The following is a 138,057-nucleotide window of genomic DNA, read 5'->3' on the forward strand; positions in this document are numbered from 1 at the left end:
GGGGCGATATGAAACAGCAGGTGGCCAACCACAGCCTGCCAAACCCTCCCCCAGGGCAGAGTGGCCCTCACAGACCCTAAGCTCCCTGGTGATCCCCCCAGCCTTCCCCTAACCTCCCTGGGGCCACTGCTACCCACACACATTTTTCCCTGTCCCAGTGCCTGCTCTTGACTCCTGTCCTCTTGGGACTGTCCCTCCAGGCCCAGCACAGGGTCTTGCCCCGAGCAGGGACACAGGAGCCAACCAAGCTCCAGGGGCCTTCAGTGAACAGAGCACCCCCGGAACCCAGACTGGGAATCTGGGCGTCTTCCATCTGGTGGGTGCTGAGCTAATACCCGCAGTGCCCTAACGGCTGGCACAGAGCCCAGTAAATATACCTGCTAAAGGAATGAATTCAAGACCTCCATCAGGTCATCAGGGCACTCCCTGTAGCCCAATCTAGGCTTCTGGTCAACCCTCATCCCCATTCCCCGTAGCTCTCCACAATGTTGACAGTTATTAAACGACGAGAAAAACGTGTGCTTTCACACCACCCGACACAGTCGCTACCTGTCACTCGTATTTCCTCTCAATCTTTTCCTCCGTGCTTATGTCGGGTTTCTTTGCCATCACTGGGCATGTAGAAGTGTGTATTCTCTTGCCATGCTATGTCACATTCAAAACATCTTTTTAACTGTTTCATAATTTTCTATTGAGTGGAAATATGATTTGCTTCGCAATTTTCCAGTTGTAGGTGTTAAAGTTGTCTCTCATTTTCCATATGGTAAAGAATGTGGTGGTGAGCGTTATTATACACATATTCCACTTGCCCCACCCTGAATTTTGGTTATAGAAATCTAGTTTAGGGTACTTTGGGTGGGGTTATTGAGCCAAAGGGTAAAAACATCTTCTAAGGGGCTTCCCTGGTGGCGCAGTAGTTGAGAGTCCGCCTGCCGATGCAGGGAACACGGGTTCGTGCCCCGGTCCGGGAAGATCCCACATGCCGCGGAGCGGCTGGGCCCGTGAGCCATGGCCGCTGAGCCTGCGCGTCCGGAGCCTGCGCTCCGCAACGGGAGAGGCCACAGCAGTGAGAGGCCCGCGTACCGCACACAAAAAAAAAACATCTTCTAGCTCTTACTATATATTGCCAAATTGATATCAAAAGAAGTTACACCACCAATAACGACATGTACATTTCACATTCTCACTAATGTTTGAAAACGGTGCTTGCCCTCATCTTGTTTTAATCGGCGTTACTTAGATGGTGATCAGGTTGAATGTTCCCCTACCATTGCTTACTGGCTGTGTTTCCTCTTTCCCTGAAGAGTCGTTTCTGTGCTTTGAGCTTGAGCCCACCCCTGTTTCAGTGTTTATTACCAATTTGTGTGAGGTGAGCTCTATGAGGATTTTAAAGCATCGTCCATTGCCATCGAGTGCAGATCTCTCCTTCGCGATGTTCTCCCCACTTTGGATTGTGACATGGCGCTTCCTCTTGCTTCATTTAAATCTCTGACTGCTCCCTCTCCGCTCTCACCGATGATCTCTGGTCTTTAGTTGTCCTTCCCTCCTCTTCTGAGCTCCGGAGAGCAACTGTCCACTCAACTTCCCCCTGACCATCCCACCGGCACCTCAGTCCATGTGTCCACAGCTTGACTGTTTTTCTCCTCCAAGTTTGCTTCTCCCCCCATATTCCCTAACTCTGCTGCCCGAGGACCTTTGGGTGATGTGTCCAGAAGGAGACAGAGGAACGCAGAGGCTAGCGTATCTGAAGGGTTAGTGAGATTCTGTCAACCTTTGGCTTGAGAGGACCAGGGCTGGGAAGAGAAGGAGGCGGCCAGTTGTCTAGGGAGATGTCACTCTGTGACTCAGTCTCCTTGCTTGTCTGTATACTGGGACTGGTTCCAGGTCTAGAGACGGATGCTTGAAAGCCAAAGTGGGCGGCCTTCCTCCTAGAGCAAATTAACCCTTGGCATTGACCTCACTGGCCTCGTCCTCCACTTCTCGAGCCTCTTCCCCAGCAAGGGACTAGAAGGGCTGAAGAGGAGGTTAAGCTACTGTTGTCTAAACCTCTGCTGTTCGATACAGTAAGCCACATGTGCTATCAAGCACCTGAAACATGGCTACAATGTACCACAAGTGTAAAATACACACTGGATTTCCAAGAGGTAGTATGAAAAGAGAATGTACAATGTCTCATTAACAATTTTTTATTTCGATTGCAGGCTGGAACGATGTTTTTACATATATTAGGTTAAATAAATATACTATGAAAATGAACTTCACTGATGTATTTTTACTTTTATTTTTTAAGAAAATTTAAAGTTGCACACATGGTTCCCATTCCGTTTCTATTGGGAGGTGCGCGTCTAGCCCCTCCTAGCGGGCAAAATGCGGGGCTCCAGGCTGAGTGGCTCCAATGAGGGCTCATGACAGATACAGATACAGACACACTGGAGATGTGGACCAGCCGAAGGTCGAATCAGATGTAACCAACCAGGCCGTGGCCAGTCTCCCCCAGGCAAGGCAAAGCAAAGCAACATTTCCGGGACAACAACTTTCATCCTGGACTTCATGAGGCCCCCTTAGCTGGCTCTTGGCTCTACAGAGCTTGTTCCCGTGGACAAGTTAGTCCAGGAACAATAGTCCCCCAGAGCTTTGGATCTCCCCACCTCAATAGTTCATGGGGAAGCTCTCCATCATTCCATCTCCATCATTCCCTGGGCCCCTCTCCAGAAGCCTGGAAGCATCCTTCCTTTTGTCTAGAGCCCTGCCTCCCACCCACTCGGGCTTAGGCTCAGCCCACCTGTGGGCTGGGAGGGGATGAGAGAGGATGGTGGGCCTCTAGATACACCGGCTGGGCCACAGACATATTTTATGCTCCATTTCTAATGTCTGTCCTTCCTGTTGTCCCACTGATAGAAAAACAGAAAGGGAACAGGAGGCGGCTGGGTTGGCAGGCACAACTCACTGGGCTGCCCTGCTCTGTCCCATCCTCCCTTGCCCCGGCTCCAGCTGAGCCATAGGAGGGCACCAGGGGCTGGGGCCACAGTCTGCGTGAGTGTGCCCCTCCTCTCCTCCAAGCCTAGAAGACTCCACCTCTCCCAGGTCCTGGCTGGGATCCGAAGGCCCCAGGCAAGTGGGGGAAGGGGAGCCACTCCTACTTTCCCAGCAGCTGCTGCTGCCTCTTCCTGTTTTGCTAAAACTTTGGCTCTGGACCTGAGGGGTTGGGGGAAGTCGCCAGCCGCTCCCGCCCCCCAAAGGTCAACCTCATCCCCCTGGTCCTCTTAGCTAGTTATTTATAGCCCCCCAGGCCCTGACTGAGGAGCTAGATCTCTCCTCCGTCAAATGTCAACAGCTGTGGCCATTGCCCCAGGGATGCAGCCAGATGTGCAGATCACTCCAGATGTGCAGTGCCAGGATTTGGGAGAGCAGGCGAGGCCCCTTCTTCAGTTGGTGTGGGCATTCCCTGCAGCCTGGTTCAGGGTCCCCTCCTCAACTCTGAGTCAACAACACCTGAGTATGGGGACGGGGTTGTGGGTGGGGGGTTGGTCGGCGAAGATCCCACATATTTTCTCCAGTCCCATAGCCCGGCTCCCAGATGGGACAGCTAGGGCTATAGACCTGCTTGGATTTCTTTGAGTAAATTAGGTCAGTACTCATTTAGAGACTGAATTTGTAGGGGAAAACTGCGGTTTAGTGGGACAGGATGCTATCTTCTATTACTAACATCAGCATCGGGCTCCATCCCTGACAGCCCAGTGGACAGGAGGCTCCACACTGAGCACTTCACGTCCTGATCAATCCTCACGACAACCCTAATATGGCAGGCGCTTCATAGCCCAGTTTGCAGATGAGGAAACCGAGAAATTCCAGCCCAAACAGCCCGACTCCAGAATCTCAATTTTAACCACAGTACAACACAGCCTCCCTCAGCCAGTCCTCCTTTAAATGGTTCCTTGAAAGCTCTGTGCAGAGAAGACTGGAGCCCAGCTTCAGGGTCTGCCCAAGGGGAGAGCGGCTGTCTCTCTGCCTCCTGTCCCCTCCTACCTCTGCCGCTCAGGCCAGGCTAGAATGAGGGATGCGAGGATGGAGCAGAGACTACTACAGTCACCGCCGTTCCAGGCACAGAGGGGGGCAGGTCAGAGCAGGACCACTGCCCTCGCCCACAAGGACCCGATGGCCCGTCAGGTCCCTTCCAATGTGGTGCGTCCACGACTCTGTGAACCCAACAACTCTTGCAGCATCAGTGGTGACAGTTTTCTCCATTCCAGGATCTTTTCTTTGGCTGTATCCTGCTCTCCAGGAGACGATGAATTCCCCAGGGATAGGGACTGCAGTTCCCTTTGCCTCTGTGCCCAAGAACCTGGCTTGGGCAGAGGAGATGCTCAATAAATAAGACATTATACTCAATGAAAATGAGTATAATGGTGGTTGTATGTGGGTGGGCACTTCAAGGTTGCAGCAAGGATGCTCCCACTCATGTCCCTGCATAGCTACCCTCACCCCATTTTATCCTCCCCTCAGCTTATAGCTCCTTTCCTACACACAGGGGCTACTAGTCCAAATCCACCCTAAAAGACACTCCTGGGGAAGAGAGGTGAGTGTTCTTAGGCCAGGACCTCCTCAAGGTCTTTCCTGGAGATTCCAGGGCCAGAGGTAAGGGTCTCCAAAGAGGAACCGTTAAGGTTGGTAACAAGGTGAGATCCTGCCCTCCAGCCAATACAGCCACAGGGCCTACAGAGGGCCCTGCTGGGGGCACGTAGCAAGGCTGAACTGCCGAGCCCACCGGTGGGTGGACTGCAGCATCCCTACAGGGGCCACTGGAGCGAGTAATTGTGAGCTGGCTACAGAAAGGCATTTTGCAACTCAGACGAATTTCTTCTCGTTCACGATTAGGGTATGGCCCAGTGGCTGCCTCCCTGACCATAATCTCTGCTGGCACAGGCATCTCGGGGCTGGGCAGTGCAGGCTGGGGAAGGAGCGCTGACCTAGAAGCTGGGATGCCTGAGTTCTCTGCCTTCTCCCCGCCATGGATTAACCATCACATCTCCGGCAGGGAGACTGGTTCCTTGGTTTCCTCATCTCTAAAGGCGTGGTTTGATTAGATCAGAACATCCCAAAGCTAACCACATCTTAGAATTACCTGGGGATCTGCAGATTACTAGGTACCCTCCGCCACCCCGAAGAGACTGATGCAGACTGTGAGAGAGCCCCAGAATCTGTTTTTCACAGGTTCTTCCACGTGACTTTGATATAATGTCAGGTTTGGGGGATCCTACACACTAGATAATCTTATAAATCACTAACAGCTCTTAGAAGCAAAGATTCTAGTAAATGGAATGGCCATAACAAGAGGTTTTGGTGTTGCGGGGTTTTATCAGAGGGCAAGTGATGAGTGGTTTATTTCATCATGACCGTCAATTACTATTTTTTTCCAGTTTTATTGAGATATAATTGACATACAGCATTGTATAAAGTGTACACCACGATGATTTCATTCGCATACATCGTAAAATGATTATTACAAGCTAGTGAACATACCTCATCTCATATAGACACAAGATTAAAGAAATAGAAAAAAAAGGTTTTTTCCTGTGATGAGAACTCAGGATTTACTCTCTTAATAATTTTCATAGATATAAAGCGTATATAAAGCAGTATTAATTATATTTATCATGTATCCCTGGTACTTATTTGTTTTATTACTGGAAGTTTGTAACTTTCGACTACCTTCCTCCAATTCCCCCTCCCTCCAACCCTCCGCCCCTCACACCCACCCCCTGCCTCTGGTGACCACAAATCTGATCTCTTTTTCTAGGAGCTTGTTTGTGTGTTTGTTTTGAAGTATAGTTTACCTACAACGCTATGTTAGTTCCTGTTACCCAACGCGGTGTTTCGATATCTCAATTTTCAATGTTCCGACCATCATCATCACTATTGCTGTTATTATTTTGCCGCTGGCATTATTGTTATGGAGGGACATGGCAGTGCCCCCATCTGCCTGTTTCTGTCACTAACAGGGCTCTGGCTTGGAGGGGCCCTTGCTTACCTCCAGGCAGGAGTGGAGCTGGGAGAGAGGGGAAGGGAGGAATGGGCCATCCCTGTAGGTGGGGCCTCTTGGCCAGGGGATCTTTCTGTCTCTCTCTCCTGGGTGGAGTTTGGCTGGATGGGCTTTGGCACCCGCCTCTGGAGCTGGGAGAGGATCTTCCCATCCATGTTCCTCCCCCACTTTCAGTCTCAGTGGCCTCAGCCCTGGGGACTGCCCCTTTCTCCTCCTCCTGTCCCCATTTCCTCCCCAGGCTCCCTCAGTCCTCACCAACCCCATTCCTAAGCCTCGCTAACCTGTCACCCTCTGCTTCCTTGCCTCGCCCTTGCACATGCCATTCTCTCTACCTGGAATGTCACCCCCTCTCCCCGCACCGATTCACATTTCTGGGCTCTTTGAAAACCCAGCCAAAACTCACCAACTTCATTTAGGCTGTGATCTGCTCAGGTCTTTCCTCTTTGTCATCTGCACTCGAAATAACACGATCAGAAAACTGCTTTTAGACTCAGAAAAATAAGTAGAGATGATCTAAACCAGCTCACTCATTTGATAGATGAGGAACCAACCTGAGGCCCAGAGAGGTCTTAACTTGGCCAAGATCACACAGTAGTGAGAGTTTTTGAAATAGTTGGCTTCACGAGAGGCTTTCAAATATTTTATGTTTTGTTTTATTTCCTCAATACAATGTGATCAATATGAGGGCAGAGGCTGTGTTTTTGTTTTCATTTTTGCTTTTGTTTTTTATCTCCACTGTGGTGTGTGTGTGGGGGGGGCAATTGTAATAGTTCTAAAACTCAAAGTGATACAAACTTTTGCATATATTATTCATATGATCTCAGACCAGCCCTGTGAGGTAGGTAACCAAGGCCTTGCTATTTTACAGAGCAGGAAACTGAGACTTAGAAACGTTTGACCCAGGAAGTCAATGGCAGAACTCAAGTTCCCTGCCTCCTAGTCCCAGCCCAGGGCCCTGACACCCACGATGCTCTCCTGAGGTTCCTGGCCGGGACCTGGGGTAGCCAAGGGGGTGGTCTCTGCCATCTTCCTCGTTCACTGTGCATTCTTCACCTTGGGGTTGAGGAGACCTTGCCTTTGGCTTTCTGCCGCTCCCCATACCGTCCCACTGCTTTCTCCTTGTGTCCCCCCATGGCATGGTTGGCACATAGACACATACACAAATATACTCAGAACTGCAGGTGTCTAGGGCAACAGACCACAGGGGAAACCACATCACCTTTGTTGACACTGGAGGGAGGTAGGGGGACAGGGAAGGAACTTGCTTAGTTCTCTCCACCTGCCTCTGCCCCCACAGTCATCTCACCTCCCAGCTCAGGCTATCTGAACTTGTAGCCATGCCCCAGCCTCTTATTGATTTATCTATCCAATTCTGGCCCAGGAGGATATATGGCCTCTTCTGTCAGATCCTAAAATCCTGGATGGGATCTGCCTAGCTGTACCCCAAAGCCATACCCCTCAATCCTAGCCAGAATACTTACATAGCTCCTCTGATCCCTCCTGGGCAACGTAGCAGACAAAGGTGGGAACCAGGGATGAGAGGACAAGGCTGGGGTCAGTGAGGAAGGAAACTTGGCATCTAGAATGTCACTCCTAGATGAGCGGGACCTCTAGTAACCAGGCTGCACTGGAGCGGGAGACCTGATTGCAGCTTCTGCACTGTTTTGACCTGCTAGAAGAAACTGCACAGGCTCTGAATCAGGCATATTTGGGATTAAGTCACTTACTGGTTCTATGGCCTTGGGCAAATCATTTTGTCTTTCTGAGCTTTAGTTCGCTAACTAAAACAAAGGGGATAATAATGAGATATAAGTGAAAGGGCTTTGAACAGCACATGATACAAAAAAGATGCTCAGTAAATCCAAATTACCCTCCCTCCCTTCCTTCCTTCCTTCCTTCCTTCCTTCCTTCCACTTGTTACATCTGATCCCATGAAACCCTCTATGGAGTGGGGGATCTACTGCCTCTATTTATATGGAAGTCCAAATCCTGCGCATTGGCACCTGATTCTAGGTTCAGAAACTGGAATGCAATGCCGAACCCACCCAAGGAAGTGCTGTCCCTCTGAGATCTCACCCAGGCCAGGGATGAACACCTTCTGATTGGCCTTGTGGAAAGTGTGGGGGAAGTGCGGGTTAGGGGAGGGATTGTGGCTTCAGCCACCACATCTAGAAAACTGGGTCAGGAGTGGTCTCAGAGGCCTGAGGTTTAGACCAGAAGACTTTGGATGGAGCTTTGAACCCTGGCACAAGGAGGGCACCCAATAACACTCGTTGAGTAAATGAATGGCCTCATCACTTACTAGCTGTGTATCTTTGGTCAGGTTTCTCAACTGTTATGAGCCGTACTTTAATCACAAGCATAACAAGGATAACTGTGAAGAATGTTTGCCAGGGGGATGGCATAGGGCTGCTACATGAAAAATAGTCAGTAAAAGGTAGCTAAGTAAGGGGAGGAGAGAAGGAGAAAGAGGATGTCAAGTAGACCCAGAGCCCCAAAGAAAGCAGAAGGCGGGTGCCCTCAGGCTTTGTACTGGCCAGAGACTCAAGGAAGATGCCAGGGAGCCAAGGCAGGTCCTATGGGGCTAATCTTTTCCGCCAGGTGCTTAGTTGAGCAGTCTGTGACAGGTCTGGACTCAAGAACCTTTAAAAAAAAAAAAAAGAGGGGCTTCCTCAGTGGCGCAGTGGTTGAGAGTCTGCCTGCCGATGCAGGGGACACGGGTTCGTGCCCCGGTCCGGGAAGATCCCACATGCCGTGGAGCGGCTGGGCCCGTGAGCCATGGCCGCTGAGCCTGCGCGTCTGGAGCCTGTGCTCCGCCACGGGAGAGGCCACAGCAGTGAGAGGCCCGCGTACCGCAAAAAAAGAAAAACAAAAAAACAACAACAACAACAACAACAACAAAAAACCTCCCCATGGTAACCAGGGTAGAGGAGAGAGAGGTAGCCTGCACTTTTCTGCCTCATGTCTCTTTCCTGGAGGCTCTCTAACACATCCCAGAAAGGGACGCGTGATTTAGAAACTGGCTTAAGACTTGTCCTCTGGGTGGGGATGGTGGGGTGGTAAGTAAAGGGGCAAGAGAAGAAGGGGCACAGTCCAGCTTCCTGGTTGTAGGACTCACCTGCTGTCTTTCTCTCTGCCTAGACTTCGGGGGCAGGGAGTTCTGGTGTGTGTAGAAAGCCATGTGCTGGGTAATGTGGGGACAGGCAGAGGCAGGAGGAGATACCCTTTGTGCTCAAACCTCCTGGAACTCAGTGATTAGGTCAAAAAGAGAAAGAAAACTCACAAACAAATACATAAATGATGCACATGATAGACATGAGCAAACAAGGGCCTGATTTCAGTCCAGAAATAACTACGGGAGTCCTGGGGGGGGTGTCAGGAGGGGGCATTGTGAGGCTAAAGGAGAAAAAAAGCGGGGGAGAGGCTGGGAGTCTGAAGCAACCAAGCCATTTTTCTGGAGGCTGTGGGCAAGGAGAGGGATTCAATTAGGAAGGGGGGGGGGGCGGTGCTGGGAAAAACACACCTGAGGTGGAAGAACATGTGTCTTTCAGAGTCAGTATGGGGAGTCATAGGGAAAAAAGGCATATTGGGGTGTCCAGCTGGGGGATGGTCCTTGAAGGCCATGAACATCTGTTCCAATTTAACAAATAACTCAGAGGGAGCCTGAATTCTGTGCAAGGTACTCAGCAAGACACTACAAGGAATGCACCCATGACTAAGGCCATAGCTGGGCTCAGGGGATGTCCACTCTTGAACATTCTTGGGAAGGAGGAGAGAGTTGAGACAAGTATACAGTGGGTGACGGTCAAAGTACAGGGAAAGATTGACAAGGTGCTGGAGTGGGGTCCTTCGAGGGAAGGAAAGAATCTCTCTGGCTATGGGAATCAGGGAAAGATTCCCGGAGAAGGTGATATAGACGTTGAGGATTGGACAGATTTCAACAGGAGGAGGAAGGGGCTGGGAGGGGATGCGCTGAGCCAAAGTAGGGGAGTGGGAAAGCATGAGGACACGATGGGGAGCAGCCAGTAGCCCAGTATGGCTGAAATAATAACAGTAATCATAGCAACTAACATCAGTGAGCACTAAGTACCAGGAGGTACTGAGCAGAACAGCAGAAGGGGTGGGAAGAGAGAGAGAGAGAGAGAGAGGCGTGTAGTGCGGTGCCATGTTGTAGGAGACCTTGGATGCCAGGAAAGGGGTCTGTGAGGATAAGTGAACAAGCGCAGAAGGGTTGGACCTGCCTGCTGAGTGAGCGCTGTGACCAGGAAAAGGCCTGAAGTAGGAAGCAGGAGCAACAGGTGGTGAGGCCGGAGCCGGTCTGGCGGGAGCAAGGAGTCTATGGTCATATTGGACCTTGGCACGGCCAAGCCCCCCTAGGCCACTGGGACTCTTGCTTCTAATTTGTCATGGCTCCGCCGCTGGCTCAGCCTCAATTTCTTCTTCTTCTGTAGAATCCTGGGACTCTGGCTTTCCAGGACCGAGGGAGGCAGGATGGGGACGGAGGGAAGCTGCGCTCTGCCTTCTAGCAGCGAGGCCCCCAGCGCAGGAGAGCCCAGCGTTTCCGTCGCAGACCTCTCCCCTTCCCGGGAGCCGCTGTGTCTCTGACCCAGCAGATTGCCAAAGGCGACAGGGCTGATAGACTAGGCCGGGAAGCACAATGGCGAGGTCCTCAGCCCCTGACCCCTGACTCTGACCTTCTGGTCCCGCTAAAAGGGAGGGGGGGCAGGGAGGGCTGCTGGGGTAAAGCCAGCCCGGAGCTGAGTTTATTAGCTGAGGGAGGGCTGGAGGCGGCTGCATTCCGATTCACAGACTGGAACATTTCTGTGATCCGCTGTAATGCACTGGGAGACACTGGGCACATTGCTGAAGTTTGACTCATAGGGACCGGGAGGGGGAAAGTAGGGGGGAGGGTGGTGGGGGGAGAGGAATGGGAGGAAGAGAGGAAGAGGAGAGGAGGGAAGGAAATCCCTTGAGAAATTTCTTTAAAAAAAGAGAACTTTCAAAATCCGCACCACCCCCACCCCCCTTTTTCTTTTAATAGGAACAGGCTGGACCCTTCGATTCCCCTCAGCTGGCGAGGTCGGGGCGGGGGGGGGGGGTGGTGGGAGGAGGTGGCAGAGGGGGAGGGCTGGGCAGTGATTCAAATCAGATCCTGGAACTTTCCTCAGGCAAGTCGTGCTTGGGGCGGGGGGCGGGGGTGTCTATCTGGGACTCCTCGCTGGGACCGGGGGCTCCACGCGTGTCCCGCCGTCCCCCTGTGTAACTGTTGGCTGGTGGGCCGTACGTATGTGTGCTTGTGAGCGCGGGGGTCCTCCCCTGCAGAGTGTCTGTGTGAACGAGTCTGCCCCGGGTAAACATGGATGTGTGCTCGCGTACGTGGTGTCTGCGAGGGTGCGTGCGCTCAGGTATCTGAGTTTCCGGGAATTGTGCGCGGGTCGCTGCGCCGCGCGGCGGCCGGGGCTGGGCGGGTCGGGGCCGCGTCCCACATTCCGGGTTCGGCGCTGCCTCCCCGCGAGCCGGCCGCGCGGGGTGTCCGCCGCCCGCCAGCCCAGGCGCCGCGCCGTGTCTGCGAGGTGGTGTGTCCCCGGGCCGCGAGCGCCGGCCCCCTCCCTCCCCTCCCCCTTGGCCCGCTCTCAGACTCAGATAAAGCATTTCCTTCCATTGTCATCCTACCCGGCTGGCCGGGCTGCCAGGGCCCTCCCCCTCCCGGCCCCCTCCCTTCCTCTCGCCGTCTCACAGTCGCTCCGCAGCCTCCGGCGACCGGGGGGATGTGAGGCCGGCGCCCCAGCCCCCCGCCCCGCCATGAGCCCCCCGCTCTGAGGGCCCCGGCCCCTGGATGCACAGCCCCGGCGCTGGTGAGTACTGGGCTGTCGCCCCCCCGCCCGCCCCGCCCTGCGCGCGGCACCCAGCGCCGCCCGCCCGGGCTCGGGCTCCGGCTCGGGCTCCGGGCGGCCCCGCGGGCCCGGCCCGGCGTGCGCCCCCCCGCGCCCGTGCCCGCCCCGCCCGTCTCCGCGGGGCTCTGGCAGGCTCCCGGCCCGGGCTGGTTCCGGGGCCGGAGGGTTCGGGCCTCCAGCGGGGCGCCCACATCCGCCAGCCGCGGGGCAGCGACAGGCCCGAGGGAGGGAGTTGGAGGCCCCGGGCCGCCGGTGCGCGGGCCCGGCGTCTCATCACCCCCGTTTGCGGGGAGAACGGACCGGGGGACCCGGGAGTGAGGGACGGCTGCCGCGGCCCCGGGAGGGGGCGGTGCTCCGGAGCGGAAGGTTGGGAAGCGCAGGGCAAAGGGCAGGACCCATTGAGTTGGGGCCGGGCTCTTAGCCCCGGACATCAGCGCCCCCATCCCGCGAATCCCGGCCGGACCGTACTCTGACCCCTCCGCTGGGAAGAGTGTGATCCCTGGGAGGGAGGGTCTCTGACAGCGAGGTTTCTCTCAGCACCGCTCCCGCCCCCCACCTTTGCTCACCCATCAGGGTGAAGAGACACCTGTGCCCGAGTGAGCTGCGGAGGTGCTGGAGGGGCGCGGGAAGATGGTGACCGCAGGCTGTGTAGTGAGTGGTGGGGGACAGGATGTGTGCCCCCCAAGCCTGCGGTCTGTTGGTCCTGGGGAGTAAGAGCAGCAAATCTGGCAGCTGGGCTGGGCCCTGACGCCCAGAGTTTCTAGGCCTGTGGGCTGAGAGAGAGAGAGAGAGAGAGAGAGAGAGAGAGAGAGAGAGAGAGAGAGAGAGAGAGAGACCGACCGACCTCTGGGGCTTGCAGGCCGCCCAACTCCCCCTACCCCCATTTCCTTCCCTCCCGCTGCCCAGGTTACCCATTCGGAGCTGACCTTGCCAGCCACTGGTGCTCCTCCCACCAAGTCCAGGCCATTCCCCGTCCCTGCTGGTTGTCCCGCATACCTCAGAGGCCTCCCCCGGCATCTGGACACTGGCTGTCTTGCTGCTGCCCATCCCTCCCCACACCCTCATTCAACATCTGCTTGAGGCCCAGCTCTGCCTACCAGTTTCAGTGGCCCTGCTGGGGACTCAACATCTGGATTCATCAGCCTGTTCCCTGGACTTGCACCTGGATCCATGGGAACCTTCCTAAGACCCCTGCCCAGCCACTGGGCTGAAAGAAAAGAGAATGTGACTCAGTTTCCTACCTCCTAATGGGCCACCTTGGTGGCCCATTTCTCCCCCATAGCACCCCACAGGCCAGGTCCTCCAAGTGGTTTAGGCTGCCACACACTCCTGTCCTCATACCAGCCCTCTTGGAAGCTCCTTCTCCAGCCTCTGCTACACATCTCTTAGCTCCTCCTTGCTCAGCATCTCAACCTCCCAACTCTGCTCTCTGTTCCCTCTACCCATCTGAATAAGTAAGTTTCCTCCTCTGTGGAGTCACTTCTGGGGAAACTAAGGCACAAAGCAGTCTTGCTGTGTTCTTCGCAGTGAACCTGGACTGGAACCAGGTCCTGGACCTGCTGGGACTCCTCCCCTGCCTTTAGTCCCCTGATGGTTCTCATCCCTGGCTTGGCCAGGTTCAGAGGCAGGCTCAGAGCTGCTTCTTGGTATAACATCTGGAATGGCCCCGGGAAGTGTCCTCCCGAGGTCTCTGTGTTCCTTAGCTTGAGCCCAGGGGCGGGTGTCTCTCTGGCCACCAAGTCTTAAGCTGTGATCCTGAGGCTGAGAAGGTTGCATTCAGGTCTTGCACTGGCTATTCCAAGAATCTAAACTGGTCGCTCCGCTTTTATGCTGGAGCTCAGTTTCCCCATCAGTAAAATGACCACAGAGGAGGAGATGGATCTGTGGGGGCTATTATGCCCACCACTTCCTTCAGGAATAATGGACCCCAGCTTTCATCCTGGTCTGGGAATGAGAGTTGGAACTTTCTCTTTGTCCATCCCCTCCTCAATTCGGATATGAAGCCCTTGGAAGTGAGAAACGCATGTGTGATGGGCGTATGAGCGGGGGACCCTCCTGTAGCTGCAGGCGTCCTTGCCCAAGGCCAAAGCCTGCGTAACCCCTGGCATCTCTTTGTCTTCCTTCTCCTGACCTTTCATTTTAAGAGCTAGTAATTTTGAAGTTGGCAGGGGTCTGAGAGAAGATGAGCTAATGCAAGGCCCAGGGTCACCCAGCCAGGGAATGGCAGGCTGAGCAGGGCTGGGACCAGACCTTCTAACTCTGCCCATGCACATTTCTCCTGGCCTTCTCCTCCCCTGGACTGGCTCAGGTCCTGCCCATGACCCCTTCACACCTCGGCCCTGACCTGTCCTCAGTCGGCGTTGAGACTGGGGCCTGTAGTGGGGTGTGGGGTATTGCTGGAAACAGGGCCGGGGTAAGGCGTGGGAGCTGGCCTCTGTCCTCCCCAAGGCTCTGGGACTGTGCGTTTATGTGTTGGATTTGTTCACTAGATGGGGCACTTCCTCTGGGGCAGGAAGCTTTGATTTCCTGTGGTGGGGATGCTGGTAGGATTAGAAGCGGGGGACTCAGCTCTGGGCCATCCCTGATGTTGTTGTTTGGAACCAAAGGGGCAGAGTTTCTGCATAAGGCTGCATAAGGCTGCTTTCCCTCACCCAGGGGAGGCAGGAAGGAGAGCATTGGTGAGGAGGCCTAGGCTAAGGCCAGAGTAGGAGGCCAAGAAGGCAATGAGACTGGGGGGTGGGCAACACAGCAGGAAGCCTGGTCAGCAGGTGACCCTACCGGGTATTGTGTTTCCCTGTGATATTTCCCCCTGTTTCTGTGGCAACCTTCCCTGGGGGACCCAGGCTTTCGAGCTGCAGGAAAGTGCCCCCAGACAGCCCTTTCCTTAGAGGTCTGAGTATTAGGAGGAGTCCCTCAATCTGGCCACCTCCTTTGCCATTTTGGCCGCCTCGGCCCAGGGCTTGGGAATCTAGGCAAGTGGGTTGAGTGAGCACTGGGGGTCGGGGTGGGGGGCTGGGCTGGGTGGAGGCCCTTTTGCACCTCCCCGGGGGGGACGGGAAAGAGAGGGCCTGCTGGACTTTGGGGAGGGCTCTGTGCCTCCCCTCATCCCATCTCCCTACTGTCCTCCAGCAGCTCTCCCCCTTCGAAGGGGGAGCTGGACAGCATGCTGCCTGGGGCAAGGGGTGGGGGGTGGCAGAGGCGGGAGGGATGTTTTCATCAGCAGAGCATAGCTCCCTTGGTCCTGGACCAGTTCCCAGAGGCAAAATAAATTCAGGATAGTGTCTGTTTAGTGTGGGTCAACATGTGATGGGTGTGTGTGCACACCGGGTATGTGGTGGTGGGCCTGCATGTGTGCCCCTGGGCTGTGTATGTAGAGGTGGTGATCCACGTGGTGGCTCTCTGTTGGGTGTCTGGGGAACACGCACACGTGTAGTGCAGATGTGTGTCGTCTGTAGAGTTGTGTACCTTTGCAATTCATGGCTCTGCGTGGGGTATGTGGACACGTTTTGGGGGGATGTATGCCTGTGCAGGAGTGGCTTTTTTTTTTTTTTTTTTCTGCGGTACGCGGGCCTCTCACTGTCGTGGCCTCTCCCGTTGCGGAGCACAGGCTCCAGACGCGCAGGCCCAGCGGCCATGGCTCACGGGCCCAGCCGCTCCGTGGCATGTGGGATCTTCCCGGACCGGGGCACGAACCCGTGTCCCCTGCATCGGCAGGCGGACTCTCAACCACTGCGCCACCAGGGGAGCCCAGGAGTGGCTTTTTTAATAGAAGTCCAGGTATTTGCTGGAAAGCATTTTCATCCCTCCTCAAATGCCGGTTCCCGGAGCATTTGCTTTAGAGTCACCTGGGAATGTATTAAAAATAAAGATCTTCAGGCCCCATTTCAGATAGACTCAGAGTCTGCAGGGGTTGGGCCTAGGAATCTGGAGTTTGACATGCGCTTCAATGAGCCGGTGCAAAGCCGTGTTTGAGGACCGCCAATCTCTTCATATTTTCTTTTGAGGAAACTGAGACCCACAGAAGGTATGTGGTTTGTCCAAGGACACAGGGATATTAAGAGGAAGAACCAGGACAAAATTCAAGCCTTTCAAGACCAGTCCAGGACCCACCCATGCGTCCCCTGCATGTGCATTTGTGTACATGTCCATACTCAGCGTGCTGCCGTGGACCAGATGGGACTCGTGCGGATGCTTACTGGGCCTTGACCTTTTCCCTGGGGTCCCGGGCTTCCTGACCTTGCTCTGCCTGTTATATCCTGCTTCCTCCTCCCTGGGGAAATCCTGGAACTGTTGCTCGTCAGTCCTAAAAGTGAGGTTGGCAACCAGAAGGCCCCCTTTACCGAGCCAGGCATTCAGCTATTTAGGTACTCATTGGATGCTTACCGAGCCTTGCTGTGTGCCAGGTCCCAGCCACAGATACACAGTGAACACAGAGGCAGGGCATCTGCCCTCAGGGAACTTCCACTCTAGTGGAGGAGACAGTAAGACAAGTAGGCAAGTAAAGAAATGAGTATATACATCTAGTTACCCACTGCGATAAACCCTAAGAAGGAAATGAACCAGGTGCAGCAATAGAGAATAACAAGGTGGCACTTCCTTAGACAGGGCGGCCAGGGGAGGCCTGCTTGAGAAGTGACATCGATGCCTGCTCTCACCTCCCCAGACCAGAAGTGAGCCCTCAGAGCTTCTGAGCCATTCTTGGCAACCGCCTGGGTCCATGTGAGAGACCTGGGCTGAGTGCTGGCAGAGGACTGGAGCCCAATCTCCAGCCTTTTGCCTGGCATGGAACAGCAGGGTCTCGGCTGCTCAAGCCATCCCCAGAGGCTGGCAGAAGGGGAGAGGAGGAGGGAGAACTGGACAGGGCTGGACCCAGCCTGCTTCGGCGCTTGGGGGAGCAGCCTCTTCCCCGTCGTGCGGCCGAGTCCAGGGCCCTGTCGACATGTCGGGTGTTGGGAAGGCGGCAGCCTCTCTCAAGTGCCAGCCCATTCCTGACCCTCCCGCCTCACCTTCCTCCCACCTCGTTCCCTTCCTCCCCATCTCCCCACCCTACAACTCCAGTGCCAAGTCCCTCCTCTCTTGGTCTAGCCTGGCTGCCTCTGTGGCCACTGGGATTTATTTACCTGGCTCAGGAATCACTGTGGGGGGGGTGGGTGTCAAGGCTTAGAGAGGAGCTGGGCCCTGGAAGAGAGGACACACCAGAAAGAAGGGCTGGGGCAGGGGCCAGCAAGGACAGGGCAGAGGGAGGGCCGAGGCTGGCCGAGCAGGGGGCCGGGGCAGGAGAGAGGGAGCAGAGGAGATCTTTGGCTGGGCGCTCCAGAGCTTCTCCTGGGCCCTTGGAATCTGTTCCTCAAACTGGGTGAGCCTCTGAGCTGGGGGCTTGGGAGGTGTTGGGTGGGGGCAGCGGGTGACAGCTAGAAGGCAGTGCCCACCCCCCGGTCCCCCGGCAGCCCCACCTCTTCACCCCCGTCTCAGGAGGTTCACTTTCACATCAGCGAGCAGCCTTGAGACCCTCTCACCTTCTCGTGGTAGCTCTTCCCTGGGGCCCCAGAGAGGCGGCTGCAGGGTGGTCGGGCCCTTTGCTCAGAGAGCTGAGTATCAGAGGAGCCCTCACGTGAGAGAAGAGGCCCCGTCTGGCCTCCTACCCTCCAACCCGCTGCCTGGAGTCTTTCAACCCTGGCCTCCTTTAGGCCGCTGGGTGCAGTCACCCCCTGGACTCCTGTGTCTCCCAGGCCTTCTGCCCAGGATGGGGAGGGGACATCCCATGAGGAGGGCCCTGGGCTAAACTCACCATCCCCACCCCTTCACCAGCCACTTCCTTTTTTCCCCATGTTGCCTGCAGGGATTGGAAACCCTGGTGGGCAGAGACCCTGGGCTTTCAGGGCGAGCCTGGTGCCCCGGAGGAAATGAGGGGGACCCCATCTCTCTTCGGGAGTCCAGCTCAGCTCTCTTGCACCCCGAGGAGGCCAGCTCTGGCTCCTGCAGCACCCCGCCGCCCCAGCCCTGGAAGTCCCATTCCTCCCTCCCCCGCTGCCAGGATGACAGGGAGAAGCGGGGCAGGCGGGGAGCCACAGGTTCGGAAAGCGTCGGGGTGGGGGAATTCGGCGACGGGCCGTAACTGTCTTGTTTTGCTCGCCCCACAAACCTGCACGGGCATCCGCTGCGCCCTCCTGGGCGTTCAGGTCGTGGAACTGCTCTCAGAATGACGGGCTGGTAGCACCCGGTTGGGGCAGGGGGTGGGGGTGGGGTGAAGGGGGGAGCCCCAGGCCAGGGGGAGCTGGAGGGTTAAAAATAGCAACAGCCGGGTTTCGGTTAGCAAATGTGGAGGCGGGGAGCTGGAGGCGGGGCAGGCGGCAGGCCGTGTTTGCCCGCAGCTCAGGGCTGTGTTTCCCCTGGGTCCCAGGAGTGAGTCACGGTGGAGTCGCAGATGAGGTGCTGGCACAGCACCCCACCCCCACCGGGCGAGGGGCTGGGCGCAGGCTTCATCTCCAGGGTGCTGGAGGCTGTGCATCTCCCTTCCAGGCCTTCAGAGCCATCTTGAGAGTTGGGCCAAGGAGATTGTGTGATAGAGGGGAAGAAGCTTGCCGTTCTCATACCAAAGACCTGGGTTTGAATCCCAGCTGAATGGCTATGGGACCTCGTGCAAGGCTGCCAAGGGCTCTGAGACTTGATTTCCTAGTCTTTCATGTGGGGATTTGCTCACATGCGCGTGTTAACTCTCGGTGGATTCTAACGCACCCTACAGGTGTGAATGGTCGCCCTCGACTCTCCCGTGCCCATTGCAAAGCTTGGCAGAAGGGCCTTCCGAGTGACGACACGGAGGGAGGAATGTGGCAGTGTCCCCGTTTCTCCTGCAAACCACTAAGTGTAACCTTGGGCACACGGCTCTCTGTGCCTCAGTTTCTCCATCTCTGTAATATGAAAATAATCATAGTTTCAAGCTCCTGGAGTTGTTCTCAAGATTAAAGTAAGTAAGGTTAGCACCGTGTCTGGTATGAAGTCAGTACACACAGAATATTATCACTGTTATTGTTCATATTTTTGAAGGTCAGGGATAGGGAATGTTAAAGACATGAAGAACAGAAACTGGGCTCGGCCCCCGTTCACAGGAAAAACCAGGCCAAATTCACTGTTCCAGATTCCTCCACCCATAAGGGCCTGGAACGGCAGGAGTCTATGGCCAGAAGTCGCAGGGTGGACCCCTTCTCTCTTTCACTCCCCCACCCCTGGCCTCTCCCAGTGAGGCAGGATGCGGGGGAACCTGAGGGCCTCGCTGCCAGCTGGCACCAGGGAGGGTCTGGGATGGGACTGGCCCTGATGGCCCTGCTGTGGAGTAAGTACCTTGCCAGCATCTGTTGGGGTGACCTTTATTTTAGCCCCCTCCCTGGCAGCTTTTAAGGAGGAGCGTGAGGCAGAGGAGGGATGAGAAGGTCAGTGATGTCAGCAGTCTGTATTCCCAGCACAGTGGCCCTGGAAGAGGCAGCAGGCGTTTCTTTCAGGAAATGATCATTATTCAGCCTACAGGCATCCATTCAGTCAGTCCTGACTTTGTGCCCAGGCCTGTGCCAGGCCCTCTGTGTGATTCGGGAGAAGCAGCTCTGCTGAGCTGTAGATAATGTGGAACTCCAGAGGATATGGGCTCCAAGAATATAACACGTGGAATCAGTGAAAGCCCTATGTCCTAGTTCTCACGGGAACCAGAGGTCGCATCCTGACTTTGCCGCCCATTGGCAGTGCCATCTTGATATTGTGTGGGTGTACCTATACATATCAGTTCTGTTTTATTATTACAGAGGCAGTTCCTATGCATCGTAGACAATCAGACAACACAGAGGAGCAAAAATGAAAGAATAAGAAACATCCCAATCCCAGCAGTGGGAGATCACTGCCACAGTACCTCAGTGTACGCCTTCCCATCTCCTGACATGCCTTTATATATCGTGCTTCTTACCAAAACAAGACCATACCACGTATGCCATGTTTTTCCGTCAGTGATCTCCACCTTCCAGTGCAGTAAATTTTCATCTCATCGAATTCGCAGTTGGCTAGAAATTGTCCTTCACAGCTGGTTTGTCCAAATCTGTACCCAGGACTATGCATCTGGCTTTTGAATTCCCTGAAAGCTGTGTTAAGCACCCTGGCTGGATCTGTGGTCTGGAAAAACCCCAGCTGAGTGAGTCTCAAGGGCAGCCCTGGCCACAAAAGGGAATCGTGTCACCTGGAGAATCTACCCGCCAGAGTTCTGCCATCTTCCAAAAATAACAGGGAAAATGAGTGGGATTCTGGGGCATAACTGGGATGGGGATCTGGTATTCACTGTCATGAATATTAATGTGGCATCCCTGTGAGTGCCAGCATTCATAGCTTGTTGCTATTCACGGACTCATATCCGTGATGCCCCAGGCCATGGAGCAGGCCGGGGTCTCGCTGTGGCCTCTGTCTCTCCCTGCCCCAGGTCCAAGGGTGCTGATGGCTGTTTGGTTATGTTCCTAGTTCCCAGGAGCCTGCCCTGAAGATGGGTGCTCCCTTTTGCACTTGTGGGCGCCTCCATCCTTGCCCGTGGCCTGCCCGGGTGTGTGAGGCCTGGGCAAGAGAGGGAGAGAGAAAGAGAGAGAGAGAGAGAGAGAGAGAGAGAGTGCACCCATCCCCTCCCTGGGGGATTCGGTTCACTCCCAAGTAGCCGCTCTGTGGGGGTCTTGCTCTGGTTATGCAACCTGCATTTTAGACAGGGCTTGACAGTTTCCAGAGGGCTTTCACACAGCGTTGATGCTCCATGGCACCTGGGGGTTTGCTTGTTTAGTTATACCCTGCTGGGGGCAGCTTACAGGAAATGATAAAATGGTAATATGTACATTTAAAAAGCAGGGAAAACGTAAGATGAAAAAGGAAGTGAGGTTGGGGTCGGGGAGTGCCTCCTGGACATGAAAAAGCATGTGAGGGACACGGGCAGAGATGATTCAGTTTTTATTTTTGTTGTTGTTTTCTGGATGGAGTACCGGCACTGTGAGAACATGTGAGTCACGCCCAGGCCTTCAGATGTTGGGACCGCACTATGTCCTGTGTGACCCCTTGGTGGCCTTACCTCACCTTGGTGGGTGGGACTAGTTGTAAACACCAGTGTAGTGATTATAGCTTAGGTTCTGGAGTCCCAGAAGCCCCACTTACCACCTGTGTGACCTCGGCAAGTCTCTTAACCTCTCTGAGCCTCAGTTTCCTTCCTTTGTGACGTGAGGCTGGTAGCAGTATCGACCTCATAGGGTGGGTGTGAGGACCAAAGGAGACAGTACAAGTCAGACACTTAGCACAGTAACCAGCACCCAGTAGGCATTCAGCACGTGGTTATCGCTCATACTAATATTACTAGTTACTGCTAATAATAAAATAATAATGATGGACATGAATGTCATAGCTGAAGCTTTTCCCTGGCAGTCTCGGGAGCGGGCTGAGTGGCCTCGTGGGTGGCAGAGGTGAGGGGAGCCAGGAAGGCACATCTGGGAGAGGCAGAACCGGTGGGAGGCAGAGGTGGGGTGCACAGGGAAGCAGGGTCTCCAGAAGCTGAGGGATCAGTGAGGGCGCGGGCATGAACAGGAGACCTCGGAGGGGAGAAAGGAGCGGCTCCGAGACAGCCCCGGGGCGGTGACTGTGCTTCCTGTTGGGGCAAGCGCTGGCCCTTGAGAAAGACTGGCTGGGGCTGGCGGGCGGCTAAGAGGGAGCAGCTGGTCTAAGTGGGGCACCAGGGGGTGGGGGAGGGGGAGAGACAAAGGCAGAAGCTGATAGAAACTCGACTCTTCTCCCCGTGTTACAGATGGGGGCCCCATCTTGACTGCTCGGGCTGTTTTGCTTATGATAGGAAAGATGGTGGTTAGACATCACCCTGAACTTCCTGTTTCAGGGATTGGTGCTCCTGGAACAGGGGAGTGAGGGTAAGTGGGAACTGGAGTTTTTGAGGCCTTTCGGGACCTGGGAAACCCTAGGGCAGGCTGGACCAGGGGGCTGGGCCTGGGACTGGAGGAACCTGTCTGCTCGGGGATGTTGCACACCCTGAGACCCTGAGCGAGTGGCTCTGCCCTCCCTTTCCCACCTTCACAGAGGGCAGCCAGGGAAGACTGAGTGGTGGTCTGAGAGGCCCCGGGAGCGAGCGGGGGCGGGCCGGGCTTGGAGGGACTTCTGTTTTTCTTTGCCAGAGGGCAGTGAGGCTCTCCAGGGAGCGCCAGTCCCAGGAACTGACGGCCGCTCACAACTCAGAACGGCCCAGCTCCCCCTGCCATCTGTGAGGAGAGGCCACAAAATGGAATGGACTTGGGGCAGGGACAAGGAGCCAGGGAGGACGCTTTCCCACCCCCAGGGAGCGCAAGCTGCCGCTGCCATGGTTACGTCTGCTTCCTGTTTGATTCATCTCAAACAGCAGAAAGCGGGGTGCCAGCTCCCAGCTCAGGCCACCGCTGCGTGGGGCTGTTTACAACTGCCCCATGTGGGATTCCCAGAAAGAGACTCCAAACCGGACATACTGCGGCTGCAAAATACCCAGGTGTCAAGAGCTAAAAATAGCTGCCCCAGGGCCCCAGGCGCGGGGAAAGGGGCATGCTGGCTGCGGAGGCGGAGGGCCGGCTTCGCGGCCCTCACGTCCAGCCTCTTCCTGCCTGGCGCACAGCTGCTGATCCTGCGGAGCGGCGGCCCCCTGCCTCGGCCTGACTGGAGGCCTTTGTCTGGGCAGGTCCACATCCCAGGCCGCTCACCCGGGAGCCGAGCCTCTGCCCGCCCTGCCCGCCCTGCCCGCCCTCCCAGCGGAGCGTGCTTTGAGAAAGCCTCAGAGGGACTTGGGAGCTACTAAAGAAGGGACAGGGCAGGGCACCCGACCGCCTGGAAGATGAAGCCGGTGCTCTTGCAAGGTCGCCGGCTCCTGTCCCCACATACAGTACGAAATCATTTCTTAGAATCTGCAGAGTCAACAGTTGCTATCTCTAAGTGATTTGGGGGGATTGTCTTCACGGGGGCCCAAAGGTGGAACAGGCAGCTTCTGCCCTCTAACCCGCAGCAGGGCTGGAGTTGGCCGCCGGTTCGGGTCTCTGGGGGGGGGGCTACGGGATTTTTTGATCGTTCCCTGTGCCCTGCCGGGTCCTGCATTTGCTGTCCACCCGCTGGCCTGTGGCAGTGGAAGTGCTGGGGAGCGGCAGTGGAGAGTATTGCTTGAGCACATGGATTCTGGAGCCCAGTCGCCTGGCTCGAGTCCCAGCTGAGCCACTCCCATGTTATGTGCCTTCAGACAAGTTATTTAATACTGCTGGGCCTCAGTTGACTAGTCTATATAATGGGGATAAAAACAGTAACCACCTCATAGGTTTGTCGTGAGGGTTAGGCAAATAAGCAGACGTAGGGCACCTAGAACGACTCCCGGCACACAGTAAAGTATTAGTTTACAAAAGTTCAGATGGCGGAGAAAGAGAAGAGCCTGTGGTTGGGAGAGTCGGGATAAGAGATGGGACCGGGAATACATCTGGGAGACAGTGGACTGTGGCAGACGAGGGGAGGACACAGGTGGTACCAGACACTGAAATGCTTGTGCCAGAGGGAGGCTGCAGACTGGTTCGGGAGCAAGCAGTATGAATCACGACCATTGCGGGAGCACCCGCCATGTGCTCCCTGCTTCACACACAGCACTGCTCATCTCACACGACCTCTTCCCAGTCCCTGTTCCTTATCCTCTTATTTCAGAGGCATAGCCAAGGCTTGCCCAGGCTGCAACGTGTCCCTGGCTCTCCCTGCCGGTCACTGAGGGAGTCAGAGTTTGAACCCAGGTCCATCTGACCTCAAAACCCAATGTCCTCTGTTCTGTGGACCCTCGCTTCTATCACTTCATGGGGCAGGAGTTTCCAGCCAGCGTGCAGCCCACTGGGCTCTGGATAAATCTGAGTAATAAGCAGCTTGGTGCCAAGATAATGAGCAATAGAATTAATAACCAGCAGAGAATTTCTGGAAGGGAACACAAGAAACTGTTAAAAGGGTTGAGTCTAGGGAAGTTCTAGGGAGTTGGATGAGTGAGAAACTTCTGGTTTCATACTTTCAGGGGCTCTTTGAATTACTTTAGTGTCTGCAAGTAGTACACTTTTCAATTAAAAAAAACACCTGTGGGCTGTACCTTAAACTCCTTAAAGTGAGAGCCAGGTTTTATTCACTTTTCCATCCCTTCAAGACCTGGACCAGGGCTTCCCTGGTGGCGCAGTGGTTGAGACTCCGCCTGCCGATGCAGGGGACGCGGGTTCGTGCCCCGGTCCGGGAAGATCCCGCATGCCGCGGAGCGGCTGGGCCCGTGAGCCATGGCCGCTGAGCCTGCGCGTCCGGAGCCTGTGCTTCCGCAACGGGAGAGGCCACAACAGTGAGAGGCCCGTGTACCGCGGGAAGAAAAAAAAAAAAAAAAAAAAGACCTGGACCAGTGACCTCACACAGAGGTACTAAGTGCCTGCTCTTGGGATCCACTTCTCGGGTTTCCCCCTGCACTGGTCTGGTCTGGCCTGGCTGTACCACTGACCTGCTGGGTGACCATGACATAGCCCCTTGCCCTCTTTCTTTCCCTCTCTGGGAAGTGAGCGTGTTGGCCTGCACAATCTCTAAGGCCCATCAGGTCCTAACGTACGCTGCACCGCCCTCACTGTGTCGGAGAGTCAGGCAACCATGATGTTCTCTCCTCTGTCTGTTTATTCTTGGGCCTTCCTGAAGCCACTTCACCCCCAGCTTTGTCTTCTTTGCCAGCCCCCCGCGAAGTCAAACTTCGTCTGCCCATGTCAAGGGAAGCAGACCCGAGCTGAGGAGGGCAGGGGGGTGGTGGAGGGAGTCGGCCCTGGACCCAGGGCTTGGCCTCTTGCTCCTGCTTGTTTTCCTCTGCCTGCAGGGCCTGGGTCTGCCTGCTTCTCCTTTTTCAGCTCCTCAGGAGACCAGGGAGGGGGACACAGCCTCGACAAAGACATCAGAGGCGTCAGGAGGGGGCTCGTGGGTGGCGTTGCTCCTGGGGAAGCCCTCCCCTGATGCAGGGCTGGCAGCACCGGGAGAGCAGGCGGTCAGGCCAGGCTCGGGTTTCCAGTCGCATCTGCTGGGCAGGTGAGGGCCTGGGGCAACAAGGGAGGAGTGAGAGGCCAGCTTGTGCTTAGGGGACAGAAGAGTGGCATTTGTGTCTGCCCTGGAGGTTGCTGAGGGCCGGGGTGGACCCATTAGGGTGGGATTTCTGGGTAAGATCAGGTGTCTGGTTGGGGAAGGTGACTTGATAGGAACCGCAGCACGAGGTAAACTGCCTCTTCATCCTGACCAGAGTTGCTTCCAAAGAAGGTAGAAATAGGGGGGTGGCCAGGATTCCAGAAATGAGAGCTCTCCACCCAGGTCCGGAGCTGTGTGGAGAAGGGTCTAGCCCTACGCAGTGTTTTCTGTCCCTCGGGTCCATTCACTCCTGATTTTATTTCAGTCTGACCCCAAATTAATGGTAACAGCGCTCTGAGAGGGGCTGATGAGAAGAGGGGTCCCCAGATTCATCCCCAAGCCTGGGATGCCGCTTTCTGCTTTCAGTTCAGCCACTGACTGGGTGCCTTTAGATACTCTCCTCTCTCTGGTACACAGGAGAGCTGTCCCCCAGATCTTATCTCTGTTGCTCTGGGCTCTTCTGAATCCAAAGGCTCTCAGTACAAACCTAGGGGGTTGGAGGAGAAGCAGAACTTTTTCGAGGCATTGCTTTTAGAAGCTGCCCCTGTCGGCAATACACACACACACACACACACACACACACACACACACACACACACACACAGCTTTTCTGAACAGAGTTTATATCATCATAGATCATCATCACAGAACATCCCTTTTGGGCCCCGTAACAAACACGACAGAGTTCAGGGCCATTAGCTTTTGTCCTATCCACAGGGTGCATGGTGTCCGGAATCCATGGTTACCAGGGGAGCTGGGCACAGAGAAGCTGGCTGTGCTCCCACGCGTGAGTGTTGCTGGCCAGCCCTCAGGCAGGGACCGAGGGAGCTAGGGGAGAATTCCCAGGAGGTAGGGACTGGAGGCCAAGGACTCCAGGCCAGACACGGTCTCCGGGACTGCACCCAGAAGTCCAGTTCAGAAACCTCTCTTGGAGGACCAGGTCCCGCAGAAGAAAGGGGAGGTCCTAAGAGAGTCCAGGGTAGGGGGCTACCACATCCTGGGGAGGGGAGGCTGCCTCCCCTACTCCTGTTCCTTGAGGCTCACAAACCCTGAGAAATACGCATGCCATGTGCTAGGCAGGGGGCCAGGGGAGCGTCATTGTGTTCAAGTCGCCAGTTCCTAACAGAGCATGCCAGGTGCCCAGCAAGGTGTTGGGAGCAGATGGGCATGGCTTAGCCGTGACACCGCAGAGACCTTGATTAATGGAGTGTCGAGGTGGTGGGCACAGAGTGGGTGCTGTGGATGGTAAGGGGGGGTGTGGTCAGGGTGAGCTTCATGAGGAGATGGCCTCGTGCTAGACTTCAAAGAACAGGCAGCATTTGAACAGGTGGAGCGGCATTTCCCTACCAAATGTCGTCATCCGAAGCGCAGGCCACTAGTGTCTGAGGGCAGTTGGTGGGAGTCTCTCTGTGCCCAGAGTTGCCGCCTCCCCCAGAGGCTCCCGCCTGCAGGGAATTCTCCTTTTCCAGCTTCTGGAAGAGGACTGGGGCTGCCCCTTAGGCAGTAGTGCAGCGCCCGTCGGTCGTCCTTCAGAAGATACCCCTTCTGCCTGAGGAGGGCTTCTACCACATCCCCTTCCAGGAGGCCTCCAGGCTCCAGGTTCCATCCCCTTGGCCCTGAGCTGGGACAGCAGGAGGGAAAGGTGGCCTCGGGGCTCAGCTCTGTCTTTCCCCACCCCAGCCAGTCCCTGGGATCCCCGGGCCTCTCGGCTGCCGACAGCACCGGCCCTACCGTGGGGTTCCGTGGGTTCTGAACGGAATGGAGGGCCCTGGGCTGAGCCTAGGAGCCTGGGAGAGGTGACCATGTCCAGAAGGAAAGACTTCTTTTTGAGGTCATCCATGAAAAAGGCTGAATGGTTCTCTTCTCGGGGGGCACAGAGGCTGCAGGACCCAGGATGGGGCAGGAGGAGGAAAGGGGTTCCTACCGTGGGGCCCTCGAGCCATGCATTCCAGACCCACCACTTCACAGCTCCCACCAGATCTGACTTGACCTCCAGGCCACGACCCGGTCCCTCCCGCACTGTGGAAGCCTCAGAGGGGGCCCCAGCTCCCCTTCCAGGCCTGCTCTCCCTTTCTCCCCATCTCCCTCCTGGCATCCTTAGTGCAGTCTTAGCAGCCGTGCTCTCCCACCTCACCTCCCAGCCCTCTTCTCCCCCTTCGGGCTAGGGGAGCCTGGTTTGGCTGCCCAAGGAAGATCGTATCTGAGCACATCAGGGAGGGCTGAGGGCACCGTTGCGTAAACCAGGGCCTCCTGAGTTTCTTGCTGTGGACTGAGCTCCGGCGGAGAAAGATACCTGAGCCGCTTGAAAGATCAGATGAGGAAGATGGAGCTGGGGATCGCTCTCAGGCGGCATGGGAGTCCGAGGAAAGGAATGGGGTGGGGTCTTGTCTTTTCCCTTAGCTTCTGGTGGAGGTGCCCTCGGGCTGGAGTGGGGCCTCCTGGACCAGCAGGCGGCCTGCCTGGCTTGGCCCTCTCTCTTCCTCCTCCCCTGCCCCTCCCGGCAGCCGCCTCACTCCATCTCTCTTCTCTCTACAGATGGGACCCAGGTGAGCCCGGGTGCTCACTGCCCCAGTCCCCCTGGCACAGGTAAGAGTGGGCCTGAGGGAGAGTGTGGTGGGGAGTGGAAGATGCGCTGGAAAGGACAGAAGCGGGGCGAGGAGCTCAGGGGTGGTTCAGAACGGTGGCTGGCTGATTGGCCAGAGAGTTGGGAGGTTGGGGTTCTGGGGGAGGGGCGAAGTTGGGGTTTTGTGGGGAAGGGGTAAGAGGGGGGATAAGAGCGGCAACTCTGGATCCAGGTTGGCCCCAGAGCTGGGAAGCACAACAGGAAAAGGAGAGGTAGGGTGCTCTCCTTGTCCATGCTGGTGCAGTGAAACAGGAAGGCAAGTAGGAAGCCAATACTTATGCTGGGACCCCTGCCTCGGGGGCTCTGGGCGAGGCGTCGCGTTCTCGTTTGTGGGCTCTGCAGTCCTCACACCAGCCCTGTGGGGTGGGAAGAGGCCTCATGCTGCTCGGGCGGGAGGGAGAGGACCCCTCTCCGTGGGTCTCTCACCATTCCCTGCCCCCGCTGCTGTTAGGCCGTGCTGGGCGAGGAGAGTTTAGGACGTGCCCATGGGGCGGGGGCGGGGGCTGGACCGGATGAGGGCCTGTTGGGTGCAAAGTGCACACCTGACACCCAAACTACGGCAGGGAGAAAGGAAGGCCGCTATCCTCTTTGATTCAGTCCTAGCCGTCAAAAGCTTACAGGCAGGTGGGGAGACAAGATATACAAGTAAAAAGGGAAATAATAGTCGAATGCGATATGTGACCAGTTCCAAAGGAGGGGGCAGCTGATTAAGGAGTTTGTCCATCCATTCAAGAAACAGTAAGTTCACCACCTACTGTTATTTAGTTCTCCTAGTTGTGTAATTTTCTAAAAACTTAAAGACAGAAATTGGAAAAAGAAACATTAATGAACCCCACCTCTGTTCCAGGGCACCGAGGATATAGAGATTTATTCATCGAATCAAACAGTATTTATTGAGTGCCTGTCGCTTGCTAGGTACTATTCTAGGTGATGGGATAGCGAGCAGTAGGCAAAACCAAGTCCCTGCCCTTGGAGCTTAATTCAGATTTGGTACCTGCCTGGGCGGTGCTTTCAGGGCACAGAGCAGCCAGTGTGGTGGAAATCCAGAAGAGGGCTTGACCCAGCAGGGCACTGGGCTGGGTCCAGGAAAGAGGGAAGACTCCAGCTGGGCTTGGAAGTCAGGGTAGGATCTGGAAAAGTAGACTCGAGGGAGGAGGACGGCACCAGCAGGGGGACGTTGTGAGCTAAAGCTCAGAGGTACATGGGCTGTGACTGGACGGGAGCAGACGGCTGAGGCGGAGGGTCCGTGTTCAGATGTGGGAGGCACATCTGACACAAGCTGACAGAAGCCGGCTTAGCATCAGACCATGGAGACCCCCAAATGCTGAGTCACCCTGAGAGGCGTTGCCAGGGTTGCAGGCAGAGCCCCTCCCATGTTCCCAGCAGCCTTCTGCTCTGGAGGCCGAGGCACTGCTGGGAGAGAGGGAGGGGGCCGCTCCCAGTCTGTATGGCTGAAGTCTGGGTGGCCTGGCCTGGGTGCCCTGAGGGCCCTCTTGCGTCACCGGGGAGTCACCCCGGAAAGCCAGGACACCTGACGTGGGAAGACTGAGACCTTTCCTGGGGCGGGAGTGCAATGGCATCAGAGACCCAGACGGAACCAGAATGAGAATTTGGGGTCCCTGGGTGGACACATGAACAAGAGGTGGGAACATCAAAGCAGTGCATTGCCTGCTCTTGGCCATATCGGGTGCCCAGACACCCGCTCTGGTCTCTTGACATCCAGAGAGTCGTGAGGGCATCTCCCTCCTCTGCTCCTCTCTTGTGTCCATCTCACGGTCAGAGAATGTGAGAACAGACACCGCTTAGTGACCACCTACTGCAAGCCCCTCTGCCTTTGCCCAGTGAGAGACCCCTCTGGGGGTGGGGCAGGGGAGGTGACTTCCTGGAAGTCAGTGGGAAGACGGAGACGGAGCAGTGGCCTCAGCAGGACGGAACCCGAGCTCACTGTGCCCCGAGCTGGGTGGCCTTGGCCAGGTCCCTTCACCTGCGCCTCAGTTTCCTCACGTGGGAATAGTAATAACTACCTCCCAGGGCCTACAGGGGTGATGAGGTAGAAGGGTTTGCAGCGATTGTGCACGTGTGCTATGGATGTTAAGATAATGGTTGAGTTGGGCCCAGATGCCGCATTTCCTGACTCCCCAGCTGGTCTTTGCCACAGTCCTCCTCAGTCCTTCCAGTCCGGCTCAGGCCCAGAGGACGGCCTGTGGCTGCCCCCATCGGGGAGGCCCAGCGTTGGATGAGCTGAAGGAGGCCTCTCCGGAAAGGCTTCCCCGCTTGTGTGCCCTGTCTGAGGGCACCTGCTCCCAGCCCCACCTGCTTCCCCTTCTCCAGGATAACTGTCCACCTCTGAGCACCTCAGAATGTCTCTGGCTGCTGAGCCCGGCCTGGCCCAGCAGGCGATGTGGGCATAGGACCTGGTCGGGCAGCTAGTTATAAATAGCCCCTGCATCCACAGCCTTGGCAGGGTGCTCCTGGCATGGGTGCAGGGGACACTCGAGAAGAGGCAGCTGAGGCTGCTGAGGCCCAGAGCTGGCGTGAGGGTACCTGGGCGCAGGCTCCACGGGCATGTGGGCTGTGCAGGCCCAGGGTGCAGGCCAGGGCTGGCTGTGGCTTTGAGGCACCTCTCCTTTATCCTGTGGCCTAGGATAGAGTAGGGAGGATGGCAACGGAGAGGGCCTGGGACGCCCTTTGGGGTTGGAGGCTGAACAAAGGGGACTGCCTGTCCGATCGCTGTGTCCGAGCACAGCTCATCAGAGGGCAGCTGGGCCCAATCCTCCTTCCAGGGTGGGAAGAAGGGAAGGAGAGGCCAGGGCCCAGAATGTATCACTAAAGGGCCCTCAGCCCCTCTCTAAATCCCTACAGCCCCCAATCCTGGCCTGGAGAGGCAGCGTATTTCGTGGAAAACTCTATGCTTGGAGTCAGAAAGCTCAATCCACACAGCACCAGCGACAGACTGTGTAGTTTATATGACCTCCTTTCTCATGGGTGAAACAGGCTTGAAAATAACTGCCGTGCAGGACTGTGGGGAGGGTGCAGTGCGGAAGAGGTCCCTGGAGGGTGTTTTACCATCGTCAAGTGAATCTGAAGGAGGCTGATGAGGTAACCGTGCACCTGCAGAGCTTTCCGGCCGACCCTGCCCTCTCTGTGTGCTCAGGCTGCCCCAGGCCCTGCGCAGACACGCCAGGCCCTCAGCCCCAGCCCATGGACCTGCGGGTGGGCCAGCGGCCCCCGGTGGAGCCCCCGCCGGAGCCCACGCTGCTGGCCCTGCAGCACCCCCAGCGCCTGCACCACCACCTCTTCCTGGCTGGCCTGCAGACCCAGCGCTCGGCGGAGACCATGAGGGTAAAGATAGAGCTCCCCACGCACGCAGCAGCCTCGAGCTCAGACCCGGCACCCCTCCCTCCCTTCAGCCTCCCCAGACCCTCGCCTCCATCTCCAACTCCTCGCCCCTCCCCGGGCGGCCGGCCCTCCCCACAGCTCTCAATGGACGCGCCGTTGCCCGAGTCGCAGGTGGGGCAGCAGGAACAGGAGCTGCGGCAGCTTCTCAATAAGGACAAGAGCAAGCGCAGTAAGCGTGGAGGCCTCCCCAGCCGGTGTCCACGGCCTCCTTCGTGGGCACGGGAGCGGGGAGTGCCGGCCGGGGCCCCCCTCTGCTTGCTGGGCGCTGCCGGCGAAAGTGGGTGGGGGTGAAGGCGGACCCGTAGGCTTCACGGAAGAGGTGGGGCCTCAGGCTTGGCTCTTGCCTGAGGGGGTCCCTGGGATGCCTCATCCTGGGGGCGTGGCCGGGGCAACGGGCAGAGAATGTTCCCGGGAGGCCACCAGTCCACCCACCCCCAGCCCACTGATGATTTCTGCCCCTGCAGGTGCCGTAGCCAGCAGTGTGGTCAAGCAGAAGCTGGCAGAGGTGATTCTGAAGAAACAGCAGGCAGCCTTAGAGAGGACGGTCCATCCCAATAGCCCCAGCGTTCCCTACAGGTAACTTCCTCTCCCACCTGCCCCCTCGTGTCCCTGCCGCGCCCCTCCTCCCTGGATGTCAACCTGTGAGCACACGTACACTCGCCCCCTCTTCCTCCCAGCTGCCCATCACCTGATCCCCACCCCTCACTTCTAATCATAAGGCCTGCCCCGAACCCCTCTCCCAACTGATACCTGCTCTCTCGTCCTTTAATTATCGCTCCTCCCCCGCCTGTCGCACACACTCTCACACACACACCACGCTAGCTTTCTTTTCTCTTTATATCTTCCTGTAATCACAAAAACATCCTGATTCCTAGAACAGGATCCTGCCATTGTGTCTGGCCCTTATCCAAGCCCCGGACCCTGGCTCCTATGCCTAGGTCCGAGGGCGGCATCACCAGTGGGCTGCAGGTAGGATGGGTGGCCCAATGCTGCCACCTGGAGATGGCCGGTATTCCTGCCGGCGAGGCACTTCCTGACCCTGCGGGCTGCTGCCTTCCTTAGCAGGTCCCAAAGGGTGGAATGAGATGGCTGTCAGGCCTCTGGGCATGCCTGCCCCTCTGAAGCAGCCTTGGCCCTCACTCCACAGAACTCTTGAGCCCTTGGAGACGGAAGGAGCTGCCCGTTCCATGCTCAGCAGCTTCCTGCCTCCTGTACCCAGCCTGCCCAGCGACCCCCCAGAACACTTCCCTCTGCGTAAGACAGGTGCGTGGGACAGGCCGGCAGGGACCTCCAGGGGAAAGGAAGGACCTTGGATGAGGGTCAGGGAGGGGGGCCTGGCTGGGCGGGGGACAGTCTGCACCCGGTGGGCTTTCTCTCTGGCACTGCCTTCTCTGGCCTCTCTCAGAGAGGACTGGGAGGGAGGGCGTAGGCCAGAGACCGGGGTGGGGTGTGTGTGGGGGGTGTGGGCCTAGTAACGCCGGTGTTCCCACAGTCTCTGAGCCCAACCTGAAGCTGCGCTACAAGCCCAAAAAGTCCCTGGAGCGGAGGAAGAACCCGCTGCTGCGGAAGGAGAGCGCCCCGCCCAGCCTCCGGCGGCGGCCGGCAGAGACCCTCGGCGGTGAGGCCCGGCGCGGTGGGCGGGTGGCAGGCCCGGTCCCTTTGGGTCAGGCCCCACCCAGACAAGGGATGCCCGCCTCAGGGCTGCCATGGGTATCTGTCGGGGGGTGTCCTACACACTCGCCAGGGCGCAAGTTGGGGCTGAACCCCCCGGCTCCTTGCTTTGTTGGCTAAGCTGCCGCCTGACCTGAAGAAGGGGCACGCTAAACGAATAAGTGTCCAAACGCACTGGAGACTGGTGGCGGCCTCCCTTCTGCCCGCCCTGCTGGGAAGAAAGCAGGAAGCAGAGCCCGCCCACTGGGGAAGGGGTTTGTTCCTGGCCCCGCCTCTTGGCCCCGCCTCCTGGCCCCTGACTGCGCGTCCCCCTCTCCCCAACCCTCAGACTCCTCCCCCAGTAGTAGCAGCACGCCGGCGTCAGGGTGCAGCTCCCCCAATGACAGCGAGCACGGCCCCAACCCGGTCCTGGGCTCCGAGGTAAGGCCTTGCCAGGCTGGGCTCTCGGGGGCAGTTCTGAGGCTCCTCTCAGCAGGCGGCCGACCAGGCTGGGGCCGCAGGGTCTGGGCAGCCCCCACCGGAGCCTCCTGGGGGTTCTGGGGAAGGCGTGCCCAGGGGTGGAGGTCTGGGACCGGTGACCCCTGCCCTGCTCCCATGGCAGGCGCTCTTGGGCCAGCGGCTGCGGCTGCAGGAGACCTCTCTGGCTCCGTTCGCCTTGCTGCCCACAATCACGCTGGGGCTGCCCGCCCCTCCCAGGGTGAGTGGCTGAGGCGCCCTCCCCCACCCCAAGCGCCCGAGATCTCTCTCTCCCTTCATCTACACCCCACCTGATGGCCTTCACCGTCTCCCTGCTGGGATCTTCTCCCCTGTGATGCTCCCCACCTCTCCTCCAGGCTGATGGTGACCGCAGGACCCATGCGACTCTGGGCCCTCGGGGACCAGTCCTGGCGAGTCCCCATGCTCCCCTCTTCCTGCCCCATGGCTTGGAGCCCGAGGCTGGAGGCCCCCTGCCCTCTCGCCTGCAGCCCATTCTCCTCCTGGATCCTTCGGTCTCTCACGCCCCTCTGCTGACTGGTGAGTCCCAGCTTCTACAGGAGAGGGGCTGGATCCCTGCACCCTGCTGAAGGCCAAGCGTGGGCAGGGTCCCTTCCTCCTGGCTCGCCCCCTCCCCCCTCCCCGGCCCACCCTTGCTTCCTTCTGCCCCTCCCTGTGGTTCCCTCCTTATGCCCCCCACCCCGTTCTTTCCAGTGCCCGGGCTTGGGCCCCTGCCCTTCCACTTTGCCCAGTCCTTACTGACCACCGAGCGGCCCTCCGGGTCAGGCCTCCACCGGCCGCTGAGCCGGACCCGCTCAGAGCCCCTGCCCCCAAGCGCCACTGCCCCCCCACTGCTGGGCCCCCTGCAGCCCCGCCTGGAGCGGCTCAAACCTCATGTGCAGCTGATCAAGGTGAGTGGAACTGGGTAGGGGAGGTGGTGAGGGGTTGCTAAACTGGGACCCTGGGGGCTGAAAGAAGGGAGACTTAGGAGGGGCAGAGATCTGGAGGGTCAGAGGGAGGACGTGTGGCTCCTGGGGGCCCAGCATGTCTCTCAGCTAGCATCTCCCTTCCCCAGAGGCCAGCCAAGCCGAGTGAGAAGCCCCGACTGCAGCAGATACCCTCGGCTGAGGACCTCGAGACAGATGGCGGGGGAGTGGGGCCACTGGGGGATGACGGCCTGGAACACAGGGAGTCCAGCCATGGGCAGCATGAGGCCCGAGGCCCTGTTCCTCTCCAGCAGCACCAGCAGGTGTGGTAGTGCCCAGGTGCCCCTCGGTGGAAGGCATAGTCAGGAGACTCTGGGGCCTGGTAAAGATGGAAGGGAGGGAGATGGGATATCAGCGCAGGGGACAGCTCTGGGACCCACAGTTCCTCTCCCAAATCCACAGCAAGTTACAGACAGACAGACAGACAGACACATGCACACATACACGTGCCGCACCCTCCAGCAGCCTTCCCATCTCAGGGCGAAGCCGTGTCCCTCGTCCAGCAGCGAGACTGGCCTTTCACAGAGCCCCACACATTCCTGCCCTAGGACTTCTCCCCTGTGAGCGCTTGTACTGTTTCCAGGAAGGTGCTGGGGCAGGAGGTGTGGCAGAGATGGGCTCAGCCCTTCAACTGTGCAAGTCAAGCCGTGGGGTATTGGTTTGCTGGAGCTGTTGTAACAAGTGCTGCAAACTGGGTGGCTTAAACAACAGGGCTTATTTTCCCACAGTTCTGGAGGCTAGAGGTCTGAAATCAAGGTTTTGGCAGGGTTGCTCCTTCTGAGGGCTGTGAGGGACGGAGCCGTCCCAGGCCTCTCTCCTTGGCTTGTAGACGGCCACCTTCTCCCTGGGTCTGCACATCGTCTTTCTTCTTGTCCACGTCTGTGTCCCCATTTCCCCTTTTCATAAGGACCAGAGTCGTGTTGGAGCTGACCCTAATGATCTCATTTTTAACTTGAGTACCTCTGTAAAGACCCTGTCTCCAAATCAGGTCGCATTCTGAAGGACTGGGGGTTAGGATTTCCATCCTAAATATGAGGTGGGAGGGGACACAACTCAGCCCGTAACACGTGGTAGCAGGCCACACATGTGTAGGCTCACTCAGGTCCCTGTGTCCTTGGGTGGTTGGCAGTCCTTGGAGACAAGGAGATCCTGGTCAGAGCCAGCCTGAGGCCCCTCACCCAGGTTCTCACCTTGGAGTCTCGAGGGCCCAGGAAGCTCTGGTGGAATAGGGTGGTCAGTCTGGGGTGCAGACCTTTCGGGGGGTTGGTGGGGGCAGGGAGCTCAGCGACTCAAAGGCCAGAGCCCAGCTGGGAGGCAGGGCCAGAGGCTTCTGCAGAAAAGGGGCCTGCCTGGAGGTTTCCAAGGCTGTGGGCAGAGGTGGATGGAGCAGGGTACTGAGAACGTGGAGACTGAGACCCCTGTGTCCCTCAGGTGTACCTCTGGGAGCAGCAGCGACTGGCTGGGCGGCTCCCCCGGGGAGCCACTGGGGACTCCGTGCTGCCTCCCCTGGCCCAGGGCGGTCACCGGCCTCTGTCCAGGGCTCAGTCTTCCCCAGCCGCGCCTGCCTCCCTGCCAACCCCAGAGCCCACCAGCCAGGCCCGTGTCCTGCCCAGCTCAGAGACCCCTGCCCGGACCCTGCCCTTCACCACAGGTAAGGCCCGGATTGGAGGGCAGGAGGAAGTGGCTGGGTGCACACGGAGCCTCGGGGCAGAGGACCGTGTCTGTGTCATGGTTCACTCAGGACATTTTTCGAGGCCGCAGAACACTTTCTTAGTCTTATGAGATCCCCCCAGTGTCCCGTGGAGCAACTGGCTCTTCTCATTTTACAACTGAGGAGACCCAGGCTCAGGAAATCGAAGGGGACAGCAAGCTGGCAGTCAGGTCAAGCTAAGAACTCAGGTCTCCGGACGACTAGCCCGGGCCTTCAAAAGTGATATTTATTATTGTTGTTCTGCTTGTGAAAATAACTCAAGAGCATTTTAGAAATTTTGAAGAATACAGAAAAGCCTGAGAATGGAACAAAAATCACCAGCCAGTATCCCCGCCACCCGGAGGCAACCCTTTGTAAATGCTGCCATATTTCAAGCCAGTCTTTGTTTTAGCCACATCTATAAATCCCACATACAGTCGTACATTTTGTGGCTACATTTTGTACCCTGCTTCATTCAGTTTGCACGTTATGAACACCTTGTGATATAATTAAACTTTAAAAATGAGATCTTGTAGTATGTCATCACAGTATTTTTGTTTCAAGATTTCCTATGGGTTGAGCAGTTACGTGGTTACTCATTTTTGCTCATTTGACTTCCCTTGTAAATTTCTATAAATCTCCCCTTATCCCTGGGATTGTTTCCCGAGGGTCACTGTCGAGGAGTGGCATCCCCGGGTCAAATGCTGTGAGCATTCTGAAGGTCCTAATGTCCTGAGATGTTCTGAAAGTGACCCTCCCACCGGCAGCGTGCAGGGCCCTCCCCTGGGCGTCCTGCTGGTCAGGCTGAAACGGTCACTTCCCCAAAACTGCATCTGTCCTGTCACGTGGCCCACTGTGGACTTCCCAGCTCCCAGTTTGGGGGCGCCTATTTGGGTCCTGACATCCAGTGCGAGCCCCTGGCATCAGGCCTCCCTGTGTTAGGCTCTGAGCTCTTGAGGTCATGGTCATTGTCCCTGGGCCACGTGAGGGGGGCCAGTGAGTCGGGAAGGCAGCGGCTGGGTGGCGGTTGTGCTGGCCGGGGCTGCGTGGTGTGTGGGTGAGGTACCCAAGGCCGCCTGGGTAAGCAGCTGGGGGTGTGCGTACGGGCTCCGAGGGGCAGGAGGGGGCATGTGGGGCTGTGCGGGGGTGTGGAGGGCGTGCCCGGCCTGGCTCCATGGTGGGGCTGGGGGTGGGGACTCCCCGGGGCCCTGGCCCTGACCCCTGCTCCCCACAGGGCTGGTCTATGACTCAGTAATGCTGAAGCACCAGTGTTCCTGCGGAGACAACAGCCGGCACCCGGAGCACGCAGGCCGCATCCAGAGCATCTGGTCCCGGCTGCTGGAGCGGGGGCTCCGGAGCCAGTGTGAGGTAAGGAGGCAGCGTAGGGGCTGTGGGGTCGGAGGAGCTGAGGGTCACAGAAGGGGAAGGGGCTGGGAGGCCCTGGAGCCAGAGTGAGATGAGGGGCGGCGGGGTGGTGGGAGTGGCGGGGAAGGGGCCGAGCAGGGGCTCAGGAGCTCTGTGGGTCCTTCCTCAGTCTCTCCGGGGCCGGAAGGCCTCCCTGGAGGAGCTGCAGTCAGTGCACTCGGAGCGGCATGTGCTCCTCTATGGCACCAACCCGCTCAGCCGCCTCAAACTGGACAATGGGAAGCTGGCAGGTAGGGGACCGATGGCGCGTGGGGCCCCCAGACCTCCCCTGGCTCACCCAGCCTGAGCATCCCCTGTGCTCTAGTCCTAGCTCCACCCAGCCTGTCCCTCCAGCGTCCGGGACACCCCCATGCCGCCCTTAGTCCCTCTGCTGCCCACCTGCACCCCTCCCTGCCCACCCCACCTGGCCCTCTTCTCAGAGCTTCCCCGCTCCCAGCCGGAGGCAGAGCAGATTGGGCTCACACACCTGGACCTCTCCCCACAGGGCTCCTGGCACAGCGGATGTTCGTGATGCTGCCCTGCGGTGGCGTTGGGGTAAGTGTGCCGAGGTCTTGAGCGCGCGTGGCCACGGGCTCTCAGACCTCCTCCCTTGCGTTCTCCCAGGCCCAGCCCCTGCCTGCTTGTTCTTGTGGTTCTGCCGGGCCCCGTGGGCCAGGGGCTCTCCCGTAGCGCCCCTGTGCCGGCTGGAAGCTCCCTGTGGCGGGCATGTCCTCCTGAGGGTGGAGTCCCATCCCTCACACTTGCAAGGCATTTGGTGGATGTTGAGGAGGCCCAAGGAGCAGGGCCGGGCCCGGGCCCGGGGCTCGTCTCCCGTCGTGAGCACGCTGGCCTCCAGGCTGCTTTGCGTCCCTGGAGTGGGCTGCCCGGCCTGGGGCTGCAGGGATGCCTCTGGTGTCCTTGGCGACCCAGGCCTGTCCCTCCCACGCCCTAGCTTTCCCTGCTCCCTCTCACCCCGCCGGGGGACTTCTGCCTGGTGGCAGTGCTCTCCTCCCCTCAAAAGGTCCCTGCGCAAACCAAACCGGGCGTGTGGAGGCAGGGGACGGAGGCCCGGTCCTGGAGGGAAATGGGAGCTGTCGCTGGGGGGCTGCGTGGGAGCCGGTCAGCGCCCTGTTCACAACTTCCCATTTCTTGCCACTTTCTGATTTTTCCAACTGTTGTTGCTTCTGTTTTCTCCTCCCTCCGCTCCCTCTCTGTCTCTGTCTCTCTCTCTTTCTCCAGCCTCTTGCGACTCTCTCTGCCTTCCTCGCCTCTCTCGGTCCGCCTCGCCCTCCCCATCTCCCCATCACGCCCCCCGGCCCCTCCCTAGCCTTGAGGCCCAGGGACTGGGTTTGGGGGGCCTCCCAGCCTGGGCTAGGGGCCCCGAGTGGAAGACAGTGGTGCAGACGGCCCCTCGAGCTCCGACGGTCCCGAGGGCCTGAGCAGAGTCAGCTGGGGCTTAAAACCCCCTCCAGGCCCAAACCCCAAGTCCCGCCCAGGTAACGCCATGCCCCCTCCTCTGACCGGGGGGCAGGCGCGATGCTGCCGGCAGAGTGCTGGCCAGTTGCGGGCTGGTGATATGGACTGAAGCTGGGAAGGAGAAGTCGTGCCGGGACTGGGGGACACGGGAGGCCTTGCTTTTCTGGGCGGCGGGGCAGTGGGGCGGCAGCGCCATCTGCCCAGCTCCCTGCCCCTGGGGTCCTGGCCGTGGGGTGGGCACCGCCCCCCGGGCCCTGGCTGCCGTGGGAGGCCTTGGATGATGCGGGCCCTGACTCTGGCCCCCGCAGGTGGATACCGACACCATCTGGAACGAGCTGCACTCCTCCAATGCGGCCCGCTGGGCTGCCGGCAGCGTCACTGACCTCGCCTTCAAAGTGGCTTCCCGAGAGCTAAAGGTAGGAGGTTCGAGTGGAGGGTGGGCAAGCCACGGAGGAAGGAGGCAGAGGATGGGGTAGCGGGGAAGGCCAGACCCGACACCCAGCATCACATTCCTCTTGGATATCACCACAGGGTTTCGAAAGGGAAATTGAGAGCTCTGGGGACCAAGATGAGATCTGAACCCTAGGCTCCTGTTACCTGGTGGGGAAGCAAGCCACTGTGCCCCTGGCCCTGTGGTCTCTAAGAGAGACAGGGTCACGATCATCCAGGATCGGTTAACACAGACCCGCTGTGGACCGTGGGCAAGTTGCAGGGCCTCTCGGGAGCCCCGTGCATTGGCAGAGCGCCCGTTGGTGATGCTGAGGTTTTACAGACCGGGTTGGCGCTCATTTGCTCCGGGCTGGGCACCTTACAGGGGCTTGTGCCGAGCCCCCCCCCCACCCCCCCCTCCTGCTGTTTAGGAGCTCACAGCCCAAGTCCTGGCTCCACCACCTGCAACCAGGCAACTTTGCACATGTTGTTAAACCCACGGAAGCTCCAGGTTTCTGCTGTCTGTAAACCAGATATAATAACAATGTTTATCTTATGAAGATGACATAACGTTTATCTCAGAGAGCCGTGAGGATGAAGTCCAGCATTTACCCAGCACACTGCCAGGCACATAGATTGGGCCCAACAAGTAACAGCTGTTGTGATTCCAAAGTGGTAACAGCCAGGAGCCACCGGGGTGGGAGGTTCTGTGTTCACGGCCGGGGGGTCAGCACAGGGCCCTTGACACCCATCCTGGTCATGGTCAATCACACTGGCAGCTCTTGCCCTGTGGTCCCTTCTCGGGGGGAGGAGCCTGGGGATGGGCTGGGCGGGGGCAGGTTCATGGAGGTGCGGGTCAGAGGTCTGGCTGTTCGGTTGACGAGCGTACTTTCTGTTTCCAGAACGGTTTTGCTGTGGTTCGGCCCCCAGGACACCATGCAGACCATTCCACAGCCATGTAAGGCCTGGGGGAGGCCTGGGTGGGCTGAGGTAGGGGGCAGGCCCTCAAGGCCCTCCTGTTGGGATGTTCCCCCTCCTTCCTCTGAGCCTTCTGGTGCTGGGCCGGGCCAGAGGCAGGTGGGGAGGGGGTGCGGCACGGGGAGGGAATGGGCTGACACGACCTCTCTTTTCCTTCCAGGGGCTTCTGCTTCTTCAACTCAGTGGCCATCGCCTGCCGGCAGCTGCAACAACAGGGCAAGGCCAGCAAGATCCTCATCGTGGACTGGGTGGGTCCCGGGTCCTGGCCCCGTCAGGTCCAAGAGGCCTGTGGAAAGAGCCCTGAGCCTGGCGTTAGTTAGGAGACACGGCTTCACGTCCCGCCTAGTTCCACATTAGCCTCCCCGAGCCTCGGTTCCCCCACTGTGTAAAACGGGGGAAATGCGGTGAGGATAATGCCCCCATCACGGGGCTGTTGGGAGGCCCAGAGGAGATGGTATATGGAAAGGCCTCAGCTCCCACGGGTAGGGGCCATTTGAATGCTGTCTTCTGGCCTCTGTTGGCTTCTTTCTGCAGATCTGATCATTTCTGCCTTTCTCCTGCAGGTAGTCACAGTACCAGTAATAACACGTAACGTCAACATACCACTAATCGCATCCAGACACTGGTGGTTTCACGCCTCATATATTTAACCCTGACTCTGACCTGGTTTACAGATGAGGAAAGTGAGCACAGAGAGGTTAGGTAACTTGTACACAGCTCTACACCTCATCAGTCCTGAGACTGTGATTTGAACCAAGGCCTGTTAGCTCTGGAGCACGGCCTCGTGCTGTGCTTTGCATTGACATCTAACTAACTACTTTGCGTTGACATCTGCTTATGGGACATTCCTACACAGAATGGAGGAGAGTGGAGGAACTTTCCACACTTGCGCCCACGCGTGGTCCTGTGAGTTACCACGGCTCTCCCTGGAGGGGCGGCGCTGGGCCTCGTGGTCCGGCCCCTCTGCTGCGGAGCATGGTTTCCATCACTTGCATCACTCCATGACCTTGGGCAAGACACAATAGCGAGAGTTCCTGACATGTGTGACCCTGGACTCTTCCCTCTCCTGGCACTAATCCTTCCCTGACACGTACTCTTTCCTCTCCTTCAGGGTTTCGTGTTATTGCTACCCCCACCTAGCGTGCTGTGTACACATCTATACATACAGGGGGAGACTGAGGCTCAGAGAGTGCCCGTGGGTCACGCAACAGTTTAGCTCTAGGAGCCCCCGTGTTCTCACCCCCAGTCTAGACTCCTGACCCTCAGAATGGTCACCGACCTTGAAACCTTTCCAACCTGCCCCAGTCTCCATGTCTCTGCTTTCAGACCTGCCCTAATCCACTGCCCATCTCCCTGCACAGGACGTTCACCATGGCAACGGCACACAGCAGACCTTCTACCAGGACCCCAGCGTGCTCTACATCTCCCTTCATCGCCACGACGATGGCAACTTCTTCCCAGGCAGTGGGGCTGTGGATGAGGTAACCACACCTTCCAGCCCCACTGACTCTCCGTTGTGGCCCTTACTCTGCCCCTGTCACAACTAGCTGTGTGATCTGGGCAGACCGTTGAGCCGCTCTGAGCCTCAGTTTCTCCATCTGGAAGTGAAGAGGCTGGATGAGCTGGTCTTGCAGCACTGACATCCTGGGATCCCTCTCTTGGGACTCTGCTCTCCTCACGTCTCTCTTGCCTCCTGTTTTCCAGGTGGGAGCTGGCAGCGGTGAGGGCTTCAATGTCAATGTGGCCTGGGCTGGAGGTCTGGACCCCCCAGTGGGGGATCCTGAGTACCTGGCCGCCTTCAGGTAAGTGCTCTGGGGACCCAGAGGAGGCCTGGCCCAGCAGGGCCACCCTCTCCTCCCCTTTTCCAACAGCACCAGGTTGGAGGCGATCAGGTGGCCAGCCTGTCCTCATCCAATTACTAGACGTTACAAGCCAGCCCCGGAGTGGGCCTATGGACTGAGACAAACAAAGGGAAAGGCACTGTTACACTGGCCTCTAGGGGCCTCCAGTCCCTGTGGGAAGACAGGAAACACAGAGTGAAAGGTCAAAGGGTGCTTTATATTATAAAGTTTATAATGTCACACGTTACCAAGAGCCAGTGTTGACCTGAGTGCGGGGAGATGGGCAGGGTGGAGTGAGCAGCTCTGCACGGGAACCGAGAAACTTCAATTGTGGAGAAAGAGGGAGAGCAAGCAGGTGACGTCCGTACTGGGGGAGTTGCTTAAGAAAGGCCGTTCTAGAAGAGGGGCTTTGCTCAGGATCGCTTATATCTTTCACTCTGACGGTTCCTATACTCCATTTGGAAAAAGAGAACCCTGGAAGTAGGTCGCCATATACTTTTCTAGAGTGTTCTCGATGAGAGCTAATTCTGTAGGAGCCCTGGGCTGGGGAGTTCCTGGCATCTGTGTGCCCAGAGCCCGGGGCCTCGAAGGACACCAAAATAGACCCCCGAGTTGGGTGAGGGATGGAGGGAGGCAGCTGTGAGGGGCCAGCGGGGGCAGAGGACGAGAATGGATCTGGTGGCCCGGGACCTCAGAGGGAGTCCGTCGCCCTGGTCAGCTCTCAGGTCGAGTGGTGAGGTGTGGCCAACTCAGTCCTACGTGGGCGGCAGCTTAGCGCTGAGTGTTTCCAGTGTTTCCCTGAGGCTTAGTGACCTGCCCCTTCCCGAGGCCCTGCCCGCCGACACACCCACACGCCCACTCCTCTTTCATTCCCTCGGGTGCCTTCCCGCCTCTCGCCAGTGAAGTGCCCTGGGTGGCTGAGTCCGTAGGCTGTACCAGGGACATGGGTGGCCGGCCGAGGTCAAGGAAGTCAGAGGCATCTGCCCATCCTGCTGGGAGAGTGGGTGTCTTGGAGTCCTAAGAGCAGGGTGCCCCCAGTAGAGTTGGTGGGAGAGGGCTCTGCCCCTGGCAGCCCTGCACAGCGTGGCGAGCCCCCCTTCTGCCCACACAGGGTAGTCGTGATGCCCATCGCCCGGGAGTTCTCTCCGGACCTGGTCCTGGTGTCAGCTGGGTTTGATGCTGCCGAGGGTCACCCACCCCCACTGGGTGGCTACCATGTTTCCGCCAAATGTAAGGAGGGCCCAAGCCAGGGGGCAGGTATAGGGAGTGAAGGCTAGGCCGGGAGTGGCGGCACAGCCCAAGGCTGGGGTGGGTGGCAGTGGCTGGCCCAGGGTCCCAGCACAGACCAGGTCAGTTCACCGTGGGAGGCCTAAGTCACACCCAGGGGGCTGAAGTCCCATAGACCTGGAAGCTCAGTCACAGGACTCCTCCCACCCCAGCTGTGTCCTTCCCAGGCTGGGGGGGCAGTGGGGAGGAGCAGTGTTCTCAGAACAGAGGGAGCCCACTCAGCCCACTGGGCCATGGGGCCTGGAGGACAGAGAGGAATATGGTGTGTCTTGGCGAAAGAGACATGGGCTGGAGTCCATGCCCTGGGTTCTGGTCCTAGCCCTGCCACCTACTAGCTGCCCTTAACCTCTCTGAGCCTTCAGTGAGGCACTAATAGGATTTACAGGGGATTCCATGTGAAAGCACTTGGGAAAGTAGAGATTTATGCGTGAGTCGCTCTTTCTAAGGGAGGAGTCAAGCAGGGAATTACCAGAGGTCGAGAGGGCCCCCCCTCCTCCACGCCGCCCCCTCACCCTCGCGCGACCGTCTAGGTTTTGGGTACATGACGCAGCAGCTGATGAGCCTGGCGGGAGGCGCGGTGGTGCTGGCCTTGGAGGGTGGCCACGATCTCACAGCCATCTGTGACGCCTCTGAGGCCTGTGTGGCTGCTCTTCTAGGCAACAAGGTGAGGTGCCTGCCCCTGATCCGTGCGCCGGTGGGGCAGGGCGTCCGGCTCTCCCAGGAGTGCCCCAGGGAGCAGGTAGACAGGGCGCCTCCCTGAGGGCATGCAGATGGGCGGGGTGGGGGTGGCCGGGCCTGGGATGAGGGGAGCGGCGTGGATGCCTCTTCCCCAGGTCAGGCGCAGGGCCGGCGTCCCCTGCCCTAGGGAGAGCCGGGAGCACATGCCTGTTTGCGCTCGGAAAGTGGGGGCCCGGGGGTGGGAGAGAGCTGGGCCTGGGGGTCCCTGAGAGATGGGTGACTGATGTGTACTCCTTTCTTCTGTAGGTGGATCCCCTCTCAGAAGAAGGCTGGAAACAGAAACCCAACCTCAATGCCATCCGCTCTCTGGAAGCTGTGATCCGGGTGCACAGTGAGTGTGGACGGAGGACACTGCTGACCCCAGACTTGGGAGAAACTTGGGGCTCTGCTGCCCCCAGTGACCAGGGGTACTGCTGCTCTGGAGTAGGCTTCCTATCAAGTACCCCACGATAATGGGAAGCAGCCCCCCCACACCACCACCATGAGTGGATACCCTCGGAGCCCTCCAGATGGACCCAGTGGGGACCAGGCAGGACTGGCCTCCCATCCCCAGCTGCTGCCCTAGGCCAGGGCCCCGCCCACAGCAACACTCAGGCCTTGTTTGTGGAAGTGCTGGTTCCCACCCTAACCCTCAAACCTGGCCGCAGGGTCTTAGGAGCTCCGGGGTGCTTTGGGGGCTGAGTCTTAGATTAACCCCACATTTGGAAAGCACTTTAAATTTTCAGCTTCAGCTCAGCATCTGTGGAGCTCTTTATGTACAGACCCGTGATCTATGCCAGAGATACAAAAATGAACAAAATAGGTTTCCCACATCCGGGGAAATCCCACACCCGGGCTCAGTAGGGCTGTTGTACATGACAGCGAAGCTGCCGCGGGTACTCGGTACGGAGCCCTCCCACTGGGCCGGGCTCTGGGCCGGGCGTGTTCCGTGGACATTATTTCTCGCCACGGCAGGCGGGACGGTCGTGTCCGTGGTCTAGATGGGGCGGTGGGAGTCCAGGGTGGTAAGTGGCTTGCCAACAGCCAGACAGAGTGGCCGCAGTGTTGGCCACCTCTCCCGGCACTGTGTCCTCTGGCCTCCCATGCCTGTGCTGCGCTGAGCGTTGCCAGGGGCTGCGTGTGAGGGGGACCCTGGGCTCCAGCAGGCCAGGGCTCAGGGCTCCGTGAGGTCACCATGACACAGACCCCATCTAGGGGAAGGGAGGCCCCAATGGGGCACTTAGGAACCCCACACCCATGGGAATGGGTTAGCGGTGGCCTTCCAGCCAAAGCCGTGTGGCACTGGCTTGGACCTCTGCGAGGGCCCCTCACTGCCACACTGAATCCGCACTGCTCACCCTGTCGGGGCTTGGGGGGCCGAGTCAGGGAGCGTGTTGCCCCGAGGGTGGAGGCAGGTGAGAGCTGACCCCACACCGAGGACGCGTCCGCTACTCCTGGGCCTCAGATGTGCAGCCTCAGGATCAGTCTGGGATGCGTGGTGGGCAGGTGGAGGGCCTTGTGCCCCCAGCCCTTTCTGACTCGGCTTCTTACCCAGGTGAATACTGGGGCTGCATGCAGCGCCTGGCCTCCTGTCCAGACTCCTGGGTGCCCAGGGTGCCAGGGGCCGATGCAGAAGAAGTGGAGGCAGTAACTGCACTGGCATCCCTCTCCGTGGGCATCCTGACTGAAGAGCGGTAATGCCAGACCCCTGGCTCACAGCCCCTCCACCCCCTCGGACCCTCCCAACCTGCGGAGCCCAGGCTTCAGCCCAGCCACGACGGCCTTCTCGGGCTTCCTGGGAAGCTGGGCTCAGGCCTTTCCCCTGGCTCTTCAGCAGCAACCCCCCCCCCTTTCCCTCCCCCAGGACCTCAGAGCAGCTGGTGGAGGAGGAAGAACCCATGAATCTTTAGGCTCCAGGACGGATCTGCCCCTGCCGCGCCCCGCCCCGCCCTGCCCTTCGGACCCAGTTCTCTTCCAACCTCTGGCAACAGTACCCGTTCCCGGGGTCTTCAGAGATCCTTCGGGCAGGTAGTCGGGGCCAGAGAACAGCCTCTCGACAGTCACCCCAAGGAGCCTGGGAAGGCCCCTGGGTCTAGCATAGGGACCAAAGAAGACCCTGACAGGAGGCCGGCTGCGTAGCCAGCCGGGACCCAGTAGGGCTCTCCCCGAAGCACAGTCTACCCCTCTGGGGTCTGGGCCCCTAGCTAGGCCCCCGACCCTCAGGCCTGCACAGAGGAGGACTGGCACAGCCGGGCCCGCTCACAACCACTATTCCTGGTTCTGTAGACCCCCGACTTTGCACACAGCCCCAGGCTCCACACAGAAATGTGAACTCGGCCTCTGCCAGAGTGGCCCTTCCTAGGCTCTGGGGGAGGGAGGATGGGTAGCAGGGGCAAAGGGGTCCCATGTCCCTGCGTGCAGGGGGAGTCCCTCCTCTCCTGCTTCCTCAGATGACTCTGGAAGCTTCCTCCCCACCACTGGGCAGTGAGACAGACCTCCCTCTGAGAGCAGTCATCGGCAGGCCTCCCATCTGGTCCCTGCCCCTGCCAGAGGCCACCTGCGTCAGCCATCTCAGGGCTCTGGTGCAGCAGACAGGTGCTCCTGGAGTTCTTTGCTTCCTGATCCAATGGTGCCAAACCCCTCATCTCCCCTCAGAAGCACAGCATGACCCCCAGGGACCCCTCAGTAGTCACCACCCGCCTCCGTGAGCCTTCTCTTTCTGGGGTCTCCGCCACCCCAGCTGACTCCTGCCCTACATAGGACTAGCTTGGCTGAGGGGAAAGGGGGTGGGAGAGTGAATGGAAGACATGGGGGAGGGGAGGCTGCCCTGGCAAAGACTTCGAGGCTTCTGGGGTCCAGGCCTGGGGCCAAGAAGGAAAGTGTGTGTGTGTGTGTGTGTGTGTGTGTGTGTGTGAGAGAGAGACAGCGAGTAAGAGGAGGGTTTATGTGTGTGCACGAGTGTGTCTTCCTGAGGACCACCATGCCCTGTGTATGTATGCATGTTTTTGTAAAAAAAAAAAAAAATGGAAAAAAAATCTGAACAATAAATGTTTTATTTGCTTTAAAGGTTCATGTGAAAGGGCCTCCGGGGGTTGAGGGGTGGGCAGCGGGCCTACAGCTACACAGCACAGCCTGTGCCTGATTCATTGTGGAAGAGAAGGGACAGGTTGGGCCGTGGGGCAGCCCCCCTCCAGCTCCTTGGCCTTCTGTGGCCGCTGCCTTGCAGGAAGAATCCATTCTGAACACACCCTGGCTGCCCCCGCCTGCCCCACCTCTGGGTAGTGAAGAGGCGGCAGCTCTGGGCTGAGTCCATAGACAGAGGGCCCGGAAGGGCGTGGGGAACATGGATGCCTGCAGACCCGGCTCGCTAAGGCTCCCCTAAAGAGTCCTGAATCAGACGTACCTGGGTTCAAGTCCCAGCTGGGAGCTCAGGTAAGTCACGTCACCTCCTGGGGCCTCTGTTTATCAGTTAAAGGCTCCCGAAATAGACAGTTTGGTTCCTTCCTGCTCTAATGTACCATGACTTCTTAAGCATGTGCTGAGTCTAGAAGAGAAGAACAGGTGAGACGGCGGGCCTGGGCGAGCTCATCCAGTGGCGCCTGTCTTTATGGTTCCGAGGCGGCCAGGCTTCTTCAGACAGCAGAAGGAGCGGCCTCATCACCTCCGACCTGGGCCCAAGCCCCTCACAGCCTGGAGAATACGAGGGGAAGCACGTTCATCCCCTTCCCATCTGTCCTGGCCTCTTGGGGCGATAGGCACTCAATCCCACAGACGTTGCTGAGACTGTGCCCGGGGGGCATCCTCGCCCTGGCTGGGGGGTTTGCTGAGGGGGCTGGAGGAAGAGAGCTGAACTGTGGGTTCCCCCATGCCAAGTGGGACCAGAGGGAGAGGGTCCCCTCTGAGCTAAGGAAATGGCTTGATGAGATGACTGGAGACCCCCATTCCCACCCACCGCTCCCACAGTCCACCCCATAAGAAAGCACCAGAGGCTAGCTGATAACAAATGGCTGCTGTATTTCTGCTAAAGTGACAGTGACGCAGATAAGGCAAAGAGCTGAGGGGCAGGACACATCAGGTGGGAAGGGGGCAGACCGTGCAAAATGACAACCTAAGACAAAAAGATGGATGGAGCCCCTTCCCTTCCGAGTTAGGTGAGCCCTTGGGCCAGTGTATATGCAGTAAAGCAGATTTTGTCCTTCAGAAGGGAGATTTTAAAAGAGAAAAGCTCTGGGTGAAGGGCAGGGGCAGGAGTGGGGGAGGCATCTCGGGGCCAGGGGCAGTCTGGGTGCCATGAGGGGCAGGCATGAGAAGGCCAAGTGGAAATGTGGGGCTGGAGGTGCCTGGTACAGGTTTGAGGGTTCTTTCTAGCCCACCCCGTGCTGCCCCCTTCCCCAAAGCCCTTCGGGGGGCAGAAGCACCTTCCCCAAGACCCTTAGTCTGGCCTCATTTGGGGCGTCCGGCTCTGGGGTGTGTGGTGAAGGGGAGGATGGCTCTAGCATACTCATGGGAACCACCTCTGCGAGGAACAGGGTGGGTGGAAAGAGGGACACTGAACTCCCCTCGGGTCCCCAGGCCTTGGGAAAAGAAAAGCAAGTGTCACCATCCCTGGCACCAATGAGTTCAGCTACCTGACTCTTGGGGGACAACAAGATGGGGGTGCTGGGGTAAGGGGCTGCGAAGTCTCTACTAGAGATCCCTTACCTGACCTGACCTCCCCAGGGTCCCGTCCCACCTGAGGGAGAGTGTCTAGGGCAGCAGGGACCCCTGCCCCCAGGCACAGGTCAAGGCCCCACTGCCCTACCCCTTGCCTGTTGCCCTGGCCCTACTTAGAAAGATTGCCCACTGAGTGCTAAGAAAATAGATCCACTTGAAAAGGTCTAAAGCCGCCCTCCAGTCAGGCTGATGAGCAACGTGGCAGGACCCCTTTCCACGGCACACAGGGTTCCCCCCAAGGGGACAGGACAGCTCCCAGGGAGACCACCGTCCTCCTGCTGTATACTTTCTGCCCCGGTTCTGGGGTTCCCAGGGGGTGTACAGGCCCGCCTGCTGTCTCAAGAGGCTGAGTCCAGGTCCTGAGGACCACCAGGGTGCGGAGACCTCATCGCTCAGGTCAGAAATCGCTAAGGATGCTGATGTCGGCAAAGTCAGCCCGGTAGCGGTGGGCGTAGAGGCTGAGCAGGAAGGCCCATTTGAAGGAAATGAAGCTCCACACACAGGAGAGGTAGTAGCTGTTGGGGTCTGTGAGGCCTGCAGGGGAGAGGAACCCAACCGTGACTTGAGAGGACCTTGCCCTTGACCCTAGCCACCATGCCACAAGCCCCGGGCCATCCTTCCCCACAACCTCCAACAGAGGCTGAACTGAGCCAATGGAGAGGTCAGGTGTGATAGAGGTTTCAGAGCGTTCAGAGTTTGCAGGCAGGAAGCAGTGGGGATGAGGGAAGGTCAGGGGGTTGGCTAATCACTGGGCTGTATCATCCGCTCTGCTTCTGTGACACTGACCCCAGGCCCACTGCCTTCCAATGTGCTTCAGCATCAGAGCGGGCAGGAAGAGCCGTTGGCTACTTGCAGACTGCAGCCACCAGGGGGCGCTCCCATACCCTCCGCTGGAGGCTAAAAGGGGCGGCTAACCACACACTCCTGGGTGCTGAAATGCAGCACACACTTCCCACGTGTTTCATTGACCCCTTCCAACCCAGGGGCGGGGATGGGGGGCGTCCATTCTCCCCACTCCGGCACAGGGAGGTTAAGTGGTCTGTCCAGTCCCTTGGGCGTAAGTGTTGAACCCAGGACAGGAATCCCGGGCCTCCTGAGTGCTCCACCCACCGGCCCTCCCACGCCCTCCCTTTGTGGAGGCCCTTACTCTGGTGTCCGGTGACGGCCAGCACAAGAAAGGTGCAGAAAGTGGCGACGGAGACGGCCGAGAAGAGGACGCCCACGAAGAAGAAGCCACGCAGCCCCTTGAGCCACGTCCTCCAGTAATCCTGCATGTACATCACGTGCGTCACCAGGACCCACAGCGCTAGCACACCTGCCGGGAGAGACGGCTCAGGCAGCGCCCCTCTCCTCACCTGCCGACCCCCCAGTGCCCTGCAGGTCCCCCAGGCCAGGCTCTTCGCATAATAACAGTAGTGTTGGCCTTTTCACTCTCCCGGTAAAGTGGAGTTTGCTGGAGGCCACGTGGCCTGTGATATGAAGAGGACGTGAACGCAAAAGCAGCTAGGAGAATCTGGCTGCCTTTTACTAAGCCACACATTAACGAGATCTGCAAAAAATATAAAACTATGTCATTCTTCTCCCTAATTTTTTTGTTTTGGAAAACGTGAATACTTCTTACAAAAAAATGTTACTTATGTTAACACAATGTTATTATTATTATATTTTTTGCGGTACGCGGGCCTCTCACTGTCGTGGCCTCTCCCGTTGCGGAGCACAAGCTCCAGACGCGCGGGCTCAGCGGCCATGGCTTACGGGCCCAGCCGCTCCGCGGCACGTGGGATCCTCCCGGACCGGGGCACGAACCCGTGTCCCCTGCATCGGCAGGCAGACTCTCAACCACTGCGCCACCAGGGAAGCCCACAATGTTATTTTTAATATTACTTTAAAATGCTTAAAACTGTTCTCAGTTTTAATTTCTAATACAGTCCATATCGATAGATATAACCCACATAAACAAAATTTCCTTGGGGTCTCACCACTTTTTAAAGAGTGTAAAGGGGTCCTAAAGTCAGAAAGTTTGAGGACTGCTGCAGCCCAGCCTGCTTTCCGGGGACTCCCCACTACCCACCCTGGGGGCCACAGCTGTGAGAAGCATTCCTCCCGCCCTGATGCTTCTGCTCTCCCAGCCTTCAGAGGCCACCACCGTAACGTTGCAAGGCCTGTGGCTGAGCTCTTGGCAGTGGGGCTCTTCCCAAATTCCATGTATTGGTGTTATGGGATGGGGAGGCCCAGTGGTTAAAACCCCCAGGGCCACCCAGTACCCAAGTGGCCTTCTTCTTGCCCTTGGCCAGACTCCATTTTATTAATTTCCTTTTTAGGCCACACCACGAGGCACGCGGAGTCTAAGTTCCCTGACCACGGATCAACCCGTGCTCCCTGAAGTGGAAGTGCAGAGTCTTAACCACTGGACCGCCAGGGAAGTCCCCTAGCCAGACTCCATTCTACTAAGTCGTTTGCTGAAAGGGCAGGCCAGATGCCCCCAGCCGGTCCTGGGCCTGCCCTCTGGGCCCGGCTGGGCAGTTCCCCTACGATGCCAGCTGCCGCTCAGACAATACAATGAATGCCCTCTGTGCCGGGCCGTGCCTGCCGCCGCAGCCCAGAGAGTGGAGCAAATAGCAGTTCCATTGGCAAGGGTCCAGGGCAGGGCCGCAGGGTCCCGACAAGGGACGAACGAGGGACAGGGCAGAGCCAGCTGCAAGCTGTCCACCTGTGTGTAGGCCGCTGGATCCTAGGAGTCAGGAGGCCCTCCAAAGAGTGAGCCGCACACGCAGCACGCAGAGTAGCACAGGAAGGCTGGGGAAAGTGGTCAGCTCTGGCAAGGGAGCGAAGGAAGAGAAGGTGACAGGGAGATCGGGGTGGGAGAGTGCTTTGACTGAATCTATGACGTTTTATTTTTTTAGGCTGAATGGTAAGAACAAGGGAGTTCACTAAACTGCCTATCCTTTTTTACTTGCCTGCAATATTTCATAATGTTTTTTTAAGTTGGGGGAAAATCAAAAGGCAGGGGGGAATGTCATCCCAGATCTCTGCTCTGATTACCGGCTCAGAAGCTGTCACAATTCAGGCAGCCTGGCAAGGGCCAGAAAACCACGAGACTGCCAACCAGGAGACCTGGGCCTGGCACCGATGTGCTGCTCGTGACTCTCAGAGCCTCGGCGCTTCCACATCTGCGAGTGGGGGAGCCCAAAGGTCCCGCCAGCCTGGAAACGGTGACCCAGGGCTCCCTGCTAGTGAGGACTCAGCTCTGCCAACACCTGCCGCTTCCCTTCCCACGCTGTTTGACCCACAATCTCCCAGCTCTGCCCTCGCCCACCCTCAGCCTTCCTCAGAGGTTGGGGGCCTGGAACATGGGTCCCTGCAGCCCTGGGATCAGGGTGAGGCAAGACAAGCTTGTCTCCGTCCCTGCCTAGGGAGGAAGTGGAAGCAGGCCAGAGGTGGACAGAATAACAATCCCCCGGCTTCAGCTTAACGTCTTCCGTGATCTGGATGGACGGTGTGCTAGCCACCTTTTCCAGAAGTGTTTCCCAATCCTCTCACACAGGTCCTAAGTGTTCACTGGGGGAGCTGTTTGGTCTCTTAAAGGGCCCACGGAAGGAAGCGTATTGTCACTGAGCACATCCAAGGAACCGTCAGACGGGTACCTTTGCGACCGCTCCACTTGCCCTCTATCTGCTCGCTATGCCACGGAGGGGCTGAGATAGATGGCTCTCAGACGCTCTACCACTCAAAGATTCTAGAAGCCAGCTTAGGGGAAAAATAAGGTCAGAGCAATTCCCCCGTGACTCAGCAATTTCTAGGTTAGGAAGTGTTGAAATAGGGGCCTGTGGGATGCCCTCTCTTAGTCCACTGGCCACGCTCCAGTGGTGCCCCCAGAACACCCCCCCACACACACATACATCCATGTACCAAAGAGGGCTGAGCAGAAGAGGAAGATGACCATTTTGGGTGTGCCAGGCCCCAGCTCTCTCTTAATAAGCAGGCACATCCTGCCCCACCTCTCACTTGCCCTGCACACAGCCCTGGCCTCCAGATAAACAGAGGCCACATCTGGAAGCAGGCCCGTCCCCACCGGCCCTGGCTCCCGCCTCTGTCCTTAGAAGAGGGATCTCCCCCAACTCCATCCATGGGGTCAGTGAAGGAGCACAAGCCCCCTGCCGGTCCCTCCCACACCTCAGCCCTGCTCACTTCCCTGGGACACTCTGGACTCCAGGAAGCCTGGTCTGCATAACTCAGGGCAGAACGGACGGTTTCCCAGGCCCACCCGGATGCATGTCCACACCAGACCTCACCCCTCGCTCTACCCCACCTGCTTCAAGGAGCAGGGCTCTGCTCGGTGGCTCGGGGCTCAGAGCTGACAGGCCCAGCACAAGGAAGGCACAAAGATGGTCAGTGAAAGTACGCCCAGCGGCTGGGTTGGAGGTGAGGGGCCAGGAGCCCAGGGGAGCTCACAGGGAAACAGACAAGTGAGCCACTGGACCCAGGCCCTACTCTCTGCCTCCACCCCTCCCCTTCACCCCTGTCCTTTCTCAGCTCATGGGGAAGAACACAGAGCTGGTTAGACTCCTGGGCAACTTTTCTATTCTTGTCCTTTCCTCGGTCTACTAGACTAGAATAAGTCTTTTTCCCAAGCGTTCCCACAGCAAAACTATTTCTTCCGCCTCTCCTCCAAGCCAGGTCTTCCCAGACGCACACCGGGATGGGAGAGACTGGGTCTCTACCCATGAACGTTTCTCCCAGGTCCCCAGGAAATCAACAGCCCCCAGCAGCCCACCTGGCACACAGGGGAAGGAGCACACTGGGGCTGCCCTCTGGTGACTCAGCAGTTTCTGGAAAATGCCAAGTCAGAAGCGGGTACTCACAAATCTGCAGATGCTTCATCCCCAAAAGAGGAAGAGGCTGACTGGCTGCAGACCCTCTCAGCACCCATTCAGGGCGCAGAGGGTGTGTGGCCCCGGCAACCCTCCCCCACCTGCCACACTGCCACCACCACCACCGTCACCAGGCGGCTTTGGTTCTGCGATGGCTGTCAGGGAGGTGCCAGGACCCCGCTCTAGCTGGTCGCTGCCCTAGCACCTCTTGCTGTGGGCGGCTCCACAGCTGGCCTGCCTCAGAGGCCAAGGGAAATCTGCAGGGAGGGAGAGAGGGCAGGGCTCAGGTCAGAGGGAAACCCTGGGACTCCCTGGAGCTGCCCCCCGACGGGCAGCTGAAAGATGGATGATTCGGGGAGAGGACATACAGCTGTAGCACTCCAGACCTGAATGGGGTCTCACACAGCACCCCTGTCAGCGGAATCTCCTTCCATTCCCTACGGATGAGGAAACTGAGGCCCAGGAGGCATCGATGTGCCCACGGTCACACAGCTCGGTGGGGCTCACTCCACCAGGCCAGACTCCAACACACCCGGCTCTAATCCCAGGGGCAGCCCTCCCTCCTCACCCCCAACCAGTCCCCTCATCTCAAGTCTCATCAGGGCAACCCCTGGGCCTCGCCTGAAGAGTCACACCGCCCTCCTGAGGGGAAAGCAGCAGGCCGACAGGAAACAGGAAAGCACTGCAAAGACCAGAGAATCATGAGGAATGTGGTGGGCGGTGGGGTGCAGCGGGGAAGGGGGTGCAGATAACTGAGCAGAGGTGGGCAGGCCGGCCCCCCCGGGAGGAACCACAGGTGGGGCATCTAGGCAGGCGTGAGCGCAGCCCAGCCAGGCGACCACGCGCCCTTCCTCGGAGAGCCCAAGTGCTCTGCCTGGCATTGCTTAGGCCGTGGTTACCTACACCCCTCTGACAGGGCAGAAGCCCCACCTCCCATCCCTTCTTGACCCAGGTATGGCACTCAGTAAGCTTTGGGGCCATGAGCAGATCTCGTTATTTTTAGTTAGTCCATTTAGGGCTCCTTGGCAGAGGAGTTTAATTATGGAGTCAGATCACCCTGTGCAGAACTATGAACCTTACGTGTATTTTTTCCCCAAGTGCTTTCCCCACACGTATAATTTCATGTAGCTGTGTAACCCTAGGTAAGCTATTTATTTACACTAAGCCTCAGTGTAAGCCTGACCTGTAAAATGGACCCAATAATAACGCCTACTTCCTAGGACTAATGTAAGGATTAAATGAGATGATGGAAGCAGTTTGCTTAACAGTGTCTGACACATAGGAAGCATTAAAAAAAAAAAAGTTAGCAAGTAGAAATGATATGCTTCGTCTTCACACCAATTCTACAACACAGAGAGGTTAACAACATGCCCAAAGGTGCACAGCGAGTACAGGGAACCGGTAAGCACCGGACCTCCACCAGCGCACTGACGTTCTCAACTCCGGTACAAGCCTCCTCTGGCCTCCTTGAGGCACAGAAAGGGCGGTCGGCGGGGCTTAGCCGACCCTGGCCCAGGAGCCACAGCAGAAGAGTGGCAAAGAGACACCAACGTGGTGGGAAAAAAAGTCGTTTCCATCAGATCCCTAGCGCGGTCCTCCGGGGCTCCGCCGAGGACTCCGAGGGCGACTCCGTTGGCGGTGGACTCCACCCTGTTAGGAGGCACATGGGCTTCCCCGGGAACCCCCAGCCCTCCTTTCCACTTACTTCTTCTCTGCCCTCACCCAGTCCCCAGGGAAGGGGCGCGGATCCCCCAGCACAAGTGTGTGTGTGTGAAGACCGCCGGGTCTTCACACCTGGCTGCGCGAAGGAGGTGGCGAGAGCAGCGGGCGTGCAGGGAGGACGCTGTCACTGGGCCCAGGGTGGAGGGCGGACGGGCTAACCCGGGGGCGCCGGGGCTGGTGCAAATGGCACATACGGGACGTCGGCGCCTCGGGCGGGCATTGAGTCCCTGAGGACCCCCGAGGATGTCCAGGAGCCCGGGCCCGCGCGGGGCCTGCTCTGCCCACGGCCAGTTTTGGGTAAACACCCCACCCGCTCCCCCGGGAAGCGCCGCCCGCGAGGAGCCTGCGGAGCAGCCGCCGGCTCCTCCCCGCAGCCGCGCGCCCGCGTCCGCGCGGCCGGAGCCGGGACCCAGCGACCCCCGCGCGCCCCGGGGTACCTGCGAGCCCCCCCATGGCCGCGGTCGCCGGCTGTCTGTAGACCACCGTCCAGACGAGGAAGATGGAGAAGCCGGCCACGGAGCTGAGGCCGGAGTAGGCGGCGCGGAGGCCGAGCTGCAGGCGGGACGGGGCCATGGGGCTGCGGGCGCCGGGCGCAGAAGGCGAGCGTGGCCGACGGTCACAGGTGCAGGGCCCGGAGCAGGAGCCGGGAGCCGGGAGCCGGGGGCCGAGCCGTAGCCGCCGGCCGCCCGCGCTCCGCCCCCGGCCCGCCCCCTGCGCCGCCGGCACAGCGCCCTCCCCGGCCGGAGGCCGCCCGCGCCCGGAACCACAGTGGAGGGCGCGTCCTGGGCTTGGCCTTGAGTCCTCGGGCCCCCTGATCATTTGGGGATGCCGCCTAAAAAGGCAGGTTCCGGGGTTCGTCCTCTGAGCTACAGGATATTTGGTCCCTGGCGGGGCCCGGAAATGTACGGGTGTCCAAGCCAGCTGCCGTGATTACTTCTAAAATTTATCACGTTCTCCTTTAAAATTTAAGATGTAAATTTCTCGTTAAAATTCAAGATATAAAAATTGAGATAGATGAAAGTACACAGTGAGTATGATTTCTTCCGCCCCTATCTATCCATCAGGTTCCCTCCTCAGGGATTAAGCGATTCTCAGAAGATTCTTCTCACGGAACATCTGCCCCGTCTTCTGACGTCAAACACCTCACCCTCAAGGACAGCTCCCTTCTCCTTTAATCTCCGCAAGCCTCATCCTCCCACCCCAAATCTACCAAACATCACTCCCATCAGATAGAGGCTGGAATCTATAGCAGGTGTCTACTGAGCTCCCTCCGTGGGCCCAGTGCCACGCTGGGAGCCGGCAGGGAAAATCAAAAACCACAACACACGGAGCCCTCAAACACTTATAATCTAGTTGGGGAGGCCCGTCACATACTGGCACAAAATAAGTAGCCAATATACCTTGTATTTATTTCTTTTCACTGCTGTAACAGAGTACCACAGATCTAGTGGCTTCAAACAACACACATTTATTATCCTACAGTTCTGTAGGTAGGTGTCCAAAAAAGGAACTCAGAGGGCTAAAGTCTAGGGGATGGCAGGGCTGCCTTCCTTTCGGAGGCTCGAGGGGAAAATCTGTTTCTTTGCCTTTTCCAGCTTCTAGAGCTGCCCACATCCCTTGACTCCTGAAGGTCTTCCTTCATCTTCAAAGCAAACACACCCCTCGGACCTCTGCTTCTGTCATTACATCATCTCCTTTTCTCCTGCCAGCTCTGCTGCCTCCTTCTTTTCCCTTATAAGGACCCTTATGATTAAGAAACTGGATAATCCAGAATAATTTCCCCATCTCAAGATGCTTAACTTAATCACATCAGCAAAATCCTTTTTGCCATGTAAAGTAACGTATTCACAAATTCCGGGGATCAGGACATTGACATCTCGGGGGGCCATTATTCTGCTATCACACCTCTCTGGAATGTAATCTCCGTGAATAGCGACTGTGCCTCTTTCATTCACACCAACACATAGAAGAGTTCACAGCACATAGTAGCCCTTTAGTAAACATTTGTCGAATAGATGAATGTGAGTGAATGAAGGTAAGAATCAAATAACAATAAAGGGGATCATACACAAGAAATCTAGGCAGGACATGATTAATTGCCAAGCGAGCAATGTAAACCACATTTGCCTCACTTCAGAATAGTCTAGGGAGCTTCATTTAAAAAAAAAAAAAAAAAGACCCCCAGACTCCACCCCTGACAGTAAATTTGAATCTTGGGAGTATATATATATATTTAATGAGAAGTGATTTTAATGAGGTGAGCTCGGCATCCAGCCCTCCTTTGGGAGCCACTGATGGAGAGAGTTAGTGCTGGCTGTTCAGAGGAGGGAGCGAGCCCTGTGGTCCAGAGTACACTGCCACGGATGGTTCCAGAGCTGGCTGGCAGGGATAACAGTCCTCCACGCAGTGGGAGCAGCCTGTGTGACAGCCCAGAAGGAAGAAATAACATGGCAGGTTCGGGAAACTGTAAGTAGTTTGTGGTCTGTGGGTGGAGTGATGGATTTTGAGGTTGGAAATGTTCTGAACATAAAGGGCCTTGCTTGCTCTGCTGAAAAGGCTTTCCCCTGTCTCTGTGAAGCCAGGGGAGGGAAGTAACAGTTCTGTGTTTTAGAAATGTGGCCAGGGTAATAGTGTGAGGGTGAACTTCCTTCGAAAGGACTAGAAAGCAGAGAGGTCATTCGGACAAATTCTTCACCTCCCTGTGCTTTAGGTACTCCGTCTGTAAAATGGGGACAGGGCACAGCTGTGATGTCTACTTCAACGTGTTACGATGAAGAGGCAGTGCTTAGAAGAGTGGCAAGTATGTAGCAGGTGCTTAATAAATGTCAGCAAGTATGGTTAGTAGCACCAGAAAGGTTGCCACATGAGGAGAGCCTGAAAGGTGGTTCAGGCTGAGGCAGTGAGAATGGGGAAGAGGGGACTGATTCAAGAAATATTTAAGCTATTTGAACCTTAAGGTCAGGTAGCAATTAATTAATTAGCTGGGCAGACAGAAAGGAGGAGAGCAAAAATATTTATTATGAGTGCACACGTCAGGAGTATTGGAGAGGAGTTAACAAACTCGTTACACTGGAGAGTGAGGTTGTGAAAGAAAATAACGAGAGATAATTATGTAACAGTAGCTTGGGCCCAGGATGTAGGTTACCAGCAGGCTGACACTTTTTCTTGCATGTGGAAGCAGTACGGAGCTGTTGAAGGATTTTATGTTCAGATGGGATCACCACTTACTGTGCGACCTGGGCAGTTTTCCCCTAACTCAGGAGAACTTTCTGCCAAGAAGAAAATATTCTATATCTGCCCTCTTCAGAATGGCAGCTACTAGTCACATGTGGCTGTTGAGTATTTGATATGTGCCTAGTATGACTGAAGAACTGAAGTTTTAATTGATTTTAATTTAAATAGGCACACGTGGCTAGTGGCTACCATCTTTGACAGCACAGGAACTTCTCGGAACCCCTGTCGCTCCATCTGTGTAGTGGGAATGATGATACATCATTGGCTTGTTACAGCAATCGGGAGATATTGAGATACCGCAGTTAGAGCACTCAACACGGTAATTTGACAAATTATTATCACTGTTGTTGAAACTTGTTATTGTTATTATTGAACAGGGCTAGCATGACATAAACCATGCCTCAAGAAGATTATTTGGTATCCAAGTTGGATTTGATGGGAAAAGAAAATTGTAGAAGAGAAAGCGTTCACAAGGCTATTTCTGTGGTGAGATGTGGGATCATTAAGATCTTATCTGGAGAAAGGCCACGAGAAGGGAAAGCACGGGAGGGTTATGAAGCTGCAAAGCACACTGGTATGCACCACGCATGCTCTTCTCCCCACATCAGCTTCCTTTCCAAGGTGCTTTCAGAGAGTGCACTCCCATCCCAACCCAAGACAGACACCACTGCCCACCCGCCCCCAACCCCAAGAGAGATAGCCATTCTCCCTGCTTGTGACAAGACCACCAGTGTCCACCATTAGCATCCTTCTTCTGGCGCATGACCTACTAAATAGGAACTTTGAACACTTCCCAGCTTCCTTGCAGTTAAACTGATGCCATGAGAGTGAGTTCTGAGCAATGGAATCAAAGCAGAAGCAATGTGTACCATTTCCAGGCTGGACCCATACAATCTCCCATGCAGCCCTCATTCCCTCTTCCCATTCTGTGATGATTTTAGAGGCCACATGTTGAAGACAGCTGCGCCACATGATGGAAAGAGCCTGGGACCCTTGAATGAATGAATGAACAGAACTACCCACTCCATTCCCCAAACCTGCTTCGGACTGTAATATGAATGAAAAATACACCCTTTTCTTCGTGCTAAGCCACTGAGATTTCGGGGTCATTACAGCTAACCTCATTACCCTAACACACCATCCCTCATTCCATTTCAGGCCATGAAAACGTCTCTTATACGGATAACCTGTCTGAACTACCAATCCCTCCGAAGTCACTTTTAAATTGGGCCCCACCAGTATTAAGACAGACTCCTGACTCCCACCCACAGACATCTTGTCTCCTAAGACATTTCTTTCTCATTCCCCCAAAGCAGGCACATTCCAGACATAGATCTCCTCCCACAATGCTACATCAAGGATACCCCTACCAAGCTATATGACAGTTCATTGAGTTTCTTGGACGTGTGAGGGCTTCCTCCTCTCTGCTTCTTAATCCCCACACAGAGGGACCTCTGATGTCCTTTGGGGTATATCCTTGTTTACTGTAGCTCCAGCCCCAAACCTAGGCACCACTTGGTCCTCTCCTTCCTTTACCCGCTATGTGCACTTCATTAGCAAGCACGGTTGGGTCCGCCCTGTCCTTTCTCCCCGAGACACTGCTTAGTCCAGGCACCATCATCACCACCTCCCCACTTGTAGCAGCTCCCTACGTGGTCCTCCTCTGCTCGTTCTTTCCCCTCCAATCCACTCTCCAGCCAGCAGCTGGAATAGTCTTTTAAAAATAACAACCAGAACATGGCAGTCCCCTGCTTAAATCCCTCCAAAAGATTCCATAGCAATTGGGGTAAACAAATCAGTTGCCAACTCCAACTAGTCTCACCTCTGCCCATTTCACTCCAGGCACACTGGCCTTCTTTCTGTTTCTTGAATGTGCCCAGCTTGTTCCCGCCCCGGGGTCTTGGTAACTTTGCATCTGGAAAGCTCTCCTCTGAGTGCTTATAAGATTCATAAGGCTTGCTTGTCATTCAAGCCTCAGGTCACATGTTACTTCCTCAGAAAGGCAATCCTGTCCTTCCTCTCTAAAGTACAGTCCCCTACTCTGTCTTACATCTTGTGATAAGTGATAGCACTATGTGAAATTGTCTTGCGTATTTGTTTATCCTTTCCAGCTCCACCCTTGCCATCCCATTGGAATATAGCCTCCATGAGGGCAGGAGCTTTACCTTTTAGGGACCAACTCCTCTCAGTTTGCCTAGGACTGTCCTGGCTTTACCAACACACGTCCAACATTCCAGGAAACCCCTGAGTCTAGGGAAAACTCTGATGGTTGTCATCCTATTGTCTTCCTTGATCACTTCTGTATCCCCAGTACCTAGTCTAATGCCAGGGGCTTAGGTAGGAACTCAATAAATATCTGTGCGATAAATAAAGGCAAGAATGGCTGGCTGTCCATAAAGAATTCTTTGATCCTGGCTCTAGGGGGCAGCCTTCTCCACCCTTGTGTCTTGAGACGGAGCTCTGCAAGGTTGGGCTAAAAATCTTATTTGCAAGATTTTCCCCAGAACTTACGTGGTCCCTTTGCTCACCTCCAGCCCTTGTGGAGTTCAAGGCTAAGGACCCTGGTTAAGGCAGCCCCCCAGGCCGTGCCTGACACGGAGGTGGATTCCCTGGGCCCAGCCCGCCTCAGCTGGTCCCCCTGCAGCTTCGTCTTCCTCTTGAAGTCAGGCTTATAGACCACAGAGCTGAAAGGACCATTCTAGAGAGGAAGAGCGGGTGGCTCATTGCAGGGAAGAGCTGGCCCCGTCATGAGCAGCGCAGCTGCCCAGACTGCAGGAAGTAATCCCGAGTTAAGGACTCAGATCCAGGGGGTCACCTTGGCCACCCCTCCCCCAGCACTGCTCCCTGGGGCCGTGGCTGCCTTCTGCCCCTAGAAGGGGACATCTTCACCTTTTACGGCTAGAGTGAAACCATTCACAGTCCGGCTTCTCACTGAGACCCCACTTCCTCTGCCTGCCCACTGACAACCTGGAGGTCCACGCAGAGGACAGGATGCTGAGTGAGAAGATGCTGAGCGGAAGCAGCAGGTCTTTGAGCTCCAGAGCTAGATGAGCATCAGAGACGGCTAAGTGTGGAGAGGGAGAATGCGTGAGCGTGTACGCGTGTTAGCGATCACAGCCGCCGCGGCATTTGGAAGGGCAACAAGGAGGGGCCCGGGGCCTAGGCCTGCTCGCCTCTCCTTGTCCTCTGGTGACTTCCATCTGCTGACCTGAACCCCCAATCACAGGTGCGTCCTCCAATGCGCTCGCTCTTTTCCTTTCCCTTTCGCTGTGGGGTTGTTGTTGGGTGAGGGGAGAAAGAGGGAGAGAGAGAAAGAGACAGAGAGAGATAAAGCCAGGAGTTAACCTCTGCATGGACTGGAGCCTCCGGCTGTGGGGAGTGAGCGAATACAAAGGCTGAGGCCAGGAGGGGAGGGCATCAACTCTCCCTAAAGGACAAAGCCCGGCACAGGGATTAGTACATATTTGTCCTTCAGATTTGAGTTTAGGGACTAGATTTATTGAATGAGAAAGTCACCACGGAGGCTTGATCAGTACACACAGATCCCCCAAAAGCTTGACACCTGTGCTTAGTCCAGCGCTCGGGACCCATGAATAGCACCCTAGAGAGGTTTGAGGTGCGAACCTGAGGGCACTCCCTGGAGGAGGGAGAGGATGGGCTAGAGACAGACTGAGGCAGTGCGAGGAACAGAGATGGGCCAAGAACCGGTTGGAAAGGTAACAGAAGGAGAGGCAGACCTGGGGGACCCATGAGGAAGGTAGAAGGACCCATGGCAGGAGAGGGGGAGATGAGTTCACCTATTCCACTCAGGAGGCCTCTCCTGGGTCTTCCCTGGTGGCGCAGTGGTGAAGAATTCTCCTGCCAATGCAGGGGACACGGGTTCAAGCCCTGGTCCGGGAAGATCCCACATGCCACGGAGCAACTAAGCCCGTGTGCCACAACTACTGAGCCTGTGCTCTACAGCTGCGAGCTACAACTACTGAGCCTGCATGTTGCAGCTACTGAAGCCCGTGTGCCTAGGGCCTGTGCTCCACAACAAGAGAAGCCACCACAACGAGAAGCCCGCGCACCAACGAGGAAGAGTAGCCCCCGCTCGCCACAACTAGAGAAAAGCCTGTGCTCAGCAACAAAGACCTAATGCAGCCAAAAATAAAATAAATAAATAAATAAAGAAGCAGCCTCTCCTGAGGGCCTCTGTGCCCACAGCCCTGGCTGTGCTAAGCATGCGGCCTGGATTTCTAATTGTAGTTGTGGTGAGTGCCGGGCGTGTGGTAGAGAAATGGGGCCCTGCAGGAGGAGCTGACACAAGCCGGGCTCTGTGGGAGGAGAAGAACCCGGCAGGGGCACAGCAGTGGCTGCTTCGCCTGGCACCCAGGACCCCAGCCGGCACCGTCAGCTGAGGCCTGGGGGAGACTGGAGATTAAATCAGGATCCAGTCCTCTGTGGGATGAGAGGGGGAATGCTGAGGTGGGCTCTATGCCCGCCCTGCAGCAGGTTTAAGGGGAGTCCGCTGCCTCTCCATTTCTCTGGAGGTAAAGCTCCTAGTTGAGGGGGCTCCGAGGCAGGAGCAGGAAGCACTTCCTGAGGCCTGGGTGGGAAGTCTGAGCCGCTGGTGGCCGCCTCTCCATCCTGGAGCCGAGGACTGATCCCAGGAGGGGAGGGAGTGGCCTGCGGCCTTCTCTCTCAGTCAGACCTGCAGACGTCACCTCTCTTTTCTGTTTCCCTCTACAGACCCCATCTCTGCAGCCTCCCCTGGCCTTTCGCTGCGTCCTCTCTGGAGGGAGGAAACGGACAGTGGTTCTGGTGCCGAGTCTTTGGAGTGCTCAGCTTCCTCTGGCCCCAGCACTTCCCGAGTGGGATTTGGGGGCAGGATTGGGGTCTGCTCTGATGCTAGGGAGGGCCTTCTCTGCATGGCCTGCTTGCCTGGTTACTCACAGCCTTGCCCTCTCCTTGGCCAGGGCTCTGGATCCACACGGAACCCTCCCTCGGGCTACTGCAGCTGCCCCTGCCTAAGTCTCTAAAAGGGCAAAGTGGGTGCAGAGTTCGAGTCCTGAGCAAGGGCCCAGGGAAGATGGGAGCCCCTGAGATGAGGGTCCGGGGAAGGCTGGGGATGTTGGGAGGAGGTAGTGCGGGCAGTGAGCCCCAGGTAGAGGCGGGGGAGTGGTGTGGGCCGGCAAGGGCAGACTGGAAGCCCCAACAGGGGTGCAGGCGAGGGAGCCAAGGAGAGGGCTCTGGGCCTGAGGGAAAGTGGTCACGACTGGGCTGGAGCCACGGTTTCAGAGCACTGATTACTCAAGGGCAGATGCAGTGTCTCCTGGATATGTGGAATACACACACACATACACACACACACACACACACACACACACACACACACATACACTTGAGAAGCAGAAGCTGGAGGGAGAAAGCACTTCCTGCACATTCAAATACCACCAAACTTGCCTGCTAGGCAGGCCTGTTCCCCTCCCTTTAGCACAGCTCCAGACCTGCCCCTGCCTTCTGCCCTGCTCTGCCAGCCTCTCCTCACCCTCTGGCTACCGCCATCAGCACCACAGGCCTGTCTGGTGACCGTTTCCTTGCTCCTGTCATGCACGGGTAGCTTGACCACCAGCCAGAAGAATGTGCCTCCAGGAAAGTGTGGGGACTCTGTTCTCGCCTCAGTCAGCTCCCCACTGCTCCCCAGCCCTGTCCCGCCCTCACAGACCTCCCTCCAGCTTGCCCCCCACTTCCTGGAGAAGTAGGAGCCCATCTCTCCTCTGCGTCCCTGCTCTACCACTGTCACAGTGGCTCAAGAGTGACTGGCTGTGACCTGCTGGTCCCAGGAAGGGTTGGCTTGGTGCCCATCAGTGTTCCAGCTCCCTGCCTCAGCCCCCCAGGAATGGGCAGGGGAGGAGATGGGGGAACTGGACTGGAACCATCCTCGGGGCCAGAAGCCTGGACAAGTGCCAGAGGACCTTCAACCTTCCAGAGCCGGGAGGTAGAGCCCAGGTGAGGGTACCTGGGCTCTCTTCTCAGTCCCTCTCCATTTGTTGGTAAGCCATGGCCAGGGGATCACATCAGGATGCTGAGGGAAGCTGCAGCAGGCCAAGGTACCCAGGCACAGCCCTTATATCCTCTGGCCTCCAAGCTGGCCCTTTTCCTCAGTCCCGCTGCCAGCCTATCAGCTAAGACGTCCTCCAACCTCCCACCCTCCAACCCACCAGCAACCTCAAGGGACACAGCTGAGCCTCGTAAGCAAGGTTTGCAGCACAGAAGGAGAAAAGATAGGAGACAAAGAAGCAGCCGGGGGGGAGGTGAAACAAACTGTCCGAAAAATGAACTGGGAAAGCAGCCCCTCTCCCTTCTGCCCTGCCCTTGGTACAGGCCCACAGCAGGCCCCAGCTGACCGTCCCACCGACTTCAGCTCATTTCCACCCGGAATCACTGAGCACCTGCTTTATGCCAGACACTGTGCTGGGTATGGAGGCCTGACCAGATTAGTGTGTTAGTGAGCTACCAGAAAATTCCACCAGGCTCCGTGGCCCTGGAGCCCAGTATCTGCCCAGTTTCAGATCTCCAGTTTACAGCAGAGTTGCTGGAACTTACAGTAAATGCCGTTGAAGGAATTAAAGATTCTTGTGGCACTGCACAGGAAGGACTGAGGAAGGCAAGATTGAGAGCAGTGATCACCAAAGAGTGATTAAGAGGGTAGGCTCTGCCGTCAGACTGAGTTTGGCGTTGCTACTTACTAGCTGTGTGACCTTGGCCAAGTTACTTCACCTCGCTGTTCTTCAGTTCTGTTCCTCACTTGTAAATAGTGATTGTTCTGAGGATTAAAAGATGATGTCTATAAAGTAGTAAACAGAGTACACAGCACATAGTAAGTGATAGAAGAGACCATCGTTCTGCTAGAGCAGTTTGAGTGGGGATGGGGCATGATGGGTGGATGCAAGAGGTTATCCATTGGTTGAATCAACCAGAATTGCAGGCTGATGAGATGTGGGAGAGGGAGGGAGCGAGGTATCAGGTGCCTTGCTTAGGCAGTGGTGGGGGTCCTGGAGCAGGGAGCTGAGAGAGGCCAGGTGGGAGGAGAGGCAGCTGGGGTGGAAAGGGAGTTTTAGACTCGTGTAGTGTGAAGATTCAGGAAGCTGTGGGCTCCACGAGTGTAGAGTTCAGCAAAGAGGCTTTGGTGGGAGGAATACAGCCCAGAGTCACAGCCGGCCAAGAAGCCCTCCTTTCCCATTAACCCTCCTGGACTATTCCCTGGGAGCCTCTGCCATCCCCTGCCACCTGCCCGAGGGAGTGAGGCAGGGTTCCATAAGGCTCATGCCCTGGCAGAGAGCTCATCATGTGGGTGGACAGCGTGAAGAGGCCCTGCTAGTCAGCCTCCATTATCTGTCTGTCCCTCCCCGTACGTCTGGAGCCTGTGCACCCAAGTGTGAGGGAAATGACTCTGGATGTGGGCTTCTCTCCCTTTGCAGGAGCTGTCAGTATATTTGAGAGGCAGGATTACAGAGTGGTAAAGCATACAGACTCCTCTAAGTGCTTGGGGAGAATCACTCACTGCTCCACATCTTACTTGTGGAACCTTGGGTGTGTCAGTTAACTTTTCCATGTCACTTCCTCGCCTGCAACATGGGATAACAATAATACCTATCTCATAGGATTCTTGTGATGATTAAATCAGCGAATGTATCAAGAACATCAACCAGTATAACAAGTACCAAGAACAGGGCCTGGTGCATGTTAACTATTGCTATCATTTATCTGTCCCAACACAACTTCCAGGCATCTAAAGATAGTCAGAGGAGGGTGGAGGCTGCACCAGGGTATGGCACGATTTTCCCTGTGATGACTCACCATCTGGCTTAAAGTGTCTTCCTCAGACACACTCCCCTAGTCCCCTGCCCCCTCCAGGTCTTAGGCTCCATCAAACACCTACCGAGCATTCATTTCACAGGCCAGTCCCAACCAGGAATCCTGAGAAGGAAACACCTGCTCCATCACCTGCCTTGGCGGGAGGTGGGGCGCTTTGCCCTCCAGTGACAAGAACGAGACAAGTGGAAGGTCCAATTTGAATGACTTTCTTTGGATCCTTGTACCCTTGACCTTGGCAAGCTACTTGATAACTCCGAGCCTCAGCTTCACCATCTGAAGTGGGAATGACAGTAGTACTACTTCATAGGGTGGTGGCAGAGATAGAATACCTGTGAAGCACTTGGAACAGTGCCAGGCACTTACAGACTATTGTGGCCTGCTGAGAGGGAGGCAGATGTCCTGCCTCACCCACTGGCTCCATTTCCACTTGCCCAAAGCAGGGGCAGGATGAATAAGAAAGGGGGGACCCCTTTCTGACCCGACTGCCAGTCTCTGGAAACTCCCCTGCAAGGACTTCTAGACCAGGTCACTGGCACCAGAGACCTGAAATTTTAACTCACTCCCCAGCCCCACTCCCTCTCTACTCTCTTCCCCATGGACACCTGTGACCCCAGGCTGTTATCCCTTCAAGCTGTTCTTCCTTCTTCCAAATTCCCCAAACCTGAGTGGATGGGTTTGGTCTGGGGGCCAGATTCATTTTCGGGCTCCCCTCCTTCCCTGAGGGGGTCATTTAAAACTCCACTCTCATTTCTCAAAGTGGGAACCCAGCAGATTGGGGTATTTGTTCAAAATATAGATTTTCCACTTCATGCCAATAGGACTGAATCTGAATTTGAGGGGATGGAACTTACAATCTGATAAACTCCTGGAAGGATTTTCAAAGACACATTAAAATTGATTTTAATCACAATTAACCCCCCCTCCAAGAAAATAATCATCGGTGAAACAGCAGGGGACATGGATTGTTAGAGATATGTCTTCCTCTGTCCAGGCAGGCTCAGCAGCAAAGGGAAAGGGACACAGGTGGGGCAAAAAGGGGGTGAGTCCTAGAAAGCCGGGGGGGGGGGGGGGTGGGTGGCGAGGCGTGCGACTCCTTCCAAAACCCTCGGTGACGCCCTGAGCAGTTACGGCGCCGGCGCTGGGGGAGCTGCTGTCCCGGAGCCACTGTCTCTCCGCGGACTCAGAAGCAGGAGTGCAGCGAAGAGGGGGCGCTGGGCCAGCAGCGCGGCGGTGGGAACTGAGGCCCAGGGAGGCGATGGCTTTCCACAAAGAGCCCGCCTAGGACTCTGGAATCCCGAGCTCGACCTTCACCCGCCGGGGGGCGTGGCCTTCTAGCCCAGCTTCTCTGGGATCTCAGCCCCACCTCCAGCGCCCACAGTCCCCGAGCGCCGTCCTTCCTCTCCAGCCTCAGTGTCCCCACCCGCGGCGGGTGTGTGTGTGTGTAGGGCGGGGAGGAGGGGGCGGACGGGGTGTGTGCATAGAAGCGCGGCAGTGGGAGGCTCGGCAGCGGGATTCCCTGCGGGAAAACGGCCCCATCCCTCCCCCGGCCTGTTCGAGACCCTGAACCGAAACAGGAGGCAGGAGGCCCCCGGCCGGCCGGGAAGCGGCCCCAGCCCGGATTTCCCTCCCGGGTGGGGCCGCAATGACTCACCCCCTTCCCCCTTCCCCCGGTTTCCTTGTTTGCATTTCTCCTCCCGGCCACGTGGCGGCCGGTGTAGCGGCCCGCAGCCCCTAGCCCGACACCCCCGCCGCCGCGGCCCCGGCTCGCAACCCAAGGGCGCTCCGGCCCGCCAGGGTTTCTCGGGGCCCGGGCTCCCGCCGGCTCGGCTCACCCTGGGCTCGAGACTCCGCCCCTCGCCCGTGCCCTCCCCCGCCCCCGCCCCCGCCCCCTTCCCTACCGTAAGGCCTGGCGCGTCCTCCCCGCCCTCCCGGTCCGTCGCGGGAAGGGAAGAGGGCGGGCCACGCAGGGGGTGTGACAGCTCCCGCCCGGACCAGTGCCAGCTGCAGCCTCGCTTCAGCGCCCGGTGCCAGCTGGCTCTTTCGTCTGGGACGGAGGGGAGGCTCGGGGCTCCTTGTCGCTGGGGGTGGGGGAACACCGCCCCTCAAGTCCCCAGCTTTCCCCCCACCCAAGAGGAGACTCTCAACCCAGCCTGGCTCGGGCTGCCCTGGCAGCGGGTCCAGCCAGGAATTGGCCTGCTCACTTCGCCTGGGACTTACAGCAGGGGCTCGCTGTTGGCGGGGGGAAGGGGGGGCGGAGGGTCTCCCGTCAGCCCCCGCCTTTTGCTAGAGGCTGCACGGCTGTGCGAGCTCGAGGAGGAATATGAAGGTGGGTAAGGTGGGGTTAGGGGGAGGAGGAGCCGGAGAGGAAGCTGGCACGGTCGGGGAGTTGGGGTGGGAGAGAGAGGCTTGGTCAGGGGTGAGGGAGGTGGAGAAACGAATGGTTTGAGCTGAAGCTGCATTTCTGGGGCATCCAGAGTCCGTAGTCTCATACCGGGAGTCGGTGGAGATCCCTGCAGGGCCATGGGCGGTGGAGTGGGGCAGAATTCCCCAGAAGACCGGGAAGAAGGACCTGATCTCCGGTGCGCCAGCTGGAGACCCCTAAGTGCGCCAGACCGGCAGGCCCCAGTGAAGGTCTTCCTGTCCCTCCCCCGGCTCCTGGCAGGGATGCAGCACCTCCGCCTGACCAGTCCAGAGGACTCTAAGGAAGTGGTTCTGCCTGGGGCAGTTGTGCCTTGGTCCAGCTGCCCCAGGCCCGGCCTCATGGCTGTCTGCCCTCCTCTTCCCGTCACAGGTGAGCTGGCCAGGTGAAAGCCGCTGGCAGGTGGGCCTGGCTGTGGAGGACAGCTCAGTTCTGGGAGCAGCGCCGGTGGGAGGGCTCCCGGACGTGGTGCCGGAGGGGACGCTGCTCGACATGGTGCTGAGGAGGGTGCATCGGTCCCGAAGCTGCTCCTACCAGCTGCTTCTCGAGCACCAGCGCCCCAGCTGCATCCAGGGGCTTCGCTGGGTGAGTGCCCATCCCCTGCCCGGGCCAGGCACCAGGGCTGGAGGGGGCCCTGATTGGAAGACCGGGCATGCTCCTGGTGGCCCAGCTTGCTCTGGGGGCGTGAGGGGGACAGCTGGGGTGGACAGCGGGTCAGGCGGCTTGGCTGCAGTGTGTGGGTGGCTCACACAGCTGCACTGCCTGCGCATGTGGTGCCCAAGTCCCCCCATTCAGGCATGAGGGGAGGGGTAAAGGGATTTGTCATTTAGTTGTCACCTCTGTGTGCCTTGAGTCAGGTGCTTGCGTGTTCTCCAGGTGGTGGTGGGAGGCACGTACGAAATGCTGGGGACCAGGTCAAGTGGGGCGGGGTGAGGTAAGCTTGGTTACTGTTCTTTAAACATCACCGCGACAACATTCTCCTTTAGTGAGGGCTGAACTGCATGGAGTCTGCTTTTGGATCTCGGGGTGAGGTGGTCATGTGAACATTGCTTGGCATCTGGCTTTGAGGGGCTCAGGGGAGAATTCTGAGAAGTTTGGAGGCTCTGAGATGAATGGAGCTCCCTTTGCCGGTGAAGAATCTCTCTGGAGCTGCAAGAATGAAGCAGAGAGAAAGGGTGCGGGGGAAGGATGTGGGGGGGCTGGGGGGGCAGGATAAAGGTTGCAGGATCCAAATCAGCAGAGAAGCTCTCCCCAGCCACCCAGACTTAATAGGTTCTTCACCTGAGATTCGGTGTGTCTATTACCTGTGCCCAGCCTGGGTGGAGGTGAGTGCGGGGAGAGTGCTTGGGCAAAGGGGCAGAGAGAAAGCAGGGCTTGGGAGAGCTCCTCTCTTATCAGCAAATCCCTTTGAGTAGAATGACCACCACTTTCTGCCTCCTTCCTCCTACCTCACCCAACCACCATTTATATTTACCAAAATATGAAGCTGGGTTGAGAAAACTGAAGCCCACCAAGGTGATGGGGTTCTCCTTGCAATGGGAATCGGGAGGAGAATCTAGGTATCAGTCCCCAGCTCTCCCCCAACCCCTCCCTCCCTGGGTCTTCCTGACAAGGGGCCTCATGGGCCTGGGTCCTGTTCCAGATGACGCTCTGGAGGGGGCAGGGGAGCTGGGTTCCCTCTGGGCTTCGCTGTCTGCCCCCCTCACCCCCCAGGTCACTGGCAGGAGCTACTGCTTGGAGCCAGTGGGCTGGAACCCTCCCTCCCTCTTTCCCTCTCAGGCTATAATTACTTGTGCATTTCCTGTCCCCTTCCCAGCTTGCAGAGGCAAGGTGGGGAGTGGGGGGAAGGTCAGGTGCCAGGACAATGAGGTCACTGGAGGATCCCCTGGGACCCAAAGTCTGGGAGGGGGTGGAGGAGGCCGCCAGGCTGTCTCCTGGCTCCCCCAGTCCCCCAGAATTGGAGGGCTGGTATGCATGGGGAGGCTGGAAGAGTGAGGGTGAGGGTTAGTGGAGTAAAAAATGGGGTCAGAGGCACAGAAACAAAGCCCCTCCCCTGCCAGGTATGTGTGGGTGTTGGTGATTAGAGGGAACTTAGATTTTCAGGGCTAGAGACAGGGCACATCCTCTCCTGAGGACCATCTCTGGGGAGTGGGGGGGCAGAGGTGGTTTCAGCCCGTTGCGTCTGTTTTTTTTTTTTTTTTTTAACATCTTTATTGGAGTAGCATTGCTTTACAATGATGTGTTATTTTCTGCTTTATAACAAAGTGAATCAGCTATACATATACATATGTTCCCATATCTCTTCCCCCTTGCCTCTCCCTCCCTCCCACCCTCCCTATCCCACCCCTCTAGGTGGTCACAAAGCACCGAGCTGATCTCCCGGTGCTATGCGGCTGCTTCCCACTAGCTATCGATTTTACGTTTGGTAGTGTATATATGTCCATGCCACTCTCTCACTTTGTCACAGCTTACCCTTCCCCCTCCCCATATCCTCAAGTCCACGCTCTAGTAGGCCTATGTCTTTATCCCCATCTTACCCCTAGGTTCTTCATGACCTTTTTTTTTCTTAGATTCCATATATATGTGTTAGCATACAGCGTCTGTGTTTAAGAGACTCTGGGTACCTGTGAGCTATACCTCTCTTCTCTGGATGATGCCTTTGGCTGAGGAGGGGCTCACATGAGGGAACAAGTACCCGGCAGGGAGCGTGCACACACCGGGTGAAGGGTGGATGTTGAAAGGAGGTGGGGCCCAGAGTCCCAGGAGGGCAGTGCTGGGAGTTATTCAGGCCATGCCCCCCTCTTAGAAAATCAAGGGGGAAACCCGTCAACCTCCTGAGGTCTGAAGAGAGCACTTTCTGTTCCTACTAGACCAGGACAAGAGAAAATAAAAGCAGGTTACAGCAGGAGGGCCTGAGGTTAGATACAGAAAGGACTTACCAACCACGGCAAAGCTGATGCTGGAATGGGATGGAAGGACGTCTCCTTTGGAAAACATGACGGGGAGATGAGATCTTGTCTGATGTCCGGGAGCCTACAGAGGGACCAATCTGTCTAGAGGCAGGGGCGAGATCAGGATGACCTTTGGTGGGTCCTACCAGCTCAGAGAAGCCTGGGATGCTTCTCTTTGAGTGACTTATTTGGGAGACGTGGCTCTATTCTCTAACTCAGAAAACATGCTTTCATCCAACCTGTCTAAATCATGGTAGTAGCTAATCGTTGTGTAGTATTTATATCCCAGGAGCTACTATGAGCTTTACTTTGTCATATCAGGTAATCTCACAACAGCCCTGTGAGATAGCTACTAATGCCATCATCTCATTTTATAGATGCGAAAGCAGAAGCACAGAGAGGCTAAGTGACAGGTCTAGGGTTACACAGCTGCTAAGGGACAAAGCTGGGTTTTGGTCCTAGGCGATCTGGCTGCAGAGTTCAAGCTCGTAGTGGACTTTCTATTGCTGCGGATGGTAACACCGACACCCCAAAACATCACCCCCACTCGTGCATCCTTTCCCAGTCCCATCGTACACAGCCCTGGCCTGAGACCCTAGCTGTGGCCTAAGGGAACTGGTCTGACGGGTCCCAACATGGCTTTCTGGCTCTGTGCCTGCCTCTCCAGCACGACTCTGACCCTCAGTGACGGGGGTGGGGTAGGCCATGGTGCTGATGCCAGGGAAGCTAGCTGGGACCTCCCCTTCCACCCTGAGTCCTTCCTGTCCAGACATGAGAGGAGGCGGTGGGCGAGGGCCTTCACCCCTGCCATACCAGCCACTGCTTTCCAGCTGAGAACCCTCTAAGCTGACACTCAGGGTTATCAGATCAGGGACAGGGTCAGCGGAAGTACAACATTTCTTGCACTGTGTCCAGATGACAGGTGCCCAGCATGAAATAATAATGTTACATCAAGGTACTTAACGCTGACTAAGTAGTTACTACAGAGCAGGCACGGCTTCAAATACTTCATGTTAGCAACTCATCTGATCCTCAGAACTACCCTGTGGGATAGGTACTGTTATCATCAACCCCATGTTACAGAAAGCTGAAGCACAGAGAGATTTATAAGCAGCCCAAGGTCACACAACCAGCTGGTAATGGGGAACCAAGATTTGAACCCAGGTGCCTGGCTCTGGAGCCCACACACCTGCCTGCTGCTCTGGAATAGTACCTCCACCCCGATGCTGGGAAGTCCTGGTGCACCGGGAACATGGCAGTGGTCCAGAGGGGCTATGGAACTTTGTCTAACCCAGTATTTTCCAAACTTCCTTGCCTGTGGAACATTCCCGAGGGCAGCATTCACCTCTATCATCTCTGCTTTCATGGCACACGGTGGGGGAAGCACGGGGCCGCGGAGGCACCATGGGATATGGTAGGGCTTGGTGGCTAAGGACATGGGCTTTGGAGTCACAGGGGCACAGCGTGAATCCTGGTGCTCCTGTTTACCGGCTCACAGGGCAGGTTATGTAACCTCTGAGCCTCCTTTTCTCTAGCTGTGAAATAGGAGACAAACACCTACTTCAGGGTCAGCGTTGGTAGGGTTATGCAGTGGGATCTGAAATTTCTAAGCGGTTGTGTGACTCTGGGCAAGTTGCTTCATCCCTCTGGGCTCCTGCTTTCCTCGCAAAATGAGAAGGATGCCTTCCTCAGCTCTGTTGGGCCAGAGCCCCCAGCTTCCGAGCCTCCAGCCTCCGTGCACATCCCCTGGGGCAGGACAGGAAGTGCTTTAAGCAAGGCCTGAGGATCTGAGATCTGAGTCTTGACCAGCCTGGCCACATGACCAGGCACCTGATGTGCCCTCCGGGGTCACAATAATACCAGGAAGGGAGTGTGTGTGCGCGGGAGCCTGGGTCGTGGGCACCGAAGGGACTTGGGGCAGGGACTGGGGCCACCTGGGCACTCTGACAGCTACAACAACAAGTCGTTAGCACTCGGCACTGTTTGTTCCAACACAGGGGGCTGGCTGGGTAGAACTCCTGCCCTTCCTCCACCTCGTTTCCTGTCACTAAGTCTCCAGGGCTATGTCTGGCACCAGGATGGGCCCCATGACCGGGTCAGGGATACCTATGGGACACCTAGCGACTTCCGCCCGGCATTGGGCCAGGCACCTACGTGCGCCAGACCTCAGGCCTCTGCCTGGCACACGGTGGGAGGATGCTGGGACCAGGGGAGGGGACTGTGGCCCCAGGCCTGGTCGTACCCTAGCTCCCCAGCCAGGTCCTCTTCAGGCCCTGTGTGCGGATGGGAAAGCAGCAGAGAGAAGTGGGACGGGAGAGGAAACAGGCAGGTGTGGTGGGTGGAGTGGGACCAAGACTGTGAGCACTTCTGGTAGGAACTTGAGTTTATCTGTGGCTGTACAGCTGTGTCTGAGTTACAAGGGCACTTCACCTCTAGACTTTTGTTTCTTCCTAAGTCAGGGGGGATAGACAATACCTGCTCTGCCTACTTCCCATCTGATCCTATTCTGTATGAGATCAGATGAAATCACGGAGGTAGACATACTTTGTAAACTTCAAGTGCCTGCCTTTGGGATGGCTCATAGAGGGTAGGGCATCCTGTCCAGAGATGTCCACAAATTCCAGTTCTCAGGTGGCAGGAAAAGAGGGGCATGAGAGGCTTTCATGGCCGACATCCCAGGGCACACAGGCCCAGGAGTCCTGGATGCCCAGTTGATGCCAAGGGCAGGGAAACCTCGTTCACCAACGATTTGTACGTAAACCCCGTCTTCCAGAGCTGTCCTGTGTGCTACCAAGACTCACTCACTGTTACAGGGTTATTTATGAGCTAGCAGCGACAGCATCTTGGAGAGGAAAGGGGCTTTCCAGCTTCACAGATCAGTAATAATAACTAACATGTATATACAACTGCATGTATATGTCAGGCAGTGCTTTAAACATGTGATCTCTATTAACTCACATAATCCTTCCTAAAGCCTGAATTGTTGTTAGGAATGTTTTATAGATTTATAGGCAGGGAGAGGTTAAATCATGTATTCAGGGTCACACTGCTAGTAAACAGAGGAGCAGGGATTTGAATCCAGGAGTCGGCTCCAGGGTTTGTATTTTTAACTACCAGTCTGCACCGAGGCCCACAGAGGGCAGGAGTTTCGCCCACGGCCCTGTGACTGGGGACTGACCCTGGCTTGGCAGCAGGCCCTGGGACTCCAGGCCTCCCGAGCTGCTCACTTTCTGGCCTCTCTCTGGCCTTATCTCATGTCGTCATGCTCCCCCCAGCTCCACTGTGCCTCTTCCCTACACGGTGCAGTTTACCTGGGAGCCTGGGCACACCTGGGCCCTGAGTAAGCAGAACTGGAATCTCATCTGTGGGGATGCACCGCTGGAGTCAGGAAGCAAGACAAGGGTCTGGGGATAGGGCAGCAGGGCGGGCATGAGGCGGACGCCTGGCATATGGGGGTTGCTCAGTGAGTATTTGTTGAAAGAGTAGCTAAGTGGACGCCTGGAGTCGGGGACTGGGCAGGGGCTGGGACTGACAGGGGTGGGCATCTGACAGCTGGGTTTAAAGGCCTGGCACTAACACTCAAACCCTCCCACTGCCCTCAGACGCCACTCGCCAACAGCGAGGAGTCCCTGGATTTCAGCGTGAGCCTCGAGCAGGTACAAGCCACGAGGGGTGGAGCTGGGAGGCGGCAGCACAGCGAGGGCTTCAGGGCCTCAGCCAGCTGTGCCTCTCCCCGCCCCTAGGCCTCCACGGAGCGGGTGCTGAGGGCTGGGAGGCAGCTGCATCGGCACCTCCTGGCCACCTGCCCCAACCTCATCCGAGACCGAAAGTACCACCTCCGACTGTACCGGTGAGTAGTGGCCTTGGCTACCTCCTTGCCCACCCCCTCCAAACCCTCCCACCCCCTGTTTTCTTTCCCTCTCACTCTGTCCAGGCACCTGGGCCCAGCCCTGCTTCTAGACCGAGGTGCCTTTCAGATGGAGTGTTCTTCCCTCTCGCCTCTCCCGTCCTGCCATTTGAGACTCCTTCTTCTTCCCTGGCCCCTTCACCTCCCAGGCAATGCTGCTCTGGCCGGGAACTGGTGGATGGGATCTTGGCCCTGGGGCTGGGGGTCCATTCCCGGAGCCAAGCCGTGGGAATCTGCCAGGTGCTGCTGGATGAAGGTGCCCTCTGTCATGGTGAGCCCTAGCCCTGGGTGGGTGCCCGGGGCTGGGCAGTCCTGGGGAGCAGGCACTGGTGGGTATTGCTGGTGGGCATTGCAGCAGGGGGCCTCATACCCACGTGGCCTCAATTTCCTCTCCTCCCCCACGCCTGGGCCTCTGCCCCCCAGTGAAACACGACTGGGCCTTCCAGGATCGAGATACCCAATTCTACCGTTTCCCCGGGCCGGAGCCGGAGCCTGCAGGCCTCCACGAGCTGGAGGAGGAGTTCGTTGAGGCTCTGGCCCTGCTCTCCCAGCGGGGGCCTGACGCCCTGCTCACGGTGGCGCTCCGAAAGCCGTAAGTCGAGCGCCTTGCATCTCGCGGCCCTGCTCTCGGACTCGGTAGTTTCGGTTTCCCCTCTGAGGGGGTGGTGCCTTACTTTTTGTGGAGGGAAGGGACCCTGGCTGGACCAGAGGCCTGAGCTCTGGTCTGCATTCCACCATGGACTTGCTGTGTGATCTCGAGCCCTCCTTCCCCCTCTGAACATGGTCCTCCCTCTGTAACTGAGGCTGTGGGACACGTGGCCTCCGAAGACGCTGCCCACTCTGCGATGCAGAGAGACGGAGGGCTTTGGACTCCGCCGGCGGGTCTGCGTTCAAATTCCAGTTCCACTGGCTACTAGCTCGGTGACCTTGGGCCTCTCCATGCCGGCTTCCTCTTCTGTCAAAGGATAACAATACCCACGTCATGGGGTTGTCGTGAGGGTGGAATGAGGTAATGCGTGTAAAGCGCATGGCCCAGTGTCTGGCACGCAGTGTGCTCCCGGTAAACGCTGGCCCACTATTGATAAACAGCCACTGCCGGGGCACCGGCTGGCCCAGGCCCAAGCTGGGTGGACGTGGTGGCTTCCCGCTCTTGGCCTTGGGCCCACAGCTCGTCACTTCTTCCCCACCTTCCTGTGCCCGCAGCCCCGGTCAGCGCACAGACGAGGAGCTGGACCTCATCTTTGAGGAGCTGCTGCACGTCAAGGCCGTGGCCCACCTCTCGAACTCGGTCAGTCCCCCGACCCAGCCCTGCCCTCCCCACCCTCAAGCCTCCCTTCCCTGTGAGCGCTGCTGGGCCAGAAGACATTCCCCTCCCCTTCTGCCTGTGGCTGGGAAACCTCAGTCTAATTTCTTGCCCCCGGCATGCTTATCTGAAAGCCCTTCTGCCTCTCTTTGCCCATTTCTTCCCCTTGCTTTGTCTCCCGCTGAATCCCAGGTCACCTGACCTAACTACATCTCTGTCGCCTGAGCACTTGTGGCTTTGGACCTAACCGCCTCACATGCTCCCTCTTCCCCTGAACTCACCTCATTGACCCTCCTCTCCCCAACCCCAGGTGAAGCGGGAATTAGCGGCAGTTCTGCTCTTTGAACCACACAGCAAGGCAGGGACCGTGTGTAAGTCAGATGGGATGGGAAGCTGGGCACCAGGGACCTGGACATGGGCGGAGGCCACAGGGAAGAAGTGATGGGTCCCTGGGGGCATGTCTGATCTGTGCTTCTCTCAGTGTTCAGCCAGGGGGACAAGGGCACCTCCTGGTACATCATCTGGAAGGGATCTGTCAATGTGGTGACCCACGGCAAGGTGAGTCTTCCCTCCCTGCCCAGCCCCCTGGGGTGTAACTGCTCTCTGGTCCTTGACCTCATGGGCAGTGCCTTTAATAGACCCAAGGCTGCCGATCTCCCGGGTCTCCTCCTGCCTTGGTGGCTCTGTCCACCGTGGGTCTGTCCCGGCGAGGGCTGGGCGGCGGGGCTGGGCTGTGACTCAGGCCTGGCTGCAGGGCCTGGTGACCACAGTGCACGAGGGAGACGACTTCGGACAGCTGGCTCTGGTGAACGACGCACCCCGTGCAGCCACCATCATCCTGCGAGAGGACAACTGCCATTTTCTTCGCGTGGACAAGCAGGACTTCAACCGTATCATCAAGGTGCCATTGCTGGGGGTGGGGAGGGCAGGGGACGTGGCAGGGACATGTCTCTGGAGAAGTGGTGTAGGGCAAAGAGTAAAGACCAGAGAGAGCCTTTAAGGGTCAAGGAGAGGCCGAGGGTGGAGAAGTTCGGGGCGATGGCTGCAGGTGGCAGCCCAGCCCTGCGTGTGTGAGGAGGTACAGAGCATGCTGAGGAGGGTCAGCGAGCCCTGGGGACCCTGGCTCGGGTGGGAGACCAGGGGACTGGGGTTACAGAGGGGTGGGGGTCTAGGGTGCAAGGGGATGCAGCATAATGGAGCGTGGGATCCACGGAAGGAACCCTGGGAGGGATGGGGTGGAGGAAGGGCTCAGGCTGGGTGATGGGCAGGGGTAGGAGTGGGGGTTAAAACCAAGGTCATGGGCACTGAATGGAGTGGGAGAAGGGCTGAGGGTCCCTGTGGGAGCCTTGTGGGGTTCAGCGTTTGGAATGGGGGAGGGAGAGGGAGAAGCTGTAGGGTGGGGAAAGGAGTCATGGTGTATGTTGAGCACTGGGTGTTGGCTTGTTCTCCAGGATGTGGAAGCAAAGACCATGAGGCTGGAAGAACATGGCAAAGTGGTGTTGGTGCTGGAGAGAACCTCTCAGGGTGCTGGCCCTTCTCGTCCCCCAACCCCAGGCAGGAACCGGTAACATACCCACCATGCTCCCTTTCCATACCACCTCTCTTGCCCACCTCCTCTCCTTCCATTTCCCAGGCTTTACTCCCTTCCCCGTGTCATACCCCTGCCCTCTGGCCACCTGGGGGTGGAGAGGCTTCCAGGGACTAAGAGGCATCCCCTGAGTTGGTCCCCCCTCCACCCCAAGGTGAGAGAGGGCTGGCAAATAGGGATGAGTGATATGATTGATTATTGATGTCTGCCCGGCTGTGGGAAGGGGAGTCGTGGTATAAGTGCTATGGACTGGCTGCTTCTGCTAGGTATATAGTGATGTCTGGCACCCCGGAGAAGATCCTAGAACTTCTGTTGGAGGCCATGCGGCCTGATTCCAGTGCTCATGACCCAACAGGTAGGGGCAGGAGACACCCTGACTGCTCTCTGACTCATTGGGTGGTCAGCACAGCATGGGAGAGGGCCAGGCACCCTGCCGTCTGACCTCATCGGGTACTAGTTTGGTCCATTTGGTCAGTTGACGGGAAGTTTGCATTCCTGTGTTCTTGGTTTGGGTGGGAAGCGCGGTGACAGGGATTGGGCATCGCTGGTCCCTCGCCCGTGGTGGGATTGGGGAAAGGGTTGCTCCAGCTGTGCATATACTTGTGCTCAGTAGACTTGACCGCTGAAGCCCCCACCTGTCCCCTGTCCCTGCCCTACAGAGACATTCCTCAGCGACTTCCTCCTGACCCACAGTGTCTTCATGCCCACTGCCCAGCTTTGCGCTGCCCTCCTGCACCAATATCCTTCCAGCCCCAGGGGATTAGGATGGTGTGTGGAGTGGGGAGAACGAATCCCTCGTGTCATGGCTGTGCCGAACCCTCCAAAGTGCCAGCGTCATGCCAGGCCCAGCTTGTGCATGGGCTCTGGGCATCCTGCCCCTCCCTTGCCCAAGGTGTGGTGGGTGGTCTGGTTAGATGTCATGGTTCCCTTGACTGGTGCCCACTTTCCATGCGGAGCCTGTGGGAGGCAGCGAGCAGGAGTGCAGCACCTACGTCTGCAACAAGAGACAGCAGATCCTGCGGCTGGTCAGCCAGTGGGTGGCCCTGTACGGCCCCATGCTCCACACCGACCCTGTGGCCACCAGCTTCCTCCAGGTACCTGGGAGTGAGGCGGGGCTGGACCGGGCTGCCCGGGGTGGACGTGGAGTCTCAGTGAACCTTGGCTCCTCCCAGAAACTGTCAGACCTGGTGAGCAGGGATGCCCGGCTTAGCAACCTGCTGCGGGAGCAGTGGCCAGAGAGGCGGCGACACCACAGGTGATGCTTTGGCTCAAGTTAACTCGTCACCTGGGGGACGGGCGGCACAGCGGGGATGGAGAGCACTGCCTCTGGGGCCAAACACGTGGCCTAAATCCAGGCTGCACCACTGTAGCTATGCCGCCCTGAGCCCATTACCCTCACCCCCCCACCCCCTAGGGCTTCAGCTCTTGTCTGTAAAACTGGGAGAATACCTACCCCTCACTGCACCTGAAGAGTGCGGCTCAGGGTGTGCTGTGCTCACTTGTCTAGACTTGTTAGTGTTCTTACCGGTCCCCTTGCTACTCACCCTCCCATCATGTGCTCCTCCGTATGCTTATGCAGCCACAGTCGTTCGTGGGCCATCCTTCTAGCCCCAGCACACCTGCTGTGCTCACTGCCTCCTAATTATTGCCAAGCACCCTTGGTGCCAGCTCCTGCCGGCCAGCCCGGTCAATTTCCTAGCATTTACCTCGCCCTCCGAGACCTTCCCGCCCTCCCAGGCCTCCCATGGGGGCGGCTGAGGTCCAGGGAGAGCTCCTGTGCAGGCTGCCTGCCCTGACACCGCGTCCCTTTCTCCCTTGAGCTCTCTTTCCCTCCCTTGCTGGCCTGGGAAAATCCCAGGATCCAGGGGCTGGATTTCAAGTCTTGCCTGTCTCACCAAATCTTCGATCCTCACCAAATCTGCAAACCTCTGAGCCTCTGGTGAGGGCGGGTAGAATCCAGAGCCCGTGTCGTCCTCTCTGCTCCTGACCCCATGTCGTCCCGCCTGCAGTGGGCCCTGCCTGCCGGTCTCACCTCGCTCCTCTCTTGCTCCACAGGTTGGAAAATGGCTGCGGGAACACATCTCCACAGATGAAGGTGTCTGCCCCGAATGAGGTCCTCTCGCTTCTGCGGGGCCCCAGCTGTCCCCACTCCTCCAGGGACCGCCGGGCCCCTCCTTCAGCCCCTACCCAAGGGGCTCTGCGTGGGCAGCCCCCCGTCCCCTGTCGGCCCCAGGCACATCCTTGGGTCTGGGATAGGTGTTCATGGAGCTCAGGCTGCATGTGGCGCTGGGGCCAGGCCCTGCAGGGAGACACAGAGGTCTAAGGTCACTGCTTCCCCGCCCCCCCCAGGCCAGGGGGCTTTTATTCCATCTGCTCACAGTTAGAGCCAGTTAGCAGTTCCCACCTGGGAGGTGAGGGGTGGTGCCTGGGGGTAGCCTCGGAAGCCCAGGGGTTCCTGGGGGCCAGTGCAGAGAGCCCAGAGGAAGGCAGGCCGAGATCCCAGTGCCATTCCCAGCAGCGAGCGGGGGGCGGAGGGGGTGGGGGGGAGCAGGAGGAAGAGCCGTGACGGGCGCGAGATTTGAGGGATGGGGCGGAAGGGGCTGGGCAGCTAAGTTGGGGCTGGCTGGGGGCTCATGCATTGGGAATAACACCTAGATGCCTCACCTGGGCCTGCAGCGCCCAGCTGCTTCTCCCACCTCATCCTGCTCCCCCCTCCTCCTCGCAGGCTCCTTTTCGGCTAAAGGTGAAGCTCAGCCCCTCCTCAGTCTCCTGCCCTTACCTGCTGGCCCCTCTCCCACCGGCTCCCCTTCAAGGTGTCCTCTATGGTTTTCCTCAAAGCATTATCCCAGTGGAATTGTTTTCTTTGTTTGTGTACTTGCTTATTGTCTGTTGGTGTCTGTCATGTCCCACTAGAATGCCCGCGTGAAGGGCCTTCACCTCTGTCTCCCCAGCCTGTGGTTGCCACTCAGGGAACGGCCGGCGGGCACTGCGTTAGGTGCCGAGGGTGCCGTAGGGGGCTGGGGGAGCCACCCTGGCCACGAGGGACTTGCAGTGAAGCGAGGGACGGGGCTGCAGGGCAATCTCATGCTGTATAAGGGCGAAGACAGGGGTCTCTGGAGACGGGAAGGGGAGGGCTGACTCTGGGTCAGGGTCAGGGAGAAGCGACCGCTGGGCCTGGAGGAGAGGGGGGAGGTGGGCAGGGGCCAGAGCAGGTGCCCCCCCCCCCCCGACCGTGGGCCACGGTAAGGGGCCTGGCCTTTGTCCCCAGAGCAGTGTGAGCCATTGAAGGTGTCTGAGCCGAGGATTGACAAGATGAGATTTGTGTATTGCATGGGTCAGCTGAGGAGCCTGCGCTTTATCCAGCAGACAGTGACGGTGGAAGCCGTGATAGGAAGCTTAATCTGGCTCTGGTCAGGCAGATGGCAGTGGTAGAGAGGGAGGCACCCGAGAGGTGAGGCTGGTGGAGAACCGTTGGGCCGTTTTAGTAGGTAAAGAGTGAGGCAACACACGGGCTGGTGGACCCTGAGGTTGGCCTGGGCTGGGGAGGGGGGCACACGGAGACCCCAGGACTAGACGACATGCCGTGGGGACGCGGGGCCTGGGCAGCAGGAGCCGTGAGCCCAGGGGAATGGCCGAAGAGTAGCCTGGCAGGTGGGATGAGGGATCTGAGGGGTGTGTTGAGTTTGGGGTGATGGAGCACAGATGCGGGAGGATCCAGGAGGCATTTGAGACCAGGGCCTGGAAGAAAATTCAGTGCTCAGTGGTATGGTTTTAAGAGTCTTCCATCTGCGGGGGTGGGGTGGAGTGGGAGGGTGCGTGAGGCTGGGGGGAGCTCGGAGCGGAGCACAGAGATCTGGAAATCCAGGGAAGAGCCGTGAACCAAGGTCCGAAGCTGATCTGCCACCTTCAGAGCAGGTAGAGAGTCAGTACAAGAGTTAGAAAGAGTGGTCGGTGTGCAGAGGAGCTGTGTGAGGGAGGCCTCTGGCCAGCGGGGGCTCCCCAGCAGCCCACTGTGGTGGGGCCATGGAGGAAGGGCTGTGGGGTGACGGGGCAGCTGACACAGTTGAGTGCTGGTGGACAAGAGCGGGGTGTGGGGTGGGGGGCGCAGGTGGCGGGTTAGGATTCCAGCTGGGCCACTTAGCAGCTGTGTTTCTTTGGGTATGTTACTTAACATCTCTGAGCCTCACTGATCTCATCTTTAAAACGAGGAGAGTAATATTTTGTCAAAGGGCTTTTGTGACTATTTAGATACTTAAAAGATGCCTGTACTTAGCCTGGCATGTAGCAAGTAGCAAATGGTAGCTGAAGGAGGAAAAAACCGAGATCAACAGCTGAGGTGTGTTCGTATTAGAGCAATTCTAGACCCATCTGGTAGAGGGGGTAACACACACGTAGAGGGGCACAGACTTTGCTCTGTCTCCTCCAGGAGCCTCAGTCCCCAGCGCCTTACCTGGCCCAGATTCATGGGCCAAGCAGAGCCCCAGGGTGGTGTGCGTGCCCCGCGGGTGCCATGCTCCTGGTGACAGAGGCCCCTCCCCGTCCCTGCATGCTCTCCTGTGTCCTCCCGGCCTTACTTTCTCTCCCTCTCAGGCCCGGAACATGCCTGTTTGGCTCCCCAGCCAGGATGAACCTCTCCCCAGCAGCAACTGTGCCATCCGAGTCGGGGACAAAGGTTGGTGGTCTGTCCAAGCCAGCCAGTTCATAGCTCGAACCCTACTGTCATCACCCTTGACCTTGGGGCGCCTGGCCGAGGATGGCATGCCAAGCTCCTCGGGGTCTGTGTTCCAGGCTCCCCCTCTCCTTGGCTCAGGGCCTCCCACCCACCCAAGCTACTCCATAGCGCCCTTGTCCCCCCTGCTCGGGACCCTCCCTCCGCTGCAGGCGCTACCCTCTCCCTCCTGGGGTGGGGAGACCAAGCAGCCGCCCCCCCCAACAGCTCAGCCAGCCTTCCTCTCCAGTCCCCTATGACATCTGCCGGCCGGACCACTCGGTGCTGACCCTGCAGCTGCCTGTGACGGCCTCAGTGAGAGAGGTGATGGCGGCGTTGGCCCAGGAGGACGGCTGGACTAAGGGGCAGGTGCTGGTGAAGGTGAACTCTGCGGGCGGTGAGTTGTGTCTCTGGGTAGGGTGGCCCCAAGGGAGGGGACCCCCTCAGAGCCGTGCCCATCCCCTGAATTAAGATTATCATCATCTTTATTATCTTTATCATGTTAGTGATGGTTGGCATTTATTGGGAGGTTTCTTACATCTCTTCAAAGTGCTTTGCATGTGGTGAAGAGCATGAACTCTGGGGCCTGTTGCCCACATTTGACTTCTGCCCTTTGGCTTCCTTCTCTCTGTCCCTGGGCAGGATGCTTAATCTCTCTGGGCTCTGTTTCATCATCTGTAAAATGGGGATGAAAAGGGTGCCTGCTTCATAGAGGAATTGTGAGGATAAATGAGCTAATCTATAAAAGTGTTTAGAATGCTGTCTGGTCCATAGTCTATTATCTGTTATTACGTAGCTACTGCTACATCATTATCATGCTTACATATTTATTTAACCCTAATAGCAATCTTATGAGATAGGTATTTTGATCCGATTTTCAGACAAGGAAACTTAAGCTCAAAGGGGTTCAGTGATTTTCCCAAGTTCACACAGTGAGAGCGTCGACAGCCTTTGAATTCGGGTAGTTGCTCATTTAGTCTGTAGTCATCTTTGAGGGTCAGCTGTGGGCCAGCAGTGTGTTAGGAGGTAGAGGTACCATGGCAGGTAAGATAGAGCAGCTTGACGGTTAAGAGCCTAGACAGTGGACTCCCAGATCTGAGCTGGAATCCCAGACCCACTGCTTACTAGCTGTGTGATCCTGGGCGAGTCGTTTAACCTCTGTGAACTTCGGTTTCCTCGTCTGTCGAATGAGCGCTGTAACTGTACCTGTCACATAGGACTGCTGTGGCTATGAAATAAGCTACTGTGTTTAAAGCTGTTAGCATGGGACCCAGCATAAAGTTGGTGCCCGGAATACGGCAACATGAGGATTATTAAGACCTGCCTTTGGAGAACTTGGGACATTAAAAACCACTGTTGTCCATGAAGGACACAGCCCAGGTCTGACAGCTGGAGCCCAGGGTAGGCAGCTGAGAATAATGGCAAGGAATGGCAGGGAGACTGGCAAAGCCTCCTTCCTGCAGGAAGTGGGGAGAGGGGATGAGGTCACCTGTGCCTATGTGCTGCTCTGGGAAGCACCGCCCTCTGGTGGCTACCTGGCAAGTTGCAGTTGTCCTAAGCCAGTGTTTATTGAGACCCTACGTGCCTCAATATTTTATTACAAACTCCATAATATGTGTATGTTTCCTTGTAAGTCACGTACATATATTCCTACCCTAATGTTACATGATCATAACACAACACACAAAAATAGAAGTGCAAAACAGGTGAGAAAAACCAATAAAGTGAAAGAGCTAAGGTTTTTTCCTGGACACGTGGATGGTCTCGTGTACCTTACTTTGGAGGCTGATGGTCTAGGGACTGGGGACTCAAACATGACTAAAAACACAGTCTCAGTCCACAAGAGCTGATGAAAATCCGCACAAAGATTTCTGCAGGGCCTTTCCCAGTTTTCAAAGGGGCTGTATATGTATCGTATATTTATAGCCACTAGTTATATTTATATCAATGATTTCATTTGACTTGTGAGTAGTCAGGGAAAATCTTAGTGTCTCCGTTCGACAAAGGAGGAAGCCGAGGCTCACTGAGACTCCAGTGTTGCCTAGCGTCAGCCTGTCTCACTAAGACTCCCCTTTCATCGTCCTTGGGCCGTGCTACCCTGTGTGTGTGGATGCGTGGGCATGCGCACCTGTGTATTTAGAACACCTGCCCAGGACTCCAACCCTGCTACTGGGAGAAGAGACCTTCCAGCCTCCTAAATGGGGCCTCCACCCTGCCTCCGGTTGCTCGCTGGCCTCCCTCTCTGTCCCCACCCAGCACAGCCTCTGCTCTCTTTGCAGACACTGTTGGCCTGCAGCCAGATGCCCACGGTGTGGCCACATCCCTGGGACTCAACGAGCGGCTCTTTGTTGTCAACCCTCAGGAAGTGCACAAGCTGGTAGGGACAGGCAGGGCGCCAGGGCCTGGGGAGGAGCTGAGTTTTGCGGGTGGTAGGAGTGGGTGCTAGGAGAGGGTCACATGGAGAAGATGGCGAGGGCTGGCTCTGACTGCTGCTGGGCCTTAAGGAGGAAGAGGAAGGAGTTGGCCTCAGCCAATGGGGAAAGTCCCCAGGATGTGGGAGGGGAGAACTGGTTGGGAGCTCTCAAGGGGGAAGAGGGAGACCTGCCTCATCAGGGGTTCCCCAGAGAATAGGCACCCTACAAGGAGGGGTCCCAGCGTCGGGGAGCTGTCTGGGACATGCCTCCTTGGGAAGCCCCTCCATCAGATGCCCCTCCAGCCCCTGCCCTCCCTGACATTCCTCCGACCCTTGGCACAGAGGCTCCTCCCACCCTGCGCCTTTCCCCCGGATTCCCCAGGCAGCCCCCCTGAGCACTCTCCCACCTGCAGACCCCACACCCCGAGCAGCTGGGGCCCACCGTGGGCTCTGCAGAGGGGCTGGACCTGGTGAGCACCAAGGACCTGGCGGGCCAGCTGACGGACCACGACTGGAGCCTCTTCAACAGCATCCACCAGGTGCAGGGGCAGAGCGGAGGGGAGGGGGCCGGCGATGTGGGCTCCCCACCTGCCACGTGCTGACCTGTCATGCTGTCCCCGCCCAGGTGGAGCTGATCCACTACGTGCTGGGCCCCCAGCCCCTGCGGGACGTCACCACCGCCAACCTGGAGCGCTTCATGCGCCGCTTCAATGAGCTGCAGTACTGGGTGGCCACAGAGCTGTGTCTCTGCCCTGTGCCCGGCCTGCGGGCCCAGCTGCTCAGGAAGTTCATCAAGCTGGCCGCCCAGTGAGCGCCTGTGGGCTGGGTGCGCTGGGTGGGCGGAGTCCTGAGGCTGCCTTTACTTAAATGCCCGATCCATGGGCAGGGTGTTGCCAAATCTACCAGCCCCATGCTTCCCTGGGTCCCCTGGAGCCTCCGCCTCTCCACCCCGTCCGGCCCCAGTGTCCGCAGGGGCAGCACTGGCCTGGCCCGGCGCTGGACCCCAGGCCGGCTGCTGTATGGGTGCGGGGCTTTGCACGCGGCTGAGGGTCTCTGGGTCTTCTGTTCACAGCCTCAAGGAGCAAAAGAATCTCAATTCCTTCTTTGCCATCATGTTTGGCCTCAGCAACTCGGCCATCAGCCGCCTGGCCCAGACCTGGGAGGTGAGTGCCATCTGCCGGGGCAGGCCAGGGCCTTCCCACCTCGGTCCTGAGTCAGGCCCCTGCCCGTTCTGGGGGTCCTTTTTGGGGATGGAGCTCCCACCTCAGAGCAGTGACAGCCCCGCCTGTCTCTCCTTCACAGAGGCTGCCCCACAAAGTCCGGAAGCTCTACTCGGCCCTCGAGAGGCTGCTGGTGAGTGCTGGGCCCCGGTTCCTCCCTCCAGAGACCCCGATTCTTGGCTCCCTTGCAGCCTCTCTGCCAGTCCTTGTCTACTTCTGGGTCCCCTTGTCTACCCTGGGTCAGGGCCTGGTTCCCTTTGGCCTGTGAGTTTGGGGTGCTGGCTGAGGAACAGGTGTTTAGCATGATTGGATAGTGTGCTATATCCCTCAGTATGTGTGCCGGGGGGATGGCATTTGCTGTGGCTATGGGGTCCTGCACGAGGGCAGTGTCTGGCCCTGGGGTCTGAGGTGCCAGGGGACCGCTGGGGGATGCTGGATTCCAGCTGACCTGCCTCAGGGCTCAGGAGGCAGGTCCTGACCTCAGCTCCCATGGTGTTCTGGGGCCTGTCAGTGGCCCCTCAGGAGATTCAAGGAGCCCATGTGCCAGCCCAGGCCAAAAGATGAGGATAGAATTCAGGAGCTGAGCCCTCCACTGCCAGGAGCTGTTAGGGGTGCCGGTTTGAAAGGTGTGACAGTATTCAGGGGAGAGCTAGTGCAGGGTGCTTTCATCAGCAAGGTTCTAAGACGCTTGAGGGAAAACTTCTCCTGGGGCTCAAGAGGTTTAAAGGAATTTACCCACTAGAGAGAGAGAGGGAGAAAGAGGGACAGAAAAGAGAGAGTTTTCCACGAAACCTCAGGGCCCCTGTGATAATGGCCACGACGTGTCCTTGGGGTTTAATCAGAGGCCAGGAAGCCACATCACGCAGATTGGCAGTCACAGCTCCAGGCCCCCTCCCGCCTCCGCAGAGCCTGCCTTGGTGAGACCTGGGGCCGAGAGGAAGCTGAGCTCCAAGGGGATGGGTGCACAGCCTCTCCTTGGGACGGTGGACATTTGGTTGCGCTGTGGCACGTGGTGGGTTATGGTGTATGGGACCTTCCCTCTCTCACTGTGGCTTCTTCCCTCTCAGGACCCCTCATGGAACCACCGTGTGTACCGTCTGGCCCTCACCAAGCTCTCCCCTCCCCTCATCCCATTCATGCCCCTTCTTCTCAAAGGTAAGAGGGCCAGTATCCACCTCCCTGTCTCCATCCCATCCATTCCTGCCCCTGTGTGTCCATCCGACCCTCTGAGTGATTCCAGTGCGCTGATGCCCTGGGGGACACAAAGATGAACTAGGGGTTCCCAGGGTAGAAGCAGAGTTAAGACATGCAGACATTAGATGGCCGATGATAGGAGGCCTAAGAGGTACAAGGAAATCGCTCCAGGAGGTTAGTTGGGGAGGAAGAGGGCCATGTGGGGGACCGACAGGCCCGAGCCTCCCTGTTATTGACCCCTCACCTTTCCTTGGCTGCTGGAAGGGGAAGGAATTTGGGGACCTATGAGCAAAGCCCATCTCTTTGCAGACATGACCTTCATCCATGAGGGAAATCACACGCTGGTAGAGAATCTCATCAACTTTGAGAAGATGGTGAGTCCGAGGAGAGTGGGTGCCTGACACTGGAATGGGCTGCAGGCTATGACGATGGCCTTGCAAGGGGTCGGGGATGGGGTGGGAGATGGTCTAAAGTTGTTCTCAACAATATAAATATGAATTCTTCCTTTAAAATAGCCATTACTCCATTGCATGCCCTCATGAGGGTCTGGTCTCCACTGGGGAGTGCTGGGGTGACAGCCTCAACTATCTGTCTCTTCAACCGGAGCCCCCTCCCGTCTAAGCCCTCCCTGACCTCTGTTCTTCCCAACACCTGGTCCCCGCTGGGTCTCTGGGTGAGCTGGAGCACAGCAGACAGGACCCCATCTCCCACAGCCACTAGTTCCTACGAGCACTCCAGCTGTCCCCCAGGCCACACCAGGGTCCCGTTCCTCACACCGGGTCTCACGTCCTTGCTTGGCCCGCAGAGAATGATGGCCAGAGCTGCGAGGATGCTGCACCACTGCAGAAGCCACAGCAACGGTGAGAGGGCGGGTTCCCCGGGTAGGTGCCCCTGACCGATGTCCCCTTCAAGGCACCGGCTTGGTCCTGTCTCGCTGACTCCCGCCTCTCACCCGCCAGTGCCTCTGTCACCGCTTAGAAGCCGAGTCTCCCACCTGCACGAGGACAGCCAGGCGGCCAGGATTTCCACGTGTAAGTGCGGGCAGGGGTGGGCGTTGACGAGGTGGCCATGGCTGGCATTTACAGGCACGTGCGTACGTGACGCTGATAAGGCTTCACAACGCCTCTGTGAGCTAGGTAGAATGTTATCCTAACCTGAAGATGTGCGAACAGGCTGGAGCCTTGAAGAAGCCTGTGGAAGCCACAGGGTTAGATAGAGCTGGGACCCAGGTACTCTTACTCCAGATCTGCGTTCTTTTAATTGGCCTTCAGTTGCATGAAATGGGATTCATTGTAATCCACAGTTCATACCACACCGTCCTCATTATTTTAATGTATGTATGTAGATTCTGATAATACGATGGGCACCTCTGGACCCAAGCCAGACATGAGGACATTGACGATAGCTTCCATCTCCCTAGTGGTGTCCCTCTCTCCTGTCCTCGTGCCCCTCCCGCCCAGGGGAGCCACTCTCCTGAATTTTGAGTTACTCATTTTCTTGTTGTGGAAAATAGGTTTATTATATATATGTATGGTAAAATATATACGCACACGCACATACATATACATCTTTTAAATACCTCATATGTATATGACAAGAAAATATTCTTTAGTTTTAGTTGTTTTTGAGCTTAGTAAAAGGGGTATTAAACTGTATGTAATTTGGGGGGCCTGTTTTCTCCAGTCTGTGCTCCTGACCACCATGCTATTCTGCTCCAGCAGTGGGGCGGGGTGTCTTCTAGATCGGCCGTGGGAAGTGGCAGGCTCGGTGGCGGAGGGCAGGGAGGCCGATTTGCTCCTTGGAGGAGAAGGGGTGGGCTCTACAAAGTGCGCGGTGCCCCCCCCCCGCACCGACCACCCCTCCCTCCCCCCCCCACTTAGGCTCGGAGCAGTCCCTGAGCACCCGGAGTCCAGCCAGCACCTGGGCTTACGTCCAGCAGCTGAAGGTCATCGACAACCAGCGGGAACTGTCCCGCCTCTCCCGGGAGCTGGAGCCGTGAGGAGGGGCTGGGCTGGAGCAGGCACTGGCCGCTGGGAGAGCCAGGGCGAGCCGGGCCAGGAGGCCCATGGGCTGGCCGCACCGGGCAGGGGCTCTCCGCGGACTGAACTTGAGGCCCTGGAGTGGGCGGCATGGAGGCAGCCGTCCCCTTGATGACTGCTGGCCAAGCAGGACCTCGGAATGGCATGAGCCGGGGCCCAAGGCCAAGGAATGGGGGACAGAGAAGCCCTGGAGTGGGTGGGAGAGCGGAGCGCTCCCTCTGTGTGTTCAATAGAGAGCTCTCCGCACCAGGTCTTTTCCAGATTCCATGCCTCTCGGCTTTGTTATCCGGCCATCGCCGGGCCCCTGGGGTGTGTTTCCGCAGTGGACCAAGTGTCTGCATGTGTGTGGCATGTGTGTGGCAGGGGCAGGCCCGCTGCCCGGGGAGGTGGGGAGGCAGGGAAGGGTGGGGGCCGTGCTGCTTTTCTTTCCACGGCCTGTGCGATAAACAGCTGGGTGTGGTCGGGGCTGTTTGTCTGGGAGTGGTGGTCCCTGAGGAGACTTATTGTTACCCTAAGTGGACAGAGAGGCTGTGTTCTCTGGCCAGCCCCGGGGCGGGGGGGGGGTGGTGGCAGGGAAGGCCGAGCCCTGCCCCCTGCCCGGGATGGTCTCTGGGACCCTGCAGGGCTCCAAGGCTGACTGCAGCTGGACCTCAGCCCCTTGGTCACCAGAGCGGCAGGAGCCTGGAGCCCTGCACGGGGCTGGCCGGAGTGGCCCTCAGCTGTCCACAGTGGTCTGAGAGGTCGCTCCTCCCTCCTCTCCCCTCCCCACTCCACTTCCTGCCCGTCTGCTTGCAGCCCCGCTGGGCGGTGCTCCGGGAGGCGAGGCGAGGCGGCAGTGATGGAGAGGCTGAGGCCGAGGCTTCTGAGGGGAGCCCATCCCTTGCTGAGGCCTAAGGGCATCCAGGAGTCAGATTTCCTGCCAGTGAGGAGAGTGGTCCCAGCAAGTCTTGTCAGCTTGGAGTCCCCTCTCCCCTGCCAGCTGCCGTGACGGGCAGTGAGGACCCTCCTGCCCCGGGAACTCACGTGAGGAAGCCCCAGGTGGGGCTGCCCTCCTCTCTGCTCCCTGTGGCTCTGAGCCTGGCCAGGGGAGGTGCGCTGTCTGACCCCGAGAGGGGCCTCTCGCCCTTGGGGATGACCCAGAGTAGGTTCTGAGCAGCAGAGTCCTGGGGCATGTGGAGAGAGTGGGCCCATACCTGGGAGGAGGAGGCAGCTGGTACAGCTGCCGGGGCTCAGGCTGGACACACCCTCACCTCCCCCCGCCCCCACACTGCCAAACCTCTCATCCCTGTGGTCATGGACACGCGCTGCTTCCAGAAAGGGCCAGAGCCCTTGGCAGGAGGCAGCCCAACTGGGATTATGCCTCGGGTTTCTAAGTGCATCTGAGCAAGTCAATGAACAGTTCTCCTCCTCCGTTTCTCCATCTGTAAGATGGGTGTGATACGATGATCTCAGGTCAGCGCTTAGTGGCAGACAGGTAAACTGCAGCTCTGCCTCTGCAGCTGAGGTGACAGCTGACGGCTGTCCTGTGTCCTCTGCCTGCTGGGGCAACATCACCTCAGAGGAAGTGGGGAGCCCACTCCCTCAGGAACAGCCTGGGGTGGAGCAGACGGCAAGGTAACCAAGCCAGTGTGGCCTTGCCCATGGGTAGAGATGGAGGACCCTGAGGCACGGAAGCTTCCAGAGCTGAGCAGTCGTGACATGAGGTGCAGGCCCCTTGAGTCAGGACTCCCAGGGCCTTTCTTCTCTCCTAAACCCATTGTCTGTCAACGTTTCAGCAAAGGCCAGACCGGCCAGCCAGGCGCCCTCCTCCATCCTTTCGGACCCAGGGTGAGACCAGGCCTGTGACGAACAGTGGGAGCTGAGCGTGGTGGGGCTGGTGTCCTCCATCAGCATTTCTCTTTTTCTTCCCTGTGGTCACACCCGTGTCCCCAAGGAGCTTTGGCGGTGCAGGAATCTCCCTTCCACCCTGACCGCCTGGCCACCTCTAGCTGCCTTAGTCTCTGGGGCCAGACACCTTTTGAGCCTGTAGGGAGAGGCCTTGCCAGGAACAGTGCCCAGGGCAGGCAGGGGACATAGACCAGGAGCCGAAGGCCCCAGTGATGGGCTGGACCACTGCGGAGGGAGAGGCTCCAGGTCACGGTGGCCTCTTGCTCTGAGGGCTGTGTCACCTTCTGTATCCCTGACTACCCAGGCATGGGGTGGAGGCGTGGCATCCCTCGTGCGCCCTAGCAGCCCAGGCTGTGTGTAGGGAGCCCCCAGTGTGTGTCCCAGCTTCGGGAGAGCTGCGATGGGAGGAGGAATTCACGGGACTGCTGAAAGAAGGAAGTCTGAGGTCAGACCTTTAAAACAATCTCTTACCTAAAAGGGGGTAAAGCAGAGAGGGAGTGTGTGTGTGTGTGTGTGTCCTATGGGGAGAAAGGACAGAGGTGGTAATTCCTAACATCCCTCTTTTACCCTCTTATACTTAGTTTCCCTGCAGAGCCCTGGGGCAGCCTGGGGACCAGGCCAGGACTGTAATTGTGGGGTGCACACCAGGGAGGGTTCCCCTCCAGCAGGCTGAGCAGGACCTGGTGAAAGGGTAGGGCAGCCTGGGGAGCCCTGACCCTCTGGCTGCTCCCACTTCTCTCCTGGGAGCCAGCCATCCCCTTTCTCCCCAAGCCCCCTCCAAGCAGGACAGACCTGGAGCTGGTGATCTAGCACCCTCCCCCAACCAAGGCATTCAGCAGAGTTAGAGCTCACGGTTGGGGGTGGGGGCGGGGGTGGGGGGCAGACCTGCTTTCACATTCCCCGTGGCTTCTGTGTTCCCGGCAGCCCCGGGCCTCTGCCTGCTCTGCCTTCCAAGCAGCAAAGATTATTCTTCTTAATGTTGCTGTTACTCACAGTATTTATCGCACTAATAGATTTAGATTTGAATAGCGTTTTCATCTTTTCCAGCACACTTTCACATCTATTATCTTAATTTTTACCCTGATGATAGGGTAGGTATTTTTACCCCTGTTTTGTAGTCAAACTGGAGCACGTAAAGATTTGCCTAAGGTCACATAACTGGTTAATAACAGGGTGGACTGGCGAAGGAACTGGATGTGTATCAGCCATGCCCATGCAATGGGCCTCCCCATCCATGCCTTTCCTCGTGCCCCTGGCACTCCAGATGCAACCTTTCTGAGCCGCAACATTTTCTGCTTTCGTAGGGATAGACACAGCATATAAATGTCTCCCTCCCTCCCTTCATTTTGGAATACTTAACCGTGGGCTTTGTAGGGGAGTCCTACCTATAAGACGGGCAGCCCTGGCCATCCTGGAGCAGACCACCCAGCTAGGCAGACAGGCACAGGACAAGGCCATCGGAGGGGACGAGATGCCACAGAGGGCAAGGCCAGAGAGAGGTGCGTGCCTAGGGCCACGGGGTCTCACTGCTCACCCCTAAGCCCCCAGGCCCGCAGCTGCTCCGTTGGGCTGCAGGTTCACGGTCCCAGCCATCCGGCCCCCAGAACCCTGCATGCCTGCCTCACAGCTCTGCCTTCCAGAGTTGGGGTGCTCTCAGCTCACCACTGGTACAAACCACCTGAGTATCAGTATGGTGGCTGGTGGCTGGGAAGGTCTCTGACCTGGCCCTTGTTCTTGATCCCTCCTCCCTCCCATGGAGGTCAGAGCATAAATGCATTTCCAGAATGTGTACTCAGACCCTGCCCCGTGCACAAAGTTCTGGGCTTCTCACGTGTGCCAAGGCCACGGGCTGGAAGTACATAAGTGTCCTCTCCGGCCTGTCCAGCTGCCCTAGCCAATCTGGGTGACCCTCTCTGAGATTCTGGGCTCTTCAAGACCGGAGCCTAGCCCAGCCTGACAGGGCCCTGGAAGGGGCTTGTGGTACAAGTGATGGGTGGCTAACATCCCGCCCAGCGATGATGAAACTGATCTCTCTGAGAAGCCAAGTCCGACTCCCCTGCGCTTTGAGATCTCTTCTCTCCTACGCCTGGGGCCTTCGTGCGCGGGCCAGGTGGTCTTGATGGGGCCAGAGGGGCCGCTTCTGCAGGAGCATGGGCCTAGGGACCCCCAGAAGGAGGAGGAAAGGCTGGGCTCAGAGCCCAGACCCACTTTGTGTGGGAAAGTGTGAGACTCTGGTTGCTTGTGTGCGTTTAGACTCTGACCGTTACGGACCCCGAGCCAGGGAGCCGGACGTTCACGCTGCCTGCCATCCTGTTGGCCCTTGAGGAGGGCTCGGGGCCTCAGTTTTCTCGCTGGAGTGTGAGTTGTGGGCAGCCAGAACTGCTTCCCGGTTGCTGAGTGGAGGAGAGCTCAGGCTTTCCTGGCGCTCGGGGGGCTCTAGCCAGCAGAGGGGCGGAGAGAGGGTGACTTTGTGCGGCAGCCATGGCAGCAGGACGTTTTAAACTTACTCTGCCTCCCGGAAAAGTGCTCTGGGAGAGCTTGACGCAGTGTAGGCCAGTGTCAGGGCGGTCCTCCCGCAGGTGGGCCGTGTGTGCGGGAGCCTCGCCCTCAGCAGCACCCGGCCTTGAACAAGTCCCTTCCTCTCCCTGGACCTCAGTTTCCTTATTTATAAACAGGGATTTGGACTAGAAGGGTTTGGGATGTCTTCCTGCAATTAGTGTCTTTGATTTAGACAGCTCAAGGCGTCACACGGGGTGAGACGGTGCAGACCCCTCTTGCTCATGAGGCTGTGGGGCCTCCCCACCTTCCTGAGCATCTTCCCAGTGGTGGCCCCCAGCCAGACTGTCCGCAGGAGGGAGAGTCAGCTGTGAGCACAATTGTGTTAGAAGCATTCTCAGAGAGTTCTCTGCCCCTAAATATCTCCTACTACAGCCTACCCGAATTCCAGTTGTCTGTAGGAGACCCCTCTTATGTAGGTATGTAACTTGGGAGGATTCTAATGGTCACTCTAAGGGGGAGAGCAGGAAAGGAAGAGTCCCCGGGCAGGGGCATAAGGGGCATTTTCATGACATCAAGTGAGGGGCAAGGTCCAGAGTATGACTTAGGGAACACGGCAGAGTCTCCCAGTGTGAGAGTGGGAGGGAGAAATGGATGGCCAGCTCCTCCGGGGTAGGGCCCTGCAGGGTAGCCTGGGTGGTGGAGGGGGAGCCCGCAGATCCAAGCTGCACTCTGGTGGCCCACGGAGGAGGCCAGCCTTCTCTGTCTCTCCTCTCGTTTCTTGTCTCCTGGGCCGTGCAACTGTTGGCAATCTCATCAAACAGAACCAAGGCCTAGGAGGCCAGAGCTGTTCCCACTGAAGCTCTTGGCCTCCCGCAGAGCAAAGCTCAGTTCCCCAGGCTACAGCTGCAACCCCAGAAAATAGGTGTTACCTTCGGCAACCGAACCAGGTGAGCTGGATGATGTGACTCGTTAAAGAATCATCCCCAAGACCTGAAAGCACTCAAAGTGTACATTTTGAAATGTAAATTTATTTTTGGAATTATATTTGGAATTATTTTTTTTTTAAAAATCACCTTATGGGGAATTCCCTGGCGGTCCAGTGGTTAGGACTCTGCGCTTCCAATGCAGGGAGCACAGGTTCGATCCCTGGTCAGGGAACTAAGATCCCAGAAACCTCGCAGCGTGGCAAAAATGAAAAGAAAGAAAAAGAAAGATTGCCACTTTCTCATGTCTCTGTTTTAAAGGTAATTTTTTCAGGGAGGCCTTCCCTAACCATCCCATGTAAATTAGATCTTCTGTGACCTTATTTTCTTTTTTAAACACACACTTATCCGGTCTTGTTACGTGCCCGATACTGTTTTAAGGCTTTGCAAGTCTTGACTCATTCAAGTCACCACAACTGCCCTGTAAGGTATTCTTATTCGCTCTATAGTTACAGGGGACACCAAGGCACAGAGAGGTCAGGGAACTTGCCTAGGGTTGAACAGCAGGTGAGTGGCAGAGCTGGGATTCAATCCCAGGCAGTCTGGCTTAGAACCAGCGGTCTCAGCATGGTGTTCTGCTGGCCCTAATCCAAGCTTTCAGTTCGCTCCATTCCGTCGTCCTGTAAAACGCTGAGCAACTCACCCTTGCATCCACTTCGCTTTGCGTAACGGAGCGCGTGCTCAGATGCACGAGGAAGGGGGAAGTTGTCCATCATCCAACGACCTCAGCACAGTGATTATGGTAATTTTGACAGACTGTAGATCTCCAGACCGTGGGTCGGGAACTGCCCCTGCCAGTCCTGTCATCGCCTTTGTGAGGACAGAGCAGCCGGCTGTGCCCGAACACCTGGGGTGAGAGGTGTGCGAGGTGCCTCACGCCTGTCTCGGCCACCTCTCTTTTCCCCATCTGTGCCTCCAGACCCTCTCCAAAGCCACTGGGGTTTGAGGACATGAAACAGAAGTTTTATTTTACAGTCACTAGCAGGCGGTATAAAACAAACATGAACACAGCTGGCAAAAAGCGCAGGGATCCTAAAAAGCAGGGTAAGGTTGAGTGATCTTTACATTGTGGATTCGGAAGCTGCTGGCATTCTGAGTTCTAGCCGATCCCTGCACTGGCTGCCCCTTGGCGGTGGTGTTGCCAACAGGTGGTTCGGGGCTTTGGGTTCCTCCCCCCCCCGCCAAAGTTTCCATTACTCCTGAGTGTGTTTGCTATGAAAATACAACTACAAAATGAATCCCTGCACCCACTTCCAGCCACTGCCCATAAGCCCTCTCCTCCCGCCCCCAGTACCAACGCAGGAGCCTCCAGAGCTCCTGGAGGGAGCCGTCCGTTCTCTCCATTTTGCTAGTCATCTTCCCTTGGGCCTTTATCGCAAGTGAGGCTCAAAGGCTCAGTTTGCTCATTCAGTCACTCACTCATTCACTGACTCATTGCTGGTCCCAGGCAGAAGTTGACAGTTATCTAACACACATCGCATGGGCAGTACAAAGCAGTAGAGGGGACCCAGGAGGCAGGGTTCCTATCTCAAGGAATTTCAGAGGCCAGCTGAAGAAACAACCTGTGTGGATGAAGAGTTAACCGGCAGTGCAGGGGTTAACCGACACTTCGTTGGCAGCCCTGTCTATCAGAGGCGGCTGTGATGTGTTTCAAAGGCACACGTGACAAATATCAAGAACTGAGTCCATAGGCAGGAGTGGAGGAGGAAGTTAGGCTTCGTGGAAGGGTGGGTTTGCTCTGGGCCTGGAGGATGAGTAGGAGACGGACAGCTGATGTGTATGGGGAGGGCACTTCAGGCAGAGGACCAGCATGGGGCATGGCCGGCACAACCAGAAGTACCACCTGGGTACATCATAGTACACTGTGATGAACGGGGCAGGCGGCACGTCTGACTAACATGCCTGGGGTTGGCGGTGAGTGTGATGCTGGATGTCAAGGATGCCCACAAACTTAAAAAAAAAAAAAAAAAATGCTTGGGAACCAAATCGTGGTACACAGCACACAAACCAGTGTGGGAGAAAACCACACATGGAGCCATGCTAAGACACAATAAGAGGAGACTACAGATTGACGTGGCTCACACGTGATCAGATGCGGGCTGCCATCCTGGGGCACTCCCAGGTCAGCCAGGGTCCCCTTGGTAAGTGACTCCAGGCCTCACCTGTGCTGGAGCAGCTGCTGGGCCCTTCCAGTCTCTGGTCGTGTGCAGAAGTGACTTGGCCTTGGTTTCAGAGAGGACAAGGGTGGTGGTCTAGGCTGGTCTGGGCATACGTCTCCTTTAGTAGCCCCCTGGGTCAGTCTCTCCCATAGCCTGTTGGTCCTCACAGACCCCTGACCCTCTTGGAAGCCCAGAGGTGAGTGTGATCTACTTCAAACAGCGGCCTAACGCTGGGGCTTCTCTGTCCTCTATCCCACCAGAAACCAGTGGGTTCCAAGAACAGTTTTCTAGCCCAGCCTGAACCCTGCCAGTCCAGCGTCAGCAGAGCACCAGTCACAAAGTGAGCACCAGTAAATATTTGCTGCTGGAATCCCCACTCCTCACGCCACTGACGGCTGACAGCCTCCTAGATTCTTGCCCAGGCAGCTGCAACCCTCTCCACCCTCCAAACCTTGGCAGAGGCCAGAGCTGCAGCCTCCCCTCCCTTCCTCATGTGGAGCAGCCGCCTCCGTTGGTGTCCTCGTTGTGGGTATACTACCCACAAGCACCTGTTGCCAATTTCTCCCCACCCGGGTCTCAGGGCCCCAGCCTCCTGGGATTCCCACCTTGCTGGCTGGCCCCCACGGTGGCTCCTTGGGAAGTAGAGCTTTCCATCAAGGGTGGAAAGCTGACAGGGGGACCTAACTGGGGGAGAACTTGGAAAAAGGGGCAACGGCATTGTCTGCCCAGGAAAAGAAAGCTGTCTGAAATACAGTTCACTGTGTCTGTCTCTGTGTACATACGTATGCGCATCGAAGTTTATGAGGCATCTTTGCATGAATGTGTGGATGTGTGCTCCCGTATTGGCCAAATGGATTTTTCCTACTGTCCTGTCGACTTTTGTCCATGTCAGCATGTCTCGGGGTTTGGGGTTTGGGAATCTGATCTGGGAAGGGGGGATGAGCAGCCCCGTGATCCCTCAACACCAGAGGCCCTCCCGTGGAGGCAGAGTGACGACGTAGTGTTGTTTAGGGCATTGCAACTTCATTTGAGAAGTGGAGCCAGGTGACCACGGAGGTCCCTTTAATTCCGATGCATCTGATTCCAGACCACTTTGCATAGCAACCCAGACATAATTAAGTGGTTGTTGATGAGTTTTGAAGGTTGTTGTTTGAGGCACATCTCCCAACCTTTCTGTGTCTCAGTTTCCTCACCTGTAAAATGATGGTAACGATAGTACCTATAAAGGGTTGCAGTGAGCGTGGACGGGATAGCACGTAGGAAGCTCTTCGTGGGTGACACGTGGTACGTGTTCAGTCAGTGCTGGCGGTCATGGTGAAGGTCAACCTTCTGGTTCTTGTTGGAGGACCCCATCCAGGACACTTCGGTCCTCAGATGGCCCATCTGGCTCTGTGGGGTCAGTTTCAACTGTCTCCCCAGCTCCCAGCCTTGCTCCTGACCTAAAACTCCCCTGATGGAGGGAAGCGCTCCCACCCTTGAAACTCCATCCCGCAGTCGGTTCAGCTGGACACCAGGGCAACCGTGGCCAGACCCCACTCCCACCCTGATAGGTTTGGCCTCACCCAGGGTCCCACCCTGGAAGGGACAGACCTTCCAATCCCAAACTCTGAGGCACCATTGTTTCCTGCCCGGCCAGGGACACTCTCCTTTATTCCCTAAACTACCTGGGGTCCAGGATATGTCCCCGTGCTCCAAGTCCAGGGAGGGTGAGGATTCTGGCTGGCAGTGGCTCAACCTCTGCTTTCCGGTTGTGCAAATGGCACTTATGCAAACAAAGGGCTCCCACTCCCTTTAAGCGGGCTTCCTTCCTGGAGAAAATGGCGAGGCAATTGTGCTGGTGGTGTGAGTCCCTTGCAAGGTGGGGACTGCCCCACCTTGCAGCTGTGCACCCTGGGGGGCCTGAAAATGAAAATCTGAGAACTTGGAAGGGATCATTAGCTCCAACCCCATCGTTTCAAAGATGGGAAAACCGAAGACGGGAGAGAGGAAGAAAGTTCCACTGTTAAAGAAGGATGGAGGATGTGCTCACCCCGACTCCACCCCAGGAAAAATTACTGCAGCGTGGTCTCAATTGTTCATCAGTTTTGCCTTTTTCTATGAGACTTCCTTTTTGAGAGGCCTGAGAATCTCCATGCAGTGCTCTTTCTGGAAAGGGCATTTTACTTAGAACATTTTACCTTCATTAGGAGGGAAAACTTGGCAGCCCTACGTTGCTGCATCTCTGCTCCCAGACCTGGGAAGATGGGAGCCCTGAGAGCCTTGTCCCTCTCTGGGGAGGGGTCCCTGGGGGAGAGGAGTGTGAGAGGGATGAATGGAGGAGAGAAATGATGGTCCTTTGGCTGCCTTTAAGAGGCCTCATAAGCCTGGAGCCTGGGAGAACCTGAAAGAGGTAAAACCTGAGATGCTGACTCAGTAAGAGGTAAAGGCCCATTTGCGTGACATTTCAAGGGTGTTGTGGCTACGTGTGGCTTGATGTAGTAAGAACAGCACTTGTTTCTGACCTATGCCTCCTAGATCGCTCCTTCTGGTACCCCAAAGCTTGTTGAAGCACTTCCTGTTTGTCTAACACATAATAACCCTCTTACTGTGTCCCTCATGCTGAGCACCTGGAGTTCAAATACGGAGCCAGTTGAGGCCCTTGGAAGGTCAAGACCCTGGCTTGCAGGTAGGTGGATGTTTGAAAGGCATCACCCAAAGATGAGCTCATGAGTGCTCCCCCCCACACTAGACCCAAGTTGCTGTGCCTGCTTGCATGACCTATTTTCTAGCTACAAACAGCTAGCACTCCTTGTTCTAAACATCTGGCATTGCCTGCCTGCTTAGTTCCCTTGCCTCTGGCTTCAAACAGCTGTTGGGCTTACGCACTCTCCACCTCCTTCCACCTGGAAGGATCTGGAGGCACCAGATCCACAAGTTCTGATATCTTTAAAAGGATCAGCCTGGGCAACAAGGCTCATTTGGGAGCTGTGATATTCACGTTGACTTTAGTGAAAGTCCAACAGCCAATCCCCTTTTGGCCTCCAACTGGACACCATGAAGGCCTGTGTTCCCCTGATAGTGGCCGTGCTCTGCGGCCTGGCCTGGGCTGGTAAGTCACTACTGGTGGGGATGACAGGAGTCCTGCCAAGAGTTGGGGTACTTGGGAGAGTGTGAGGGTAGTGAGAAGAGAGAGAGCCAGCTCTGTCCTAAAGCCACGGACACCTTAGACCAAGCCTGGTCTGAGGCAGGAGTTGCCTCTGAAGTGGATTGGGTTGTGTGAAGGGAGCTGCAGAGCTGGTGGGCCGATGTCACGGAAGCTCCTTCTTGACGACTTGGAAGATGAGCCCCAAGCATCCCTTAGTCCAACCTGACTTTTGATCTCACCAAGGTTTTGTTTTCTGGGGCCACCATAGGGTAAAGCTGGGCTGTGGCCGACTGGCTTTGAGTGGCCTGGTCGCCCTTGGTCACTTCCTCTGCTACCTGGGGGTAGGTGAGTTGTCTGCGTGGGACCTTTCCCTGGGTAAAGGCTTAGGAGGAGGGCAGGGTCCGGGGAAACTGGAAGAGCCCCTGACCAGGAGGCAGGTCATGTGGTCAGAGGAATCAGTCTTGTCCCGTGTTAGAGGACCTACAGCAGAGAAGGGTCCTGGCCCCCAGGTACTAGCGATGCAGGGATAGGACCCGTGGCTAAGGATGGGAACACTTCCCTGTTCAGCAGCTGCAGAGCGGACGCTGATGTGTTCATTAGTGGTTACTGGGTGAGTAGGGAGAGTGCCAAGGGAGGGGGCTGGGCTGAGGGATGTGGGGGGAATCCTCTGTCCAAGGAGAAAGGATCCCACTCAGGTTTTTCCTACATAGGACTGTCGTAAGGGTGAAATAAGATAACGTACAAGAAGCCCCCTACGTGGAGTGAGATCTCAGTAAATTGGGTCTTTGATTATGATTATAAAGATAAATACATATAAAATCATTTATAATATTTATAAGTATATTTAGAACATATTAATTCTAGTAATATAACAAGTATTTATTTATATAAAATAATTTATATAAACATAAAATTTACTCTTGGAATCATTTCCAGTCAGGTTGTGGATAAGGACACCCCTAACAGGATTCCTAAATGGAAAACGTTTGGAGGGGAAAGCCATTCCCAGGCCTCCCACGCTGGATGGGATCGTGTACCCCCTCTCCAGCACACATGGCAGAGAGGTGGGCCCGGGGTGGTGCAGAGCTCTCGGTAGGGAGTGAGGGAGGGTGCGAGAGCCTCTAGCTTACTGTGAAGGAGTGGTGTGGGGTTGAGGCATTCCAGTCTCAGGAGAGGAGAGCAACTGGAGACATTTGATCCTTGGGGGCCATCCCTGAGGGCAGAGGCCAAGGTGGCTTCAGAAGGGCAGATGGAGCCCTTGCCCCTGGGGCTGGTGGTCTGATCCTGCTGTGGGACTGATGGGGAAGAGAGGGTCCAGTGGGTGATGCCTCCTTCTTTCCTAAAGTGGGAGGAAGAGGCTCGGTTCTTGTCTGTCCTATGCCAACATCTCAGAACTTAGATGCAAGAGTATGAATAGCATGGGAGCCAATCTTAGGTCCCTGGTTGTTTCAAGTGAATTGAAGCGGGAGTCTGGTCCTGGAAGTGTCTACTTGGTTGGCTAGGTGTCCACGGAAACAGCCTCTGAGACCCCCAGAGAAGCACAGATGTAGGAGTCCCCAACCATCAGAGGGGCTGAGGGCTGGCATATAGGGACACCCAGGTTTGGGACCAAGTTTCTTGGTGGGCAGTGTGGTTAGGGACTGGGTGTTGAGGCATACTGAAGTGTTGGAGTGAGCGGAGACATTTAGCATTTCGTGTAGGGATGGGGGCTGGTGACAAGCTCTTCCCGGGGAATGGAGAGCGTACCTCTGTCCAAGAGAAGAAAGGCCAAAATGGAGTAAGGCAGAAAGAGAGTCAGAGAGATGGGGTAGAGGATTACTGGAGCGGTGATTCAGGCGCCTGGCGAGTGAGCGAGGCGCACACAGTTTGTATGAACAGGAGGTACCGGGTGGGATGGCTGGAGTGAGTAGTCAGGGTGACACTCTGACACTCACCTGAGTGTCCCCAGAGAAGCCCGGGGAGGTACCTATGAGGAGAAGTCCCTCCCACTCCTAACCTCCCCCCTCAAGTCCCAAGGTCTTCTTGAAGCACATGGTGAGGTGTACAGGGAAGTGTGAAGGATCCCTGGCCTGGGGCTCCTACTGGGGACAAAGTTCTTGAACAGGGATGAAAAAGTCCACTCAGCCAGGGCCAGTGGGGCGGTGTCCTCTTGAGCTCTACAGAGCTGACTATTGACTTGCAGCCCTTCTCGACTGGTGCCAGCTGCTGGAATGAGGTGAATTCCTTCCTTGGACTCTGCTGATCTGGCCCATTAAAAGCATTGCCCTGATTTGTCTGAATTCTCTCCCTTTGGATTCTGGGTGTACTGCCAGGCTGACTGAGCAGGCAGCTGACACAGCCTTCCTCCTGGGCTGAAAACTTCGCCTTAAGGTCTTTGCATTTGGGTTGCACCAAGGGAGCATCATTTAAGATTCAGGGGGAGTTCCCCTAGGCTTGGAGGGACAAGTGGACTTGGGCCTGGTCTATTTTAGGGACAATCCACTGGATCTGCCTTTCTGGCCACGTTGGAAGCCCTTTACACAGTGTGAAGTTGCCTCAGGACCTGGGTTCATCGTGACGCCTCTTTGATGTAAAGAACACAGACTCACAGCGGAAATGTCAGCTAGAAACTGTCAGCAACATAAATGCGCTGACACCCCAGCCCAAGCAATGGCCCAGTTGAAACCCAGGGAGGGAGTCAGCTAGATTGAGTAGGTAGACAGGGAAGACTGCCCCAGCCAGTCTGGACACTTGCCACCTGGAAGATGGGCATGAAATACTGACTGTTTGTTTATCTAACATCTAAGTGGTGCTACTATGTGTCATGCGGTGTCCTAAGTGCTTTACAAAAATGAGCTCATTTAATTCTTATGAATAGACTATGAGATGGGCTCCATTATTATCACACTTTTACAGAGAAGGAAACTGAGGCAAAGAAGGTCAAATGACTTGCCCAAGATCACATAGCTAGAAAGCAGAAGAACCAGAATCCTGGCCTCGAGCAGTTTGGTGCCAGAGTCCGGGTTCTTTGTCTCTCTGTTGTGCCACCCTCATTAGCACAGTATAAACCCTAATCCCAGAATGCAAACCAGTGACTAAACCCATATCTCTCTTCTCCACCTCCACCCCAATCCAGGCTAAATTTCGATGCTACACCTGTGTGGAATCACAACCAGGACCAAACCCCAAATCTAAGCTAAGGCAAAATTGGGATTATTTCTCCTCTCCTAGTCTTGACACGTTCCTCAACCCTGCAGTTTTAAACCTATTCCCTTTCCTTACCCGAACAGCAACACAAAATTGTTATTTTACCAATAATTAACTCAAGCCCAAATCCTAACTTTAGCTCTTAATCTAAACCTAACCCACCCCAACCTGGGCCCCAGTTAGGTTTCAGTTTCTTCATTCATACAAATTCCAGTGTTAACTGTGACTCGGACTCTGATCTTGACATTCTCCATAACCCACAGCCTGACCCTAAACCCAGTACCCACTAAATCCAAACCTCAGGAACCTCAAATGGAAACAAAGGCTCTGTTATCACCCTTAAAGCCCAGAGTGAAAGGAAAGAGCGCCCAGCCAGCTACCCCCTCCACTGTCTTTGCTGTGGCGGGCTTGTTTTTTTAGGAGTGCTTGGTGGGTTTGTACCATTTCTTTCAAAATTTCTTGTCTTATGCCCCTTGTGACCAAAAGCTGGCTTCTGCAAGCCATTTGGCTGGAGTAAGGGATGTGGTCTGTGGTTACATAACAGATCTTATTCCAAAGTCCAATTCTCACCCAAACCCACCTCATTCCCCACCCTGAGCTAAACTAATCCAAACTAGAAGAGACAGAAAGACGTGACACCGGCGGGGAAGAGGGTGCAGAGGAGACCAAACAAAGGGGAGGGAAGAACAGAGAAGCAGAAGACGTCAAAGGGACAGGATGAGAGGCAGAGGTCAGAGGGGAGAAGGCAGGTGGGATCACTGGAGCGAAGGTGACTCACCAGCCTCTATGTGACAGGTGAATGGTGGCCTCTGGGCCGTGCCCAGCCCACAGACCTCTTTCTTCGGTCTGTCTGAATTTTTTAAAGTTGGAAAAGTTCACATAGAAATGAAGCCTTCTTTTGAAAAACTGGAGGCTCTGGCAACGCTGAGCCTGCATCTCAACATGGCAACAATTGGCTGGAGCTGCTAGTGGCTGCCAGTTTCAGGCAGGGCATTGTTCCCAAGTTTGTCACCGTCCCCACCTCTTTCTACTGCCTTCCGGCTTCTTGACTCATTTGTGTTACAGGTCTAGCCCCGATTGGCACCTGACTCTGTGATCCTGGTCTCTATTATTAGTCAGTGGGTGGCAGGTGGTGGGTGGTGGGGACGAGGCTTATGTTGTGTATGGGAGGCTGTGCGTGTACCTCTCCCCGGCAGCTAGCAATGACCTTCCCTGCAAGGTGGGGCTCCTGCCCCTGTCTGTGAACCCTTCTGCAGAGGGTGCCTTGATGAGGAGAGTAGGATCCCCATAGAGCTAAGTTCGTGACCTTTACTGCCCGTAGGCCAAATGGAGTCATGCGCGTCTCGCTGTAATGAGAAATTTGACCGGGATGCTGCTTGCCAGTGTGACCGCCGGTGTCCCCGGCACGGGGATTGCTGTGAAGACTATGAGCGCCTGTGTACAGGTGAGGTTCCTTGTGGGATGAAGGGTCTAGGAGGCATGGCAGGCCAGGCCATGACCGTATCTAGCCTGCCTGAAGGGCTGCTGGCTGGGGCATCTAGCAGTCCAGAGCAGGGTTCCAGACTGATGACTGGGGGCTCAAAGGGCCCAAACCAGAGCAGAGCGGGGGTCAGGGCTTTGGCCACCACTTGTCCTGGGTATTCTAGGATGTCTCCAACATAAAACCCCAACTTAAAATAAAGTAGATGTCGTTTACCTGGAATATCTGTCTGAACTACCAGGATTAATAATATCTGGAAAATTTAAGTAATTCCCAAAAAAAGCAAAAGAATGAAAATATCATTTTAGCATGTATTACATTACCAATTATCATTTTCAAAAGTAAAAAAGTGGTAGTGAACTTTCTTTCCCAACTTGCATGCCACCAGGAAGACCGCATGGCATCAGTAACTGACAATTCATACCACTCTTCCTATCGTGAGTGGACTGAGTGGTTGCACATCTCTGACCTGTCATTCCCAGGCCAGAGGTTAAATGGGACATGCATCGCCCTCAAAAGCCAGTTGTTCTTCTGCTACCCCAACTACACAGTTTAAAATTTGAAAAACTCACTTTGAATAATTCCCTTGTTTGGATGCTTCCAATATTTTAGACTCCCAGATAAATGGTCTTCTGCTTTGTGACATGAAGCCTTGCTAAGTTCACCGTCAAACCCTGTGTCCCATGGTAGGTAATGGCCAGCAAGACCACTGCGTGTGGTTGTGCAGGTTGTGCACTGCACAAGGGCCCCTGGTTGAGAAGGTGAGTTGGACCAAAGTTGAATTTGTATCCTTCTCGCTAAGCCATGTGTCTTGGTGAAGAGCTGTGTCTGCTGAGAAAGGCGTACCTTTTCCTAATTTGCGCAAGAGTGGTTTCTGCTGGCCCAGCGATGTGCCCTCAGAGCTACTTCCACCCAAGAGAATGCTGAGTCAATTTACACAAAAAAACACCACACATTCTAGCAGCTCTGCTCATCAGACCCAGGCAGGGAAACCCAGGCCCAGAGCTCACTCAGTGCCAGAATCAGAGCCAACCCCCCTTCTTTTTTTTTTTAAATTATTTTTTATTGGAGTATAGTTGATTTACAATGTTGTGTTGGTTTCTGCTGTACAGTAAAGTGAATCAGTTATACATATACATACATCCACTCTTTTTTAGATTCTATTCCCCTATAGGTCATTACAGAGTATTGAGTAGAGTTCCCTGTGCTATACAGGAGGTTCTTATTATTGATAGTTATCTATTTTATATATAGTGGTTGTATATGTCAATCCCAATCTCCCAATTTATCCCTTCTCCCCTTCCCCCTTGGTAACCATAAGTTTCTTTTCTACGAGCCGACCCCTTTCTGCTGCCCTGTGCCCCATGTAGCAGACACAGGGAGGCCTGTGCACCTTGGACAATCAGGCTGGCATTTCAAGATAGAGACGATACTCAGCCTAGCAGCCATTTCATCACTGTCTCTGATGTGCGACTCAGAATCCTTTTCCCACAGAAAAAATATTATCAATGGTGGTTGAGACTCTAGGTCAGCTCACAAAGGTCTATTTAGCATAAACGGTGGCTGAGTTAAGAACCCTGTGGATTGTCAGCACTTAAAACACAGCCTGAAAAAACAAACAAACAAACAAAAAACAGCCTGGCAGAAAGCAAGTGATCAGGAGAAGTTTTTTGACTGAATGAATAACCTGCCCCAAGGTTCTGATGGTAAGAACAAGATACTATCTGACGACCGCGCTGACAGATTCTGAAGCACTTTGTAATAGTGCTGGGTTTTGGGGGGAGTGGTGTAGGGGTAGAATTTATTCCCCTCCGTGATGAGAGAGAAGCTCAGAGTCCCCAGCAGCATTCATTCCCTCGTCTTCCTCCCCAGGCCCGCTCCACCCTGCTCTGCCCAGAGCCAAGGTTGCAGTTACTCAGCTTGCAGGCAAGGGAATGGGCCAGCAATAGGCATGTGCTTTTCTGAATGCGCCTAATTCCCAAATGCAGCCTTTGTGGCCATTGCCAAGTGTAATTGCGAAGGAAGAAGGGCATCTGGTATCTCAGGAAACAGTTCTTATTCCATGAGGCCTGGGAGGAGTTCACCCTTGACTCTGGGAGTTATTACAGGTAAGCAATGTTTCCTAAGTGAGGGTCTTGTCATTTGGAGAGTTCAAGCCTATCCATCTATCAATTTACATTAAATAAAAGTCATCCCAACCTCAGAGTTTTCAGCCCAGAAGAGACCACCTCCTGCCCACCACCTCGCCTTTCTACAGACGAGCACACTGGGTACCAGAAGGGTGAATGGTGAGGAGGGTTGTCGCCTGGGGATGTTCCTTCACTTCTGTGAACAGTTTTCAATCCCCCTGTCTCACATTTTCAGATTTTCTGCTCCTTCACCTGGTACTTGTTCAAAGTACCCTCGCCCCTGTTTTGTATTTTCTTCCACTGCACATGCTTGTTCCCGAAGCTGGGAGGACTGAGAATCAGTGATAAAGAAGAGGGGCCCCTCGGGGATGTTTGGTGACTTCACTTCTCTGACCTACAGCTGATGAGGACCTCAAGGAGCCAGAGCCATTCCTGGAGCTGGAAGAAGAGATGGAGGGGGCCCCGGCTAGCGGTGAGTCTGCCTCCCCAGAGGGGGGCCTTCGGGGTAAAGATGAGGGACGTGAGAGGATGACGAGGAGGGGGCAGCCACAGGCCCAGGCCAAAGCCAGATGGGACCCCAAATCCAGCACCTAGAGGTGGTGAGAGCAGCTCGCTGGACTCTTGGGGTCTGGGAGGGAGGAAACCCCAGGGCCTCAGTGACCTGGGGGGTAGGCAGGAAAGAGTCCGAGGCCTGCTGAGAGGGACAGGGAAGGGGAAGAGATTTTATTTTTAGAGAGGGAAGATTATAAAAACAACAGGCCAGAAAGTAGAGTTCGGCACCAGAAAGGACTTCCTGACTGTGAAGGGTGTGCACCAATTAGGCTCGTTTGTTTTCCTTCCCTGGAGTTCTTTAATAGGAAGCATCAGGAAAGCAAGGCTGGGGGGGGCGGGGGGGGGGTGGGGTTCATGCAGTGGGCACGGCCTGGCCGCTGCGGGGAGTGACCCCTAGAGGTCAGCCCAGGACACACCTCCCCTCTGTCCTCTCAGACTTGTACTTGGCACCCAACTCCTGCCGGGGCCGCTGCCTGGAAGCCTTTGACAAGCACCACCTATGCCACTGCAACGCCCGCTGCCCAAAGTTCGGAAACTGCTGCGAGGATTTCGAGAGCCTGTGTGGCCATGGTCAGTCTCCTGCTCCCTTTAGCATAGCCCCAGAGGCAGAGGAACTCTCTAGAGCAATAGCTCTCCCAGTGTGGTCCCTGGACCAGTTCCATGAGCATCACCTGGGAATTTATTAGAAATGGAAACTCTAGGGCTCACCCCGGACCCATTGAATCAGAAACTCTGGAGGAGGGGCCCACCAATCTGTTTCCACAAGCCCTCCAGACAATTCTGATGCGTGCCAAAGTATGAGAAATTTCCTAGGGGCAGGGGGCAGTGTGGATATTTCATGGACATTCTGTGGGCAAGGCCGTGTGCTGAACTTAAGGATCCTTTAGGCCGCTAGCCCCCTGCCCTACAATCACTAGGGCGCCTGATTGCAGCCCCTCTCCCCCGCTGCTGGCTTCTGGAAGGTGCCCAGGAGGGGGGATGCACACAGACAGCTGCTTGCCCCCTGGCCTCCCTCAGGCTCTGAAATACCCCTCCCCCAATTCCTCCCAGAGGGCTTCTCCCACATCAGCGATGCCATAACCAAGGGGGAACCGCAGAGCATCTCTGAGAAGATCTATAGGGCAGATACCAACAAAGCCCAGAAGGAAGACATTGTTCTCAATAGCCAAAAGTGCATCTCGCCCTCGGAGGCCAGAGACCAAGTAGACCGCTGCCCAGAGCCGTGAGTTCCCTTCAAGCCTCTTCCTGCAGTCTCTCCCCCAGCCTTGCTCGCTTTGGTGCCTCAGCTCTTTTCTCCTCAAGGCAGGCAGGACCAAAGGGAGAGGGAAAAAATGGGTCTCCAGAGACAGATAAAGCCATTTGAGGACCTGTGGGGATCCATTTGGGAGGGTTTCTGGGATTGGCTGGGCTGAGAATAGAACTGACCTTCCAAGAGATGAAGTGGAAGAAAAGAGGGACCTCATGCACTGTCCCCAAGAGTGTGTGAAGTCCCCACTCTGCCTCTGAACCCAACCCTCTCATGCCTGCCCCTGCACCTGGAAGTTCTGGAGGGGTTTCTGCTCTGCGTGCAGGCCTCTCACTGGGCCTCCCTCTACCTGCCCCAGGCTCTTCACGTATGTCAATGAGAAGCTCTTCTCCAAGCCGACCTACGCCGCCTTCATCAACCTCCTCGACAACTACCAGCGGGCCGCGGGCCGCGGGGAGCACTTCACAGCCCAGCAGCTGGCTGAGCAGGACACCTTCCTCAGCGAGGTTATGAAGACGGCCGTCATGAAGGAACTCTACGGCTTCCTCCACCAGCAGAGTGAGTGAGGCCGTGAGGCCTCCCCCAGGCCCCGAGAGAGAGGGAGGCCCTGCTGAGGTCGCGGTGTGCCCACAGCGGGCCAGGCACCCCTGGGGGCTCCACGGCGGGCAGGTTAAGAGAGCAGGTGGGGACTAGGTGGAGGCCAGTGTACCTCTGGGAGGGGACAGACAGGGGCCTAGAAGAGACCACAGACCCACGCAGGAGCTGAAAAATCCTCTGTCCGGCTTCAAAGTCAACCCATCTTTTGACCTAATCTTAGCAGCCTGGTTTGCCCCCCACTTGCTGCTTCAGCCTCAGGGTTCTCCGCAGGCCGTGAGTCCCCCAGCTCCCTGTCAGCCCCCAGGGTATTCCTCTGCCACCTGAGCTGATCCCGGACTCAGCACCACTTTGCAGTCACGTAGGGTCCCTGCCCCTGCTCCCTCACTGGGCACTACGTCCAGGAAGGAGGCCGGCCCATTCCACATTTTTGCTGGGGACACAGCAACAGAAAATCAACAAAGGTTCAGAGGGGGACGTTATACTGGGAAGGGTTCTGGTTGGAGAGACTCCAGATACAGATACATGTGAATCAGACCAAAAAAGGTTTGGGCCGCAGGACTTCTTGGCACGCGGTGTGTTTGTTAGTGTCCTCCAGATTCCTTTCCTGAACTCCGGGCAGCTGGGCCTTGCCTGGGGGTGGCTCCGTCCTGGTCATCCCTTGCTGGCCGTGGGATCGCCTCCGCTCGGAGCCGTTGCATTCCATCCTCCGGTGGCCCCATTAAGAGTTAGTAACACTGTTTTTAGGTAAAGCCGGTGACACACAAGCAAGCCCTGTGAAGAGGGCGCGATCCTGCACTGCCCCCTGGTGTTCTCCTTGTAGTAAACACAGGAGAGGATCTTGGAGGTCAAGACTGAGCCCTAGTCCAGGCTGTTCCACGACCCACCCGGTCTTCGCCTCTCTCCCTGTCCAAATCCCACTTAATCCTTAAAGTTCTAGCTCACATTCCACCTCATTTATGAAGCTGCAGCTCACGGCTGGCTTTCAGAGTCTCTTCAGAGGTCAAGGGTTTGGAGTGTGTCCTAAAATAGCCTTGGGCCAGAGGGACTTGGTTTCACTTGCTAATGACGCAAGTGATCCTGGGCCGTTTGACCCTCAGGCCCCAACTGAGCCTTGTCTGTGCAATGCGGTCTTGGGGGATTCATGCATATAAAACACTCAGTGGAAAGCCTGGCACCCGGTAAGCTATAGCCATTCAGATTGTGAAGGCGTTCTCTGTTATATCGTGTGTTCTTAGTCTTGTTTTCCAACTGTGTGGTTTTAAAAAAATGTTTATTTGTTGTATTTTATTTTTATTTTCGGCTGCGTGGGGTCTTAGTTGTGGCACGTGGGCTCTTCGTTGAGGTGCGCGGGCTTCTCTCTAGTTGTGGCGTGTGGGCTCAGTCGTTGCGGTGCGTGGGCTCTCTAGTTGTGGCACGCAGGCTCAGTAGTTGCCCCTCGGCATGTGGGATCTTAGTTCCCTGACCGGGGATCGAACCCCCATCCCCTGCACTGGAAGACGGATTCTTAACCACTGGACCACCCAACTGTGTTCTAAGTCCTTGAAAGGAGGGAATATGCCTGGTATCTCTTTAGTGTCCTCTACACACAATTCTGGGCAGTGAACTGTTGACAGTTGATAGCTCCCTAATTCAGATCCCCAGCCCTGACATTTCCCTGCCTGTCTAACTGGCATCTACTCAGAACTTAGTGTAAAGAGAACTCACGGTTCCCACCTCTTCCTCCAGACCTGCTCCTTCCTCATCTTCCCCATCTCATAAATGACCCCATACTTTATCCAGTTGCTCAGGCCCAAAGCCCAGGGGTTATATTTGATTCTTCTCTTTACCTCCCCACTCCCCACCTCCATTTCCTCCACCAGGAACGCCTGGTAACAACCTGACATGAAGAATCAACGTGAGGATTGAAAGCACTCAAACAGTGCCAGGTACACAGAACAAACTCAGTGAATCTAAACTATTTTTCTTATTATTAAGGTTTGACTGAGCTCCAACCTTCTTTGCATGGGCTGGCAGCTGCCTGCCTCTCAGACCTCCTCTCCTACCACTCTCCCCTCCTGCTGGCTCTGCTCCAGCTACATGGGCCCTCAGCTCTCTAAAACGCCAAGGTGTCCTGGAGCCTTTGCACTTGCTGTTCCTTCTACGTGGAAGGCTCTTTCCCCCAGGTCTTTGCATGGCTGACTCCTTACCCTTCAGGTCTCTGATCAGTGCTACCTTCTCAGAGAGGCCTTTCTAGAAAAGCTCCCACCCGAACCCCACCTCCAGGCATCATGGGATAATCTGCTTTATTTTCTTCATAGCACTTATCTGAAATCATACCGTTTATTGTTTGTTTATTATCTGTCTCCTCCACTGGAATATAAACTATAAAGACAGGAATCTTGTCCTTGTGATTCCCTGATGAATCCTCAGCCTTTAGATCTGGGCCTGGCACAAAACAGGCACCCCATAGAATCTATGGCATAGATAACTGCTGAGCGAACAACTGACTATGTAGGCTGAACCCACCCGTCTCTTGTCACGCTGGAGCAGGTGGCCCTTCCTTGCTTTCCAGGAAGGCCCTGCCTTCCCCTCTCCTCAGTCCTCTGCGTTCCTCTCCCCAGACCGCTACAGCACAGAACAGGAGTTCGTCGACGACTTGAAAAACATGTGGTTTGGGCTGTATTCAAGAGGCAAAGAAGAGGGGCACTCAGGTGGCTTTGAACATGTCTTCTCAGGTGGGATTACTCTGCTTGGGAAGAAAGAGTTGGAGGGATGAAGAGAGATGCTTCCCTCAGGCACAGGGCAGCATCAGCACCGATGAATCAGTAGTCGAGCCAGCTTGCAGGGCAGGGCACGTCTGCTCCCTGGCCAAGAGGGAGGGGACTGAGAGGCCATGTTTGAGGGCCAGTTTCTTCTGGAGTATCAGAGGGAGAAAGAAGCCCGGACACCGGGGCTCCCAAGGTGCACACATAAGAAGAGAGACGTGTTTGAGGCCCTGGCTGTCTACCTCTCAATGGTCCTCTGCTTCCAGGGCTTGGTCAGCTGTTTCCTAAGGAGGCCCCATTGCCCCAGCGTAAGGCTCCCACCAAGTCTGGTTTGCTCCTAGGGAAATGGCTAGAGGAGTATCTCAGAATGGCCCAGGGTCAGTGGGGAGAAGGAACTCTCCCAAGGGCTTCAGCTGAAATGGGAGGTGTGTGTGTGTGTGTGTAGCGTTCTGAGGTGAGAGTTAGGGGCGTGAAGGACTCCGGGAAGTTGGGGTGGACATTCTAGGAATAAGAGACTGGAGAAGGGGTACAGCCTTGGCACGGGAGTGGGGAAAGAGGTCGGAGGGGAGGCCCAGATCACCCACCTTATCTGTTTCTTACAGGTGAAGTCAAAAAAGGCAAGGTCACTGGCTTCCATAACTGGATCCACTTCTACATGCAGGAGAAGAAGGGCCTGGTTGACTATTACAGTCACATCTGTGACGGGCCTGTGAGTACTGAGTGCTGACCCCATGGGCTGGAAAAGCGCCGTCAGTACCCAGACGTCCTGTCCTCATTCTGAATTCCAAACAGGCAGACTTGTCTCCCACCCTGACCCTCTTGGCAGCCTAACGGGGATCGTGAATAGGACTTCCCTATTTGCTGGAAAGAGGGTTTAGCCAGCCGGGACGCTTCCAAAGTGTCAGCTGAAGTTTCAGTCTGGCTAGTCTGAGTTAAATTTCTTATATTTTTATAAAAAAAAGAACCCTTTGCTGGCCTGAGCCTGGAAATAATTTGGGGGCAAAAAGCTGTCCTTCTCCTCCGCACGTGAGGGCCACAGTTACGTCCCTGCTCCCCTGGCACCGGGCACATGGATGCTGACTGTGGGCCTTTCTGGGAGATGCGAGCTGGCGGCTCCAGGGAGAGGGTGTGCACAGGACTCAGATACCCTAGCAGGGCAGACTGCATCTTCTGTCGATTTAAAGAATCCAGTCTCCCCAGGAAGCTCACACAGACCCCCACGGGCCCTCGACAAATCCTAGCCAACCCTCTGTGCGACTCTGCACTGTGGTACTCACCAGACCCCCTTTACCGCCCTTCTCTCCGCAGGGGGATTCTTACCCCAGGGTGCTGGCCTTGCAGTTCAGCTGGGATGGCTGCTACAAGGAAATGGGTTCAACTTTCATAGGCAGCAGCCCCGAGTTTGAATTTGCCCTTTACTCCCTGTGCTTCATCGCCAGGCCAGGCAAAGTGTAAGTCCTGGTGGCTCAGGAGGGCTTGGACAAATCACTGTTCTGGGCCTCGGTTTTCTGTCTTGGAACGTGAAGCTGTTGATCAGATCAGTCGTGTAGCTGCCAACCTTCATCCCAGCAGCAGAACCACATCCCCTCCCTCCTCCAAGTGCAATCGTATGCAGGAGCTTAATATACAAAACAGTTAGAAATGGAGTTGCCCTGGGGCTGCAAGCCTCTCTTTTTGGCCCCTGAGGCTGTTTGGGGGAACGCTGGAGCCCCAGAGAGTACAGTTAGAAACCACTGGCCCTCATCTTCTCTAACATTTGAGGACTCTGGGCCCAACCACTTCTGAAACCCTAAGCGGACATTTCATTTCTGGGGGTTGCAGCTCTAGAGTTGGATTTGAGAATATTCCTGTAGGACAGATGAGAAGCAGTATTCTCTATGAAGACGGAAAAGAAGACAGAGTTTGAGAGGGCCCTCTGCACGTGGGGAGCCAGAGGCAGAGGCTGAAGCAAGCTGTGGCAGCTCCCTTAGAGGCTAAGACAGGGTGGAGCCCTTCCGCGCGGCTGAACTTCATCCTTCCAGCCTGGGGACGGACGTGGAGTGAAGCAGGTCCCTATGATTTGCTGATCTTTCCCCACAGGTGCCAGTTAAGCCTGGGTGGACATCCCTTGGCCATCCAGACCTATGCCTGGGACAAGTCAACCTACGGAAATGGCAAGAAGTACATCACCACAGCCTACGTGGTGTCTCCTACCCAATAGAGCTTCGGGCTAGAAAGGGGCATGAGGGCAGTAAGAGCTCTTGTCGGACTGAGACGCTATTTGCTCTGCGCTGGAGGGGCAGGGAATGGAGGAGACGGCGAGGGACTCCCCAATCCAGAAATGCCCATATGAAAAAGAGAGAAAAGATACAAATTAGAGAAACAGTCACACCTTTGTCCTCCAACATTTTGGAAACAGAAGGTGGGGACCCTCAATAGCTCTTTGCCCTGCTGGGTGGTGGAACCCTGAATAAGTCCTTGAGGTCTCCAGGCCTCATGTTTCCTTTTAATGCAAAGGGAAGGGGTTTGCCCCATTTCCTCTTCTGGGGGTTGGTGAGAAGGCAAACCTGATGACATTCTTACCGTGAAGGTGTTTTCAATTGTTCTTAGGAAGAGTGGCCGAGAGAAATTCAAGGTTACCCTAATGGCTGTTATGGTACACAGCTCTGCAAACTGTAATCACCCCCATACTGGGGCCTCAAATAAATCAGGCTATGGAGATCAAGGGTGGGTATTTGGTCTTTTCTAGGGTGAGATCCTCTCAGAACAGGGTCCGCGAGAGGGTAACGGCTGATGCAGTGAGTAGGCTGGAGAGGCAGTGGACTCCTCCAGGCCTGATTTTTTGTAGTCAGCTAGGTAACTGCAACAAGAAGCTTCCTAACTGTGGACACTTCGTGCAGTTACAGAGCTGTATTTTGATTCCAAATAGTTTGTAAAAGAGTTCCCCTCACAGGCGGGAGATTTTGCATCAGAAGAAGAAAGGAACCTAGAGCTTGGTGTCACTAACATAATTATTTTAAGTCTAATTCAGCAGCCATAATGTGCATAAGCTCTTAGAATGGAAGACAGGGAGACTGGGGTTCCCTATTTCACTCAGTTATGCATTTCTCCCCTAATCACATTGGGAACCAGATGCTGTCCCACAGGGCAAGGCTTGAACGATGCTGTAGAGTCTTGAGTCTCAAGTCATTTCAGAAAACTTGAAATGTGTCTCTTCTTTGCACATGGCCCCCCCTCAACTGTCTGTCTCCCAGCCTTTTCTGTGGAGCAGGGTTGGGAGTGATGCTTCTGGCTTTAGTGGCTCTTTGGGATGACCTGGAGGATGTGGTATCTCGGTAAAGTTCCTGACTCACCTAAGTCTCTCTAGCTAAGACGGGTGGAGAATTCACCTGGTGGACTTGTAATGTGAAGGGCGGAAGGAGAGCCCTTCCCGCTTCTGGTTCCACATATAAGGAGCCTGGAAGTCACCATTCCATCCTAACAACAAGTAAAAACTGAACAGAGTGAAAAACCAACGATTCTTCTTGGATCTGTAAGACAGGGGAGAACACAGGCAAACTGCTCCCCTCGGACTGGAAAGACAGGTGAATGTAGGAAGACACAGAAACCGGGGCTGTGGTTCAAAAACCTGAACTGTAATTGATAACTGCTGGAGGTTCAGTGCAGTTGGCTCTGAGCGTTAAAGACGCCAGGGGACCCAGTCACAGGGCGCCTGCGCAATGCTGTGAAATGTACCTCCAGGAGCTCCCGTAATAAACGTGTGAGAAAAATCCCCTCAGCCTTCCCGCACAGGTGTGAGAAAAGAAACCATTTTGAAATACTCCAGAGCATTCTGTCCTTCTTAACAAAGTCTGCCCTGAGGGGAAGCTAGTACGCCAGAGCCTAAGCTGCCAGGGTATTGTCAGAGCCTAACTGACAGGAAGCGAGAGGCCCAACTCTAGCCTTCCAAGTGGGAGAAGAGAAATTACCCAACTCCAGCCCCCTTCCGTCCATCCTCTCCGCACAAGCGGGGAGAAACACTTGTGTACAGTGGCATAGGCTGACTGAAGGACAGACCTACAGAGGACTACAGAATGCCTTCCCTCCCCTCACACTTCACCACCACATTACTAAAGGCCTATTTACAGCACTTTCTTTAACTGGTACGTTGTGTCTGGCTATCAAGAAAAAACTGTTACCCCAAAACGGGGCTCCCCTTTTGGTGGGTGTCGAGCCAAAAGACAACCAGGCCAAAGATAGGGAGGAAGAAGGATTTCTCACTTGCAGCCGCAGTAAGGAGAACACTGGGGATCTTTCCCAAAGCAGTGTCACCCCAAACAGCAAAACTGGGGAAGTGTTAAGCTAAGGGCCCATGCATGTTCATGGAGGGGCTCGGGCTGTCTGACAGAGTCCAAGCTTTAGTTGAGGGTCAGAAAAGGTCAACGACATCACCCCTCAGTTTCCAGCTGATGTGGTGGTTGCGCTCTTCAGGCTAATCTTTCTATTTTTTGTGTGCATTACGCGGGCCTCTCACTGCTGTGGTCTCTCCCGTTGCGGAGCACAGGCTCCGGACGCGCAGGCTCAGCGGTCATGGCTCACGGCCCAGCCGCTCCGCGGCATGTGGGATCTTCCCGGACCGGGGCACGAACCCGCGTCCCCTGCATCGGCAGGCGGACTCTCAACCACTGCGCCACCAGGGAAGCCCCCAGGCTAATCTTTACTACTGAAACAGAACGGGGAGTTTTTACCACTGATCTTTGCTATCTTTTTTTTTTTTCTGATCTTTGCTATTGTTACTTCTCTTGCCTGGTAACAGTCCTTTGTTTCTGCATTCTTTTGTTCCCTTAAGATCATTAAATACTCAGACCTGTTCAAGGGCAAGCACTGTGGCCAGGCTTAGATTACAGAATGGCTTAGGCCCCAAATGGCTTCTCTTCTGTCAAGAAAGCCATGCCTGGTTCTCTTTCTCTGGGGACTCCCTACCCTATCTGCTTGCATAACGAAAGGCAAAAAACACAATTTGAAGAGATAGAGCAAATAATCAGAACCAGACACAGGCAAGAATGTTGTAATTATCATACCAGGGATTTAAAACAACTATGATTCATATGCTAAGGGCTTTAAGGGATAAAGTAGATAGCATGCAAGAATAGATGGGCAATATAAGCAAAGAGATGGACGTTCTAAGAAACAATTACTGGGCTGCACCCCGCCGGCCTGCAAGCCCCGTACTTGCCCAGCCTGCAGGCTGAGGAAAGAGCCCAGGATCGAGGACAGAGACATCAATGGCTTAGTGGATAGGGGGGTCTTACATGCCTGAAGCAAGGTCCTGGAGCAACACCCTGCTCTGTGCAGCAGGTGGCAGGCAGCAGTATTCACTACCATGGGGGTGGGTGGGTAGAGGAGAGCGAGGTTACCTGCGATAGAGGGAATTGACCTCAGCACGCCCCTCACTGCCCCTCTATGGTGGCAACACTAGTATGATGGTGAAACTATCATAGTGGAGACATTGTGATCTAAAGGTCAGAACAATCACTTGCTGGAACCTGGGGCAAGTAGCAGACATTTACTGATTAGGCTCTATGATTAAGAGGGAAGGTCAGTCATGTGAGTAGGGTGTAGGTAAGGCAGGGACTGGTTGAACAGGGATGTACAGAGAGCAAGAGAACAGCCATCTTGGGTGGCCTGATCATACAACAATCAAAAAGAAATGCTAGAGATAAAAAACACTGTAATAGAAATGAAGAATACCTTTGATGGGCTTATTAGTAGACTGGACTGTTGAGGAAAGAATCTCTGTACCTGAGGATAGTTCGATAGAATCCTGAAAAACCAAAAGGCAAAGAGAACAAAGACTAAGAAAAACAGAACATTCCAAGTACTGTGGGACAACAACAAAAGGTGTAACATATACATAATGGGAATACCGGGAGAAGAAGGAGCAAAAGGAACAGAAGAGATATATATTTTTTATTTTTATTTTTTTAGAAGGACATTTATTTATTTATTTATGGCTGCATTGGATCTTCGTTGCTGCGCGTGGGCTTTTTCTAGCTGCGGCGAGCGGGGGCTACTCTTTGTTGTGGTGCACCGGCTTCTTACCGTGGTGGCTTCTCTTGTTATGGAGCACGGGCTTTAGGCACGTGGGCTTCAGCACTTGCAGCACATGGGCTCAGTAGTTGTGGCACGTGGGCCCTAGAGCACAGGGGCTTCTGCAGTTGCAGTGCGTGGGCTCAGTAGTTGTGGCTCACAGGCTCTAGAGTGCAGGCTCAGCAGTTGTGGCACACAGGCTTAGTTGCTCCGTGACCTGTGGGATCTTCCCAGACCAGGGATCAAACCTGTGTCCCCTGCATTGGCAGGTGGATTCTTAACCACTGTGTCACCAGGGAAGTCCCCGGTAATGCTTTTTTAGGTACAACATCAAAGGCAAAATCTGTGAAAGAAAAAATTGATAACCTATACTTCATTAACACTAAAAACTTCTGCTAGAATAAAAACCATATGATCATCTCAGTAGATGCAGAGAAAGCTTTTGATAAAATTCAATATCCATTTATGATCAAAACTCTCCAGAAAGTGGGCATAGAGGGAACGTACTCAACATAATAAAGGCCATCTATGACAAACCCACAGCTAACATTATACTCAGTGGTGAAAAACTAAAAGCATTCCCTCTAAGATCAGGAAAAAGTCAAGGATGCCCACTTTCGCCACTTTTATTTAACATAGTTTTGGAAGCCCTAGCCACAGCAGTCAGAGAAGAAAAAGAAATAAAAGGAATGCAAATTGGAAAGGAAGAAGTAAATCTGTCACTGTTTGCAGGTGACATGATACTATATTTAGAAAATCCTAAAGATGTCACCCGAAAACTACTAGAGCTCATCAATGAATTTGGTAAAGTTGCAGGTTATAAAATTATAACACAGAAATCTCTTGCATTTCTATACACTAACACAACTATCAGAAAGAGAAATTAAGGAAACAACTCCATTTACAATCACATCAAAAAGAATAAAATACCTAGGAATAAACCAACCTAAGGAGGCAAAAGACTTGTACGCTGAAAACTACAGGACGCTGATGTAAGAAACTGAAGATGACACAAACAGATGGAAAGATATGCCGTGTTCTTGGATTGGAAGAATCACTGCTGTGAAAATGGCCATACTACCCAAGGCAATCTACAGATACAATGAAATCCCTATCAAATTATCAACGGCGATTTTCACAGAACTGGAACAAACAATTTTAAAATCTGAATGGAAACACAGAAGATCCCAAATAGCCAAAACAATCTGGAGAAAGAAGAATTGAGCTAGAGGAAACATGCTTCCTGACTTCATACTATACTACAAGGTATAGTAATCAAAACAGTATGGTACTCAGGACTTCCCTGGCAGTCCAGAGGTTAAGACTCCGTGCTTCCATTGCAAGGGGCCTGGGTTTGATCCCTGGTCAGGAAACTAAGATCCTGCATGCTGTGTGGTGCAGCCAAAAAAAACCCACACAAAATAACCCAGTACGGTACTGGTACAAAAACAGACACATAGATCAATGGCAAAGGACAGAAAGCCCAGAAATAAATGCATGCACTTATGGTCAATTAATCTATGCCAAAGGAGGCAAGAATATACAGTGGAGAAAGGACAGTCTCTTCAATAAGTGGTGCTGGGAAAACTGGACAGCTACGTGTAAAAGATTGAAATTAGAACACTCTCTAACAGCATATACAAAAATAAACTCAAAATGGATTAAAGACCTAAATGTAAGACCAGATACTATAAAACTCCTAGAGGGGGCTTCCCTGGTGGCGCAGTGGTTGGGAGTCCGCCTGCCGATGCAGGGGACACGGGTTCGTGCCCCGGTCCGGGAGGATTCCACATGCCGTGGAGCGGCTAGGCCCGTGAGCCATGGCCGCTGAGCCTGCGCGTCCGGAGCCTGTGCCCTGCAACGGGAGAGCCCACAGCAGTGAGAGGCCCGTGTACCGCAAAACAAAACAAAAAAACCCCCAAAAAATTCCTAGAGGAAAACATAGGCAGAACACTCTTTGACATGAGAGGCCTGCGTACCGCAAAACAAAACAAAAACACCCCAAAAAAACTCCTAGAGGAAAACATAGGCAGAACACTCTTTGACATAAATTGCAGGAATAGTTTTTTGAATCCGTCTCCTAGAGTAATGGAAACAAAAGCAAAAATAAACAAATGGGACCTAATTAAACTTAAAAGCTTTTGCACAGCAAAGGAAACCATAATCAAAACAAAAAGACAACACACAGAATGGGAGAAAACATTTGCAAATGAAGCAACTGACAAAGGATTAATCTCCAAAATTTACAAGCAGCTCATGCAGCTCAATAACAAAAAAACAAACAACCCCATCCAAAAATGGGCAGAAGACCTAAATAGACATTTCTCCAAAGAAGATATACAGAATGCCAACAAACACATGAAAGAATGCTCAACATCATTAATCATTAGAGAAATGCAAATCAAAACTACAATGAGATATCATCTCACACCAGTCAGAATGGCCATCATCAAAAAATCAAGAAACAATAAATGCTGGAGAGGGTGTGGAGAAAAGGGGACACTCTTGCACTGCTGGTGGGAATGTGAATTGGTTCAGCCACTGTGGAGAACAGTATGGAGGTTCCTTAAAAAACTACAAATAGAATTACCATATGACCCAGCAATCCCACTACTTGGCATATACCCTGAGAAAACCAAAATTCAAAGAGAGTCATGTACCAAAATGTTCATTGCAGCTCTATTTACAATAGCCAGGACATGGAAACAACCTAAGCGCCCATCATCGGATGAATGGATAAAGAAGATGTGGCACATATACACAATGGAATATTACTCAGCCTTAAAAAGAAATGAAATTGAGCTATTTGTAATGAGATGGATAGACCTAGAATCTGTCATACAGAGTGAAGTAAGTCAGAAAGAAAAAGACAAATACCGTATGCTAACACATATATATGGAATTTAAGGGAAAAAAATGTCATGAAAAACCTTGGGGTAAGATAGGAATAAAGACGCAGACCTACTGGAGAACGGACTTAAGGATATGGGGAGGGGGAAGGGTGAGTTTTGACAGGGCGAGAGAGAGTCATGGACATATACACACTAACAAACGTAGTAAGGTAGATAGCTGGGGGGAAGCAGCCGCAAGGCACAGGGATATTAGCTCGGTGCTTTGTGACAGCCTGGAAGGGTGGGATGGGGAGAGTGGGAGGGAGGGAGACGCAAGAGGGAAGACATATGGGAACATATGTATATGTATAGCTGATTCACTTTGTTGTAAAGCAGAAACTAACACACCATTGTAAAGCAATTATACCCCAATAAAGATATTTAAAAAAAAAAAAAAAAAAAAAAAGAAAAAAAAAAAAGCTTTTGCACAGCAAAGGAAACCATAATCAAAACAAAAAGACAACACACAGAATGGGAGAAATATTTGCAAATGATGCAACCAACGAGGGATTAATTTCCAAAATATACAAACAGCTTATACAGCTCAATATAAAACAAACAAACAACAGAATCAGAAAATGTGTAGAAGACCTAAACAGACAGTAGGGAACCCTCCTACACTGTTGGTGGGAATGCAAATTGGTGTAGCCACTATGGAAAACAGTACAGAGGTTCCTTAAATAACTAAAAACAGAGTTACCATATGATCCAGCAATCCTACTCCTGGGCATATATCCGGAAAAGACAAAGACTCTAATTTGAAAAGATGCACCCCAGTGTTCACAGCAGCTCTATTTACAATAGCCAAGCCATGGAAGCAACCTAAATGTGCATCAACAGATGAATGGGTAAAGAAGATGTGATACACACACACACACACACACACACACACACACACACAAAATGGAATATCACTTAGCCATAAAAAGGAACGAAATAATGTCATTTGCAACATGGATGGACCTAGAGATTATCATACTAAGTGAAGTAAGTCAGACAGAGAAAGACAAATATCATATGATATCACTTAAATGTGAAATCTAAAAAAATGATACAAATGAACGTACTTACAAAACAGAAACAGATTCACAGACATAGAAAACAACTTATGGTTACCAAAGGGCGAAGAGTGGGGAGGGATAAATCAGGAGTTTGGGTTTAACAGATACGAACCACTATATATAAAACAGATAAACAAGAACCTATTGTATAGCACAGGGAACTACTGGGTTGGCCAGAGTCTGTTTGATTTTTTTCTGTACGATGGCTCTAGTCGTGCTTGTCTTTAACTTCATTTGAAACAATTTTGTTAGATTGTATTGTGACAGCATATCAGCATGCATTAAAAAAAACTTATCAAAATTGGTGAATTTTTGTGTAGCCATTTAAATACTGAAGTTGGAAGAAAAACAGCAACATTTTCAGCATATTACGCTTTATTATTTCAAGAAAGGTAAAAACGCAACTGAAATGCAAAAAAGATTTGTGCAGTATATGGAGAAGGTGCTGTGACTGATTGAATGTGTTGAAAGTGGTTTGCAAAGTTTCATGCTGGAGATTTCTCGCTGTATGGTGCTCCACCGTCGGGTAGACCAGTTGACGTTGATAGCGATCAAATTGAGACATTAATTGAGAACAATCAATGTGGCTATACCACATGGGAGATACTCGACATACTCAAAATACCCAAATCAAGCGTTGAAAATCATTTGCACCAGCTTGGTTACGTGAATCGCTTTGATGTTTGGGTTCCACGTAAGTTAAGCGAAAAAAATCTTCTTGACCGTATTTCCGCATGCGATTCTCTACTTAAACATAACGAAAACGTTCCAGTTTTAAAACAAATTGTGATGGGTGATGAAAAGTGGATACTGTACAATAATGTGTAACGGAAGAGATCGTGGGGCAAGTGAAATGAACCATCACCAACCACACCAAAGGCCAATCTTCATCCAAAGAAGGTGATGCTGTGTATATGGTGGAATTGGAAGGGAGTCCTCTATTATGAGCTCCTTCCAGAAAAACCAAACCATTAATTCCAACAAGTACTGCTCCCAATTATATATATAACTGAATCAGTTTGCTGTACACCTGAAACATTGTAAATTAACTATACTTCAAGTAAAAAAAACATTCTGCTCTGGGAAAGACAATACCAAGGGAATTAGCAGACAAGCCACAAATGGGGAGAAAATATTTGCAAAAATATTTGATAAAGACCGTTATCCAAAATATAAAAAGGATGCTTGAAACTACAAAAAGTAAACAACCAATTAAAGAATGGGACCTTAACAGACATCAACCATCAATAGACCAGAGAAGATGTACAGATGGCAAATAAGCATATGAAAAGATGCTCCACCTCATATGTCATCAGGGAAGTGCAAATTAAAACAAGACACCATTACACACTTGTTAGAATGGCCAAAATCTGGAACACTGACAACACCAAATGCTGGTAAGGATATGGAGCAATAGAATCTCTCAGACATCGAGGGTGGAAAAGCAAACCGGTATAGCCACTCTGGAAGACAGTTTGATTTTGTAACAAAACTAAGCATATTCTTACCGTATAATCCAGCAATTGCACTCCTTCATAATTACACTCCTTCATAATTACACCCCCAAAGGAACTGAAAACTTCTGTCCACACAAAACTCTACAAATGGATGTTTTTAGCAGTTTCATTCATCATGGCTCAAACTTGGAAGCAACCAAGGTGTCCTTCGGCAGGTGCATGGATAAACTGTGGTACATCGAACAATGGAATATAATTCACAGCTAAAAAGAAATGGGCTATCAAGCCATGTAAAGACATGGAGGAATCTGAAGCTCATACTACGAAGTGAAAAAAGCCAAACTGAGAAGGCTCCATACTGTATAATTTCAACTATTTGACATTGCGGAAAGGGCAAATCTATGGAGACAGTAAAAATAATCAATGGCTGCTGGGGGTGAGCGTGGAGGGGGAGAGATGAATATGCAGAGCACAGAGGATTTTTAGGGCAGTGGAAATACTCTGTACGGTATTATAATGATAGATATATAGCCATTAGTCATTTGTCCAAACCCACTGTACAACACCAAGAGTGAACCCTTAGTTAAATTATGGATTCTGGGTGACTATGATGTGTCAATGTAGGTTCATACCTGGTAAAAAATGTACCACTCTGGCAAGTGATGTTGATAAAGGGGGAAGGCTATGTATATCTTGGGGTAGGGGGGTGTATGGGAAATCTCTGTACCCTTATCTTAATTTTATTGTAAACCCAAACTGCTCTCAGAAAATAAAGTCTTTAAAAAAAAAAAAAAGAACGGAAGGAGCATTGCACATAGACTCTGAAGGGATACATGGAGACTGGTGGTCCCTAGCCTTGGTAACCAGCCCCCTTGACCACGTACACAGGGAACATAAGGACACCTCTGGATGCAGTTTCTGTGGTTACAGAGGTTGACCAACCTGAGGCAGGAGGAGTGCCAGAGAGATACAAGGAGACTTCTCACCTGTAAACAGATTATTTAGGCCACAGATGCTAGGAAAATGACAGGTACGGAGTAGTGCCTCAGGTAAGTTACAGAGTGCAGATTTAAGAAATAGGGCCACTCTTACCCTTCCTCAAGGGAGGTCACAGTCAAATGAGCCAGACAGGGGGTAGTAGAACAGGCAGTCACAGGTGCCAGCTCTGAAGACAGACTGCCCAGGTACCTCACCAGGCTCTGTCATTTGCTGGCTGTACGGGCAAATTTCGTAATTATTCAGGTCAGCGTCCTTATCAGTAAAATGGGGATAATATTACCATTGCTGTGAGATGAGGAATGTAAAATAACATGCTTATTTCTTATTACAATTCTTACTTGTCTTCCTTATTATACAGATTTCATTTTGCATTAGGAGAGGCAGTTTACCTTCCCTGCTATCAACCTTAACCTTTATCTCCTGGTGCCCAGTACTTGTGCTTCTTAGAGACGTCTTCAGAGGTCTTCCAGATAGTCAAGTGGGAGACAGGGAGAGATGTAGGAGAGAGTTATTAAATCCCCGGGTCTGGACCTTAGCTTTACAGGAGGGAGAGACAGGAAATAACATTTGTTGAGCTCCTACCATGTCCCAAGCTGTGCTAAGTAGGCCATCTACATACATTTTCTTACTCCAGTAGGTATTTTTATCTTCTCCATTTTAATTTTAATTTACATTAAGCCTCAGTGTACAGATTACATTCAGATTACATTTTCAGTAAGTGGAAGAATCAGCATTGCAGAATTCAACCTTCTTCCTCAGGTTATAGTGAGCCTGGATTTCTAGCAGTATCAACCCATTCATTCACTATTCTTTTGACAAACAATTAAGGCCTTGATAGAGGTTACTGGTTGCCCCTCAGTATCTGCTCCCTTCCTCTCCTTCCTTATTTACTGAATTCTTGTTTTTAGATGAGCACATGACTGCCAATAATAAAAAACCCTCAACCTCCTTTGCAGAGGGAAGGCTGACATTACAGGCATAGTTTTTTGTAGGACAGTGGGAGCCTCAGTTAGGTGATGGTGGCCATCAAGACCATCTGACTAACTCCTCTCACTTTGATTTTGTACTCACCAAGCAACAACTGATTATTATGTGAAAAGAGAGAGAGAGAGAGAGAGAGAAAGATGTGAGAGGGTCTATGAGGTTTTACTAGAACAGCCAGCTGGCCCCCTTCTCTCTCATCTCAGTTGACTCTGCCAGAATTAATTTTTAAAGATAGAGTTGCTTTGGGACTTCCCTGGTGGTCCAGTGGTTAAGACTCTGCACTTCCACTGCAGGGGGCACAGGTTCCACCCCCAGTCGGGGAACTAAGATCCAGCAGGCCCTGCGGTGTGGTGAAAAACAAACAAACAAACAAAAAAACCCCATAAAAACCCCAACAGAGTTGCTTTTGTTAAGAACATCTATAAATCAATATCTGTTTTAAAATTATTTATTATTAGATTAATTTTAAAACACACACAAAAAAACCCTTAAAAGTCAGTTTTCTGTCCGCCAACACAAAAAACAAAAGAATCATTCCCTTAGTAAATATTTTGGTGACAGTTAATGATTTGACTACTGTGAGTTTAAAATACAAAGATGCCAAATAATTATACAGTGGGAAAGATGTGCTGATGACTTTGTAAGGAAGGTCCCCAGGGTGGTTTTTCACTGATCCTTACCTGGATTAGTGGGTCCCAGCCTCAACTGCATGGCTATATCTTGTGCTTTTAAAAAAATCAGGATGCCCAGGCTGTGCTAATTAAATCACAATCTCTGGGGAGAGGTCCTAGAAATCAGTATTTCTTTTCCCCACACTCCCAAGGTGATTCCAAAGTTCAGCCAAGCTTGAGAGCCACTAATCTGAATTTTTGGTCTAATGTTTAAGATCATAGAGCTATTTCAAATGGAAAGGTTTGTTTGTTTCTGTTTGTTTTTGTGGGCTTTTAAAATTACTTTTGTTTTACAGTTTTAGAGTTGCTATGAAAAATGAGAGAAAGTTCACTCATACAGGAAGCAGAAGCACAAAATATTAAAAGCTTCATATTCTTTTTTCTTTGTGGCCAGGGAAATCTAAAGACAGACCTTAATACCGACACGCATCCAAGAAAGACTCAGAGATAGATACATTTAGAAAAGGAAAGAGTTTACTTGCAAAGGTGCAAGGTAGGCAGACTGAGAAACTGGTTTGCCGAATACAAGAACTTAAAGAAAAAAAAAACTACTACAAAATTGCTAGTTACTAGTTTACATAGCCTGTTTATGGTAGACAAACAGTAACTTTCTCACATGATTATCATACAAAGGTTGTTAAATACCATTACACACAGCAAGGCAAATATTAAAACTAAGGGGAGGGCTTCCCTGGTGGCGCAGTGGTTGACAGTCCGCCTGCCGATGCAGGGGACACGGGTTCGTGCCCCGGTCTGGGAAGATCCCCTATGCCGCGGAGCGGCTGGGCCCGTGAGCCATGGCCGCTGAGCTGCGCCTGCGCTCCGCAACGGGAGAGGCCGCAGCAGTGAGAGGCCTGCGTACCGCAAAAAAAAAAAAAAACAAAAAACTGAGGGGAATCCAAGGAATTATTCAAGGCGTTATTATTTGGGGAATCAGAACAAATCAGGATGATCCTGCAGTTTTTGGATTACCTAGTGTGAAGTTTGGTCATATCGGAAGCAGGCAAAGCAGCAGATTTTGCTTTAACACACCTGTCAACGCTCTAGGCTGGTTCTACCCCGAAGAGGGAACAGTGTATCTGACCTTCTGCGCAAGCTCCGACACGGCTCCAGGGGGCGGGGCGAGAGCACGCAGGGACTTGTGGGAAAGCCCAGGAAGGCGGGGCCCGGCGTGAGTCACTGCGGGGCGGCAGTGGGGACGGTAACAGCACGTTAAGGTGAGCCGGCTTTGCGGTTATCACCGGCTGCAGCAGCGAGGAGGCTTTTGGGGTCGCCCTGCGGGAGGAGGGGTGCAGCCGTGGGTGCCGGGTGAGGCCGAGAGGGCAAGGGCGGGCGGCAGGGCCCGGCGTTGGGGCGGCGCGTTGGTGTCTAGGGTAGAGGCGCACCAGGGAGCTCGTTCCGGGAGGGGCTCGCCCCGAGCAGCCCGGGCCTGGACGGACAGCCTTGCTGTCGGTCTCTCCACCCCGGCTGCCCGGATTATTGAGCGATTTGCGGTGGTCAGGACCGCAGATCCACCCTCCCCAGGGGACCTCGGTGGGGCCCGCCCCCTTCTGGCGTGGGTGTGCAATGCTCGCCCGGATATTGGGTATGAAAGTGATACCCCAGGCGCTGGAAGTTACTGGTTGCCTGCCTGGACGTAGGTTCCGTGGGAGCAGAGGTGATAGGTGAAATGGAAGAGGTTTCTTTCCCCGCCCTCTCCCCCCCCCCCCCCCCCCCCACGTATCTCAGTGGCTTGCTGCGATTTTATTCACATTTTTTTTTTTTTTTTTTTTTGCAATACGCGGGCCTCTCACTATTGTGGCCTCTCCCGTTGCGGAGCACAGGCTCCGGACGCGCAGGCCCAGCGGCCATGGCTCACGGGCCCAGCCGCTCCGCGGCATGTGGGATCTTCCCGGACCGGGGCACGAACCCGCGTCCCCTGCATCGGCGGGTGGACCCTCAACCACTGCGCCACCAAGGAAGCCCTTATTCACATTTTTGAGTCCTTCGGCAAAACATTGTACTAGCTTTGTTTTTTAATGAGATATACGTATGTGATCAAACATGGGCACTGCCTGAAAGAAGCTTAAGTTTAGTTTACTTTCTGACGCAAGGCTGGGGGGTCAGAAGACCTATATGCGGTTGCAAACATCTGTTCCTCCTCCTAAACGAATCCCTTTTCTAATCTCTTCTGTCTCTCCCATCCTAACCAACCCTCACCCCCCTGTCTACCCGATACACACTTAAGCTTTGAATTCCCTCCCACCTTTTTGGGGACCTTGCCGCATCACGCATCCCCTTTCCTATATTTTCTTTTACCTTGTTCCTCAATTCCCCCCCATACTCGTGGGCAATTTTAGGTTATGAAAGGCAAGATTATGCTAATCCCCATATAATCTCATTTACTCAGCTCATTTCATTTCTGTCCTTAAAAAAAATCCCATTAAAACTAAATAACCTTTATATGACTAAATATAATGCACTTTATTTCCTCCATGTGACTTCTGTGGCCTTTGACACTGCTAACTTTCCGTCTTTTTGAACTAAAACTTCTCTTCTGTGACAGTACTCCAGGTTTTCCTCCCAGCTCTCTAGATGCCACTGCCTGATTTTTACTGTGTTGGCATTTCTTCCTTGGTTTGTTCCCTAGATATGTGTTCTTCAGGCTTCCCCCAGCGCCCCCCCCCATTGTCACAGTAATGAAACATATCCAGATCTCATGATTGTAGTTTCTACCTTTATGCTAGTGACACCCAAATTTATATTTCTAGCCCTCTGTAAGTACATACTGGCTATGTCCTGATGTCCCGTAAGAACTCAGTTACCTTATCCCAAACTGAAAAACATCTGTCTTTACACATGTTCTGCAATCCTGAAACCTCTTTTCCTTTTAAAATTGTGATTCCTGACTCAAAGTGGTACCACTAATCTTACCAGGCTCCCAAACCAGAAATCTAAGACTTTGAGTCCTTCTCTGCTCACCAACTCCTCAATCTAATGAGTCATCATGTCCCTTTTATTTTACCACCTTAATGTTTCCCATAGCTTTCAGACTGTAGGTCAGATCTCATGGCCTGGCATTTCCTGATCTGTCCCATATTTGCCTTCTCTTCCGTTATTCTCCCTCCCAGTCCCTCATTCTCCTGGCCCACTCCTCCACATTAATCACTTGGCTGACCCCTTTTGAAACATGGCTAAATTTCAGCACCTCTGGGGACTCTTTCCTTGAACCTGCCACCCTACTGTCTCATTTATACCTGTCCTTTGTGGTCAGCCCCATAGCATCTGCATGTACCGCTAGCACAGTGGTTCTCAACCAGGGGATATTTGAAAATGTCCGGAGACATTTTTGGTTGTTACAGTCCAGAGGGAAGGGAGCAATACTGGCAACTAGTTAGTAGAGGCCAGGGATGCTGCCAACCATCCTACAATGCACAGGACAGCCAACCCACAACAAAGAATTATCTGGCCCAAAATGTCAGTAGTCCCAAGGTTGAGAAACCCTGCCTAGCATAATATTTCGTTACTCAGTACTTCGATTATTTTCTTTTCTCCTCCACTAGAGAAGGGACCTTGTCTTATTTTTGCATCCCTAAATCTTGATACAGGGCCTTTCACATAGCCAAAGTTCAATAAATGTTGAAAAAAAAAAAGAGTAAAGGAGGTAATTAGGCTAAACTTATAAACTCTAGAGATGAGCAGCCAATCTGCTCCCATAGGCTGCTTGCTAATTTTCAGTGATTTCCTCCCTGTTGCCTTTCATGCACATTGCATGGATGCCCAACCTATCTGTTTATTTTGCATTTGTTTATTCAGGAAACATTGATTGACTCATTTTAAGCATAATATACTGATATTTTCTTTCTTCTGCATCACTTTAGGTTCCTTTCCTTACATGTATCTTGGCCATTTATGAAGAGGTAAAAATCATTAATTAGCTGGGTTTCAAAAAAAATAAACCAAATAATTCTATTTAATTCTTATCAGAGGTTGGTTGATAAAAACTGTGCAGGCCACAATGACTTCAGCAAGTAAAGCAATTGAATTACAACTACAAGTGAAACAAAATGCAGAAGAGTTACAAGACTTTATGAGGGATTTAGAAAACTGGGAAAAAGATATTAAACAAAAGGATATGGAACTTAGAAGACAGAGTGGTGTTCCTGAAGAGGTAAATTGCTTAACTAAATTCCTACTTTAGCATCCAGCAAAACTATCTTAAAGTAAAGCACCACCTTTAAAATGTTTTGTGGAAATACTGATTGAAGTGATTTGCTTTCTGCCAACATTTTGAAAAATTCTGCTTTTTAGAGTCTTTGTAATAATTGTATTAACTATATTAAGACATTTTAAGGCTTAGTGAATAGTTCCTGAAAGGAAGACCATGTGATAATTTTAAGGTAAATGAACAGAATCATAAAATATGTGGGTTTGTATATAATTCTGTATATCATATATAATTATATATTTAGTGATATATTAACATACAGTATTGCCGTAAAAACTTAGGTAGTACCTAGACTCAACCAAATGGTTTTCTTAAGACAGTGCATTCAAATACAGATAGCGTTTTCATACTGTTTGTAATGACGTGGAGCCAGTTCAGTGTGCCATTGTACTGCTGCTAAATCATTGTACCAAGGCTGAAGATCAGGCAGTTTTTGAATTTAGGATTGCAAATCCTAAAATGCAAAGTGTATAATTAAAATTTCTAGGTAATGTCAATACTTTTCTTATGACTGAACAATGTTCAATATTTGTCAAAGGATGAATTAAACTTTTCAGGCATAAGTTATCATTATAAATGAGTGAATTGTTATTTCTAACCACTTGAAAATTAAATTAAAAATTACTTTTACTTGAAAATATACTTTAGTGAGAATTTTAAACATCGCTAGTTATACAGAAAAGAAAAGAGCAGTCTTAAAACGTTGTGTTGTTTTCCCTTCCTAGAATTTACCTCCTATTCGAAATGGGAATCTTAGGAAAAAGAAGAAAGGCAAAGTTAAAGAGTCATCTAAAAAAACCAAAGATGAAAACACAAAAAACAGGATAAAATCTTATGATTATGAGGCATGGGCAAAACTTGATGTGGTAAGTTAATCTGGTTATATTCTTCTTAGTATTTGAGTAAAATTTTCTTGGAGTTAGTTAAGCGTCATGGATTAAATGAAAAATAATGTAGAGTTCTTAGGACCTGTGTCTTTCTCTTATAGACTATTTTGTGTGGAATAAAAACTTAAATACCTAGCTGTTCCGTTAACTAGATTATTTTTTCTCTTACAGTCCTCTTTCAGTGAATAGTGGCTAAAACAGCTGGATTCTTTTCTTTTTTCCTATTTTTTCTTTTTTTCTCCTTTTGCACAAATAGTACATAAGAGATCCAGTGTACTCTTCACCCAATCTCCCCTAATGGTTACATCTTATTTATAGTACAGTATCAAAACCAGGAAATTGATATCGGTGCAATGTATGTATAGTTCTTTGCCATTTTATGACCTGTAGATTTGGGTAACCACCATTGCAATTAAGGTACGGAAATATTGCATCACCACAAAGACCTCTCCACCTATAGTTGCGCCTACCTCCTTCCTCTTCATCATCTCTAACCCTTAAACAGCCAGAATTCTAAGATAGTAATAATATGAGAAAAGAAGGACTCTACCAACATTTTTTTTTTTTTTTTTAATAGACCGAAGGACCTGTAGAATACTGGCTAAAAGAGAATGCCTTTGGGTTTAGTCTTAGGGCTAGGGCTGCGTGACAATAGAATTAGGGCTATCTTGATTTCAGGAAGGGCCCTTCTAGGCTGGTGTGGTGCATGCCTCCCATCTCCCACACATGAGACACAGTGTAGCTGGAGAATTAATTACTCTGCCACATAACCCTCTATGCAGTATTCCAGGCAGCCACTGTCAGGCCAACCTGTGAACGGGAACCTGTTGGCCAGCCTTATTCCAGACTCTGACCCACCCTAAGGGTTGATTTTGTTAGGTTGATTTGGAATACACACTCGCTTTTAGTCTTTTTTAAAAGTGTTCATTATGTAATATTTGATTCATACAAAATAGTTTGTAGAGATACGTGTTCTAAAGCATGATAATAAAATGAATACATAAACCCACCACCTAACATAAAGAGAATTTTTTCAATCCCATTGAAGCTGCCAGTGTGCTCCTTCCCTGTCCCATCTTCTTTTCTCCTCTCTACCTTCAGAGGTAACTACTATTCTGATTTTTGTGTGTATTATTTTCTTTGCACTTTTTTGCTTAACATTTTTACTGAGGTATAACATTCATACAGTAAAGTCCCAAAATCTTAAATGTACAACTTCCTGAATTTTCACTCATGTACAAAACTGAGAAACTACCATGCAGATCAAGATATAGAACATTTCTCGTATCCCAGAAACCTCCCTTTTCCGTTGATTACCTCCCAGAGGTGGCCACTGTTGTGATCTCTAATATTGTAGATAGGTTTTGCCAGTTTTGGAATTTCTTACAGTTGCATCGTACAGTATGCACGGTTCTCTGTTTGGCTTCTTTTGCTATTATTGTCTGAGATTGATCTGTAGTGTCAGTAGCAGTAGTTTGTTCTTTTTCATTGCTGATCAGAATTCCATTGTGTGGATATATCACAATTTGTGTATCCATTCTCCTATTGATATACACTGAGTTGTTTTCAGCTTGGGGCCGTTATGAATAAACCTGCTATGAACATTCTTGTACATGTCTTTTGATGGATATAGCACCTGGGATGGTATTTGCTTGGTCATAGTTTGTATATGCATTTAGCATTAGAAGATACTGCCAAATGGTTTTTCAAATTAGTTTTATTTCTCTTTTTATAAAACATTTATTTTAATTAATTTTTAAATTGAAGTATAGTTGATTTACAGTTTAGTTTCAGGTGTACAGCAAAGTGATTCAGTTTTATATGTATATATACACACACACTTATCTGTACTTTTTCAGATTCTTTTCCATTACAGGTTATTACAAGATATTGAATATAGTTCCCTGTGCTATATAGTCGGTCCTTATTGTTTATGTTTTATATATAGTAGTGTATATCTGTTAAACCCAAACTCCTAATTTATCCCTCCCCCACTTCCCCCTTTGGTAACCATAAACTGTTTTCTATGTCTGAGAGTCTGTTTCTGTTTTGTAAGTGAGTTCGTTTGTATCACTTTTTTCTTTTTCTTTTTTTAATTTTTATTTTATATTGGAGCATAGTCGATTAACAATGTTGTGTTAGTTTCAGGTGTACAGCAAAGTGATTCAGTTATACATATACATGTATCTATTCTTTTTCAAACTCTTTTCCCGTTTAGGTTATTACAGAATATTGAGCAGAGTTCTCTGTGCTGTACAGTAGGTCCTTGTTGGTTATCTATTTTAAATACAGTAGTGTGTATATGTCAATCCCAAACTCCCAATCTATCCCTGCCCCCCGACCCTTCCCCCCAGTAACCGTAAGTTTGTTCTCTAAGTCTGTGACTCTGTTTCTGTTTTATAAATAAATTCATTTGTATCTTTTTTTTTATTTTTTAGATTCTGCATATAAGCAATATCATATGATATTTGTCTCTCTCTGTCTGACTTACTTCACTTAGTATGATAATCTCCATATCCATCCATGTTGCTGCAAATGGCATTATTTTATTCTTTTTTGTGGCTGAGTAATATTCCATTGTATATATGTACCACATTTTCTTTATCCCTTCCTCTGTCGATGGACATTTAGGTTGCTTCCATATCTTGGCTATTGTAAATAGTGCTGCTAGGAGCATTGGGCTGCATGTATGTTTTCAAATTAGAGTTTTTGTCTTTTCCAGTTACATGCCCAGGAGTGGGATTGCTGGATCATATGGTAGCTCTATTTTTAGTTTTGTAAGGAACCTCTATACTGTTCTCCATAGTGGCTGAACCAATTTACATTCCCACCAGCAGAGTGGGAGGGTTCCTTTTTCTCCACGCCCTCTCCAGCATTTATTATTTGTAGACTTTTTGATGATGGCTGCTCTGACTGGTGTGAAGTGATACCTCATTGTAGTTTTGATTTGCATTTCTCTGATAATTAGTGATGTTGAGCATCTTTTCATGTGCCTATTGTCCATCTGTATGTCTTCTTTGGAGAAATGTCTATTTAGGTCTTCTGCCCTGGTTGTATTTTTCTTGATGAAACCAAGGCTAATTGAGTCCAGAGAGAGCACACATTATTATTTAAATAGTATGTCATCTGCTTTAGTAATGTCTCGATGCAAGAGAAGTATGATTTTGGGTCTTGAATTTATTACTGTTGGAAATGATACTTTCTGAACATGATTTATTCTCTGCTAAGTATTATTTAGTCTGCTTTAATTTTTTGTAACTTTACCCCCTTCTATGTAGCCTTTTCCTTTTCATAAATTGGAATCTTCTTATAATGCCCTTTCCTAAAAGGCATCATGTCAGATGATTTCTTAGAGAGTTGCTTTCTACAGTCATTTATTCATTCAACAGATATTGATTGAACTCCTGGTTTGTGTGGCCAGTGCAGCCATGATTGTTCCATTCTAGTTCAGATCTGAGCAGCGGCTTTGGTGTTCTGCTGCTGTTAGTTTTCTACACATGTCTGTGTAACAGGGTTGGACAGTCTTGGCTTTAATCTTGGTAGGCTGATGGAATTTCTAGAATCTTCATGCTGATACACATAGCTAAATTTCAGTCCATCTTTGAATGTTCATTCAATGAAACTAAGCATAGGTCTTATTTTGTTTTTTAATTTATCAACAATTTTTTCCTACATAAATTATTTAAAATAGTATATTGTTAAATACAGAAAGGATTTTGTTTATATAATAAGTTTTTGTTTACATGAGTTTTCTTTTTAATAAATTTTTAAATTTTATTTTACTTATTTTTGGCTGCATTGGGTCTTCGTTGTTGCGTGTGGGCTTTCTCTAGTTGCATCAAGAGGGTGTGCTACTCTTTGTTGCGTGTGCGGGCTTCTCATTGCGGTGGCTTCTCTTGTGCCGAGCATGGGCTCTAGAGCGCAGGCCCAGTAGTTGTGGCTCACGGGCTTAGTCGCTCTGCAGCACGTGGGATCTTTCCAGACCAGGGCTTGAACCCGTGTCCTCTGCATTGGCAGGCAGGTTCTTAACCACTGCGCCACCAGGGAAGCCCGTTTACATGAGTTTTAATGAACTCTTTTATGGTTACTGGTTTAAAATCTCTTACTAGGGAGTTCCCTGGTGGCCTAGTGATTACGATTCTGGGCTTTCACTGCCGTGGCCTGGGTTCAGTCCCTGGCTGGGGAACTGAGATCCCGTGAGCCAAGTGGTGTGGGAAAAAAAAGAAAAATCTCTTACTAAAAATCATTCTTTTATTATATGTGCTAAAAAAAGTGATTAAAAAAATACTGATGGGGTCCATGAAATGATTCATTACCGTGAAAGGAATGTGTGAGTCAGAAGAGATTGGGAACTGCTGGACTAGCATGTTATGTATTTTCTTTGGTAGAGTCAGCTATATTTTGGAATACACTGAGAAACAGTATACTATAGTCATTGAGAACCCTCTGGAGGAGGCAGACTGCCTGGGTTCAGATCCTCATTTGGCCACTTACTAGCTGAGTGACCCTGAGTGAGTTAACTAACTTCTATTTGTCATTTCCTTCAAGTGAAACACATGGGTAATTATGTCTACCTCATAGGTTGCTGTGAGAATCAGGAGTTAATTGTGCTCTACAAGCAGTTTTCCTTTTAAAAATAAGAGAAAAAAAAGGTTTTTAGATAAAACCTTTCTCTGCTGTTGGATGCAATTATATAGATTTGGGGTTATTTGCAAACTTCTCTTATGTAAAGGAATAATACTTCACTGCTAATAGTTTGTGATTTAGGGGTGATTTTTAGACTCTATTGACTTAGCTCACTTTATGAATTCAAAGTCAGATTCTCTAAGTGGTTTGGATCTTGGTTTTCTAAGCAAGAATACCCTTTTGTCTGGGTTTAGTCTTAAGAATGAGAGGTTACTTGAGTTGCTTTTGTAGGCCTTTAGGTCCTTAGATTGTAACAACTTAATGTTTTGTTGAATGTTCTTTTGGGGGGGGGCGGAGTTTATCTTCTGTTTTTAATGGTCATGTAATTATGAACACTGTTTCCCTACTTTTGATTTCAGGACAGTATCCTTGATGAGCTTGACAAAGAAGAGAGTACCCATGATTCTTTGTCTCAAGAATCGGAGTCAGAAGAAGATGGGATTCATGTAGATTCACAAAAGGCTCTTGCTCTAAAAGAAAAGGTACTCTTTAGGTTAGCCGTTCGTTCCTTCAAGTAAGCAGGATATGTAGAAAATCATGTCCATCCCAAGATTTCTACAGCATAATTTAGGGGGTGTTCAAACTTTAAGATGTTATTGGCTATATCGCTATCGGGAGGCAGTATAGCGTAGTGGTTAGGAGTATGTGCTCTAAAACCAGATTATCTAGGTTCACATCCTGTGTCAAGTTCTTTAAATTGCCTGTGTGTACTCAGTTTTCTCAGCTGTAAAATAAGATTAATATTATTACTAAACCTCAATGGGTGGTTGTGTTATTAAATGAATTATTATATGTAAAGTGCTTGGAGCATACAGAGAGTTATTCCAGGGCTTTAAGTAGTAGACTGAAGTACTAATCAAATCAGCGCGTGATTCTTGACATGGACATTATATCCCATTCCTCCATATCACAGACCATCTTTGGTTGCTTTTTGGAACGTTCAGCATCTCCCTGAGGAATGCCTCATTATTGTAAAACTGGCTATATTGCTTTTCAAAGAGGTGGCACTCTTTCAGATTAAAATTTATCTTTATGCCTTTCTTTTGTTACATTTCTGTGGGTTCTTATTGTCAACAAAAAGTATATAATGCTAGGTATTTTACTCATTTTTCTGCCAGGGCTCTTGGATTGTGACCAAACTATGACTATGTAGTGAATTTTAGCGCTTGTAAAAAGACCACTTTGCTTAATTCCCTTGCCTTTCTTGTGAGCCTTGATCACATGGCTAATGAGATAGGAAGAGATGGATAATAATGAAAGAAAATGGCTCTGGAATTCTGTGCCAGTATATATCTGACTTGTATGCTTTTTCAGGGTAATAAATACTTCAAACAAGGAAAATATGAT

At 54.1% G+C, this 138,057-nt stretch overlaps 5 protein-coding genes across 17 annotated transcripts in view; 4 read left to right on the forward strand and 1 right to left on the reverse strand.

Moving 5' to 3' along the window:
* Positions 1 to 11,737: 11,737 nt before the first annotated feature.
* HDAC7 (histone deacetylase 7) lies at positions 11,738 to 47,157 on the forward strand. 8 transcript variants are annotated; one of them, XM_032644120.1, is made up of 26 exons: positions 11,742 to 11,895; positions 27,652 to 27,702; positions 30,894 to 31,081; positions 31,217 to 31,307; positions 31,603 to 31,714; positions 32,286 to 32,401; positions 32,631 to 32,756; positions 33,138 to 33,229; positions 33,411 to 33,506; positions 33,643 to 33,823; positions 33,998 to 34,194; positions 34,359 to 34,532; positions 35,701 to 35,920; positions 37,194 to 37,327; positions 37,494 to 37,614; positions 37,869 to 37,918; positions 39,148 to 39,255; positions 40,171 to 40,226; positions 40,407 to 40,494; positions 41,608 to 41,727; positions 41,951 to 42,048; positions 43,199 to 43,317; positions 43,905 to 44,038; positions 44,359 to 44,443; positions 45,647 to 45,785; positions 45,956 to 47,157. In XM_032644120.1, the coding sequence occupies exons 1-26, from the start codon at positions 11,877 to 11,879 to the stop codon at positions 45,999 to 46,001; spliced, it is 2,961 nt and encodes a 986-aa protein (XP_032500011.1). In that variant the 5' UTR covers positions 11,742 to 11,876; the 3' UTR covers positions 46,002 to 47,157. The 8 variants fall into 8 exon arrangements, with proteins under 8 accessions (XP_032500010.1, XP_032500008.1, XP_032500009.1 ...); XM_032644121.1 differs by lacking the exon at positions 11,742 to 11,895 and adding exons at positions 17,106 to 17,290; positions 17,774 to 18,005 and having other exon boundaries at positions 30,894 to 31,307; XM_032644119.1 differs by having other exon boundaries at positions 11,738 to 11,895; positions 30,894 to 31,307; positions 44,031 to 44,038.
* A 928-nt stretch (positions 47,158 to 48,085) lies between these two features.
* On the reverse strand, positions 48,086 to 56,093 carry SLC48A1 (solute carrier family 48 member 1). The gene is made up of 3 exons (XM_032644125.1): positions 55,835 to 56,093; positions 49,952 to 50,119; positions 48,086 to 49,338 (listed from the first exon to the last, which is right to left on the reverse strand). Exons 1-3 carry the CDS (start codon positions 55,968 to 55,970, stop codon positions 49,202 to 49,204), a joined length of 441 nt encoding a protein of 146 aa, XP_032500016.1. The 5' UTR covers positions 55,971 to 56,093; the 3' UTR covers positions 48,086 to 49,201.
* A 12,404-nt stretch (positions 56,094 to 68,497) lies between these two features.
* On the forward strand, positions 68,498 to 90,495 carry RAPGEF3 (Rap guanine nucleotide exchange factor 3). Of its 5 annotated transcripts, none has more exons than XM_032646791.1 (28): positions 68,498 to 68,515; positions 69,283 to 69,495; positions 75,464 to 75,517; positions 75,605 to 75,711; positions 75,918 to 76,039; positions 76,192 to 76,360; positions 76,972 to 77,056; positions 77,382 to 77,442; positions 77,553 to 77,629; positions 77,826 to 77,972; positions 78,523 to 78,635; positions 78,926 to 79,014; positions 79,319 to 79,397; positions 79,603 to 79,753; positions 79,832 to 79,914; positions 80,715 to 80,772; positions 83,250 to 83,331; positions 83,618 to 83,764; positions 85,647 to 85,744; positions 86,194 to 86,319; positions 86,406 to 86,587; positions 86,853 to 86,943; positions 87,083 to 87,133; positions 88,068 to 88,155; positions 88,504 to 88,568; positions 89,000 to 89,054; positions 89,154 to 89,225; positions 90,075 to 90,495. In XM_032646791.1, the coding sequence occupies exons 2-28, from the start codon at positions 69,403 to 69,405 to the stop codon at positions 90,191 to 90,193; spliced, it is 2,664 nt and encodes an 887-aa protein (XP_032502682.1). In that variant the 5' UTR covers positions 68,498 to 68,515; positions 69,283 to 69,402; the 3' UTR covers positions 90,194 to 90,495. The 5 variants fall into 5 exon arrangements, with proteins under 5 accessions (XP_032502682.1, XP_032502680.1, XP_032502681.1 ...); XM_032646789.1 differs by lacking the exon at positions 68,498 to 68,515 and adding an exon at positions 68,528 to 68,817; XM_032646790.1 differs by lacking the exon at positions 68,498 to 68,515 and adding an exon at positions 68,528 to 68,817 and having other exon boundaries at positions 80,715 to 80,754.
* A 10,233-nt stretch (positions 90,496 to 100,728) lies between these two features.
* ENDOU (endonuclease, poly(U) specific) lies at positions 100,729 to 116,004 on the forward strand. The gene is made up of 10 exons (XM_032646277.1): positions 100,729 to 100,849; positions 105,393 to 105,515; positions 108,081 to 108,152; positions 108,668 to 108,802; positions 109,283 to 109,454; positions 109,837 to 110,036; positions 112,676 to 112,789; positions 113,422 to 113,528; positions 114,128 to 114,270; positions 114,899 to 116,004. Exons 1-10 carry the CDS (start codon positions 100,795 to 100,797, stop codon positions 115,017 to 115,019), a joined length of 1,242 nt encoding a protein of 413 aa, XP_032502168.1. The 5' UTR covers positions 100,729 to 100,794; the 3' UTR covers positions 115,020 to 116,004.
* Positions 116,005 to 128,069: 12,065 nt separating this feature from the next.
* Positions 128,070 to 138,057, forward strand: part of RPAP3 (RNA polymerase II associated protein 3) — a 42,058-nt gene continuing 32,070 nt past the window's right edge. The window contains exons 1-5 of one of the 2 annotated variants that reach the window (XM_032646631.1): positions 128,070 to 128,147; positions 130,791 to 131,080; positions 131,863 to 132,003; positions 137,070 to 137,192; positions 138,025 to 138,057. The exon at positions 138,025 to 138,057 is cut by the window's right edge and continues 95 nt beyond it. In XM_032646631.1, coding sequence (XP_032502522.1) covers positions 130,928 to 131,080; positions 131,863 to 132,003; positions 137,070 to 137,192; positions 138,025 to 138,057 — 450 coding nt within the window. In that variant the 5' untranslated portion in view covers positions 128,070 to 128,147; positions 130,791 to 130,927. The remainder of the gene's footprint in view (positions 128,148 to 130,790; positions 131,081 to 131,862; positions 132,004 to 137,069; positions 137,193 to 138,024) is intronic. The other variant, XM_032646630.1, reaches the window with a different exon arrangement.

The sequence above is a fragment of the Phocoena sinus genome, chromosome 10 (assembly GCF_008692025.1).
Source record: "Phocoena sinus isolate mPhoSin1 chromosome 10, mPhoSin1.pri, whole genome shotgun sequence".
Taxonomy (NCBI): Eukaryota; Metazoa; Chordata; class Mammalia; order Artiodactyla; family Phocoenidae; genus Phocoena; species Phocoena sinus.

What these genes read in the sequence shown, in the direction of transcription:
- HDAC7 (XM_032644117.1), top strand. An exon ending in GCCGGCAGAGACCCTCGGCG is followed by an intron (nt 32,757 to 33,137) that starts GTGAGGCCCGGC and finishes CCCAACCCTCAG; the next exon opens with ACTCCTCCCCCAGTAGTAGC. An exon ending in GGACAATGGGAAGCTGGCAG is followed by an intron (nt 37,615 to 37,868) that starts GTAGGGGACCGA and finishes CTCTCCCCACAG; the next exon opens with GGCTCCTGGCACAGCGGATG.
- SLC48A1 (XM_032644125.1), bottom strand. Translation starts at nt 55,970, where the DNA reads ATGGCCCCGTCCCGCCTGCAGCTCGGCCTCCGCGCCGCCTACTCCGGC. An exon ending in GGCCATGGGGGGGCTCGCAG is followed by an intron (nt 50,120 to 55,834) that starts GTACCCCGGGGC and finishes CTCTCCCGGCAG; the next exon opens with GTGTGCTAGCGCTGTGGGTC. An exon ending in GGCCGTCACCGGACACCAGA is followed by an intron (nt 49,339 to 49,951) that starts GTAAGGGCCTCC and finishes TCTCCCCTGCAG; the next exon opens with GCCTCACAGACCCCAACAGC.
- RAPGEF3 (XM_032646787.1), top strand. Translation starts at nt 69,012, where the DNA reads ATGGGCGGTGGAGTGGGGCAGAATTCCCCAGAAGACCGGGAAGAAGGA. An exon ending in CCAACCCCAGGCAGGAACCG is followed by an intron (nt 78,636 to 78,925) that starts GTAACATACCCA and finishes TGCTTCTGCTAG; the next exon opens with GTATATAGTGATGTCTGGCA. An exon ending in CTGCAGAAGCCACAGCAACG is followed by an intron (nt 89,055 to 89,153) that starts GTGAGAGGGCGG and finishes CTCACCCGCCAG; the next exon opens with TGCCTCTGTCACCGCTTAGA.
- ENDOU (XM_032646277.1), top strand. Translation starts at nt 100,795, where the DNA reads ATGAAGGCCTGTGTTCCCCTGATAGTGGCCGTGCTCTGCGGCCTGGCC. An exon ending in GGAGGGGGCCCCGGCTAGCG is followed by an intron (nt 108,153 to 108,667) that starts GTGAGTCTGCCT and finishes CTGTCCTCTCAG; the next exon opens with ACTTGTACTTGGCACCCAAC. An exon ending in GTAGACCGCTGCCCAGAGCC is followed by an intron (nt 109,455 to 109,836) that starts GTGAGTTCCCTT and finishes TACCTGCCCCAG; the next exon opens with GCTCTTCACGTATGTCAATG.